Source organism: Maylandia zebra, linkage group LG16 (genome assembly GCF_041146795.1).
Source record: "Maylandia zebra isolate NMK-2024a linkage group LG16, Mzebra_GT3a, whole genome shotgun sequence".
In the NCBI taxonomy this organism is placed as follows: Eukaryota; Metazoa; Chordata; class Actinopteri; order Cichliformes; family Cichlidae; genus Maylandia; species Maylandia zebra.
The window spans coordinates 12,632,250-12,775,794 of record NC_135182.1 but is presented as its reverse complement, the minus strand read 5'-3'; the positions used below and the strand labels follow the sequence as shown (position 1 = coordinate 12,775,794).

Here is a 143,545-nt window from a genome sequence, read left to right as displayed (position 1 = left end):
CTGGTGGGCCGGTCTCTAGTCAAAATGCCCGGGCCAATTTTCTGTCCCAGTCCAGCTCTGGGCACGACACACAGTGAGTTAATCTGAGAAGGTGCATTAAAAAATAAATGGCCACACCAGCGGTGCACATCGCAAATTAGCTCGCACAGACACATTAGTTGTGCTGCTTCTTAATGACAGTATCTTAACTAACAACCCCAAGTACCAGATTCAACTTGTAATTGGCTAAAAATAACTTAGCCTACTGGTGAGAGGGACGTTGTTAGCTTTCCACATTCCGATGCTTCAGGAGCTTTCTGCTCAGCACAGCATCAGCACCACAGAAATACACGGATACATCCGTAGACTCAAGACAGAATTCACAATGTGTTTTCGGGACTTTCAGGTGTTTGTACCAATGTTTCCTTTTCTGATCAAACCAGAAAGGTTTAATGAGCAGTTAGATTTGTCTCGCATTAACTGGCTGAGTTAATGCCAGTTAATGCAACATCGAAGCAGCTGGAATCCACAGCTGTGCGTGTTCATGGAGCTTGCATTTTCACCTGCTGGACATCACTACCTGACAAGTTGAACTGTCTTCAGAACATTGCAGAGGCCTTATTGACAGTATTTGGCTCTACATATCTGTGTGAGCAGATCTTCTCTCACATGAGTCCTCAGGTAGCCGTCTGAAAGCTGGACACTCGGAGACCTGTGTCTCTGAGTGGGAGACCAGAGATCACATTAACACGTGTATCCCTGTATTAACAAAAATGCCATATTGGCCCAGTTTATTTTTCTTATCATTGTTGTGAGGAGACCATAAATAGCGTTTGCATTTTCTGTTGTACAGTTCATTTGCTGTTATGGATAAAAAGTGTCTTTTTTTTGTTTCAAAATAGCTGATAACTATTCGCTGATAGCTGCCAACATCTGCGAACAAATATAGTGCTATGAAGTTCTTCTATATAGTGTGTAACTGTTCATATAGAGCATTATTAAATTTATTGCTAATGCAATCATATGGCACACTGACTTCTAAGGAAATTTTAGATGGCACTCATCACCAGAAAGGTTGCCGACCCCTGATGTACAGGATCCTAAATTGTTAGTCTGAATATAAAGATCAAACCCTTAACATATTAATTCCAGTAAATATATCAAAAGCATTTGAATTCTTTATAACAGAACAATAGCAGCATTTCTCGCAGCGCCTTCTGCTGGTGAAGTTACAGCTCACATGCCTCGACCCCATTTAGCTGTTTGATCGGAGGAGACTGGAACAGCTTCGGAGCTTCCTCAGAGGTTAAGCCCCGCTTCCTTAAAGTCAAGCTGCTGGTCAGCAGAGCGAGAACGTGTTGTAAGATGTAAAGGAGTTAAAGTGGAGCAGCCAGCAGCAGGTCATTAAACTGGGACATGGCACCGCTTCGAATCCACCCCGACATCTCTCAAATGCATTGTGAACGTTTGGACGTCTGTGTGGAGACTAATACATTTAGTCTCCACGCAGAGCTGCTGTCACGGCATCTTTGTGTGACTCTTCCTGTCGGACTGTTCCAGTTTGTTGCTGAAAACACAAAGACGCAGGACACTTGTAAAAGTGTGCTGTAGTGTCGAGTGGAGCGAGAAACATACACCCACTGACACCTGTGTGTGTGCGAGTGCAGCAGATGTAATTATATACTGTGTGTCCATATCAGTGTGCAGGGTACAATAACGCTGATTAAAGATTAAATCTCTCTCTATTGGACACACACACACACACACACACACACACTCAGCCTGAATGATCATGTCGTGCTCTCTTTCTCTCTCTCCATTACGTGATTCTCACTCAACGATGAAAAGCTCTTTGGCCTGAACTCAGTGCTCCTCCAGGCCAGGCTAAGTGTGTATTTGTGAGTGTGTGCGGTGTGTGACAGTGACCTGGCTGAGCAGCCTATCAGCAGTCAGGTCGGATGACATCACAATCATTGTGCTGCAGGAGGGCATTTGCTGCTATCAGTGAGCTCCAGAGAGGATGGCTTCCATATAAAACTGCTGTAAATCAGAAGAGCAGATTATTTTGTTTCTAGATCATCATTCGGCTGGTTGTCCGAAGACGCCGGGTCCATAGAGTCAAGTTTGTCATTTTCTTTTCTGTTTTTCTTCTCCTTGCACGAAGAGTAGACCTCAGAAGTGCTCCAAAGTTACAAACTGTCAGTAACGGAAGGACAAAGTTATTACTCACCAATCTGAGAATTACCCAGACACTTTACTCAAGTAGAAGTATCACAATAGTTTAAAAATGCTACACAACAAGGCTTGCACTCAAGAAATAAGTACTGAGTCTGACTGACTCTATCGGTTCTGTCTATTTACTGGGTTGCTATTACTGACTCATGACTATCAAGTTATGGAAATGAAATTAAATGAATAAATATAGTAAAATGTAGTAGTGCTAAGTGATTCCAGTTCTGCCCGGAGAGAAGCCTGTATGTAATGATGCAGGTAAAACTTGGTCAGGACATTTGATGATATTATTACAAACCAGGAAAAGATGAAATACCACAATTAACATTTTCTGTCAAAGACATGTAATAATACATGAGTAGAGTAAAAGCTTATATCATAACTTCTGCCAAAAAAATAAGAAATACCCACAGAAACTGCAACAAAATGAAGAGAATCTACTAAATATGTGCACAGAATCTATGTGGGTAAAAATTCAAAACATGAATTACATAACAGGAGGAGGAGGACTGCATAAGATGGTGAATCATCCATGAATAATGCATGGATAATTGGAAATTCATGATCCTGATATTAATAAAATTAGCTAGGAAGCCAAATGGAAGTCATGGGTGTGTCACCTGCTGCTTTTCAGCTTCGTCAGGTGAAATTAAGTCTACTAAATTTAAAACATTTCCACATTGCAGATTTCTAATAAAAATACAGAAAACAGAGTCAAATATCTCAAACCAAAAAAATACTAATGGGACTGTTTATGAGCTGTTGTGCCAAAGTGGCTCATTATGTCAGCAGAAGAGAAGGAATATTAAAAAATAACCCTCAGGTTTGAACTTCTCCTGTGGCAAATCATTTTCTGGATCAACAAGTCTGCACTTTCAAGGCAGTGACAAAGTGCAATACTAATTCCAATTTGGAGCATGTTCAATAACAAACTTAAACACACACTCAGCTTTATATTCCTGTATGGTTTACATTAATGTTTAATGAACCAGCTGTGGGGAGTCCTCCACTGCCAAAACTGCATTGTTGTATATCCTGCCTCCTTAAGGAAGAGTTTGATCTTGTTGGATAAAGAAGATAAACGTCACACCCTCATCCACCTATTTCTCAACAAAATGATTTTAGTATATCTACATCTACATACACTAGTGTCTGTCTCTTTTCCTGTGTAAAGTACTTAAATTGTCAGTCCTTCTGTATGTGACCAGTGTGCAAACAAATACACTCTCTGGCCACAGGTCATGTAGGCATGTGTACATGGTTGAGACGACCTGCTGCAGTTCACCCGAAGCATCAAAATGGATGATAAAGCCGCTTTAACTGACTTTGAATGTGACACAGTCCTTGGTGCCAGATGGGCTGGTCTGAGTTTCTCAGAAACTGCTGATCTGCTGGGATTTTCCCACACAAGCCCCCAGGACAAGCAAGGTGTACCTAATTAAGTGGCGAGTGAACATTTTAAACTGAACCCATCAGTTAAGCTCAGGAAAAACAAAACCACAAATGGAAAAAATGTGTTTTTAGCTTAAAGGGAAAGAGAGCTGTGACTTTTTAGACCATGAAGTGTGGATGTGCTGTACTGAGTGTACTTACAGTATATTTTTTTGCGTCAGTGGCAATTAGTGACCACCAGGAGGCAGCATACACACTTGTACCCGCACAAAGACACATTTATACACCCACAAATTCGCTAATTAAATGAGTGAATTCCCATGATCCACTTTCTCAGTACAAATGAAGAGATTAACTCACATGAGACTAATTACATTTACAATATTACAGCTCCTCTCCTTTCTTCCTTACTCCTCTCCTTCATTTCTTTCCTTTACTTCCACTCTCTTTCTTTGTTTTCTTCAGATCTCTTTGCCTCCTCCATATTCTTTACGTCTTTTCTCTTCTCTTCCTGTAGAAGGTATTCTTTTCTTCTCTTCCCTCTTTCTTCTCTATGTCTGCAGTGTTGCTGCTGAAAACAACAGCAGCACTGTGCATGTGCTTTTTGTTGAAAGTTTCTAATTTGTTTACTGTTTTAACTAAATGTATTTTGGTGATGTTCTGAAAGGGTGAAGGAAGCACTGCGTTTTCCATTTCTCGAAGAGGTGCGGTTATGAATACTCCGTAGAGTTTGTTTTTAATGAATGTTTGATTTTAAGAGAAGATAAAGCTATTTTATAGGGATTATTTGGAGTCAGAATTCATGTGAATGCACTTTGAAAAGTGGGTTTTGTGTTTGGAGTTTATAGAAAAGGGTGAAAGGGAAAGAGTCCTGGTAATTGTAAAAACTGAGTTTCTGATTGGATGCTTCTTACGTACAGTGAAAATGTCAAAATCAACCCTCTGTTTTTTACGAGATCTCGCAAAAGTTGAATTCCAACAATGGCGGCAGCTACTTAGTTGTAATATTACTCTTTCTGGGTCACAAAATACACTTTTAAGATATTTTGAGGCGTGAATGTAGCTGTGTAAACGTCATATATCTGCTCGGTTTACAAGACATCACATATTTGCAAAAGTGCTCCAACATTTTCGAGATGTATGAAACTTTTTGCGAGATCCCGAGTTTGTTTTGCGAGATCTCGCAAAAGTCCGTCTTCATTTTTTTTTCTCCCATGTCCCCTGCGGGGCTCCGTAGTTTTTCCTTTTGTCATCTGACTGTGTGTGCGTGAATAAGCTAGCTCTAATTAGCTCTCCTGGGCTAATAAAGGTCACAGTGTTGTGCTGCTCAAACCCCATTCATAATAAGCAGGGAAATAAAGAGTTATTAATAGGCACATATTGAAACAGTGTGTGCATGTTTGTTAGACAGCAAAGGGGTAGAGCAAGTGTTGATGTGTGGTCTTGTGTTGATGTATTCAGCAGTGTATGAATAGATCCTGCTGATGGATTCACACACTCATAGTGCTGTATGGTGATGACAACAGGCTCAGCGGTAGCGACCGGGTACGATCAGCTATGAACCAATGATCTGTGCCTCCCTGACTATATCCTTGACCACTAACCCAAAATAATTCATGACCATGTTGGTGCTAAGACACTGGTAAAAGACTAGTATGACCAGTATAAAGCTGATGCATGCAGTATGGCTGGGCTACACAGCTTAAAAGCTGATTAGTTTATTGACTGCTGTCAGTTTTGGCTTCGCCCAATCTACAATGTACCAAACCTGTGTCGCGCTTTCTATCGGTGGTAGGTCCACAGTACATAATAATTATTGTATAATATAATAAATACAGATAGAATAGTGTGTAATGATGTGGATCATTTTGTGTTGTGTGTCAGAACAATTAAGGGGGATTGCTGAATGAAAACTGTTAGGTGTGGCTGTGTGCAGACAGGAATAGGACCCAAGGTGCAGACTCCGGAGACAGAACTTAAACCAAAACAGCTTTAATGCTGAACACAAACATCATATAACTAGAAAAAACTCAACATAAACTTACACCGGTGGATGGGCAAAACACACAGCAAAGTAAACGGTAGATCGCAACACGGACACAGAGAAACACAGGGCTTAAATACACAGAGGGAGCAATCAGGGAATGAATAACAGGAGGGAAACACAGCTGGGGCAAATCAGGCCTAACGAGACAAGGGGAAGCAAAACCAGACACATTAACATCAGACATGGACTTTCAAAGTAAAACAGGAAACATAACACAGACTCACGGGCAGGCACTATAACAAAGGGAACAGAGACGTGGGACCAGGGCAGACACAGACACTGACTGGATGTGGGGATACAGCAGAAAGGGGAGACAGCAACATGGAACACAGACAGAAAACCAGAACACAAAAACTCTAACCAAACCCCACCCAGAGAACCTAAACTAAGAATAATCCTAAAACCCATACAGCAAAGCTAGAATATAATGAAATAACAAAATCAAAGAACCAAAAACACAAAACACTGGGTCAACGACCCAGGGACCCTAACAGAAAACAGGAGGAGTGATCGTCAGGCCTGCAGGTATCAGGCTGTGATGTTCACCTTTATAGTGGACAGAAATTATTTTTTGGAGTGGCACAAATAATTAGAGTCTTATTGAATGCAGAACAGCTGATTGTTCTGTAAATAGTTTGAAATGGTTATAAAAAAAAGAGTAAAAGGCAAATGGGTGCAAGTAACTTTGTTGTTTGCAAAACTTGTGCATATGATTTTAGAATTGACAATTTATATTTGCATGTAAAGTTATAAAATATGATTCAATAAACATGTTTGTGGTTGTTACAGTAAAAAATATAATTTTGTTCTTCTCGGATTTTATGTTTTTTCTCTGATTTTAGATAAATTGTGTTAATACAGAATGTCAAAATGAAAACATAACTGTAAATTCAGACATGTGAGGTTGTGCTGAAAAGGATGATACCAAACAAGGCAAAGTAAATAGTTTTTAAAGGTGAAATATAGAAGTAAAAGCAAAGTAATTAAAAATTGCCAATTACACCCTGGCCCCATGGTTAAACGTTTTGTTTTTTTTAAAGTAACACAATAGTTACTATTCAAGTAATTAATTACTTTTAGAATCTTGTAACTCAGTTACTAACTCAGTTACTTTTTTGAAGAAGTAACTAGTAACTATAATTAATTACTTTTTCAAAGTAACTTGCCCAACACTGGTCATGATGGCGTTCAGTTGCAGTTTTGTACGTGCACGTGGACAGAGATAATTGCTTATGCGGACACTTTATTTTTTTGGAAACTGTTTGCGTGGACATGATATTTTTGAAAACAGTAGAGGACAAACCCTGTTGTTGGTCAGTAGATAAATAATTTGTTGATTTATTCCTTTCCTTTTTTTTTTTTTTTGTCATGATGCCACAAACTGCGAGCGAGCGAGCAACCCGGTGACACAGAGAGAGACAGACAGAGAGAGAGAAAGAGGGATTTCCACTGAGACACAGGGGCTGTCATCACCGTTCACCATGAATATCATCACCTCAGTGATTCACATACACTGTGCACTCTGTCTCTTTCTCGCTGTGTGTCGGTCGCCCTCCTCTACCCTCACACACGTGTCTCTCCGCGTTCACACAAACAGTCAGGCAGCGAGTCTGCGCTGTTTGGTGTGGGATTTCTCTTGGTTAGTTTTTTATGTTATCAGGGGAGCAGATGATAGGAAAGAGGGAGAGGAGGAGGAGGCTGAGGAGGTGAGACAGCTGTCTTCCTGTACGTAATGTGGAGTAGTTTCATGAGTCGAGGTAGGAAATTCTTATTCTGTTTATTTCTGTTTTAACGCCTCATTGAGACGCTTTGTTCTTTGATGCTTTTTTTTTTAAAGTTCTGTCTGAAATGTTGTTTATGTGGGCACTTAGGTGTTTATGGGAGAACCTGGAGGTTGTGACCTGGATTCACACTTTCAACTGAGGCTGAGTTTTGTCTAAAAAAGGTTGAAAACTGTTACTGTCCAAGAGAAAGACTCAGCTGTTCATCAGAGGATTATTATACATATTTAAGAAGGGTTATGTACACAACTCATTGTCTGGAGCTGGTTTCTAGCATTGCTATTTCAGTACACATAAGTGCACATTTTTATTCAATTGTTTTACTGTATTTGGATTTTTTTTTTTTTTATCATTTTAAGACACGAATAAAGTTATTACAGGTAACTACAAGAGGGATATTAATGTGTGAAATTTGCATAGCTTCATCTCACAGTTTTCAACAACTTCACTACAGGTAGCACTACAGTGTGTTCAAAATTGGTACCTACATAAAGCAGGCAGATAAACTGACTTTTTCATTTCTAATTGGCGGAATTTCCACTCAGGATTTATACTACGTGCAAAAAAGGGAATGCACACAAACATATGAAAGTGGACTGTACGCCTGACTTCTACTGACTACCATTGCTCGCTCAGATATGTTTCAGAAATCTCAGTGTATAGATGAACATTTGGGTTCCATATAGTACATGAAGGTTCATAGACATAACTGTGTATCACATAAGAAGAGAGTAAAGCCCACTGACTCTGTGACTGCTTCCTGGCTGTTCTGACATTCCTCTTATAATAGATAGCGTGACTGCTGTGATTACATGCACGCTGCTGCTCATCACCACAGAGCATCGTGTGCTTAGGAGACAAAAACACACACAGTAGATTCCCTTTACCACTGCAACCATGTCTGGTTTGATTTATGCAGATCAACCTTTCTTGGCAGTGTCCACAATCTGTGGACTGCAGTACTGTGCAAAAGTCTTGACTCACCCCTCTTTCTTTTATATGTTGCTTCCAAGAAGCCAGACTTGCTTGTAAATTTTTTTAATGATCTCAAGTAATAGTTCTTTAAGTTTTTTGTGTTTTTCTTTGGACATTAGCTGCTTTCCCCTCTTATTTCCAGTCCAGTCTTTGAACCTGACCATTTTCAGAGAAACAATGACTTACAAATCATTCAAGCATAAAAAAGACGCCTAAGTCAAGGGACGAACCACTTTTGTGCTGGTTCATCTTAGCAAAGAACCAAATTTAAATTATATCTTTAAGCACTTTGTTACTAGCAGCCTGTTGCAAAAAAACTAGAATTTATCCAGTTTGACAAGCATGAAATAGCATTTTTGCACCAACAAGATGATTTCCAAAGAGCTATAGCCAAAACCTTGGCATGTCTCATCATGGTATGCATGTGTCCTTTAAAAATGTGAGGAGGCTAGAAAAGTGGAGGATGAAAGAAGATGCAGCATGCCTAAAAAACTATCTACAGCAAATGAACAGTATCTGAAAGTGATGTCCTTAAAGGCTTAGGTTCATAGATTTAAGTCTGTTCTCATTCAAATGAGATATTTCCACCTGAATAAATATTAAATCTGACACCATAATGGTTTCTAAGTTATCTGAGGCCTTTCTCTGTGGCGTGTGGATGTTCTCCCTTCGTGGGTCTCCTCCCACAGTCCAAATACATGCATGCTAGGTTAACTGCTGATTCTAAATTGACTGCAGTTGTGAATGTTTTTGCGTTTTGCATTTTGTCTCCATCTCCATGCATGCAGTTGACTGGTGACCTGTCCATGGTAAACCCCACCTCCTGCCCTATGGCAACTAGATTTAGCAGGTAATGGTATATATAGATGTGCTCTGGCGAGGACTCTGAGGTTTACTGCTTTTGTTTTATTTAGTTAGCTGCATCGACTGTCCTACTGTAGTGTTTTTATTGCTTTCTAGCCTCTAGCTGAAGTGAAAAGGTGTAATTTGGGAAGTAATACAAGAGTACATCATCGGCTTAACTTCACATTGATATCTGACAGCCTTGATCTCTGGTGGCTGCACTAACAGGTGAGTGATGAAATGGAGATAAAGTGAAGAGTCTGAGGAGTCTGTTTTTTAAGCTGTGTTATAGGGTAGCTTTTGTTGCTTTAGATTTCATTCATGATGTAGATATTAAAGTTTCACAATCTTGTCGCCAGCAGTAAAAAATATACTAGAAAAATATTTTTGAGAGGGCTACAGATCATATAAAGAAATACTGTTGCGGCTCATCTCGCAGCTAATTTCAAAGTAAAAGTCTTTTGTCTCGTGGTGTTTCTTTTTAGGGTTGCAGAACATGATAATTCTTAACCTTTTAAGATTTTAATAAAAGTGACCTTTCCCTAGCACTGCCCTCAGGATAAGCTTTACATTTTCAGCCCCCACTATAGAGTCTAAGGAATTTTCTCCTGCAGGTGATTGTGCTGTTATGTTTCTGTCTGTTTCTACTGTTTTCTCTTGAGTCTCAGACGGGAGCTCTCCTGTCTGCTTTCATATTCTTGATTGGTCTGCTCTGGGTGTGTTTGTCTTCTTTTTGGATGAAGAAGGTTCCGAACATGACCTACTTACACACACACACACGCACACACACACACACACACACACAAGCTTGTTATGCTAATGTTTGTGTTTCTCTGCATAATAATAATGCAGTGTGATGTCTAATGCTGCCGTCAGCAGATCCACACTCTGCCTATGTCCCTCCACAGCTCGTTCTCTGTGGATAAGGAATGTCTAAGATGCAGATGAAGGTAGTGAGACGAGTTCTCCTCCCAAAAGGATCAGTGGTGTATTAATATCCTGATACTTTCAGGCTTCATGTGCAGCTGCAGTGGTTTCAGCTGCAGGGTTTTCTGCAGTGGGAAGCAGGTGATGGATACTGTACTGTAAAGGATGTCCTGAGGCGGAACTCCGCACATAGAGGCTCCACTCGTAGGCTGCTCACCTGAACCTCTTTAGTGACACATGAGTAGAAAGTGGGGGAGCAGGGCAGGCAGGTTTAGGACCTAAGGATGCAGGATACGGGACTTCTGAGTAGAACTGAAAGCAAACCTTTATTGCGGGCTGATCTCTAATAAAAAATTTCTAAGTAATCCAACAAGAAACAGAACCAGGGAGAAAAAAACATCCCAGAAAACAGGAAACGCATACCTTAAATATACACATGAGGTAAGAGCAGAGTGGAGACGCCTGGGGAACACAGCTGAACAGAATCCAACTAATGAGTCAAGGGAAGCAAAACTGAACGTAACACACATGGGATGAGAGACTATCAAAATAAGAAAACCAACAAACACAGAGACAGAAACCCTGGCTGCTACTAATGATGACATTCATAGCTGCTAAGCAAATATAGAAGTCGTGTGTCATGGTTGGTACATACATACCATAACATAAAACATTATGACTTCATTGTTTTCATAATTACCAACAGCTTCAAAATTAAGTCACAACTGCTGCAAACAAACCAATAGATATTGATTGAACAGACAATATAAAATCCTTTAATATCAGTAATCTGTATTTGCCTACTGCCTCAGATGAAAATGTCTGTTATGTAGAATGCCTGTGTTAGATGAGCGCAAGAAATTGTTTGTTCAACAGGACATCATTTGTTCCAGTGCAGGCTGTCACCAACATATACACACATACATGATAAACAGTTGGGACTGGTAGGACACAACGCCCATGATGGAGTTTTGAATTAATGGGCTGGTATTTACAGCTACGTTGCTAACTTTTTAGACAAAGACACATTTCTGTAATTTTACATCTGTACACCACCACAGTGGTTTTTAAACCAGGCAGCTACTTTCAGCTTTAATTTAGTAAATTGAACAAAAATACCGCAGTAACTGTTTAGGAATCACAGCCACTTTTAGACGTAGACGTGTTTTCAAAGGCTAAAAAAGTAATCAGACAAATAAAGCCACTTCACTGGTGCACAGAAACAAAATTGCAGAAGTCGTGTTATTGTCTAAGAAGTTACAGATCTAACTGTATTCAGTGGTTTTCTACTGTAACTGAGCACCGAAGGCCCTACTAGCTGCATCAATGCGCTGCTTTATTCTATGCCTTTAAGCACCTTCTAATTACCACAAACATACTCAAACTCTGATGGATGCTTTGGGAGCAATTTGGAGTTCAGCGTCTTATCCAAGGACACTTTGAAGTGCAGACTGGAGGATCGAACCACTGACCTTCTGCTAAGTAGAGGACCTGCTGTGCCTCCTGAGTATTTTTGCACTGGTGGGGTATCCTTTAACTGCGATGCTTTTTCCCCTCAGAATTTTCCATTTCTGTTGGGAACGTCGCTAAAACTTTCCCACTCCAAACTTGAATGAGCCAGCATTTCTTTTATCTAAATAACAACATATCAAACACATGGTTACTTTTACTCATTGCTTCCGCTGCTGTCGTTATTTTGATGTCGTCACATGAGCTTTCGCTGTGTCTGCACAGGTAGCCGATAGCCTGGCAGCAGATTCCCAGTTTCTTTTGCGCTACTGCAGCTAAAATATTTGAGTTTCTAAAAACGTCATAAGCCCTTATTCCATTTTAAGTTAGCAAAGGGACTTGCTTTTTGTCACCAGATGGGGAGGCGGGTGATTTCAGTGTGACTGTGTAAAAAGATTTATGTCCACACAACATGAGTAATATACACTCACGCAGACACACACGCACATACCCGTGGTAACCGTAGACGTGTGAACCGGCAACTGCTCTGATCTTATCTCACACACACACACATGCACACACAGCAGTGACTGCAGCGGGGTAATGTAATCTTTAATCCTCCGGTATAATCTGTAAGTAGTGTGTGTGGTCGTCTTTTCTTTCTCTCTCTCCCTCGCTCTCTCGCTCTCATCCCCAGGGATAGAGTTACTTGTCTCTAGAGGAAATAGCAGCAAGGGATTAGGAAGTAACACACACACATAGAGAAACACACACCTGACGTTGAGGCTCGGGGGTCCAGATAGCGATGACACATGCCACTCTTGTTCCAGTCACCTGATACGTTCCCTCTCTCTGTCTTTCTCGCTCTCTCTCCCTAACACACACACACACACACACAGAGTACATGGTGGGTGTGTTTGGCTGTTTGCATGTTTGTTAAAAGACTACAGCAGTGTAACGCGGATAAGTAGAGTCAAACTGAATAAATGCAGAAGGAAGAGGAAGAAAAGTGGGAACTAAAACATCAGGACTGAGATAAAAAACCCACCCCCAAAAAAGACACCTGGCTCAGGTAGGACCCTTCAGTTGGTTTAAATCTCAAATAAATATCTCGGTCTTCAAGGCCATCTCCATTGACATCCTCTCCTCCTCTTTCATCTTCATCACATCCTGCAGTGTGGAGTTACTTTAGCTCCGTCCATTCTAATAACTTTAGGGTCTGATTAACAGCACCAGATGTTTCTCTTTAGTCTTCTGAGCTGGATGATCATATGTAGAGTGAAGCTGCATTAACAGTGTGGATAAAGACATACTGAAGATTACATCACAGACAATTCTCTTTTCCAGAGGAGCATTTTCTGGTTCTGTTCCCCGTCAACATCCACGAGGAACAGAGCCTCATGGATGTTGACGAGGAATTTTCTGGAACACCAGATTAGTGATGAAGACAGCACGAGCTTTAATCAGATTCTCCGATGTTATATTCCTTTTCCGTTTGTCTTCTGTCTCTGATGAATGCATCTAGGACTTTTTTTTGTCTTTTTAACAGTGGCTTTGCGTCTGTTTTTGGCTATAGATATTACACACCTATGATGGACACAGGGGAATCTTTACTGCAAAGATAACACTGAGCTGTCTTTATAATGAAGTCAAATTAGCCAAGCTTTACTTAGTCTAGTCTCAACAATACCACTATTGTCAGATACTATTTCTAATGCAGTTTTGAGACCTTGATAAACCTTGATAATGCTAATGTGAAGACCAACCACAGTTTAAAATAAGGTAAGAGAAAACGTTCTTTATTTAGCTCATATTTGAGAAGTTCTTTTGTTACATCAGTTAATATAATAACAATAATAATAATAATTATTAGTATAATAATTATAATAAAAACAAGTAAGGAACTAAGGAACAAGTAAGTAATCACAGAGCCAGCCTTCATGCTGCTGCTCTGTAATCCTTCTGTCACATTTATAATAGGTTTATCACGTCTTTATCACGCTAATGTCAAGTTGTCACAGCTAAGACATCTAAGTTTGCATTAAGAATGACTAACTAACTAAATGCCAGTGACCGTCATACAAATCTTAGACTGTAAATAAAAGATAGACATAGCCACCGTGATATCACAGATGGGTCTGACTGTCGCTATCTTGGTTAGCAGACTACATCCGTATACTGTCTGTATGCTGTCATCACGCAGACACCGATACCTGCTATTTAGTGCTAAGATCCTAATAAACTGCTAAAACTTTACTGGCCAAAACTAGAGCACAGATGTCTTCGGCTGGCTGTTAGTGTAGTTAATTGCTCAGCTAAGCAATATTATTTATCTGATAAGCCTTAAAAAATCACCAAAATGCATGAGCCTATAAAAATGTGCCTTGTTCTTCTGTTGGATTTTTGACCTTTCAGTGCATAATGATGTGTGTACAGTTTGTTTTCTGATGTCTTGTGCCCTTTTGAAATTGATTGGTATTTGGTATTGGTATTTACATTCAAGTATTCATCAGGAATTGAATGGACGTGACAATGGGATTGACTTGTCCTACAAAAAAGCACAGATCTTTTTGAAATATATGTTTAGGAATTGGGAAAAAAATTCTTTTTGACAAGAAAAGAATTGTAAACAGAAATCCTTCCGTATTAGTGGCTCAGCAGTGCTCCTTTCCACACTCTCAATCACTATAAATCAGTCTTTAACCTGCTACAAACACCAGAAATGCTCTGTGTATCAATTTATGCTGCTACTGTAAGCAAAAGGTTGTGTGCAGCTCAGCCGCTCCATTTGGATTTATACACCAGGGGCATGTGACTGATTAAATATCAGCCACATTTTTCAGTAACCATACTCACTGGGCACAGAGTTGCCCGGGTCAGATCACTTACAGGAGCCGCAGTCTGCAGCTCTCGGTGCAGCAGAGCACCGTGCAAGGTTTTCGTTTCTCATGTCTTTATCATGTGAGCCTCCAAGCAGAACTAACTGCGAGCGTAAATATGTGTTTGGATGTGTGTGTGAGAGGTGTGAATGCCAGAGATGACCTTGACTGCAGCCAGAGCCATAAATCTCACTGCTGTACGGGGAAACTCGGCTGACCAGCAGGAAGCTGGATGCTACAAATGAATAAAGGATCAGAATCAGTTTATAGGCAGCTTAATCTCAGCAGCTGCTGATGTCAGCAAAGGACACGCCAGGAGAGACGCTTTGATCATTTAAAATGTTTGGAGCTCTGACATGGTGTGATTTCTACAGGAATTTAAGGCAGGAATTTTGTAACTTCAGTGCTATTGCTCTAATTAGAAGATAAGAGAATTCCTGAATGTACACCTTTGACCTATAACGAGCGATCTGCACATTTCTAAACTTTGAGTGGAACAGAAGAAGCTACCATAGCTCACTAGCACCCTCCAATCATAGTGTACCCACACAGAATATTTGATTTATTTTTGATGACAACAGCTTCTTTCAGAAGTGTGTGGGTGGTTTCAGCTTCCTGACTTTCCTGTTAGCTTAGTTACAATTTTATTATTCACAGAGTCCTTTGGCCTCAAGCCAATAATACTCTGTAAGTATGGATTTACTGGAGCTGTTTCTTCCTTTTGTTTCTCACTTTGCAGAGAGTTTGACACTAGAATTGCTACCTAGCTAGCTGGCATGTAGCTGAAGGTGTAGAGAAGAAAGGAGGGAAGTTCAAAGCTGATAAAGCAGCTCAAGAAAACGAAACAGCAGCAACAGATTCTGAGCTGCACGCCGTCTGTTTTCTCAAGACTGTGAATAAAATTAATAAATAACTGTTAATTATTGTTTAACCTGAGACATTCATTGTGTCTCGAGTGAAGAAAAAGAAGAATTTTGATATCAAAGTTGAGATTAAAAATAGAGTAACAGACTACTTTTTTTCTCACATTGCTCACGTTTTCTTCTTCTTTTTCTTCCTCCCACCATTATTACTATTTGTAGTAGTCATAGAAGTTTGAAGAGGTGTGTTTACATTTTATAAGACCAACTAGTTTTCATCAAAAGCTTATATGCATGAACACACACATATGCATATACGCTGTTTGTGATTGAGACCCACTCTGTATCCCTGGCTGACTTGAGTGTTATTAATTAGCTCTCCATCTATACCTACAAGAAATCACAGTCTATTTCACCAAGAAGCGCAGATGACCTTTGAGTGCTTTCTGGAGTGGATTTAGCTGGTAGGTTCAAGTATCCAACCAAACTGGGCAATTCCACTTTTACTGGTTTAATCCACTCAGATCCAGTTCTAGTGTTAGACTACTCTAATTTGCTTAGTTAGGTTCCAGTTTTAGGTCATTCCAAAGTGGTAGGTGGTAAGTCTTCTGTGTAAGTCTTGGCAATTCAGTATTTGCCATTTGACAGCCATTTTGGTCACACCTCTGGGGCGTTATTTGGGTAGTTATTTTTAAAGGCCAGAGAATCATATCTTTAATTTTCGTATTTACTGGGACATAAAAGTTGCATCTACTGAGACGCCACCCAAATCAGGTTAGAAAACATTGCAAGATATCATATACACAGCTACAAGACATTATGACTTAATTTGAAGCTCAGTTCTCAGTGCCAACACGGTCCATCTTTATGGCTGAAGCGTTCAACAAATGCCGTGCTAATTTAAATTCTGAATATGGTCAGCCAAGAAAAACAATGTCTTTGCTGCAAATGGCAAGCATATCTAACCACCACAGGGAGCATATCTATCCTGCCACCACAGAGTTTAAACAGTTCTGAACCTTTGCTGTGCACATGCATCAGTGCAGCAACACGATTGGCTCCAATGTTCCCCAGTTCAACTGTTGATTGGACGTTTTGGTCACAGGGGCAGAAATGTTACAAAATTCCCTCATAGATTTCTATTTCTCTTTATCTCATGATTTCTCTGGTTACAATTTCAGTGTCAGACTAAGTGACTAAGTGACTTTCCATCAGTCAATTTTATATTAGGCGCCAGTCTAAATTGGTCAGTGTTATTATGAGACAGGTGCAAACCTGCCAGCTCCAGTTTGAAGCGTCTCAACTTGTCAGCTTTTTGTTGCTTGTCCCACTTTGCAAAGTTGCACGCTGCGAATGGAAATAGTTTATTTAAAGAATCTTGTAAGAAAACTTTTTGCGTGTTTGTTTACAGCTAGTACCGCATCTCGGGGATCTTTTGACAAATCACCAACAGCCTGAAATAAAGCTGACTGGCTCATTAGTTTGCTGTTGGCCAGTTTTCATGCTGGTTTATCAAGTGTTTCCATGGGAGTGCAGTAGCAGATGTTTAGATCAGTATTTTTAGCAGCTTCTTAGAACAGCAACTTAGTGTAAGGGAGAAGGGTTACTGTGTGTGTGTTGTAACCAGATCTCAGAGGACAGAAGGACAGAATTAAGACCACTCTCTCAACACTCTGTTCATCATACTCACACATACTGAAAAATATCTTCAATTCATACCTATCACAAGTGGTCTACACCAGAGGCTAACAAGTAATTGAATTCAGCAGGTACAGTCACAACATAAAGCCAACATATATTTGCATCAGGAAACATTAAGGCTAGCAAAATAGTCAGCCAGCTTAAGATACAGGATTTGTAAAGGCTTAAAGGGTCCTCAAAAAGTCCTCCAGGATGTCAAAAGGGTCCTTGAAGAAGGTTAAGCCATCCTTGAGTAGTTTCAGGGAGGTCATAAAGAGGTTTCTGTTGTCCTTTAGGGAGTTTCACCATTTCTTTAATATGACTAGAGGACTGCAAGATCTCTATTGTCCCAGAATTCAGGAGATGTCACACCTCAAAAAAACAAAAAATCAAGTAAAAATAGAGTTTAATGCTAATGAGATCACTGAAAAGAGAAAGCTGCTGGTTGAGGTTGAGGAGGAAGAATGCTTAGGCTTTCTTGAAGTGGCTTCTGTGGTTCAGCTTGTTTTTGTCTTTAAAAAAAAAAGTTTCTCAAGCATTTTTTCACGTGGCATCGGTAGTGTTTGAAGAGGCTCCAGTGGTTCTCCTGAGTGATTTTTAGGTAACCTTAACATTGTGGCTTTATTACATGTTAATAGGCTTTTTAAATTGGCTGAACTTATCACCAAGGTGGTCTCAGTGGTGCTTAAACAAGCTCTGAAGGCATTATAGCGGCGCATCTGAAGGAGCTCCAGTATGACGCAGTAGGTTAACAAATATTTTGGTTGTTGTAGTAATGACGGTCTGCAGGACTTCTTTTTTGTAACCGATCCACCAAGCTGACACAATAGGCCACATTTAAAAATAGACACTAATGTGTATTTACTATCATAAATAACCCCCCGGATCCAGATCGTGATCTGAGCCGTATCTGCCCACCTTCACATTCGATTACAACACCGTCTCATGTTGTTCTGAACTTAATAATCAGCTGTAGTTATAAATACAGACACTGACTCACAGTGCTGCTATATGAGGATAAACTTAGAGAGTCAGCAGCCTGGCACACAGCTCTTCTACAGCTAGCCTAATGTTACACACACACACACACACACACACACACACACACACACACACACACACACACACACACACACACACACACACACACACACACAGTATTTAAAGTCTGGGTGGAGCTATAGTGAATTTTTTTGTTGGTTTGTTCTGAATAAGATTAATACATTGTGACTGGTTTAATGTGTTGTGGATCACAGTCAGTTACAGCTCATCAGAATAGATTATAATAGGTCTTAAAGTAGAGTTGTATTTCTATATTTTATTTCTAATCTTTTATAATGGTACAATTAGAGTTCATGTAGAGTGGATGTAAATGGGTTATAGTACTCACATGGATGCATTAGAAGTCATAAAGAGTTGGCCAGACTGTTATTTAAAATGGGATATAATCAGGTTTACCTTCATTACATTACACTGGACATATGCACTAAACCAACATGACCAGAAACCTCCTCCTACTCCTCTTCTTCCACCGCCTCCCCCTCCTTCATCAGGCCTGATTCAGATGGCATCAGTGTTTCCACCCACACACTGTTGTTACAAAAGATTTCACTGCAGGGCTTTGACATGCTGTAACTTTAAACATACACAGAATAATATGCTTGCATCAGGTAACTAGCATGAACTAGCAGCAGCAGGTGGATTCAAACATCTTCAACTGTTTTCCTAAAATTGCTCACATGTAACCGCCCTCCAAATAATCCACTGCTAATAATTCATGGCAGATTTAGAGTACTCAAGTTTTGTTTGTTGAAGAAATGTTTTGTAATAGTTGTGTATAGTGTGATGTGGTCAGCTTGGATTCTGCGTGAGCTCGGTTAGTGTACTTCCTGCCTTTTGAAAGTTTACACATCTTTCTGGCCGAGTGGCAGCTGGACACGTGGACTCATTATGTGAGCCAATCGTTCGCCCTCTCTTCGCTTTGTCTTTCTGTATTATTGCCTCTCTCTGCCCCGAGCAGCTGCAGCTCCATATGTTCTGTATCCATATGTTAGGTACTGTTAAGCAGATCTGCTGCTCAGGTTTCCAGGTCGTAACTCCAGAGATATCAAAGATGAGCTCCTTTTGTTTGCTCTTCAGAGAATATGCCAAGAAGTGTGTCTTTCTCTTTAACAGGCACAGCTTTAGATATATTTCCTGATCCTTACAGATGGTTAATTTGACAAAAGGCTATTTATGAAATCATTATTCAACAAATTTTTGGATAAAAGTTCTTAAATGTATTAATAAATGTAATTTAATTTCACCTTCATAAAGTGTCAACAGACTAATGACAAAACAGCTGAGGAATCATTATTAAAACTCAATAATGGCCAATATTTTTAGCCAAAAGGGACCAAACTAAATCCATAACATCATAAAATGGCTCACCCGTTTTATGTAGCGTGAATACGAGTCAACCAGGGTTTTTTTCTGGATTCATTTCTAGATGTTTTCAGTATGGAAAAATATAAGTATATCCTTATTTTCGCATTGTGGTGTGACTGTAGCAACTCTGAAGTGAAATTTGGGTCAATATAAGTTTCAGCTTCATCCTTAAAGCAGAAACTCTGCCCTGCAAACCTTTGTGTTGTTGCTGTTTGTTTGAAGTGTGTGAAAACAAAGGTATTAGAAATCAATTATTTAAACTTCGTGTCTGTTCCCAGGAAGTGGGAGTGGTGCAGTGGGCGGAGCGTTGCCAGGTCTCATAGGTGCCACTGGTCCCTCAGTCATGATGAAACCCTTTCTGCCGTTTCCTGTTGAGACAACGTCACCAGTTGGACTTTTCCCAAACTTCAACACGGTAGGTGTGTGTGGTAGCGACAGGTGAGCGTGTGTCATAGCTGCAGGTCAAATAGATCGAACAAAAAAATCTTTCATGGTGTCATCAGTACTCGGGTTGAAACAAGCTCGTGACCTCTGACCTCTGTGTGTCTCACTCAGATGGACCCGGTGCAGAAGGCTGTCATCAACCACACCTTTGGTGTTACCATGGTACCTAAAAGGAAACAGGTCATCTCCTGTACTGTCTGCCAGTTGAGGTTCAACTCTGATGTAAGTGTGTGTGTGTGTGTGTGTGTGTGTGTGTGTGTGTGTGTGTGTGTGTGTGTGTTTTGTTTCTGGTCGATATACAAGATATAAATATAAATGAAGTGTTTGCTTATTAATACATTTACACGTTTGCTAGAAAATGTTAGCACTGTATCTTAGAAATGTTTGCTCATTAGCACCTAAAGCCTGTGTAACTGAATTAGTTTTCCAATCATAAATATAATTCAGCACATCTAAAATTAACATTTGCCATGCAAGCTAATCTGAGCTTGCTGTTAACGACCGCATTTCAGTCCTGCGTTTTTATGGGATCTGATCCTGAAAATGAACAATAACAAAAAACTGCCGTTTATTGTCTGACTTTTAAATTTTCACTGGCGTTACTGTGGATGAAAGTTTATTCTCAAGTAGTTTATAGTTAGTCTTGCTGAAAAGGAGGGTCCTACCACTAGAGAGATGAAGTCTTTTCTTTTCTTTTTTTTTGTATAATTTTGTGAGGTGCTCCTGGAAAAGAACAGGTGCGTAAGCTCAGGTGTAACACCTCCCCTTCCACACCCTAATGACACAGATCTGCGTAAACGACACTCTGCCCATTCACAGACGACTGCTGTGCGGGAACGAGCTGCCTCATTAGGAACATGCCAGTCAAACATCACTTATTCATGAGCTGGTGAAATTATTCATGAGTGAACATGAAAACAGGAATCACGGCTCAGAGAAGTAAGAGAGGAGCGTGACCTCTTATAGGGGAATTAGTCTTATGGGATGTGATACGAAGATTTTGTGTAAAGCACTCTCTAGAAGACTAGATAAATATGTGCCTAATTTGATAACAGACGATCAACAAGGCTATCATAATATAAGACGTGTCCTCAATGTACTTTATGAGAAAAACAATAGGGAGGACACTGCGCTGCTATCACTAGATGCGTGCAAAGCCTTCGATAGAATAGAATGGAATTATCTCTTACAAGTGCTCCCCAGATATGGACTAGGTGAAACATTCCTGAAATGGATCCGATTATTGTATACACATCCAACAGCACAAGTTTTAACTAACAATAACGTATCAAAACCCTTTAATTTACAGCGATCAACCAGGCAGGGCTGCCCTCTGTCACCAATTCTCTTTGTGTTAGCAATAGAACCTCTGGCCATAGCTGTGAGAGCAAATGCAGGAATATCAGGGATAAGAATTGGAGGAAGAGACCATCTAATTTCTTTATTTGCAGATGATATTATATATATTTTTTGACTAATCTGAAAGATAGTAACCCTAATTTAGTAACATTAATAAAAACATTTGGAGAATTTTCAGGAAACAAAATTAAAAATTCTAAATCAGAATTAATGTTTCTTAATGAAGAAGAAAGAAGAAGCCCTGTGGTGGCCACCCCATTTAAAACAACTACAACAGGCTTTAAATATTTAGGCATTAGGATCGCCCCAAGCATCAAGGACATAACCTCAATAAATTATGATCCCCTTGTAGAAGAGGTCACGGAAATGCTAAACCGCTGGACAAACCTGCCTGTATCTATGATAGGCTGGATAAATATCCTAAAAATGACAATTTTACCCAAATTTTTATAATACTTCCAAACACTTCCGTTGCCTCTACCAACTTCATTTTTTGACAGTTTAAACAAACTATTTAACCAATTTATTTGGAATAATAAGAAGGCAAGGCTCCGCTTACAACTACTTTACTTGCCCTATGAAAGAGGAGGTCTCCAAGTCCCCAACCTCAGATGGTATTATATGGCTGCCCAACAACACCTCCAGCCTGGGTTGACATCGAGCAAAAATCTGTTCCAGATCTTCCCTTACACACTTTTCTATATTCTTCAGACACTAAGACATTAAGAAAAAAATACAAGGAACCCTTTCTTGAAAAATACAATTATAATTTGGCATGCAGCTCATAAATATGTGGGCGATCCTCCATCGCTTTCGCAATTTACCCCTATTTGGGGAAATGGAAAGTTCACGCCAGGTAAAAGTGTGGAGGATTTAAAATATGGAAAAATAAAGGCATTCAAAAAATTAAAGACCTATATGCAGATGGCATGCTGCTCACATTTGATCAGTTGTGTAAAAAATATTTAATACCCCCAAAGCACTTTTTTAAATATTTACAATTGAAAAACTATTTGTCATCAAAACTGCAAAGGATTGCTGAACTTCCACCACTGACAAAAATAGAGGAGGCATGCATTAAGAATACAAAAGGGAAAGGTTTTCTCTCTATATGTTATAATTTACTGATGCTTTCCTCAAAAGACTCAGCAGCAGATAAACTGGATGCTTGGAGAAGGGAGATCCAAGAGGACATAGATGAAAATGACTGGAACCAGGCTTGCTTAAAAGCACAAAAACAAACAATAAACACACGCTTTAAACTACTGCAATATAAATGGCTCATGAGAACCTATATAACACCTGTCAAGCTTCATCATGTGTCCAATGATATTCCGGACATCTGTACTAAATGTTTAGTTGAAAAAGGGACTCTTCTTCATTGTCTATGGGAGTGTCCTAAAATCCAGGACTTTTGGAAAGATGTTATCAAATATCTGTCTGAAGTGTTTAAGGTAAAAATCCCTTTAAAAGGAAAACTCTATGTACTTGGAATATATCCAAGGGAATTTAAGCAATCGGGAAAAAAACCAAATTACTGGACTATGGACTACTTCAAGCCAGAAGAGCCATTGCGCTATGTTGGAAGAGTATGGATGCTCCCTCCATGGGACTCTGGAAGAAGGAAATTGCAGTCTCTCTAGGCCTGGAAAGAAACATTACCCTTCCTGTTGCAGTGTGAATACCCAGAAAACGAGGACTCGCATTCATCTGATTGGCCAAAACGCCACGTTACTGGATGATGTTTCACTGTTGGGAAAAGCTGAGCATGATGAAAAAAATAGCTATGGCAATTTCTTGTTAACCTTCCTGCTGCACAGATGCTCCGGCTTTATTCAGAGAACGAGGGGGCTGCACATTTTTCACGCATCGCCAGCCCAAAAGTGGCCTCAGGTCCATCTCCTGTGCATTTAACATTATATGTAAAGTCCTGTTTTAATCAGTCCGGCTGTGTACACAGGTGGCCCAGAGGCCTGGATTTAATGTGTGCTATATGTAGGTCTGTAAATAAAACATAAATGTATTTTCATGCTTCAAACCTATTGTCCTTGTTTTGATGTGTGTAATTCCAGCGATTGTGCTCTGAGCTTTTCCAAAACACAGGTGTCCTATAGCGTGCATGAATGCCTGCAGCTCCAGAGCTGCTGTGCTGCTGCAGCTTTGCTAGCATGCTTTTCTATGCCTTCTATGGTTCAACAACTACCCTGAATTACTAAAGGGAGATTAGCCATAGAGACCAAACTTTTTGTATGCTGTAAACATGTTTATGTCTTCTGTAAGGTGAGCACCTTATAAAGCAATGTACAGGGTTCATTGTTATAGCTGCTCTGAAGTGGCTTTTCCAGTCACTGACTGCAGTCTCTGGCCCTTTCACATCGGTTTTATTTTGGAGGATGCTGAATGGCTCAAATACAAAACTTAAACTTTTCTATTTCTACATCTCAGTCTCAGGCTGAGGCTCATTACAGAGGAAGTCGTCACGCAAAGAAGCTCAAGTCTCAGGAGAAGAAAGCCAAGGCTAAGCTGTCAAATTCTGCAGAAACCAATGGGAGCGTCTGTAATCCTGCTGGCCCCGCCCCTCTTGTCTCAGCTGTCCCCGTCCCTCTTGTCTCAGCTAACAGCAGCACTAATCAACACACAGGTTCATTTTTATCCAGTAATAACACTGATGTGAATTATGTTACTGCTGATGTTTTTTTCAGATATTGTTTCATTTTCCTTCCACTCTTCTCCCTTCAGATTTCTTATCCAGAACCGCAGACACTCCGTCTCCTGTCAAATCTTTCCTCCTCCCCTCTACCTCCCCTCTCTCTTCCTCCTCCCCCTCTTCTAGTAGAGCAGGCAGTGAGCCTCCTCCATCCAGCCCCCCATCGGGACTCCCAGCTCCAGGCCTCTCTTCCTCTTCGTCATCCTCTTCTTCCAAAGTGTCTTCCGCTTCCGCTCCCGCTCCTGTCACTACCTTGTCTTGCCCTGCTCCCCTTCCACCTGCACCCTCCCAGGATGCTTCACCTTCAGTGGAGTCAGAAGAGGAGAAGGCAAAAAAGCTGCTGTATTGTTCTCTTTGTAAAGTCGCGGTCAACTCGCTCTCTCAGCTGGAGGCGCATAATGCAGGTGAGGAGAGATATGCACCTTTGATTTTATATGATATGCATTAGCATTAGCATGCAAAAACAAAAGCTTCTGTGGCATCTAGTTCTTTGTTACACCTTCATTTACAAAATATTGAATGTATGAAAATTGTCGGTTCTGGTGAATGTTAAGTTGCTGAAATTTAAATTGAAGTTAAAGGACAGAAGGATTGATTCATCTTTAGCACAGTACAGGAAATATGTACAAAAGTGGCCTGTAGAGTCTCTTGGCTCTTGGTTTCTTTGAGCATTGCACAGTCTGACCTTGGGCTGGATTTGCTGGAATGCCCAATCCTGAATAAAATCTCTCAGCGTACGATGGGAGATTTCACATTGTTTGGTAAATATCCTTATAGTTCTTCCCGGATTGATGGGCTGATAGTCCCTGATGGTAATCTCTTTCCTCCTGAGCATTTTGTTACTCATCGTCTTAATTCCCGTGGAAGTATTAAAGATGGACATATTTTTGACTTTGTTTGCATTTCGGCTTCGTTTTTGTTAAATAAATGTTGATATTGTGTAACATGTGACATGTTGTAACTCATCTGTGGTTTTATTTACCTAATTTCAAGACCTGCCAAGTGTCAGCTCATGTTTATTATCTCCTGATATGTGAAACCCTTGAATTGACAGAGTGTCTTTTTACCATGGCTGTAAATCAGTGAGGACAGGTCCAACTACAATATCGGCTGAGCGGTTGTGCTTCTTATTTACAGTGCTAAAATAGAGTAAGCATCAGGTGATTAAACTAAAATAATACAAAATATGTCTGTTGTGCATCTCAGCATAGCGCTTCAACTAATGTTACCATCTGTAAATACCAGCAATCAAGTGATTAAGTCAACCGGAGAATTTTCCTGGATGGAGATTACAAATGCAGTTCCCACGAGGCCTTGTCCTGTGTTTACTTTAAGTCGGACCCAAAAACCCCCAAAAGAGATTCACATAAAACCAAGTTTTCTTTTGAAAGCTGCGGGAAGCTCACTCGAACATATGCTGTTTTTTTCACTCTTCATATCTCTGAATCTATAAATTAGGTGGACATTTCAATTGCTGGTAGTTATTTTACTTCCTCACAGAAACATACCAGGGTATATACATTTAGCTATATAGCTATAAACACATTTAGAAAGAGGAGAATTTGGATTAATGACACTGAAAGGTGGAAGGAAGGTGTCCCTTAATCTCCCTCAGCGGCTCTGTGCTGCCCCTGCTTGGAGATCTTTGGTATCTACTTTTACTCCTGTGACATTAAAAGATATTCAAAAAACAAATGCTGTGCTTCATGCATGAAACACACACAAGCCTTAAACTTATTAAACTTGTTCATAACCACTGTGGTGGCCAGTGCGATCCTCTATGCTGTTGCATGCTGGGGGAGCAGGCTGAGGGTCGCAGATGCCAACAGACTTAATAAACTGATCCGTAAGGCCAGCAGTGTTGTGGGGATGGAGCTGGACTCCCTCAAGGTGGTGTCGGAGAGGCGGATGCTGTCCAAGATAAAGACAATGTTGGATAACACCTCCCACCCACTCCATGACATGTTGGTCAGTCACAGGAGCTCGTTCAGTGAGAGACTGAGATTACCGAAAAGCACCACTGAACGACACAGGAAATCATTCCTGCCTGTGGCCATCTCCCTGTACAACGCATCCACTTAACACACTGTTTGCTGCTACAGCTACACATGTTTCTTTTCCAACTATTTATTTATAAGTGACTTATGTATGTATGTATGTATATATATGTATATATTGTACTATTCTTAGTTAGCGTATTGTCTGTCTTGTCTTAATGTTGGTTTAAAATGGAGCACTGTAACAAAAAATAATTTCCCCCAGGGATCAATAAAGTATTCTGATTCTGATTCTGATTCTGATTAATCCAATATGGCCAAAAGGATTTGTGGAAATCCTGGAATACATCAACAGGGAGAGCTTTCAGCAGAGTTTCTGCACTTCTGTTTCCACATTATGATAATCACACATGAATATTTATCCTCGGCAAGTCTTTTCTGGTTGATTTTTATAGAAAGCTTTTGTAACCATGAAGATAAAGATCAGTGTAAAAGCAGACGATGTGTACAGGTTTTATTTTGATGGAATTAAAACAACAGACCCATATTTAAAGATATTTTTACCTTTCGTGTTTCCTGAGTTTGTTTTCCTTTGCTTTCAGGATCAAAACATAAAACAATGCTGGAGGCTCGTAGTGGCGCTGGGCCGATCAAAGCCTACCCTCGGCCTGGAGCAAAGCTGAAGAACGGCAGCAGCTCGGGACTGAAGGGCTCCGGCCTGCAGAACAAAACCTTCCACTGCCAGATCTGTGATGTCCATGTCAACTCTGAGATCCAGCTTAAACAGGTAGAAACTCGCAGCAGGTTCACAAATATCTAAAGGAAGGCAGCTACAGGATTGTCAGACTGTTCATATACACTCAAATATTTGCTACACAATACTAAGGTTCAGTAAAACCAGCAATTCACCTCAGCATTGCTGTCACAGAAGTGATCGTCGTCATATTGGACTCCTTTCACAAGGTTTTACAGCGTCCTGCAGAGTAAATAGACACATATTGACATCTGAGGTAAACAGTGGACTGACAGCCTACACTCACTACAGATGAACTGTGGCCAGAGTTTTGTCATGCAGTGGCCACCGTAGCTAGGATAATGCACTTAAATTGTGAGGGATAAGAAAGTCGAACTCAACTGACTCTAAGCTGCACACCCTAGTGGTGAGATTTCACATACTGTACCTTTAATGTAGTTTCAGTTTATGTTTAAAGTTTAAAGTAAAAACAGTCTTCTCACAGTTACAACTGGAAAATTAATGTTTATTCATTTTATTTTGGTTTTTAACCCCTGGAAAGGCCTTTTGCTGTACATTATCCGACTAATGTGTTTAACAACTCTTTACCTGAAATGACAAATGAACTTACACTAGTGAACTACATACTTGGTTGCTTTTAGTTTGTGAATCATTGTGAAATCTTGATCCTTAATTTCATTCAGGTTCTTCTGTTCTTGTGCAGTTTATAGTCTCGGTTGCTGTTGGTCTTGTCTGCCCTCAGATTTGCTTTCACTGTGACAGTGTTTGTTGTTGTTGCAGCACATCTCCAGCAGGAGGCACAAGGACAGAGTGGCAGGAAAACCCAGCAAACCCAAGTACAGTCCTTACAACAAACAGCAGCGCGGCTCACTCACTGTGAGTGTCTCTTTACCTCCCTTCCTCTAATTAAGTATTATTATTTACTTTTGTCTTCATTCTGTTTTTTTTCATCGATGTCTCTTTGTTTCCTCTCCTCCTCTCTTCTCCATGTTTGCTCAGAAGGAGCTGGTGAAGCCTGCGCTCTCACCTTCATTCCTCTCCACTCCTTTTGCTCCACCATCTACTCCGCTCACCCCCTCTCTATCACTCCCTCCATCCTCTCTGTCCTCTTCCCCCCTCCTCACACCCACGTCCTCCCCCCTCACACCTGCGATCTCTATCCACCCTCGCCCTCCGGCCTCTTCCCCCCTTTTCACAGCCTCCTTCCTCCGTCCAGCACCTGGACCAATCAGAGCGAGCCAAGGATCGATTCTCTTCACGCCGTACTGATGCCAGCAGAAGCGGGAAGTCATACCAGCGAACTTTGACATGCTTTTTGTTGCCACTACGGGGACATGGGAGACATCGCATTAAGACTGCAGGGATTCAAACCTGCAACCTCCCCACTAAGAAAGTTGTGAACTGTGAACTGCCTCTTGCCGACCAGAAGAGGGGATGTACGTTTAAATAACCTGAACCTGGATGAACGAAAAAACAGAATAAAAAATAACAAAAGAGTTCTTTCATTGAGACATGTGAAGTTCCTGGAAACCAAAAAATACTGAAGTTGCTCAACATTGTTTAGAAAGCACTAAGTGACCGTAGAGACCTGCAAAATCTAAAACACAGGGCCCACCTTAGAGAAAGCCAAGTCGAGAACAAATATCCGTTTTTAGCAGCCTGCATTGGCCAAAAAAATAGGCTTTTAATGTATTTTGATTTGTCAGAGCTGACAAGACACTGAATCTAAAGACAACCCAGAACCTGCTCCCAAACTCTTACCAACACAGGTAACAGTGCTGTTACTGATTTTTTGGGGGGTAGGTTTTGAGGAAGTTTGGACGTTTTGATGAGGCCAGACACTAAAGCTGATGGGAACATTTTGCTCGAGATCCCAGCTCGGGTTCTCCCTCAGAGTTTGAAGAGGATTGGAGGAGCTGTTCTATCACCTGCTCGAGGAGCTTAGCAGCACAAATAAGACGTCAGAAACTCAGCAGACGTCGTCTATCGTGACCTAACACTACTGCAGCTGTCAGCGTGCCCTCACTCAGACGCTACTCTCGTGTTTCACATATACATAATTCCTGAAGAAAGTAAAAAAAAAAGTTGGATGGAGTACACAGCATTTTGTACTTATTGTCAACAAATCACATGAAACACTCTAAAAACAGTTAGACGTCCTGTTGTGCAGCTCCGAAACCTACATGGTTTACAATAAAACCTACATGGTTTTATTTATTAGTGGGGACACGGTGGTGTGAACTGTTTGGTTGAACAGGCGGCCTGTTTTCAGCCTCTGCGAGTGTTTGACCTACTGATCTGTTTGGTGATGTCATTAAAACCTTATTATTTGGTTACTGATGTATAAAAACTTGACCAAAAATTTCACTTTTCTCCTTAAAAAAGAGCAGAAATAAATAAAATAGCTTTTTATTCACCTGTTGTTCAGTTCTAATATCTCCCTGCATCCAAACTGCCAGGCAAGTATGCAATTCAATTTGTAAAATGTTTCTGTTTTTTGTCCCAAAACAATTACATTTTGATACACGTGAGCTACGTAAATACTAAAATCAGCTTTAAAATCCTTAAAAAGTATAAAACATCTGCAACTGGTGACATGACCTGACACAGCACTACAGCACATCCTGCTCTGTGTCCTCAGTGGCGGCTACAGCTTCACCAAGTTGCACTAAAGCAGATATATTCTTTAGTGGAAACATGAAAAGCAGTTTAAACCAGACAGCTTCTCAGATCAACATTGTCACATAACCGTTAATGGTTATCCAAAGGTTTTGCTCATCATTGTCTCCGACTGTTTTCTGCTTTCTGTGTGACTAATGTGTGACTAGTGTCCCCGTGTCCTGTCCACCTGTCTCCGCTGCCTGTTGAAAAATGATTTTGGACTCTGGATGGAGAAAAGGGCCTTCTGTCTGATTCTTTTGTTTTATTGAACCTTCCTGTTGTCACTGAACTTTCTGGAGTTTGAAGCATCTGAGCAGAACTTTTCTGAAAGCTGAAGAGTTGGAGAGACGTTTTAAAACATTACTAGAACTTTCCACAACCTGCAAATAAGCTCACGGACTCTCAATCGATAAAACAAACTTTTACCTACAGCTTTAATTAATGCTTCTCTGGTTATTTTTGTGCTCTAATTATTTATTTTACATTGTGTGTTGTATATATTTACCTAAAGCTTTTTCTTGATTTTTCAATAACTGCTTAAATTAAGACTTTTGGTCCATTTAGCACTCTGGTCCAGGGATGGTTATCTCAAGGTGCACGATGAACCCATTAGCTTTTAAAGCTTTCTTTGGCCTTCATATTACCTTTTTTCATCATCACTCAAAGGTCCACTTCTTGGCTGTTTTCTGAACCTCCAGCTACATCTCAGAGCTTTGGGTGAGGTGTGTTTTTGTGTTTTTCACTTGTTCTTTATAGTCCAGCTCTGTTACCCAGGATAATAAAAATAGACTTGATCTAGGAGCAGAGAAAAATCTGTGTTGTCAAACCCACTGAGTGTGTGAATACACGCCAGCATCGCAGGATATTTATCCAGTCTTCCAAGAACAACAGGAAAGTGAAAATTATGCCATCCAGAAGAGCTAAAATGTTTTTTTGGCCACAAAACCTTGAGTAAAAACACGACTTTACCCCGGCTTGCTTAATATGTGATACACAGAGGGGCCTGTTTTTTTGGCTTTAACTTGTTCTACGTGCTTCGTTACTTATTCAGTTTTAATGAGTAACAATAGTCAAATCCTGTCTTTAACCTCCTAAGACCCGAACTCTTCCACGACATGCATTTTTAATTTCTCTTTGATATTTGGGCTGATTGGGACCCGATGAATGTAAAAACAAAGAATTACCAGATTTTTATTTTTTTTTACCTGATTTTTGTTTCTAAGAAAAATGAGAGCCACATATGAGGATATTCATTTAAAATTTCGATAGACCATTGGCAGTATAATGTCCTCGTAAGTGGATATCAGGCCCCTGTACACCAAAATTGAATATTTTGGTCTAAATAAGCCAAAATGTGATGTCCACATATGTGGATGCCAGGTCCTAGGAGGTTAAACTAACTGTTGCTGAATTTCTGTGCTGCCTGATAAACAAAGAAGAACAACATTCAGAATGACGTTCGTATGTTTTCTTTTTTCTTTGTTGACGGGGTGGTTATTTATCTTGTTTTGGTGCAAAGCTTTGAGGCTCGATGAAAAAATGATCAATTTAAAGTACACTTTTCATCTTGTGTATGTTTCCTACATTTAAATTATGTTGTTGTAATGTCTGGGTGCTACGGTGCTGTCGCATTTGCTGATTTATGTAAGCATTAATCGATTTTTTTTTGTTTAATTTAATTCAATTTTCCGTTTCAGTCATTCAGGTCATGTGATGAAGCTTTAAGGAGACGTGGTTGAAGGATGTGGGAAAAAGCCTTTTAGAGGGCCTTTGAGCAAGCATTATCACACAAACTGTTCACAGGGTCCCAGATGAACTTTTAATGCTTTAATATGTTTGTTTTTCTGTCCAACACACTGAGCACTGGAGCCTCTAGAGGGCAGTAGCAGGACTTTTGGCTGTCAGTCTGGTGTACTGCTAGCAGATAGCTTCTTTTAGCACTTTTAACCTTCAGGTTATTGTTTTCACAGTTGCACTGGAAACCAGAGAAAATGTTAATGTTACTAATGATGTCATGGTGTCTCCTCATCAAACTGTATAACAAATACTCTGATGTAACGCGATGTCACAGGAAAGCAGTCAGATACTGTGCAGACAGGTCTACCTGAGGAACACGTGCCCGCTCAGGTAAAAGGCAGCATGTGATTGGTCAGATTAACACTGGTGTCAGTCTTAATGACTTTGGAGTTGAAGGATGGGTTCATATTTTATTTGCAGCCAGTACGGACAACATTATCAACGACACTGAGCAATGCCTCACAGACATGTGATTTCTGTGTTACAGTAGACTTGAGGAAATGTGAACCCATCCTTTAATGGTAAAAGTGGTCTACTACTGGATAAATGTGCTCATTTTCTTAAAACTTTACATTAATTTCTTCTACAGGGTTATTGGGTGATGTAAACATCAGAAGCGCAGCATGTGGTGGCCTTCACATGATAGCCTGGTGGCAGCATTGTCTGTGTCCTCTATGCTTTGTTGGGAACTCTTCCATAGCTTCACCTTCTTGAGCTAGTCTTGGCTGCTGTAGCTCCTCATTGGCTTTCTTTAGTCCTTTGACCCTGAAGTTAGTCTTTTGTAGGAAATTCCACATGGATGTTGCCCACAGCAGCTGACTTTAGTCTAGAAATGAGGACGCACACTATACTTTGGAAATGGCCTCAACAACCAGACACTGGAACCTGGCTTGTTGCAGTTCATGGGAAGTTTTTGTACATCTAGATAGGTTAGAGTGTGATCCCTACTACCTCTTTAAGCTTCTTTATGAGGTCTGAATTCTTTTCTGTCAGTCAGAAGCTTGAAGTCAGAAGTGGAGGACAGTGGAAAACTAGCTTTGACCCTCTGGAAGTCTGTTTGTGGTGTCTGTGAGGACCTTATCATCCCACCACCTACGGCGCTTTTTGACATCCAGTTAAGATGTTGCTCAGGCTGCATGAGCCTGGCTGACACCGCTTGCAGGATGCATCCTTTTCCTTGTCTCAGGCAATAAAGCTGCTTGGGATTGGAAAGAGGTTAGTCACAGCACACATAAGGAAGTCCAGCATGCCCTGCTCACAGCCCCAGAGCTCCTTCCAGGACTGCAATGGCTCTACTGCTTCAAACCTATCCTCATATTGCATTGGGTGTTAACACCTACTGACTCTATGTGTTAGTCTTCTTTTTAAACTCTCAGCAGCATGAGTTGCCTCTTGACTTTGGCTTTGTTAGACCTGACCAATGATTTTCTAGTGTTTCAAATATTCTTCTGCCTCCCTCACTGCTTGAAACAGTAGTGCTTATTAAAGGATGGTTTCTTTCTCTTTGGTTTTTGGAGGTTATCTCTGGTTTCATATACTTAATTAGAAATTTAGCACATTTAGAAATGATCAATAGCTAACACGAGCACATTTACAGCATTGGTGTGAATGTCACTACGCTGTTTTTATGTAAATACTTTTGTTGCCATGGCAAGAAAAAAGCACACCAGGCCTCACAGCTAAAAGACTGTATCAGAAAGAGAAACACGAGCAGAAAAAGTCAGTAACCCTCACATTTGGAAATCGTCATCGTCAATATTGAACTTTCTGTGTTTTCAAGTGGTCAGTATTTTAAATGTCTTCCTGCCTCTTCCTGAAGAACTTGAAGCCTCTCAGTCTTCCAGTAACAAACAAACAGTTTATTGTGTGTGTGTGTGTGTGTGTGTGTGTGTGTGTGTGTGTGTGTGTGTGTGTGTGTGTGTTTTCTATGCAGTAACTGATCTCACAGCTCAGTAACTTACTTCAGTTCTTGTGTGTCAAATCTGTGTTAATGATGGCTGTCTGACTCTTCTACATCAAATCAGCTGTTCTCAACTTCCTGTCCCATGATGTCATCAGGGTGCAATATTGAACTGATCAGATGCTGCTTTTCTCAGCACTTAAGGCTTGGTAGACTTTACATTCGGGGGCCTGTAGTTGCAACACTGGTATGAATTAAACTGGGATGCACTGTTTAAATGGTGAGTGTGTTTGTGTTTGAGTGTGTGTGCATTCTTGGAATAAATGTTGACTATTTGCTTTCAACAAAAGAGCCCATTTCCATGAACATCAATGTCATGCAAACAGTGAAGTAAATTAAATGTTTAAAGGAGCGGTTCACCCAAACTACTACACACAGGGCTTCTTCTTTTTCTTTTTAAGCATCTCATATATTTGAGATAACTACAAAACATAGTTTGGTGGAGTGTTATATGTGTTATTTGTCAATTTTCGCCAAATATATTTTAAAAGCGCATTCAGGTTTGAAAGTGGGAAGGAAAAACTGGTGACGCACACGGTTCAGCTTCGATACATTTAGCCAGCCCTCTTCATTCAAATCCTTCACGGTTGACCTTGAATGGAAATGTTTGAAGTGCGCTCAGAGATGAATGTGAAAGATGTCTCCCTTTATATTCCAGTCTTCCTGCTTTAGAGAACCCTTGTCAGCTTCTTTTTTTAACGAAAATTGTTTATTATGATGTGAATATGCAAATTATATTATGCAACATTTCTCTTATTTTATTCCTGTAAAAAATTGTTTTCATTAAAAACTGCTGTATATCCTACATCAGCCGTGTTTATTCTTTTTGAAGTAAAAGAAGACTTCGATGAAGAAACGCTGTCACACAGACCCTACGCAACACTGAATTATGACCAAATGTTTTTGTTATATATACCTATGTTAGTCATGATGCTTTAAAGCAGCACTGTGTAAAACAGTCCTGCTGAAAGCTAACTCACGTGGGTCAGCAGAGTGGTTTTACTCTCCCTGCAGTTTTTTCCAACAGTAGAGTCCATCTGTTTTCTTTTGATTGTGCAACATGAAATCAGATACTTGAACTAAGCTATTTAAAAAACATTTTGACATAGGCATGATCTAATGATCATCAATATGTGCTTGTAGGCACTTTAATTTCCTGCTTTCGTCGCTGATCAAACATAAGTTGTTTTGGCACGTAAACTCAGCGTCAGGTGAATGAAGTCAGGACATCATCCTGAAGTTGCCCTTTCTCACACAGCAGAGATACCACTCTGTTTGGTTTAGGTGAGGGTGCTGCTGGGTACAGCACGTAGGAGGCAGACTAGCTCAAATGCAAATGGATGGACTTTGGTGGGTTAAAGACTGTTCCATCTGAATGCACCTGCTCATTTGAATTTTCATACACTCATCCACTGGGCAATGCCGTTGTCAAAGTTCAGGTCTGGATGTTTGAAAACAGATAAGTCAGCCTCTAAAGGTTTATTTTTAAATTTTTATTATTAAAACACCTCCCAAAATCCATTGACAAAACCTGAGTGCTTTCTTTCTAACATTCACTGTCTGATGAACACATCAGATGACAAAAATGTTTGTACAGATATATACAAATATACAAAAAATATAAAATCATGAAGAGGCTTTAGTGTCTGTTTTCTGAGCTTGGTTTGTCTACATGACAGCAAGGCGTTTAGCCTAGAAGAACTGCCAATTCAGATCCTGGTAGTGGAGCTAGTGTGTAAAACAGACATTCTGCATGAAGCGTCCTAGTGCTTGCTGAACATCTTATCTTCCTCTTCTTTTTTTTTTATTTAACAATTTTGTTGATTAACATGTTTGGTTCTTGAGGTTCTCCTGTATCCTGTTGAATCACCCAACCTCATATAATGCACTTGTTCCATAATATGGTGTTGGGACACAGTGACTTCTTTCATCCAAACTTGGGTTTGTGTCCAAACATCTGTCTGGAGACATCTTCCTCTCTACTTTAATGCCCAAACTCCTGAAGGCCATGAGAATGGACCATAAAACCCCTGCACCCAGCTTCCACCAGCAGACACCTGGCTCACCATCAGAGATGGGCAGTAACGCGTTACTTGTAACGCGTTACTGTAATCTGATTACTTTTTTCAAGTAACGAGTAAAGTAAGGGATTACTATTGCAAAATCGGTAATTAGATTACCGTTACTTTCCCGTAGGAACGCTGCGTTACTGCGTTACTAAAACCGTGATTTTTTTTGCGAGAATGTCTCATGACAGTGACGTAAGCAAGTGCGACGTTGGTGACAGCAGCTGTGTGCAGATCAACAATGGATAATATATCGAGTGCGGGAGAGAGTATGAGCGTGCAGCGTTTAAAGTGTGGAAGTACTGACCTTACTTTGAGTTTGATTCCATAAAAAGTGACAAAAACATTAGCGTCCATCGTGCGTGGGAAGAAAACTTCTTTTTACAGCGAAAAAAACCCCTAAACTTCCGAGCAAGCACCGAGTAGCTACGACGTGATGGGAAACTCACAGAGACACTCGCGCGGATTCTTCAACTGACCGCAGCACACCTACACCAGGGTAACCCTCCGCCTACCCTGCTCCTGCTTTACAGGTGAAAATAGAGCAAAAGGACCGCTGAGTCTTTGACTTTATTTATTTTCTGCTGTGTTTTACTTGCATCTGTTTGAAAGAGTGAGTGAAAACACAAAAAATATTTTATTTTATGTGCTGGAATGTGTAGAAAATAGGTTTAAATGTTAAACTAATTTATTCAAGTCAGAGAATGTTGCATATAATTAAATGTTTTGCTTGATGCATAAAGTTAAAAGATTAAAACTGATAAAACAAGTTAAAAAAAGAGACTTTTCCATTTGATTACATTTTGTATGATGGATTATGTAGAAAAAGTAGAATTGGGCTGACAGATCTATCACTTTATCACCTCTTCAGGTTGTAAATCGTGTTTTTAAAAAGTAACTAAGTAACTAAGTAACTAAGTAATTAATTACTTTTGAAAATAAGTAATCAGTAAAGTAACGGGATTACTTTTTGGGGGGAGTAATCAGTAATTAGTTACTGATTACTTTTTTCAAGTAACTTGACCAACACTGCTCACCATCCTGTCTACTCACAGCTGGTGATCAGTCCAGTGTCCTTGGAGAGCTTTCTTTCAGCAGCTTTGCACAAGCTCCAGAAACACGGATTGCTCATCTGATTCAGACAGATGAAACCAGACAAAAACGTCTGGTTGCAGGGTGATCAGGGAACTTCAGCTGCTGTTCGAGGTTGACCGATACCTGCCAGGCTCTTGCTGAGGTCAGGATGCCTGCAGATGGTCATTTGTCACTGTTTGGATTGCTTGTGTTTTCTGATTGCTCCAGCGATGGTCCTCAGGACCTGATAGTCCCTTTGTTGTGTTGGGATGTGTGGGCATCTTGCTTTAGAACAATGAATCCCAGAAGTGTTGAAGAAAACATGTTGAAGAGAACAGATGTTCTGTTGCAAATTCAAACTGTGCCACATGTTTCTGAGGTTCATCAATGTTACTGTTCGGTAACATTGCAGGGCATCTATGAAGAACAGCAATCAGCAGCTTTACTGTGGACTGACAAACACCAGAGTCATTAAATCGTTCAACTTCTCTCTTTTTTTTTTTTTACGTAATATTTACAGTTAATCTTAAAAACAACCTACTCAAAGAGACCATCTGGCACTGTAAGTCATCTGGTTTGATGACAATAGGCGAAACCCTAACCCTGTACTTGGAGACACACAAAAAGTAGCAACAACAAATTACAAATTTGATAAAACATGGTTAGAGTCAGGATCATCACTGATAATAACCTAGTGCTCAGAGAGTTAATGTAGTGTGTTTTTTTATTATTTCAAATTGAATGTCCTGAACCAAAGAACCTGATTTAAAAAAAAAAAGAAGAATAAATTGCAACTGTCTAAATGCTGCACTCGCTCTGCTTAGACCTTTCACCTGTAAAACAGGCACTTTGTCTCTTCCTCAGCTGCCTGCTTTCTCTCTCTCTCTCTCTCTGGTATGATGAGTTGTCATGAGTAGCTTCAATGTGAAGTCAGATTTTTAAGGAGGAGAATGAGAGGAGTTAGAGGTGGAGTTCTTTTTTCTTGCCAGGGATAAAAGTTTTGAAGCAGCAGCGAGCTCCTCCAGACGGAAGCTGACACTGATACTACACTGACAATAACTCTATCAAGTCAGCCACGATATATTGCACTCAATGCAGCAGTAGCTGAGGATTTTTTCTCTTTGACGCAACACAAGTGATTTGCACATATTTTAATTTGGCCTCCTTATTGGTATTTTTTTTTACCACTTGTATGCACATTATTGTGACAGTATTAATGTTTTTTTATTCATTTGTGACTGAATTTCTTCAGTGACAATACACTAAAGGCTGAGAAGTAAGAAGCAGAGTGAACTAGAATACAACAGAGGCCAGTAAAATGCAGGATTATGAGGCATCCATCTCATTTCTTGGGACGTGGGGCCGGTTTCAGATGAAAGTCTTCTTTTTGCTGTGTGTCACCTGTCTTCCTGCCGGGTACAACATCCTGTCTGTCATCTTTCTGCTGGCTACCCCCCCACACCAGTGTTACATCCCAGCACACAGGAACCTGAGCCAGGACTGGATGCAGGCCAGCATCCCACTGCAGGTAAGAACTGAATGATTCTGGATGTAATTCACAGAGTAGTCAAAAACAATCACTCATTCACACACAATCTTTATAGTCATCTGTGTCATTTCTGTCAGTGCAGATGAATTTTACCTGTTTACACAGTTGTTGTGGGTCTGATGGTTGCTGCTAACAAACATGACAAAAGCCCTTTATTCTGCCCACTGCTCCTCTGCTGTTTGCAGCTGTAGTTGAATTACTTTGTTGTAATATAAGCGTGAGAGAGCCTCGCACTAAAACAGTCAGCTCACCTAAATCTGCAACAAGATATCCAAGTCATTTACCCCTGCTGGTCTCTTGCACTGCACAAGCTCATGACGGTTACTTTGTCAGTAACATGTTGTCCTCACGTTTGTTCATTTTTCTTCAACTCCCACACACATATCAGCACAGAGGAGGTAAAGTAACTATTGTTCGCAAAGCAGTGAAACTGATATTTAAGAAGCTACACATGCAAGATTTCGTTCTCAGCTGTTCTCAATGAAAACTGTTATCAGCAATGAGACAAGGGTGGACGGAGCGCTCAGATCTCTCACAGTAAAACAATGAAAAACTACAGCAGGGGCGTGTGGCTGCTGTTGCTGTTATGTCACACCAGACAATAATTGAAATTGTGCTGATGCATAAATGTAGAGGAAAGAAAATAATAACAATTTAACAATAAAAGTTTAAGCATTCACATTGTGTGTGTGTGTGTGTGTATATATATATATATACACACACAATGTGAAGGCAATGTGAAACTTTACTTTATATCGGTGCTCTGGATCCAGCTGTGATCCTCACTTTTGTCAGAACTGGTCTAACCTGAACTGATGTAGCCTGCTCTGGCACATGTCACCTCCCTGCTGCTGCAGTGCAAGTTGGCAATAACAAATATATTGTTTCCTGCTCAACAGGTGGCCGGGCAGCTGGAAAGAAGCAGTTGTAGCCGGTATGAGCTGGACCTGGTGCAAAACCTGTCTGAGCTGGGAATCAGACCCAACCTAGGCCAGATCTACAACTATTCTGCACTCGGAGCAAGCGCAGGGGTCATGCTGTCCAGCCTGAAGCAGGAGGAGTGCAAAGATGGATGGATCTACAGCACAGAGCACTACGAGTCGACTGTAGTCACTGAGGTACTGTTACTGTCTAAATGATATTGTTCAGATCCAAGTCTCCCTGGATCACAAAGGACTTCCTGGTTAAATTATATAGTGGCCTGCGAGCTTGCTGAGTCCCCTTCCAGTTGCAGGTTACATTCGCCTGTTTGCTTTATATTCCAGTGTACGCGTTCGATATTTTATGTTTTTATGCCTGCTTCAGAATATCTATTTTATTTATTTATTTAGGACAGTGCATGTTAATGAACATAAATGTAAAAAAAAAATGACATGAATGTAAACATGCCAGATTATAGCCAAAGGCTAATTTCCATCTGTTGTCCTTAAACATAAAAAAAAATAGACATAATAATTCATAAAAATTCATCATTCATTCATAATAAAAACTCCATCACCAAACTCACACATACACACCATTCTGTTCCCAAATAAAACATTAAAACTATACAACTCATACATGATCACACACTTGATTTGTCCATAACCCGTTTTTAACCTTTGCCTTAAACAAATTGAGTGTAGAGCATTCTCTAACTGGTTGAGGACGACTGTTCCACAGATGGCCTCCCTTAACAGAGAGGACGTTCTGCCCAAATGCTGTCCGTCTGTAGGGTATAAACAAGTCTCCTCAGATTGTAGCTTGAGTGGTCCTGTCTGAGCTTTCTTTATGCCTAATGAACTGCTTTAGTGGTGGTGGAGCAAGGGAGTGTAAGACTTTATATATTAATTAAACACAATCTTTTAAGTTTCACTAAGTTATTGAAGTTCAGTAATTTATGTTTTTTTTTAACACATGACAGTGGTGGTGGGAAGTTGGTTTTTTGTCAAGTAGTTTTAAACTTTTTATAAATGTTTTCAATAGTTTTAAGTGTTGTTGGACAAGCAAGTGACCAGGACGTCAAACAATAGTCCATATGAGAGATGATCATTGAGTAAAAATAAGTTTTTGCAACATTCATATTTAAATTATTACGTATATGATTAAAATTTCCATTATTAAATTTAAGTACCTGGGACACTTTATTTATGTGACTCTTGAAGGATAATGTTGGGTCTAGAATGACCCCAGGATATCTATATGTTTTCCTTGTCTTCTAGTTTAACCTTGTGTGTGGCAACCGGTGGAAACAGCTACTGACCTCTCTCATCTACTTTCTGGGAGGACTTTGTGGCTGTTTCCTCTCTGGACAGCTATCTGACCGGTAAATTTACAGTTCAACAATTCTCTAAAGTTATAGTCTCTAAAGTTAGCATAAATGCAATGTTTTTCATTAAAACATGTCTGCTAGTTAGCTGTGAGCTAGCTCATGTAGCACTTGGTAAAGTGTAAAGCTAAAATATGTCCAAAACATTGCATAAATCTGTTGGTATTTGTGTTATTCAACTATATGTTTGGATTTTTGGCTGCTACATGTTTTTCCACCAGTAGGGGGCAGTCACGAAAAAAGAAAAACTATGTTCGAAAAAGGAAAAGAAGAAGAGTGTATTTTTGGGCTCTGTATGTGAAAGCCACGGTTCTGAAGTACCCAAATAAACTCGGTTCTGCTGTTTACACCAAGTTGTCCTGGAGTGGTGTAACATTTTGGAGGTTCCACCGAGATAGTTTTTGGGACTACTTCACACAGAGGAACACAGTAAAGGAGCGTGACAGAGCAAAGGAGCTAATGCTAACGGATTGCGACAGTCTAGCTAATGCCACGGAAACTGTGTTTTCTCCGGTCGGATACACTGAGAGAGTTTTACTCGTCTTAGTTATCTTTCAAGCATGTCTGTGAACCGTGAAGATTTTTTGTTGGAATTGGAGCAGAAGTTATGTGGACTTTCTTTGGAAGAACTGCTCAGAGTATGTGAACTATGTAATATTACAGAAAAGGGCAGCAAAGAAATACAAAGCAAATCTCGCAGAGCTCTCGTTAAGCTTATTAGCCAGTTTTGTGAACGAGAAGAGCTTTTACAGCGAGAGGATGAAGGCATGTCGGTGCTTCTGGAGCTAAATGATGTGCTGGTTTTGCTGGTGGAGGCGCGGTCAGCGGCTGTCGGCGCAGGAGCGGTGGTCCGGTCTTCATCTTCAGACAGAGCGGAGATGACGGTGGAGGCTGTGCACGAGGAGCAACTGGCAGCGGCGCGGGCACCTCCGGAGCAGCGGACAGGGCCGATGACATCGCTAGAGCATCAGGCGGCTCAAGGGACATCAGCGGAGCAGCAGGTGGCCATGAGGACGTCGCTGGACGGCGAAACACAGCGCAAGGGGAGAGACTGTATTGGCAACAGCTGCTGTAATGTTTCATCAGGTGGATTCAGAAAAGACTTCAGGATAAGTGGACATGTGGGTGAGTCTACAGCTAAAGACACGCTGAGTTTCAGTAGCTTAGAGCACCAGATGGAAAGCGGCTTAAAAACGGGCTACTCTGAAGCTGTCATACGTGCCATCAGTCCTGGGTTAAAACTAAGGAGCTATTTGGAAGGGAAAGAAGATCTCACATTGACCAGCCTGAGACAAGTTCTAAAAGCCCATTATGCAGAAACGGATGCAACAGTACTGTACCAGCAATTAACCAAAGCTACACAGGGGGCAAATGAAACACCACTTGAGTTCCTGATTAGAGTGCTGGATTTGCGTCAAAAAATCCTTTTCGCATCTGAGCGCACCCAGTCTAGCCTAAAGTATAACAAAGAACTTGTTCAAAGTCAATGTTTTCAGTCCATTAGAACGGGTCTTCTAAATGACAATGTCAGAGCAGAAATGAGAGCATATTTGCAGGATGAAAACTGTAGCGATGAACTCTTATTAATGAAAATGCAAACAGCCCAGTACAATGAAAGTGAGAGAGCATTAAAGGCAAAAGCCCACAGGTCATTTAGAACAGGACTAAATGTAGTTGAGCAGAATGTAGCGCTTACTGATCCCCGCACAAGCCAGCCTGACACAAAACTGGCTAAAACCCTCAAAGATAACTCCTTATTTGCAAAAATTGAGGAAAGTAACTCAGCAATTAGGGAACTCACAGGACAGGTAGCTTCACTAGTGCAAACTGTCCAACGAGATAGAAGTGGTGATGGTGGTAGACAAGTCAGGGCGTACAGAAAGGCAGCTCAGAGACCAAAAAGGCGATGCTCTGCATGTCAACAAGAAAACAGGGACTGTGACCATTGTTTCAAATGTGGCAGTGACTCTCACTGGGCAAAGGGATGTAAAGTAAGGGGAGCTCAGAAGCAGGAAAACTGGGCGGGGCTGTGACTGCGGGACAAGCCACAGCTTTACCACCAATGTCCCAATGTGATAACATTCCCAAGGCCCAAAGCTTATCCCTAGCATCACCAACTGACTCAGGAAATCCTAAAATTAGGAACCAACCCCCAAACGTGTTAAATTTAAGTACCAAAAAAAGAAAAGTAGCACAGCTCGTGCGCAGAAAGTGTCTAGTATGGTGTAGAATGAATAACTGCAAAACACAGGCACTGTGGGACACGGGAGCCCAAGTTTCAATAATGAGTGCATGCTGGAAATCAGACAATTTACCTCACTTAGAAGTTCACCCCATCAGCGATTTACTAAGTAAGGATGAACTTTTAGACTTGAGAGCTGTAAATGGATCTGAAGTCCCTTTCCAGGGTTGGGTAGAAGTTAGCCTTAGCCTTTGTGATTCGAGAGGAAAAGCTGTAGCTCAGAATGAGGTTCGGGTTCCAATCCTAGTAAGTCAGGATGTGATGCAAAAACCAATAATAGGGTTTAATGCTATTGAGGAACTGATAAAAAAAGACACTACTCAGTCCAGTGAAAGCTTGTCTTTACTCAGAAACTCTCTAAGAGTAGGATCAAGCAAAGCAGAAGCACTGTTGAACCTTGTCCACACCACCAGTAGCGAGATAGTTACTTATCCTATCAGATCAGGACGCAAAGCTATTGTCGTACCGAGTGGACAAATGTACGGCGTTAGTTGTTCCATCAAAACAGACCTAAAGGTAAAAAGTGAAATGCTTTTTGAGCCAGATGAAAACTTGTCTTTAGATGAGGGTCTGAAATCTAACTGCCAGTTGCTGTCTGTATCAGGCAGTACCCGCAAAGTCAATATCTATGTTACTAATGCTACCAAACATGACATTGTGCTGCCACCTAAAACCCTTCTAGGTAACATAGAGAGGGTAACACATAGTTATCCTGTAAATCTCAAAGAAGCTCAGATAGGCTCGATTGTAGAAAAAGACAATCAGAACCCACCTAGCTCAGCAGAAGAGCCTTGGGAACCACCTGTCAATTTGGGCCACCTTAACACAGAACAACAGGCAGTTGTCTTGGAAATGTTAAGGGAGGAGTCAGGCGCATTTGCTAAACACAAAGAGGAAGTTGGTTACATAAAAAATTTAAAAATGGATATCAAACTCACTGATCAGATTCCTGTAGCCAAATCCTATAATGCGGTCCCACGTGCTCTCTATGATGAAGTAAAAAGTCACATTCAGGACTTGTTAAAAAAAGACTTTATTCACAAATCAACCTCACCATATGCCTCTCCAATAGTGTGTGTGAGGAGGCGGGATGGAGGCCTGAGACTGTGTGTTGATTATAGGGGCCTCAATAAAAAGACCATTCCAGACAGACACCCTATTCCACGAATACAGGAAATCCTTGATGGACTTGGCGGCAATAGGTGGTTTAGTGTGCTTGACCAAGGCAAAGCGTACTATCAAGGTGAAATCAGCGAAGACTCAAAATAATATACCGCCTTCACAACACCCTGGGGGCTGTATGAATGGAATAGAATCCCATTTGGACTCACCAATGCACCTGCAGCTTTCCAGCGGAGCATGGAGGAAAGTTTGGAAGGCTTGAGGGACAAAATATGCACTCCATATTTAGATGATGTTTTGGTGTACAGTCAAACATTTGAACAGCATATTGAAGATTTGAGATCAGTTCTCAAACGTCAGCGGGCTTGGGGAGTAAAACTAAGACCTGATAAATGTGACTTGTTTAAAAATGAGGTCCGCTATGTGGGCAAAATCATTTCAGCAGACGGCTACAAAATGGATGACAAAGAGGTACAAGCAGTACGAGCTTTGAAGGACAACCCACCAACAAACATTAAAGAGCTGAGAAAGCTTTTAGGATTTTTAGGATACTACCGAAGCTATGTACAAGATTTTTCAAGACATGCAAAGTGCCTATATGATTTACTCTCAGTTGACCACACCCAAACAGTGCTGCACCCACCCAAAAAATCATATGGAGTGACAGCCACCAAAAAGCACTAGACTATTTGGTGGATGTTTTGACTAATCCACCTGTGATGGCTTATCCTAAGTTTGAGGAACCCTTCATTCTGCACATCGATGCTTCAGAAGAAGGCCTTGGTGCAGTTTTGTATCAGAGGCAGGACAGTAAATTAAGAGTCATTGGATATGGGTCAAGAACATTAACACAAGCTGAGAGGAACTACAGGTGGCACTCAGGGAAACTTGAGTTTTTGGCACTAAAATGGGCTGTGACTGAGTGCTTTAGAGACTATTTGTTCTATGCTCCCTCAGTGACAGTGTACAGTGATAACAACCCTTTAACCTATGTTTTAGGCACAGCTAAACTGAATGCAACAGGGCACAGATGGGTTTCCGAGCTGGCTGATTTTAACATAACACTGAAATACCGACCCGGAAAAAGTAACGTTGATGCAGACTTTTTGTCCAGAACACCTTCTAGTATGGATTCATACATGTCAGAATGTACTGAGCTGTGTTCGCCTGAAGTGTTAAGCGCAGTACTGAATGCCATTGAAACACAGGAAGACAAACAACTGGATTGGATATCAGCCATAACATGCAATCCAGAAGTAAACAAAATACTTACAGAAAATCTGCCAGATGTGAGGATCACAACGCAGGAGCTATTGCAAGCTCAAAAGCAGGACCCTGCCATAGCTTATGTTCTTAACTTAAAGAGTACTGGTGCGAGTCTTGACAAGACATCAGCGCTCAAAACCCCTACAGGAAAACAGCTACTACACGAGTGGAAAAAGCTGTTTATCTCAGATGACGGGTTGCTGATACGAAAGACTGTGACTTACACTCAGATTGTGATTCCGGAATCGCACAAAGAACTGGTGTACAAACACCTTCACTGCGAAATGGGTCACTTGGGGGTGGACCGTGTGATGAATTTGGCAAGGAGTAGGTTTTATTGGCCGAATATGTACAAAGATATTGAGTTTTTCATCACACAGGTGTGCAAATGTAATATTCAGAAAAAACCTACAGTTCAGTGTAGGGCCCCCATGTGTCACGTGCCGGCTACTGCACCCTTTGAAATGGTTTCAATAGACTATGTCCATCTCGAAAAGAGCAGGGGAGGGTATGAGTATATTTTAGTGTTACAGGACAACTTCAAGTTTGCTCAAGCCTACCCTACACGCAACAAATCTGGCAAAACAGCAGCAGACAAAATTTTTAATGACTTTTCCTTGAAATTTGGTTTTCCTGGTAAATTACATCACGATCAAGGCAGAGAATTTGAAAACCATTTATTCAAACAGCTGCAGAAGTACACAGGAATAGCCAATTCAAAGACCACACCCTACCATCCACAGGGGAACCCAGTGGAAAGGTTTAATCGCACCTTGCTGTCAATGCTCCGGACCCTGGATGAGGAAAAGAAAGGAAACTGGAGTGACTATGTAAACAAAGTTGTGCATGCCTATAATTGCACAACTAGTGACTCGACAGGGTACTCGCCCTTTTATTTACTCTTTGGTAGACATCCACGTCTCCCTATTGATGTAATTTTTGGACTGAGTGAGACGAACAAATGCAAATCATATGAGGATTATGCTCACAAATGGCAACAACAAATGAAAGAAGCATATGACATTGCATCCAGAAACATTAAAAAGACTCTGGCAAGAGGGAAATCACATTATGACCTGAAGAGACAAAGTGCTGTACTCTCACCTGGGGACAGGGTACTTGTCAGGAACATGTCAGAGAGGGGAGGCCCGGGAAAGTTACGCTCCTATTGGGAGGATCAAGTTCACATAGTGATCTCTCAAAAGGGGGAAAACAGCCCTGTTTATGAGGTTAAGCCGGAGCGTGGTGCTGGGCGAGGCCGTATCCTCCACCGCAACATGTTAATGCCCTGTAATGCATTACCGCTTCCCACAATAACAAGAACTGAACGAAGCCACACTACACAGACACAAAAACAAAGAGACCTACAAGACGCATCGAACCATATAGAGAGCTCAGATGATGAAGAACAGTATTGGTCTCAGAGAGTGAGGCACCACCACTGTCAGCCTCAAGGGGATTTAATGGTGTCTGCACCTGCTACTGAACTGGACCAGGACCTTCAGCGAAAGAGCACGGAGCTTAGAGTGGATGCTGAAGAGTTTCAAGTAGAAATGGTGAATGGACAAGGTAACGCTGAACATGACACCTCAGCATCATCAGACACTGTTGCTTCGCCAGGTCAGCCCAGTGAAATGAACCCAGAACTGTCGGAACCGCAGCCGAGAAGATCTCAGAGGGAGAGATGTCCACGGAAAATATTGACTTATGATGCGTTTGGCCAACCAGTTCAAAGAGCAATTGGTCACAGTGTTAACCCATTGTATGCCAGTGCAGCAGCACCGCCATTCTATGACCAGTTTGGAGTACCTTGGGCAGCTCTACAGATGCCTTACTATGCAGCTTATGTGCCAGTTAGTTATTATTGAACTGTGAAAGAGTTTTTTTGAATTTAAATGATGTTACTTTTCAAAAATGTATGGGGACTTACAAGGCCTTACCAATATGGTGACACAAGTATTTGATACTTTTGGGATGGTAGCGTAAGACATTGGATCGTTATGTTTGATGAGGTTAATTGTGATTAAATGGTTACTATCTAAGTTGATAAGCTCCGGAGCACGTGATAAAGTGATAGTAATGTCTTAGAGGGTAATAATTGTATGTGGACTGTTGGAAACAACTCAGCATTGTTATAAGCCGATGCTTATCTGGTAAGAGAGTAACATGTGATTCTGTCACCTGAGGTCCAATAGTGCATCATGAAAGTGATCTTAAAGCACTGCTAAATCCTATTCCGACTTACGCCATCTCTACGTTGTCACAAGGAAAAGAGAAGTATAGTTGTTTATTTTTGTTTCTTATTGTCATGTTTCCTCAATGTTGGGACAACATTTATTTAGCATGGGAGGAATGTAGCACTTGGTAAAGTGTAAAGCTAAAATATGTCCAAAACATTGCATAAATCTGTTGGTATTTGTGTTATTCAACTATATGTTTGGATTTTTGGCTGCTACATGTTTTTCCACCAGTAGGGGGCAGTCACGAAAAAAGAAAAACTATGTTCGAAAAAGGAAAAGAAGAAGAGTGTATTTTTGGGCTCTGTATGTGAAAGCCACGGTTCTGAAGTACCCAAATAAACTCGGTTCTGCTGTTTACACCAAGTTGTCCTGGAGTGGTGTAACACTCACACTGTACCAAATAAAATATGTTGCGTTCTTGGATAGTGGTCATGCTAGCTGCTAATGCTTTATTCCGTTTAAAAAACCAAAAACATAAATATATAAAAAGAAGAACATATGTGCTCATGTGGCTGATTGCGCTTTTGTTGTATTTGTGCTAAAGGTTTGGCAGGAAGCCTGTTCTCTTTGGTGCGATTGCCACACTTAGTATCTTCAGCCTTGCTTTGAAATTTGCTCAGTCCTGGGCCGTCTTCGCTGTGCTTTTCTTCATGGTTGGCATGGGTCAGCTCACCAGCTACATAGTTCTGTTTGTATTGGGTAAGTGTGTTCTCTTGTTTTCAGGATACTACTTTCCACTGGCTGCATGCTGTACTGCTGCTTTCTTAATCAAATCTCATTGAAAAATAAACCTTTTAATCAACAACTTCTGCCTCTCGGCCTGGGGCTCGGTCACTCTGGCACAACTGGCTGCCGGCGGAGCTCACAGGCACGTCACTGCAACCCCCCCCCCCCCCGGCTTCTGCTCCACGGCTGCTGAGTGACCCCTCATCTGGGGTTCTTCTCAGCTCTTTCTGGGACAGTGGCGCAGCTGCCCCTCTGTTGGTCTCTTGTGTTCTGGGGGCCTCTGGATGTCTGGAGTTTTGATCTCCTCCATACCTGCTTCATGCCCTGGTGGACGGGGCTGTGGCCCCCCACACCCTATAGCAGATCATTACATGAAGGAACCTTTTAAAAACAAGCGCGCTCATGCTCACAGGTGTACACACGGGTGCTCACACACACAAACTACACCCTTTTTGGCTCCTACCTCAAAGCACACTGTGCGCTGTCGATCTTACGTGCTGCACAATAATGTTTAATATTTAGTATTTACTGTTATATTCCCATAGATCATTGTGATGTTGTTTATTATGTTGCTCTTTTTTTTCTTCTGCTTGTTTTCTCTTTTTTCTTTCTCAACAGGTGATCCAGGTGATTGATATATGTATTGTCACGGTTCAGTATTTTGAGTTGTTATGTTTTGGTGTGTTTTTGCATTTTGGATTCTTTTCTTATTATGATGATAATGATGATTATGACTCTATGTTTCAGTTATTCTTGTTTAGGGATTAGTTCGTAGGTTTTTTGTTCTCATGTTTATTGCAGGTTTAGTTCAGTGTCTAGTCTGTCTCTCTGTGTCGTGTCTGCATCTTTGTTTAGTGGTGTCCTGTTTCCTGTTTTACTCTGAAGGTTCATGTTCCTGTCTTATGTCAGAGTTTCTAGCTTTGTTCCCCCTGTCTCATTAAGGTCTTATTCCTCCCAGCTGTGTTCCCCTTCTGTCTCTAATTCCTTGATGACTTCCTCAGTGTATTTAAGCCCAGTGTGTCTTTGTGTCAGTGTCAGATCGTCTGTTATCCTCATCTTGTATTTTCGTAGTTTCCCCTATGTGACACTGTGTTTCATAGCCTGCTTAGTTACTCTGTGTTTATAGTTTTTCCATAGTTCCTTCACAGAGTGTCTTAGCCTTTTTAGATTACACAGTGTTCTCTGTCTTCTTAGTTTTCCCAGTTTCAGTGTTCCCTAGTGTTTTTGTTATGCCTTCAGCCACGATAAAGGCTTGCCTTATTTTGGAAACCTAGTTCTGTCTCCACCGTGTCTGCTCTTGGGTCTACCTCATTCTTCACACCGGCGCACCCCGCCGTGACATGTATTTTTTGTCTGCTTATTTTGTTGGTTTTTGTTTTTTGCCCTTTATCCACGTCCCTCTTCCCCGCTGTTTTTCTTTCCCTCTTTCTTTCTCCCCTTTCTTTTCCCCAATCAAATCTGTCCCGTATTTAGCAAGTGAAAATAAAATAAACAATAAAAAGTGAATCAAATGGACCATTACGGCAAGGCTGGGATGGTCCATTTGGTAAAGTAAATCCGTTGGGCATCTTTCTTCGCCTTTAGACAATAATTCTGATGGCAAAAGAGCCAAACGGGACAGACAAAAACAAAAAACAAAAACAACTTCTGCCCTCTTGTGAAATTTCTCCACAGGTTCAGAGATCCTCGCTGGCTCATCTAGAGTTCTCTACGCCAGCATGTGTTTACCTTTCATGTATGTATTTGGTATGATGCTGCTTCCTGCTACTGCCTACTTGCTCAGAAACTGGAAACACCTGTCGCTGTTAATGGCCCTGCCTGGGCTGGCCAGCCTCCCCCTCTGGTGGTAAAATGACCTCACTACACTATCAAGATTTTTTTTTGCTGGTGACATTTTCATAGTTAGACTTAATGGAGAGTGTGCGATAGACAGAATGTTGAGGAATTTGTGTAAATGCGCTTCAGTGTAAAAAGTATTTTAGGTCATTTTCATTGCCTATCATGAGATTTTTCTTTCTGACCAAAAACATGTACGATTGTCCAACACTGATGCTTAACACCAACATTAAGCTAAATGTGTACCTTAGTGTCTGTTCGTCATCCATCCATCCATCCATCCATCCATCCATCCATCACTTTCTTCCACTCATCCAGATGTCCTTTTGCTTCCTTGTTGGGGGAACCTGAGACAAAAGAGATATGTAATCTCTCTAGGTCTCCTTCATGCTGGGCATGCCTAGAAGGCCATGTTAGATGCTCATTTCTGCAAAACTGGATTTTGCTGTATGAGATCATTAAAGGGGGCAAACCCTTTAAAGTTCAGAAAATGGGTTTGGTGTGTTTGTATTCTTACCCATTCTTTCAGTCACACTTGTTTTCATAGTTGAAGGTGCAAACATAGATAAACTGGTAAACCAAAGTCTTCTGGCTCCACTCTCTGTTCACTACAAAGACCTGACATAACACACATTTTACAAGTGAGCCCACACAAATGCACTTGTCCATCTCATAGTCCATGTTCCCATCACTTGTATTCTAGATTGAGAAATACCCAAAGAAAGCAATAGTTAGTTTGAAGACAAACAACCACCAAAATGGAACTGAAGCATGGTCTCAGTCATCCCAGCCACTTCACACTCGGTTGCAAATATTATAATGAATGTGACCTTCTGATCACATTATCTACCAACGGAGTGGACCCTCATTGCCCCAGCTCAGATCCTGATCATGAATACTGCAAACAGGATTGTAGACTCAAGACAAACCCGCTGACGTCTAGCACACATTCCTGCTCATTTATTTTCAGCATGGATGTTGTATTTCTACTGTGGATCAACTAAGCAAACACTAAATGCGTGTTTGAAGTGAAACTTTATACCTTTCTTTAGCGTGACTATGCCATCTACACCTATTTGGAGTAGATTTTCACTAATTTTACAGGTGTTCTTATTGTTCTGAGATAAATTCTGAACTTATATATTTCAACAGCAACTTAATGAATAATTAACACTGTCTCCGTCTACTCAGGTAGATGTGTTTTCACCTAAGTGATGACTTGACTGATGAACTGCAGACAATCTAGATTTGTGTCTGTCTGTCCACCAGGCTGATTCCAGAGTCTCCTCGCTGGCTAGTGTCTAAAGGCCGTTTGCAAGAAGCAGAACGCTTGTTAAGGTCAGCGGCTCTGGAGAACGGAGTGGAAGCTCCTCCTGTTATCTTCCTCTCTGCAAATGTAAGGGCTTCTGACATCAACTTTGTTCCACACTGTAAACTATTGTGGCCACTGCAATGACGTTTCTCTGTCACTGTAGGTTCAACAGTCTGATAGCAAGAAGGCTGAGACCCTCAATTTCCTGGACCTCCTAAAGGCCAAAAGCATTCGAAGTGTCACACTCATACTTTGGTTTCTCTGGTGAGTTGAACCTTCTCCTCTGCAGGTGCTCTCAGGAACTGATTTCTTGCTAACTACAGTATAGCATAATTGATAGTTTCATTATTCCGGAGCAAGAACATTAAAAGGAAGTAATCCATGTTTTAAAGGTTACTAGGGAGGACATTACTAGTGACTTCTGTGGCCGCCAACATCTCTTTGGACATGCTGACATCATCAGGATGTATTTTGAACCCTTTGAACAGTCAGTGACCTTTCCTTTAGTGCCATTCTCATGAAAACTTGATTTTTTTGCAGTTTTAGCTATTCCAGCCGACGGACCCTGCTATTGCTCATCCTGTAATGAAGCATCCATCATCCATCCAGTTGCCCCTCAAGAATTCACAAGACTCACTCCTCCTCCTACAGAATTGTTCAGAATTTAACTAAACTTACATATAATGAACATCTAATTCTGGGGTGTCAAACATAAGGCCTCAGAGCCAGAATTGGCACTGCAAAGACTACAATGTGGCCCATTGGATGACTTTATAAAATGTGAATGATGGCAGACATTTTGGACTTTTAACTGTATTTTAAGTTTTACAATTTTTCTCTACTGATAAGAGACACCCCCTGTTGTCATTCGTACAACACCCAAGTAATTAAGTAATAGGTAAACAATAACAATCAAAACATAGAGAAATTCCTGTTTTTTCAGAACTAGTACAGAACTGACCGAAAGAGGTGCTTCCCTGGTTCATCCCAGTTCAGATCAATGTGGCTGTATGTGGCCGTCCCTGATCTAATGGGTCTTCATGCAAATTGTTGTCAAGGTTCACATCACATTTGCTGTTTTAATAATCATAACCTGTGAATAGCGATAGATTGTGAGCTGGACAAGTTTCTACGTCACGTTTTGGTTTATTGATATATTCGATATTACAGCGTCTCAGTGATGCTAACAGGATTTAATTTCTCTCTCTCTTTTTTTTTTAAATTTGTTCTCTTGTTGTTTGCAGGCTTTCTACACATGTGACCTATTCTGGGTTGTCATTCAATATGTCTACACTCTATGGCAACCCCTTCCTGAATTACTTCTTGCTGTCAGCTGTTGAGCTACCAGCATACACTGTCAGCTGGCTAAGTGCATGCAGGCTTTCCCGCCGCCTGTCTTTTATCAGCTTCTCCCTGCTGGGGGCGCTAGCACTCTTCCTCATCCAGGTCACTCTGCACAGTGAGTGAGACCACTATAATCTAGTACTCCCCCGTTGCACTTTTCTCACTCTCTTTGTGAACATAATCATTAATTCATCTAAACAATAAATATTTTGAACCCATAATTGTTTGTCTGGCCAAGCCCCAGAGTAACTTTGATTTTCTTAAGAGCCTTTTTTGGTGAGAAGCAGGACTGGACAGGTCACAAGTTCATCTCTGGGCCAATATGCCAGTAGTGCTCGAAAACACTCTTCATCAGATAATACACAAAACTGACACACAGGTACACTGCAAGCCTTTAAAGGCTCTTATCTATATCAGATATTATGACATCAACATTTTGCCTAGCAACCACCAACTACTTGGCTAAAATGACCAAGTTATAGTGCATTTATACTCCTAGTACTCCTTCTAAAAGTGTGTGTACTATGATTTTCACTTCGCGACAATAACATGTCATTTATAGCTTCAAAAGCTTTATTATGCATGATAACCCCCAAAAAACAGACAAAAATCACAGATCAAACAATAGTATAGCATGGGCATTTATAAAATATGTGTAAAATATGCCTTAAATGTTTGCAACCTGCATGCTGCTGTTGGAAAATAACATATATAGAAAATCTGGCCTGGCATTTAAGAGAGGGAAGGCTCTTTGACTATTGGTTAGTGTTTCTAAATAATTTGTTTCCATCCTCAAAAGCTTACGCTCTTTCCCCTCCCTCCAGGCCATCCAGCTCTCACCCTGTTCCTGGTGCTGCTGGGTAAATTTGGTGTTCTGGTTGGCACGGGCATTTTGTACATGTTCACTGGAGAGCTCTCTCCCACAGTCATCAGAAATACAGTGATGTCATCCTGTGCCATGCTCTCCAGAGTGGGATCCTCTATTTCCCCATACCTACTGCAGCTGGGTGAGATATTTGGGTTCAGATTATCTTTAAGGGAAGTCTTGGTGTGTTGAAAATAAGTTAAAAAACAACAACAACCTTAATGCTTAGCTACCTGTCTCTAAACTTAGTAAACTGACCTGCAGGTTAGTGATGCAGTTTGTAGCAGACAAAGACTGACTTCACTAATCTTGTATAATCTGCTTTGGTCTTGTCCGCAGCTGTGTTCTACGAGTTCCTGCCGTGGATGCTTGTGGGTTCTCTCTCACTTGTCAGTGTCGTGCTCTGCTTTTTTCTTCCGGAGACCTTTAGAGAGCCGCTTCCCGACACCATCGATCAGATGCAAGCAATTCAGAGGTAAGTCTGTCCAACCTTATGACTGCTCTTACTGAGGGTTGTGTTCTGTTTTCAGGGGCATATTTGAAGCGCTAATGTTCTGTACATTACCACAATAGGTTTGTAAATGAAACAACTCAGATGCAGATGAAGTGCAGACTTTCATTTTTAATTCAATGGGCTGAACAAAGCATTGCAAATGTGAGGAACGAAAGCATTTTAACACAATCCTGCGATCATCCACCAGTGTTTACCACTTTCTGTCTTTCTAGCAATTTCTCAGATGGGCGTTTTATCTACTTAATTGATAATGACATAATGAAATAGCCTTTGAGCAAAGGCTCCAATTACTTTTCGTCCCTTTAAAAAAGAGGGTAGCACCTGTTAAATAGCTGAAACCCTTAAACCCTTCACCCAATTTGAATGTGGATACCCATAAATGAAAGCTGAGAGTTTATACATTATGTCCATGTCTATTATATAACTATATTTGGAACATGTTTCAGAAAACAGTAAAAAAATAGAACTTGTCAGTGTCCAAATATATATGGACCTAGCAATATGTAGAAAATATTGGTGTTTTCCATATAAAACAAAAAAGGCAAAAAAAAAAAAAAAGCCACAAAGAATCAGCCGTACTGACACAGCTCTTTTCATCTGCTTCCAGATTCAGGTGGCCATGTGCCTTCAAGCCACCCCAGAAGGATGACATGAAATCAGCTAAAGACCAAACGTCTCTGCCTGAGATCATCTGTTCAACGCGCTTTTAAGACTCGGACACAGAAATGAATGAAGCTGCCTTCACCAACGCTACCACCAACAACAGAATGTGAAACAAAAGACCTTAGTCCATTCTGACAAGATGGTTGTACTGTTTTCTGTCTCCATCATCTTCAAAGACTGTGAGAGAAACCGTAGAATCTCCAGCAATATAGCAGCTTCTCTCTCCACATTACAGAGCAAGGGGAGCTAATACACAATGAGTGTAATTTTTTTACCTTTTAAAAGCAAAGGGGGGAAAAGTTTACCACGATGAAGGTCTAGTTTAGCGTTTTTCCCTCCATCGTTTAAAACACCCGTGCCTTTGAGATAAACGTTATTGTCAGTCATATGAATGTGAATGTGTTTAAGAAATAAAGATCAGAAAATATACATTTCAGATGAAGATTTTTGTTGCTAGATTGCAATTTTTTGGTTCAGTCCTTGGTTCAGTCCAGCAGGACATATTATCAGAAAATGACATTAAAAACTGCTCAGACACAAATAGCAATTAGCCACTGGGTATGCACTCACCAGCCACTTTGTTAGGTACACCTGTTCAATTGTGCGTTAATGCAAATATCTAATCATCCAGTGATAAGACACCAACTCAGTGCATTTAAGCATGTATACATGGTCAAGACGGTCTTCTGACATTCAGACTGAGCTTCAGAACGGGGAAGAAAGGTGATTAAAGTGACTTTGAATCTGGTGTGTTGACTAGCTGGTCTGAGTATTTCAGAAATTTCTATTGTAGGTTCTCTGCCTTACAACATAAAGACCTTTGAGTTGGCTCCTATTTAAATTAAACTGAATTGAACAGTAATTGCTGATTTACTGGGATTTTCCTGCACCACCATCTCTTGGGCTTCTAGAAAATGGTCCAAAAGAGAGAAAATATCCAGTCAGCAGCAGTTCTCAGGGTGAAAATACCGTGTTGCTGCCAGAAGTCAGAAAAGAATAGCCAGGCTGCTTTGGGCTGATAGGAAGGCAACAGTAAATCACTTGTTACAACAGGGGTGTGCACAAAAATCACATTGAACCTTGAAGCAGATGGACTACAGCAGCAGAAAACCTGAACAAGTTCCAATCCTGTGAGCTGAACGTAAACGTATCTTCTGAATCCCAAAACATTTAGAAGATTGGGCTAGAATTTGGAGTAAACAACGTGACAGCAAAGACCCATCCTGTCTTATCTGAATGGTTCAGGCTTGGTAATTCCAAATAAGTGGGTTCAAATGGGAACTTTAAACTGTAACATTTGTGCAGTAATTTAAATGAATCATCTTTACTCCTCTTTCTTATGTTTTGGCAAAACAAAGTACCAAGAATAGAGCTTTTGCACAGCAGTTTTGACACTTCATATGTTTAATTACATTACTTTAGGCTCTGCATAGATCAGAACTGTCATTCAAGTCAACTGTAAGGCCAAACTGTTCAGCATCAGCTTCTAAACTATAACATATCTGCAACTGATGACATGAACTGTACTACAGCACAGCTCCATCTGTCCTCAGTGGCAGCCACAGCCACCAAATTGAAATAACCCGGCATGTATTCTTTAATAGAAACATGTTCCTGGTATCATAGAAACTCCACAACACCACAAATCAACAAACATTTACACAGAGACTCAAGACTTTACCCTTCCTCTTTTAATATGTAATAAGTGAAATGTGAATGCACCTGCTGTACGTGTTTTGTTCAGTTTTAATGAGTAACAGCAGTCACTTCAGCTTCTTATTTAACGACTCCGCAGCAACTCAAATCAATGAACTTTCACACAGTTTCACATAATGGTTAATTCAGAAGTTTGTTCTTCATTGTTCTCACATGTTTCCGTGTGTTTGAAACTGTGTATTGTCTTTTAAAACATAAGGGACAAAGAGAAAATTAAGGATTCAAATTGTTTTGACTACAAAACAGGACTTTATCCTTCCTCTTTCAATATGTGAAACATACATTCACCTGTTTTCTTTGGTTTTAACTTGTTCTACATGTTTTTCTATTTTTTTTTTTTAACTTATTCAGTTTCAAGGTTCTTTATCAAACTTTGTGTGGAAACTTGTTCCTCTTAAAAAATGTTTAACCCACAAATAAAGACTCCATGACAACTCAGATCAATGACCGTTTTATACAGTTTCACATAATGATTAGTTTAGGAGTTCCACATCAGTTTATCCGGGTTTCTGTGTGTTTGAAACTTTTTAACTAACATCCTTCAAAACATAAGAGCAAAGTGATCTTATGTTTATTTATCTAAAATGCTTTTGGATAAATAAGTTTGCCCTTTAATATGTAAATCATAAAGCCAGCTGTTTTTATGTTGTCCTTTAACATGCTTTACATGTTTTTTATAATGAGTAACAAGAGTCCTTTCCTGCCTTTGCAATCACCACAGTAAGAGCTGAATTTCTGGGCTACCTGGCAAAAAAAACATTGACTTTAAAAAAAAAAATCTAGCCTCAAACTGGATAAAACCTTCTCAAATTTCAAGGAAGCGCACTTGTGGGCTCCTATATGGGGGCTCCATTTTCCACCTCCAAAGGCTACCACTCTGTACACGGATGATTCTCTGAATGCGGTGCCCTTCAAATCCTCCAAACATACTTCAAAGATTCTCAGTTGCAGGAAACCTCAAAATGCATTTTAAAGCCATCAATCGGTAAAAACAAGCGCTTTCTCACTGTAAGATAAATATAAAAATAAATTTCTTTAATTTGGAAAGAAATTAAAGAAACTTAATTTAACTGAACGTCAGATCTATACGAAATTTAATAACCACTGAAATTTTAGTGCTACTGTATTATTATGCATATTGTTTAACTCCACTATAAAATTCCAGTATTTGCATACCTCCAATTTGCTTTCAACTCTGTTAAGCCCTACCATTTACCCCCCCCCCCAGCCAAATAATGTCACAAGATTTTTGACATGAGCACAGAGGAAGTGACAACACCCTGCAAAAAAGTCAGCAAAAGCAGATGCCACTCTATTATCGTACCCATATCTTAAGTTTTCTATTGCCAGGCTGAGTTGATCCGTCTTAACGCTGCAACTGTTTTCACAGGACTCTTTGCAGTTCTGTGAAAAACCAAGCAAAACCTTAAACTGTTACAAAGGAGTTAAGAGTGTAAGCAGCAGCCAAGTGCAGCTAACAAAACACACTTGATTAACTGATCATAAGCAAATGTAAAAACCCCTGTAACAACAGAAGTTTTGGCAGTTTGCTGCCAAAACGTTGTTGCAATACTTTATAGTCCTCAGTCAGAATTTGAAATATTAAAGTCATGAGATTCAAAGTAGAAAAAGACAGAGTATGACTTGTTTGGAAGGGTTTCCATTAGAAAGCTACTTCTTAGACCTCTGGAATAATGTCCTGTGGAGTGACGAGACCAAAGTAGAGATGTTTAGTCCTAAAGCACACATCAATGCATAGTTTTGAGACAACACAAAGGTCGAGGTTAGATGAAGTTAGGATGACTTGCTTTGGCAGTCAAACAAAGCAGCTTAAAAATAAAGGAAAAGTGATGTTGTTGGGTTTTTGCTGAAGAACTAAGAACTCAGCTCCGTTCAGAGTGCTCAGAGTTTGAAAATGTTTGGAGGAGCTATTCTCCCATCTGCTCAAGGACCTTCAAGCTCTTCTTCTTTCAGCTGCTCACTTTAGGAGTCCCCACAGCAGATCATGTACCTCCTCCTGTTCCTATCATCGTCTTCTGTCACACCATCCACTTCACTTCTCTTGCATGAATTTTGTCCAATATATCCACTCTTCCCCCATGTCCAAACCACGGCAACCTTGCCTCTCTTCAAAACCGTTCAACTTCAACTATCCTTCTCTTATACTCTTCCTGATTATCCTCGTATTTGATCAGGGAAAGAATTAGATTTTTTTTTTTTAATACAACCCTCCCAGTTGGGCGTGGGACTGGCACTCGGAGTATGCTGGCTCATGACGCATGACTCATGTTGGCAGGTTACCTATCAGAACCAGGATGCCAGAAAACTTAGTGGGCATGACTGGCCATGACCTAACATTATTTCAGCTGCCAGCATGCCTTCACTCAGAAGTGGCAAGCCCTTGTATGCTTAAAGATGCAGGATTTCTGCAGAAAGGGAAATTAAAGGATGGAACAGACAGCATTTTGCACTTATTGTCAACAAATTGCATCAAAACACTGAAACTAACAACATTTTTCCATCTCTAAAGAAGCTAGTCTTTCTGTCTTGCAGCTCTAAATCCTTTGTTTCCCACTGAAGACAGACAACTACACTTAGACTGTTTGCTGTTTTATTCATTTATGATTTGTATTTTTTATTTTGATACCAAATAGCAAAGATGGGTTTCACCAGGTCCATTAATTCATAACAGGACAGAACCCTCACCAATTACATTGTAACATGTTGTTTCATGTTTGCTGAATGAATTCAGAGGGCTGTGTATATATTTAATATATGCTGTTTATATGCTGTATCATTTAGTAAATCAGTATTAAGCCATTCCAAGTGCTCATTTTCAAAATGTAACAGACTGTCCACTAATTTAATTGTATATAAGTTATTTTTCATTGTTATTAGTCAATTTTAACATGTTGATTCATTCCAGAGTTGTCTTTCTTGTGTTGTTCCTCTGTGCTCTTCTTGTTTCCTTCTTTCCACAGAGGAAGCTGGCTAAAGTCTTGCCTCTCACCCTAATCTCGCTCCACCTCCTTGGCTCCACTTTCCTCTCCTCCAGCCCTTCAGTCTCTCTCCATCCCTCCTCTCCATCCTTCTCCACCCACCTTACACACACCTCACTCCTTCCTCCATTGTTTGGGGAACAATTATCAGATCCACAACAAAAGAGGGACCACCTCCAGGAAAGTTGAGTGAATGATTCTGATTTACTCGAGGAGACAAGAAACTGAATCTAAACACAACCGATCCTGTTCCCAAACTCAAAACAAAAAACTTTTCTTTGGAGTCTTTGAACTGCATTTTGTGTAGAGGCCAGACCCAGCTCAGGTCAGGCTGAAGGGGATTTGTTTGTCCACGTTGTTTGTCCAGGAATTGAGCAGCACAAACAAAATGAATTTTAAAAGATATTTGGCAGAATACAGCTTAAAATGTTTGAAGATAAAATCCACAAGCAACACTTAGTTAGCTAGCATTTATTCCAAACAAGGCTCATATATAAATATATTCATTGTTCACTGGAGAGTGAATGTTAGACAGAAAGCATTCAGGCTTTGGAAAAGAGTGCCATATAATAAACCTGTCCATTTACCAAATTCCCCACTCTCTCCATGTTGTTGATGGATTTTGGGAGTTGTTTTAATAATAAAATTTAATTTAAAAAATAAACATTTAGAGACTGGATTATCTATTTTCAAGCATCCAGACTTAAACTGCGACATCGGCATTGCCCAAGGGATGAATGTATGAAAATTCAAATGAGCAGGTGCATTCAGATGGAACAGTCTTTAACGCGCCAAAGTCCATCCATTTGCATTTGAGCTAGTCTGCCTCCTACGTGCTGTACCCAGCAGCACCCTCACCTAAACCAAACAGAGTGGACTCTTGATTAAAACAGTTGAATAATATTGAATTAAAAAACAAACATTACATAAAAACAGCAAACACACTTGTTGTAAGCATGATATTATGTTGATGTCACCCAAACATGACAACAACATAATACTGCAATGGGAAATGGACTTAAACCAGTGCAGGATGCAAATGTTGTTACAAATGTTGTTAAAACTGAATAAGTAATAAAACACATACAGCAAGTTAAAGGACAACAAATACTTTTCATATATTAAGAGAGGCAGGGCAACGTTCCTCTGCATAAAAATGAGGTATTTGAACCCTTGTTCATGTTAAGAGGAATACATCTGCATTAAAGAATGAAGTTTATTAAAACGTGTCAAAGAGATGAGATGTGCTGTAGTATTTTAGTGTATGTCATCGGTTACAGATATGTTGCTCAAATTGGCCTCAGCATGACATGAAGCCCATGCTTTACTAATCACATTAAAGTGCTGTTCTTGTGCAGATTTCATTAATTGGAGTGAGGGCATGGCAACACTGAATTATAACCATAACTTTTTGTTATATATAACTATGTTACTCCAGAGGCTTTAAAGCAGCACTGTGTAAAACAGTCCCCCTGAAAGCTAACTGGTTTAGCTTAGCAGAGTGGTTTAACTCTCTCTGCCATTTTTTCCAACAGTAGAATCCGTCTGTTTTCTTTTGATTTGTGCAACATGAAATCAGACACTTGAATGAAGCTATTAAAAAATATTTTGACACAGGCATGATCAAATGAACAGCAATATGTGTTTGTAGGCGTTTTAATTTCCTGCTCTCTGTTGTTATTTTTACACATGAACTCAGGTTCAGGTGAATGAAGTCAGGACATCATCCTGAAGTTGCCCTTTCTCACACAGCAGAGAGTACACTCTGTTTGGTTTATGTCAGGGTGCTGCTGGGTACAGCACGTAGGAGGCAGACTAGCTCAAATGCAAATGGATGGACTCTGGTGGGTTAAAGACTGCTCCATCTGAATGCACCTGCTCATTTGAATTTTCATACACTCATCCACTGGGCAGTGCCGTTGTCAAAGTTCAAGTCAAAACAGATAACTCAGCCTCTAAAGGTTTATTTTTTTACATTTATTATTAAAATGCTTCCCAAAATCCATCAAGAATATGGGAAATAGACTAGTTCATTATATGGCACACTTTTCTAAAGCCTGAGTGCTTCCTGTCTAACATTCACTCTCCGATGAACACATTGGGAACAACTCTTCTCACCCAAGAATCATCATGGCAAGCAGACTGGAGCAGCCAGGGATCAAACCACCAACCTTCGTGATTAGTAGATGACCTGCTCTACTTCCTGAGCTACAGCCACCCTGAACTTTATATTCACAAAAACCTTAGCTATACTGTCACACATGTTCACTATGTTTAACCCCTTAATGCCTCATGTATCATATTTCATACATTTAATTTTTGTGAATTTTTGAGACACTATCTGAACAATGAATATATTCATATGTGAGCATGTGTGCTTGTTTGGAATAAATGTTAGCTAATTAAGTGTTACTTGTGGATTTTATCTTTAAACATTTTAAGCTGTATTTTGCCAAATATCTTTTAAAATGCATTCAGGTTTTGAAGCTGGAAGATAAAGTGTCCAGAGTTAGTAAATTCCACTAACTAATCATTAAAGAGGGAAGATTGTGTATGTTAATCAAACATCATGCAACATTTTTCTTATTTTATTTCTGTTATTTTCTTTTAAACTCATGTCATACATCTACCATTTTATTTTCTATTTGATAAAGAAATTCCTTGATACAGAACAAAAACAAAACTAGCCAGCCAAAATTAAGTTATGAACTTAATATTGTAATATATTTCTATAAAACTACTTGTTTAACTAGAAAACAAATAAAAATTATCATAAAAACAAAATCATTTGAGCTAGCTTATGCTAGCTCTTAGCATTAGCTAAATATAATTTAGCCACTTCTTGAAGTTGAAAAAAATCTATTTTGTTGCTCAAACATCTTATGAAATGATTTAATTGATAAATGTGAAAACATTTCAGTCATAGTTCATGGGTTTTAATGCACAACTGCATAAAATAGAGCTGCTGAGAGCTAACTTGCTCAACAGACTTCTCTGCAGTGTTTGCCTCCACTTTGCTAATCCATGTGTTTTTTGGTAACCCATCCATCCATCCATTTTCATCCGCTTTGTCCGGGGCCGGGTCGCGGGGGCAGCAGCCTAAGCAAAGAGGCCCAGACCTCCCTCTCCCCAGCCACCTCCTCCAGCTTATCCGGGGGAATACCAAGGCGTTCCCAGGCCAGCCGAGAGATATAATCTCTCCAGCGTGTCCTGGGTCTGCCCCGGGGCCTCCTCCCGGTGGGACATGCCTGGAACACCTCACCCAGGAGGCGCCCAGGGGGCATCCTTGTCAGATGCCCGAACCACCTCAGCTGGCTCCTTTCGATGTGGAGCAGCAGCTGCTCTACTCTGAGCCCCTCCCGGATGGCCGAACTTCTCACCCTATCTCTAAGGGAGAGGCCAGCCACCCTTCGGAGGAAGCTCATTTCTGCCGCTTGTATCCGCGATCTCGTTCTTTCGGTCACTACCCACAGCTCGTGGCCATAGGTGAGGGTAGGGACGTAGATCGACCGGTAAATTGAGAGCTTCGCTTTTACACTCAGCTCCCTCTTCATCACGACGGACCGGTGCAGCGTCCGCATTACTGCAGCTGCAGCCCCAATCCGTCTGTCGATCTCCGGCTCCCTTCTCCCATCACTCGCGAACAAGACCCCGAGATACTTGAACTCCTCCACTTGGGGCAGGAACTCATCCGCGACCCGGAGTGGGCACTCCACCCTTTTCCGGCTGAGAACCATGGCCTCAGATTTGGAGGTGCTGATCCTCATTCCCGCTGCTTCACACTCGGCTGCGAACCGCTCCAGTGCGAGCTGGAGGCCCTCACCCGATGAAGCCAACAGAACCACATCATCTGCAAAAATCAGAGATGAGATTCTAAGGCCACCAAAGTGAAAGCCCTCCGCCACTTGGCTGCGCCTAGAAATCCTGTCCATAAAAATTATGAACAGAACCGGAGACAAAGGGCAGCCCTGGCGGAGCCCATCACCCACCGGGAACGAGTCCGACTTATTGCCGGCAATGCGAACCAAGCTCTTGCAACGGTTGTATAGGGATCGAATGGCCCGTAGCAATGGGCCAGACACCCCATATTCCCGCAACACCTCCCACAGGACACCCCGAGGGACACGGTCGAATGCCTTCTCCAAGTCCACAAAACACATGTAGACTGGTTGGGCAAACTCCCATGCACCCTCAAGTATCCTGGAGAGGATAAAGAGCTGGTCCAGTGTTCCGCGACCAGGACGAAAACCGCATGAAGTTTTTGGTAACTTCAAGTCAAATTCTTGAGTGTAGCTATTATTATTATTTAAAAGAAATGCTTGTTAAGACTTCAAAACACTGACTGCTGCTGTAGACAAATGCCATCACTGAACAGATATCAGCCCTCCCCTATTAAATATCAGGGATGTGTGTTTATGCAGTTTTTAGGTACTTATATACAGGGAGTGGAGAATCATTAGGCAAGTTGTATTTTTGAGGAATAATTTTATTATTGAACAACAACCATGTTCTCAATGAACCCAAAAAAATCATTAATATCAAAGCTGAATGTTTTTGGAAGTAGTTTTTAGTTTGTTTTTAGTTTTAGCTATTTTAGGGGGATATCTGTGTGTGCAGGTGACTATTACTGTGCATAATTATTAGGCAACTTAACAAAAAACAAATATATACCCATTTCAATTATTTATTTTTACCAGTGAAAATAAATTAACATCTCCACATTCACAAATATACATTTCTGACATTCAAAAACAAAACAAAAACAAATCAGCGACCAATATAGCCACCTTCCTTTGCAAGGACACTCAAAAGCCTGCCATCCATGGATCCTGTCAGTGTTTTGATCTGTTCACCATCAACATTGCGTGCAGCAGCAACCACAGCCTCCCAGACACTGTTCAGAGAGGTGTACTGTTTTCCCTCCTTGTAAATCTCACATTTGATGATGGACCACAGGTTCTCAATGGGGTTCAGATCAGGTGAACAAGGAGGCCATGTCATTAGTTTTTCTTCTTTTATACCCTTTCTTGCCAGCCACGCTGTGGAGTACTTGGACGCGTGTGATGGAGCATTGTCCTGCATGGAAATCATGTTTTTCTTGAAGGATGCAGACTTCTTCCTGTACCACTGCTTGAAGAAGGTGTCTTCCAGAAACTGGCAGTAGGACTGGGAGTTGAGCTTGACTCCATCCTCAACCCGAAAAGGCCCCACAAGCTCATCTTTGATGATACCAGCCCAAACCAGTACTCCACCTCCACCTTGCTGGCGTCTGAGTGGGACTGGAGCTCTCTGCCCTTTACCAGTCCAGCCACGGGCCCATCCATCTGGCCCATCAAGACTCACTCTCATTTCATCAGTCCATAAAACCTTAGAAAAACCAGTCTTGAGATATTTCTTGGCCCAGTCTTGACGTTTCAGCTTGTGTGTCTTGTTCAGTGGTGGTCGTCTTTCAGCCTTTCTTACCTTGGCCATGTCTCTGAGTATTGCACACCTTGTGCTTTTGGGCACTCCAGTGATGTTGCAGCTCTGAAATATGGCCAAACTGGTGGCAAGTGGCATCTTGGCAGCTGCACGCTTGACTTTTCTCAGTTCATGGGCAGTTATTTTGCGCCTTGGTTTTTCCACACGCTTCTTGCGACCCTGTTGACTATTTTGAATGAAACGCTTGATTGTTCGATGATCACGCTTCAGAAGCTTTGCAATTTTGAGACTGCTGCATCCCTCTGCAAGATATCTCACTATTTTTGACTTTTCTGAGCCTGTCAAGTCCTTCTTTTGACCCATTTTGCCAAAGGAAAGGAAGTTGCCTAATAATTATGCACACCTGATATAGGGTGTTGATGTCATTAGACCACACCCCTTCTCATTACAGAGATGCACATCACCTAATATGCTTAATTGGTAGTAGGCTTTCGAGCCTATACAGCTTGGAGTAAGACAACATGCATGAAGAGGATGATGTGGACAAAATACTCATTTGCCTAATAATTCTGCACTCCCTGTATTTTGAGTTTGTCCGGCCAGCCATTCTTGCAGTAGAGTTTGATTTGTTTTAGTGTTTCGTCTTTGTCTTGCTGCTCTCTTATTTGTTGTAGTCTCTCCTCTGTTGCAGGAAGACCTGAAATCACCTGATGTGCATACAGATTCATTTCGTCTCTTAATGTCTCGTCACAAACAGTTTTTTCTGGTGCTCTGGACAGCACGTCTGCAGTTGCAATGTGTTTGCCTGGGACATGTGAGATGGTGAAAGAGTACCGCATTAATCTCATTCTCAGTCTTTGTACTCGTGGTGGCAGTTCGTCTAAGTTCTTGGAGCCCAAAAGTGGTACTAAAGGCTTGTGATCTGTCTCAACATGGAATTCAATGCCTATAAGAAAATCAGAGAATCGCTCGCATGCCCAGGTTATGGCTAATGCTTCCTTCTCTATTTGAGCATACCTTTGTTCTGTGGGGGTTAATGCTCTTGAAGCGAAGGCCACTGGCTTGGTTGTGTCATCCTCTTGTTTCTGAAGTAGCACCGCTCCCAGTCCATAAGAGGATGCATCAGCTGATACTGCTGTTTGTGCTTTGGGGTTGTAGGGTGCCAAGTTCGGTGGTTTACTCAGTTCTGCCTTAATGTTGTTAAACGCTGTTTGTTGAGCCTCACTCCAACACCACATGTTTTTGGTACTGAGTAGTTCTCTCAACGGCTGTGTTGTCTCTGCTAAGTGGGGAAGGTACTTGCCTAGATGATTAACCATTCCTAGGAATCGTCTCACTCCACCCACATCGGTGGGTGCCTCCATGTTGCTGACCGCTTTCACTTTTTCTGGGTCTGCTTTGACTCCTGTAGTGTCAATGATCTGTCCGAGGAACTTGATTGAGGTCTTTGCAAACTCACATTTCTCACTTTTCAATGTCACCCCTGCTTTTGTGAGCCGTTCAAGGACTGCGACCAGTCTCTTGTCGTGCTGGGTCTGTGTGTCAGCATAAACCAGAATGTCATCCATCTGGCAGACAACTCCGTCCAGCCCCTCCAAAAGCTGAGACATTCGTTTTTGAAAATGCTCAGGGGCTGAGGATATGCCAAAACAGAGTCTATTGAAACAGTACCTTCCGAATGGTGTGATGAACGTTGTGAGAAGAGCTGACTGCTTGGACAAAGGTATTTGCCAAAACCCTGAGTTAGCATCGAGTTTTGAGAACAACTTTGCGCCCTCTAGCTGTCCTAGGGTGTGCTCAACTGATGGCAACATGTGTCTTTCTCTTTTCACAGAATTATTTAGTTTGGTCAAGTCCACGCACACACGCACTTCATCTCTGTTTGCTTTAGGTACTGGAACTCCTGTGTCAATTTTGAGCCAGCAGTCTACATGGTTAACTTTTATTTTAGTCAACCACGCATCCTCAGTTCTCTCTGAGGCTACTGTTCCCAAAAATGCTACCTCCCTTTCTTCACTGTCACCACCTGCTGCACGTGTTTCTCCTACTGCCCCAGGCCTGCACACTCTTGTATAGTGACCTTTCTTTTTACACTGATTGCAGAGTACCTCTTTGGCTGGGCACAGGTTCTTGCTGTGAAAGGGTGTCTTTCCACATCGGTTGCATTGGCTTTTCACATTCCTCTCTGTGGTTTGTGGCACAGTCTTTCTTGGTTTAAAGTGTTTTATTTTTGCTTTAATGATGTCCACGTTACAAAGATTTTCCTGCTTGAAGTTGTTTTTAAGAAGATCCTGCTGCTTCTTAACAAGCTCACTTTGGCGAATCCCTATCACTGCTTTTTCTAACGTGAGCTCCGCGTCCATTTGCAGTTGCTCCGAGAGCCTCTTTTCTCTTATTCCGACAACGAGTCTGTCTCTTATCATTTCACTGTGCAGCGCCCCGTAGCCACAATGCTCAGCCAAGGCATATAGGGATGTAATAAACCCGTCTGCAGTCTCTCCTGCTTCTTGCTGCCTTTGGTTGAACTTTGCACGTTCAAAGATAACATTTCTTCTGACTACAAAGTGTGCCTCGAGTTTGTCTTTGAGAGTGTGATACTCACTCGCCTCCTCTTCGGTCAGGTTCAACGAAGTGATCACGTCTTCAGCTTCATCGCCCATTGTATATATCAGAGTGTTAACCTGGTTTTCGTCCGATTGTAGCTCGAGTCCGGATGCTATCCTGAACCTCTCAAAGCGTCGGATCCATTTCGGCCACTCTTCTGGCTTTGAAAAGTCGAACTTCGGCGGCGGTGATACTTGGAAGGCTGCCGGCGCGGCTGCCATGCTGCTCGCGAGATGCTAGTTAGCATTTGCTAATTTGTTAGCTTAGCTCTTACTGTGGCTGTTAATGCAAACTTAATTTTATTAATCCATCGGGTGGGTTCCTCCAGGGTTTTCACACAGCTGAATAAACATCAAACAGAAAACTGATTAAACAGAAGTGTGAGACGGTCGAGAGTATAAGTCAGCGCCCGGTTATATTTTAGATAGCAAGGAGCAGACGGCAACATTTCACTCTACCGAGGGAGCTCGTGACGTACTACCCGGCTTTCTTTAGAAAGGCCGGGTCCTCAGGTGGAAGCAGCCTCTGAATTTGGACACCCCCGCTGTTTCCAGGCCGGGTACATTGGGTAGGATGTTTTTCCAGGTAGGATGGATTCCCAGAACACCGGCCAATAATAATGGTGACATTTAACGTATTTTATCCGATAAATAAACACTGTAAAATGTATTTATCACTCCCCCACCCCAACAGCCCTTTTGAATATCTCCCTAATTCTGAGGTCTCAAGGTTGGCAAGTATGGTCACAACACCTCACTTTTTGCCACATGTATAGCAAACCACGTCTCAGCTGTTTGTGGAGGTAAAATAAGTCCGCACAATTACGCTAAGCCATTGTTGTGAGTTCGCGCGACAGCGGCTGCCAGACATTAATACAGTGTATTTCGCACATAAGTATGAAGGCGGAAGAGGAAGTAGTTCCTTTGAATGTAGACAATCCGAATGATGTAGTTTCTTTCCACTGTGTTCCTGTTAATGACAAACTACAAATTTACCCTAAAGTACTAAAATATCGATATTTTAATGTGAGAATCGATTCTAGAACATAAATGATTGGTACCGGAGGAATCGATATTTCAGGATCAGGATAGTGGAGACTTTACATGACGATAAAGCAGCTATGTCTGAAGCAGGCAGATGGACCCACATTAATTTTAACGGCTTCCTTTTGGAGAAAGCCGTCAGATTTCAAGTGAAGAGAGACCAGCGACTGACCTATGGGAGCATCAGGAAAAGAAGCCCTGCACTTGCCCCAGCCAGAGGGTTCAAGAAAAGAGCTTTCATTTCTATCTGGGATATCAGCAAGAATGAGAGAGGGATATAACTGAACGCCATCAACATCTTTATCAACGAGGGTACCTGCTTGGACTTACTCTTCAAATAAAGTAAGCCTGTGTCTGTTATTAACCTTTTATTAATATTGGCAGCTACTTTCCTGTTGTTGTTGCTTCTGTTTGGTTGTTCTTGGATTTTGTTATTGTAGTTTTAATGGAAATATTTATGGACAGGTATTGTGCCAAAAACTCATCTTATGTCAAAAAGCGATTTTCGGTACTTGCCAAAAAATGACTGCTAGAATTTAAAGTGTTATAAATGACTTGTTGGCCTTTAATCTGTCAAAAAATATCTGAAACATGTCTCTCACAAATAATATCAGGTCATTTTGAGCCAGAAAGAATATTCCTATCACAAAGTAGAATCTGCAGTCAGTTTTTGCAAAGTTACTGTTGTTTTTTTGTTCTTTTTAAAAAGTGTCAGTGACATCAAAAATGTATTTTTCAAGAGAGATCTGGCTAAGAGAGGGCAACGGAAATTGTAACAAATATAACATCACAATTCTGTAAACACACTTTTAAGTGAAAAGAACTACATACAATAGCCCAGATTCATAACTTGCAAAACGGGCCATTTCTTTATTTTATATATAACCCATTCATAAGTCCTGATCTCTACTGTCTATTTACAAATATTAGTAAAGGTATCAGACATAAAAGAAACATCAAAATATCACTACACAGGTAATCAAATATCAGATAAGGTTACCTGATGATAGCTTTGTGGGATTGCCTGTGTTATGTGTTATTTGTCTCTTTTACTCAAGCAGTGCAATCACTCCTAATGATATGTATCCTGCTAGGGGAGTGTAATTGTGACTGCAGTAAAGACATAGATTAAGTTTTGGCATTGTATTATTCATCATACATCAGAAGTACTTGACATAAGAAATTCTCACTGGTATTTGCATCCTAGCATCATGCCAAAAAAATAATAATTTTATGTGTGTTTTTATGTGCAGTAGTTTTGGCTTATATTGCTAAATAAGTTGTAGTAATAGATAACATTACAAAAAGCCCTATTTTGCAAGCGTCCTATAGTGTCACGGCGAGTGAGAGGAGCCGTGTGGAGGAAATGAAGGAGGATCCAAACGCAGGCGGTAGTGGAGAAGTGAGGGTGGTTTATTGAGCACAAAATAAGGACAAACAGCAAATGGAGCTCGAACTAAACTATACTGGGAAACAACTAAACTATAGCGCAGAAACCAGAACATGAACATGAAGCAGGGCGAGCAGAGGCAGACGATGGTAGACAGCAGGGTGAACACACGAGCGAGACACGATGGTTACACAGACGGACCAGCAACTACAAACACAGAAGGCACGCCTTAAATACACTCAGAGAATCACAGGGAGATTACACACAGGTGGGAGACACAGCTGGGAGTCATTAACGAGACGAGAGGTAAAACTGAACACTCACATGAGACGCAGACCTTCACAATAAAACAGGAACAAGAAACCATCACACTAAGACACAGACTTGACATTTGAGAGACAGACAGAAAATGTCACATGGAACTAGACATATACTAAGCAGACCCAACCGAAGAACAAATCCTAAACACAAACAGAAACATGAAACTCTAATAATAAACATCATAATCATCATCATCATTTACACAACAAGAGAACAATAAAACAATCCCTGATGCAAAATTACACCAAAACATAATAAACTCAAAATACTGGGTCCAACGGACCCAGAACCGTGACATATAGCCTCTGCATTATTACTCTGTTTGCTGCATTATAATCTGTCAGTCATCTTGGGCCACTGGAAATATCTTTATAGATCTCTTATATTTGTTGCAATTTGTGCTCCACTCTTGTCAGGTCTCTTTATAAAGATTTTTTTAAACTTGAGACTAACTACAAAAAGAAAGTAACAAGTCATTTATAGCAGTTTTAATACTTTAAATCACTGTGAAATTGGTCTGACTGCCTGCCAGACCCAAATGTTTTGAGGTCTGCATGTGGAAAAAAGGGTAATTCAGTCTTAAATATCCCTTGTTTTTGGTTTCACAGTGGGTTAAAGCATATCAGAAACTATAAGAGATCTGCAATATAGTTTTTTCCCATGTGTTATTAATAATTCCTTTTTTTGTGTACCGGTACTGGTTTTATTTTGTTGTATTTATCCACGACACATTAAACGCAGGTCTGTGAAAATATTGTCGACCATTAACCAGTCCATGGCGCAAAAAAGGTTGGGGACCGCTGGTCTAAGCTTCATAGTCCTTGCCTCAGTATTTTTCCTTTGAAGGGCTGAGTGTTTTCTTTTTAATTTTCACCCGAAGGCAAACATCCCAAATTCCAACAGTAATTGTTTAACATCCGTGTAGCCACACTAAATAACCGTGCATGCATGGACGCTTCAAGCAACAATATCTACCCGTTCACATGCTGTAGCGGGAACATAAGAAGAAGAAGAAGATAACTGGCTATTATAACAGATCAAATATATTAAAACAGTTTTAAAAATTCTCAACTAACAGATTTGGATGTGACAGAAATCGAGCGCAGTTATTCTGCGCTCTATATAATCAGGTTAGTACGAACTGTATATTATAATGGATTCATGATATCATTCAGCCATATGTGACATAGATTGGATGAGATTCTAGTAATTTTGACTGTGACAGTTGATTATAGCGTAAAATCAGTAGTTTACGTTGTGGAAGATAGGATTGTAAGACTCTTATTCTTTCTTTCACAGATTATCGTATGAGCTCAAATTTTGTATAATCTTAAAAATATTCATTGAAAGACCGATGAGGGCAGCCTTTAAAGCTTTGCTTGGGAGCCACGTTATGAGCGAAGCTGTTTAATGAAATGTTCATAGTGAACAGAATCATTCTTCCAGTAATCCAGTGTTATATTCAACACACGTTGAACAACTTGGCTAACTTCTTTGTCTAATATTGTATAACCTCTGATGACAAATCGCTCACTCTCGTCCTCCTCCCTCTCCTAGTAATTCAAAATCTGCAGACGACTTCCAAACACCAGTGTCAAGGTGTAGATCGTGCTGTTGGTTTGTGTTCTTGGTGCCACTACAGAAGGGCAAAGGCAGTTAAAGAAAGAGAAAAGCTTTGAATCTGAGCCGAATGAACAAAGAAAATCAGAAAAAGAGCTGAAATGGCCTCTTAAAATAACCCATATAGTAATAATAACTATTAAAGAGATTTACTTTTATTCTTATTCTATTACTTTATTAATCTTCTGACACTGGAAAAGACCCAGTGCTTTAGCTCTTCACCTAAAGCTGGAAGACTATTCAGGAAGGTATTTTAAAAAGTGTTTATCGAGTTTTCCTTCCAAATAACTGAAAAACAGTCTGTCCAGTCAGCTCTTATTAGGTCAGCCGCAGCATCTCATTTAATTCATGGCAGCAGTTCTCACTTCAGGTGGGGTGGATGGAATAAGGAGTGAAGAGAAACTGAATTTGTTTGTTTTGGATGAAATTTAACCAACAAGAGTTTTCTGGTGCTATAGTTCTTGCTTTTACTGCAGTGAAAGTGATAAGTGATTGTAATCGTGGGCTGTGGGGCATTACTTTTTCAGACTCTGATGGAAGGAATATCAGGAGATGTTTTTCAAGTTTGAGACTCTATAAAAATGCCCTTTTTTTCATTTACCAATTGTTGATTAAGTTGTGTGCTTTGATTCATTTGTCTTGTTGAATCACCCACGGACTTCTAACCTTCAGGTGATGTCCTTACACCTTCCAGTAAAATTATTACCATTATGACTACAAGGCATCCAATGTCCCGAGGTAACAAAACATCCCCCACTGGTTTCTTTTGGGTACTTTTGCCCTTTAGTTCATTTTTTTTTTTGTCTTGTAGTGGACGTTTGAATCAAGATTTGAGCAAGCTGGAGCGATTCTTCTCACAACCTTTGCTGGTCACAAACTCTTGTGAAGAGTAGCAACATATTGTTTTACAGAAGACTGACATATAGACTGGATCTTGAGATCTTTAGACATTTCTTTACTTCATATACAGTATCAGTCCATATGGTGACTCTCGGTGAACTCCACAACTCCCCACTGTGAACACATTTTGTGCATAAACTAACCACGAATGAAACACTGTCCAAATTCCTTTTGTCTGTCTTCCATTTGTGTACTATGTGACAAGGCTGTGTTACCCATGTGGCTGTCTTAATCTTAAAAGCAACCCACTCAAAACTTGACACTTTAACGTAGTACCTTTCCTTTTTTTCTGAATATAAATGTCCTGGAGCTCAGGGGCAGTGAGTAGTTTGTCCTTTTGTGTCCTGCCCCTTTCCCCTCTCATTCACACATGTGGTGAAACGCCTTGCCATGTGAGAAAGCACATTATGGTATGGAGTTAATATTATGGAGGAGTTAATATGCACCGAGGGTTTTAGAATTAGTAGGATGAGAGGTGGAGTCTTTCTGTCTTGTCTGGGATAAAAGATCTGAAGCTGCGGAGCACTTGTTGAGAGAGAAGCTGCGACTGGCGCGACCCGTATTCTACTTTTTGATACGATTTTGCTGTTTGAAGAGAGAGCTGACTTTGTCATTTTTTTGAGTGACAGCTGAAAAGAAGAAGAATACAATAGAATACCAAAATGAGGGACTACGAGGGATCCATTGCGTTCCTGGGGATCTGGGGCTGGTACCAGGTGAAGGTCATCTTCTTCCTCTGTACCCTCAGCTTTCCTGCTGGGTACAACATCCTGTCTGTCATCTTTCTGCTGGCCATTCCCCCACACCAGTGCTACATCCCAGCACACAGCAACCTGAGTCAGGACTGGATCCAGGCTAGTATCCCAATACAGGTGAGAACCAGTGGCAGGCCTGATCAAGCTAAATGATTTTGAATGATTGTTTGAGTGAAGGACAGCGGCTAAGAAAACTCAGATTCAGCAAGTATTATTTTATTTTATTTTTCGGTAATTTAACATTATTTTGTTAACTAACTCCTCAACCTTAAGTTTCTATCATTTCTTCTGCCTTTCTATTACACACATGAGAAAGCAGTGATACATTTTGATCACTTTAGCAGTAGATTTAATAAAAGCTTGCCTCTCTGTTCCAGCAGACGCCTGCTTCAAGTAAAACACCTCGAAAAGAAAAACACATCCAGTGCAGGACCAAACATTTGAAAGATCCACTCAGCAGCTAGCTGGCAAACATAATGAAGGACTAAGCTTGATTTTCCATGAGGAGGTGGTTCCAAACACTGTCAGCTACAGTGTCTTGTCATTAATATAAAAAATATATATTTTCCTCTTAATGTCTTTTAACTGTCTTTGCTAAATATTCTCAGTGGTGATGGTTATGTTTAAACCTTCATTAGACTTTCTACTCCTGTGAGTCTGCTAGGATACAATTGGGTTTGTCACGGGGATGTGGGGAAAAGGAGGACCCAGGCGCGGTACTCTGTGTATAAACAGTGCGTTTATTTACAGTGATGGAAACAATAACAGTAAATCCCCGTGCTCTCCCGTGACTCCCGTGTCGTGTCTTCCCAACAAGTCTGTGCTCCGTGTTCTCCACTCTCGTGTGTCCACACACATCCCGTGCCTGCTGCCCTCCGATGTTCCACGCTCCTCCTGAGGGGAAAATGACAGAGGCAGCCGTCAAGACACATAATTCCCGTAGGCATACACTCACAGACTAAACTGAACAGAAGACTAACGTGGAGTCTCATGCAATGATCCCGCGTCGGTGGGAGCTCCAAGACTCTCTTAAGTAGCTACCCCGACGAGGCCTGATCAGCAGCAGGTGTGTGGCTTCGGGTGTGGCCAGTCCCCTTGCAGGGCCACACCCTCCAGGCCTGACGCCGCCTATAAACAAGTGCTCAGCCACCCACACACACATATACACAAGCACAGAGAAGGGGAAGCAACACCAAAATACACAACAATAACACAGGTCCATGACTGCCCAGGGGTCCTGGGTCGCCCAGTCCCAGGACCCTGACAGGGTTTGAGTGATGCAAGTTGGTGTAAGGATCCATGCAGACGTGCTTGACCTTGGTGACTCTAGGTGTGCGTGTGCGCCGCAGAGTATAATCAAGGGTTTAACGACTCGGCTGTTCCTAGGGTGTTTGCAGCTGTAGTTAAATTATATTTTTGTAAAGCCAGTGTGAGAGAACCTTACACTGAAACGCTTAGTTTACCTAAATCTGCAGCAAGTCACTTTCCCCTAAAGCATTCTTGCGCCGCAGATTCACGTCATCACGACAGTTATTTGTCATTAACGTCTTGTGAAGTTCCAGTGTGGCGGGTGCAGTAGAGTGTACAGTGGGCCGTGGGTTGGATTTGGGGGACGATTCACATAGGAATAAGTCACATAATAATTTGTATCGCCAACTCCAGTCGATTTTCTTTGTGGACAAGCTGCGGTTACCTGAAGTGTGCTTCTATGAGTTTTACTGCTCTTTGTAGATTTAAAAAGCGGATGTTAAATCAGCTGTCATGGAAATGGTCTGTACAGAATATTGACCCACATCTGGTAAAAGCTTACTGATTATACAGCTCACAAATAAGATTTTAAAGGCTTTTTTCCTCTGGCAGTTGAAGTCTACTGTTGACTTCGACGTTATAGAATTCTCGTATAAATTTCAATTCAGGACTCTTTCACTGTCTTGTCTGTCTCTTATAATATCTCTGCTGCTGTACAGGGTCAAAATCTGGAGAGAAGCAGTTGTAGCCGCTATGAGATGCACATGATGCAGAACTTGTCTGCACTCGGAATAAAACCCAACCTTGCCCAGATCCACAACGATTCTGAATTCGGAGCAAGTGCAGGGGTCATGCTGTCCAACCTGAAGCAGGAGGAGTGCAAAGATGGATGGATCTACAGCACAGAGCACTACAAATTGACTGTAGTCACTGAGGTACTGTTACTGTCTTGATGATATTGTTCAGATCCAAGTCTCCCTGGATCACAAAGGACTTCCTGGTTCAATTACTTATACAAAAAAAACACCCAGCACGCCCCTGCGGGCGGTTTATCCTTCAAGCTCGGGTCCTCTACCAGAGGCCTGGGAGCTTGAGGGTCCTGCACAGTATCTTAGCTGTTCCCAGGACTGCGCTCTTCTGGACAGAGATCTCCGATGTTATTCCCGGGATCTGCTGGAGCCACTCGCCTAGCTTGGGAGTCACCGCACCTAGTGCTCCGATTACCACGGGGACCACCGTTACCTTCACCCTCCACATCCTCTCGAGCTCTTCTCTGAGCCCTTGGTATTTCTCCAGCTTCTCGTTTTCCTTCTTCCTGATGTTGCTGTCATTCGGAACTGCTACATCGATCACTACGGCCGTCTGCTTCTGTTTGTCTACCACCACTATGTCCGGTTGGTTAGCCACCACCATTTTGTCCGTCTGTATCTGGAAGTCCCACAGGATCTTAGCTCGGTCATTCTCCACCACCCTTGGGGGCATCTCCCATTTTGACCTCGGGACTTCCAGGTTATACTCGGCACAGATGTTCCTGTACACTATGCCGGCCACTTGGTTATGGCGTTCCATGTATGCCTTGCCTGCTAGCATCTTGCACCCTGCTGTTATGTGCTGGATTGTCTCTGGGGCATCTTTACACAGCCTGCACCTGGGGTCTTGCCTGGTGTGATAGACCCCAGCCTCTATGGATCTTGTACTCAGAGCTTGTTCTTGTGCTGCCATGATTAGTGCCTCTGTGCTGTCTTTCAGTCCAGCTTTGTCCAGCCACTGGTAGGATTTCTGGATATCAGCCACCTCCTCTATCTGCCGGTGGTACATACCGTGCAGGGGCCTGTCCTTCCATGATGGTTCCTCGTCTCCCTCCTCTTTCTTGGGTTTCTGCTGCCTGAGGTATTCACTGAGCACTCGGTCAGTTGGGGCCATCTTCCCAATGTATTCTTGGATGTTCCTTGTCTCATCCTGGACTGTGGTGCTGACACTCACCAGTCCCCGGCCCCCTTCCTTCCGCTTAGCGTACAGCCTCAGGGTGCTGGACTTGGGGTGAAACCCTCCATGCATGGTAAGGAGCTTTCTTGTCTTTATGTCAGTGGCTTCTATCTCCTCCTTTGGCCAGCCTATTACCCCAGCAGGGTACCTGATCACGGGCAGGGCGTACGTGTTGATGGCCCGGATCTTGTTCTTACCATTCAGCTGACTCCTCAGGACTTGCCTGACCCTCTGCAGGTACTTGGTGGTTGCAGCCTTTCTAGCGGCCTCTTCATGGTTCCCATTTGCCTGCGGGATCCCCAGGTACTTGTAACTAATAGGATGAGGGACCTATGGATATATATATATGTATATATATATATATATATATATATATATATATATATATATATGTGTGTGTGTGTGTGTGTGTGTGTGTGTGTGTGTGTGTGTGTGTGTGTGTGCGTGTGTGTGTGTGTATAATATATATATATATACCTCATTACAGATGATGTGTCAGTAAAGGCAACATTGAATCCCTCCATCACACAGTAATTTATGAGAAGCTATTGCTTAAGGATGTCCTCTAAAGTTTACCTTAGCCTTATGCCACTTGTGGTCATGCAAACAGTGACAGGAATAAGAAGTCAAACAGCCTGAGGAGTAAAATATGGACAGAGACAAACTCATGTTACACACCCATCAAAACAAAGCAACATGGAGGCTAATGAAGCAAACAGTCTGCACAGGGACTGCTGGAAGACAGAGATTAGTGCCCAAGTATTTCCTTCTATGTTCTTATGCCTGCTTTAGATCACCCTTATGTGTACCCTGTCTTCTAGTTTAACCTGGTGTGCGACAACAAGTGGAAACAGCCAATGTCCTCTCTCATCTACTTCCTGGGATCACTTTGTGGCTGTTTCCTCTCTGGACAGATCTCTGACCGGTAAATTCACAGTTTCAGCTCAAGCAGTCTCTAAAGTTAGCAAACCTGCAATGTTTTTCACTAAAATATGTCTGCTAGTTAGCTGTGAGCTAACTCATCCAGGACTAAATAAAATAAAGGATCTATCTTCCCAAATCTGGGTTACCTTTAAGTTTGAGCTAAATGAACTCCATTTTGTTGTTGATAAATCCTAATGTAGGTGCACTGAGCACATGACTCCTTTGCTCTTGGTTAATAATAATAATAATAATAATAATAATAATAATAATAATAATAATGTATACTTTATTGATCCCCATGGGGAAATTACTTGTTTTTTCTCTGCATTTGACCCATTCACTCAGTGAAGCAGTGGGCAGCCACTAAGCAGGCGCCCGGGGAGCAGTGTGTAGGGACAGTACCTTGCTCAGGGGTACCTCAGGGTAGCTGTCATGCTAGCTGCTAAAGCCCTGTTGAGGCTAATGGGCCTATTTTGAGGCTGTTGAGGCTAATGGGCCTATTTTTTAAGCATTAACATCTAAATAGAAAACTGTATGTGCCCATGTTGTGGCTGATTGCTGTCTTGCTGTATTTTTACTGTAGGTTTGGCAGGAAACCTGTTCTGTTCAGTTCCATTTTCATACTAAGTGTCTTCAACATCGCTTTGAGTTTTGCTCAGTCCTGGGCCGTCTTCAATGTGCTTTTCTTCATGGTGGGCATGGGTCAGGTCAGCATTTGCATAGTTCTTCTTGTACTTGGTAAGTGTGTTTCTTTATTTCTAGGATAGTCTGCTCAACTGCTGCTGTTTTTAATGTAATAAGCCTTCGGCCAACACCTAAAATGAAACAAAAAGGAAACCACTTGTCTTGTATTGTCAACTAGTCACAACCTTTGACTGACTTTTCTGATTTACACATGTGCAGTAAACAGATAACAGAAAACAAAATATTTTATTGGACATTAGTTGTAATATAACATTAAGTACAACTTCCTGATTTCCTTTAAACTTTGCCTTTTCGTCACAGGTTCTGAGCTCCTAGTTGATGTTCCAAGAGTTCTCTTCAGCAGCCTTGCTTTGAGCTTTTTCTATTCAGCTGGTATGGTGGCATTCCCTGGCACTGCCTACATAGTCAGGAACTGGAGATATCTATCAGTGTTAATGGCTTTGCCTGGTCTGGCCTGTTTCCCCCTTTGGTGGTAAATTGACCTCAGTACACTACTAGGATTTTTGTTTCTTGAGTATTTGCTGATTTTTTCAGCAGATTTTTTTTGTTCAGTATATAAAAGGTTGTTGAGGAATTTGTTGAACTGTGGAATGTGTTAAGCTAATGTAAACTAAATGTGCGCCTCCATCCATCCATCCAGTCTTCCATCCATGCATCCATCCATCCATCACTTTGTTCCACTTCCTCAGATGCCCTTTTCCTTCCATTTGGGGGATCTTGAGACAAAAGAAAGGGATTTATAATTTTTTATTCCAGTTCCCGTTCTCCCCATAGATCTCCTCCCAACTGAACGTTGTTAAAGGCTCATTTCTGTTTAAACCTGTTTTGATTTGATGATCAAAGTTCCAAGGTTGTATCTGCAATCTCATTCATTCAGTCACAGTCAAGCATAAAGTGTTAAATAAAAAATCTTTGGCTTCTGGCAAAGTACATTTTTCACAGATTTTTACAGTTATCATTATGGCACTCAGATGATCCACTGTGGCCACCCGTACAGGGACAGCCAAAAGAAGACGTTCGTGGCATCCAGATAATTTCTAACTCATCGCATCCAGATAATTTCTAACTTTTCCAGCATCTGCTTGATGAATAAATAATACTCTCTCAAACACAGATAGATGGAGCAGGAGGCTCTTGTATTTTTCTTCAGTTTCCACCTGTGCTGACTTGACTAATGAACTACACATTTGTGTCTGTCTGTCCACCAGGCTGGTTCCAGAATCTTCTCGCTGGCTAGTGTCCAAAGGCTGTTTTAAAGAAGCAGAACTCCTGCTAAGGTTTGCTGCTCTGGAGAACGGAGTGGAATTTCCATCTGACCTCTTTCGCTCAGCAAAAGTAAGAGCCTCTGACCTTATCCTTGTCCAACGTGTACCACACTAAACTACATTGGCTAATGTAATGAATTTTCTATGTGGCACATTGATCAGTCTCAACAGTCTGAACAGTCGCAGCAACCCGAACAACCTCAACAGCCTGAACAACCTCAGCAACCTGAACAACCTCAGCAACCTCAGCAACCTGAGGTTTCTGGTTACCTGGGTCTGCTGAGGAACACAACCACTCGAAGTATCACACTCGTAGTGTGGTTTCTCTGGTGAGTTAAAGCCTTCCCCATGAATCTATGAACTCAACGAACTGAATATAAACCAGACTAAAACCACACACAGAAGTACACGTGAAACTAAAACTAGAGAATAGAAATATAAAGAAAACTCAGAATGCTGGTTTTGGGCATCAGTGACTCTGACATGTTTTACAACTGCCTATTGATATAATTGACTGAGCGATCCTAACAGGATTCATTTTATTTATTTATTTTTTGTTCTGTTGTTGTTTGCAGGTTTTCTTTGAATGTGAGCTACTTTGGATTGTCATTCAATATGACTACTCTCTATGGCAACCCCTTTCTGAACTACGCCTTGCTATCACTAATGGATATCCCGGCACACTTGGTCAGCTGGTTTAGCGCAAAATATTTTCCTCGCCGCGTGTCCTTTATTGTCTTCTCCCTGCTGGGGGCGCTGGCACTCTTCGTCATCCAGATCACTTTGCACAGTAAGTGAGACCACTGTCCTTTTCTTGCTCTCTTTGTGAATATAACTGTCATTGTGTTGAAAAATATCAACACAATAAGCCTTTTCAACAAGGCCTCACACACACAGCCTCTATGTTAGAGGTGCTGCCCTAAATGAGATTTATAGACAAAATAGACAAAACAAGATTATTTGAGGGAAGGTAAACCTGCTCACCAAATGTTTGAAAATAACTTGTTTCACTCCTTGTAAGCTTAAAGTCCTTCTCCTCCCTTCAGAGTATCACAACATCACCCTCACCCTGGTGCTGATAGGTAAATTTGGAGTCCTGGCTTCTGAAGGAATCCTGCACCTGCTCACTGGAGAGCTGTCTCCCACAGTCATCAGGAATACGATGTTGTCGTCTGCTGCCTTATTCTCCAGAGTGGGGTCCTCTATCACCCCATACATATTGCAGCTGGGTGAGATATTTGGCATCACAATCACCCCATTTCCCCCCAACAAAAGAAAAAAAAGAAGAAGAAAAACGTTAAATTTGGGACAACTGTTACAACTGACAATACTCGTATTAAAAATGTCCTAAGCTTACTCTCCAACACTTTCTACTGGTCTTGGGTCTGAGAAAAGAAGCTATGGAGTGGGCTATGATGAAAAAAAATCTCTTTAATCAAATAATCCAAGACAGTAAATGTTGAAATTAAGTAAATTTTAAAAACTTCGCTAAACTTCGTTTTGAGGCAAGAGCGAGAAATGATTGAGAAAGTTGTGCAGCGCATCAAAAAACAGCAGATGGAAAACTGAACAACTAATTCTGTTTCAATATGTTTTTGTTACGATGTCTTTGTGCTCTATTCAGTGCCCTGTAAGCTTCTAATGATCTTAATAGCCGTCTGTTTTTCATTTACATGTTTTCAAAGCATCCCTACTTTTGTGTAAACATCATACTAGGATAATTATTCTGCAATAGAGCACTTTGTAGTGTACACAGAACCTTTGTGCCTTTTTTATGAGACAGGTGTCATTGTGTAGAGATGAAGTTTTAGTTCACTTTAATGACAAAAGCATCCTTAATGCTCAGCTTCTCAACTCTAAATCTAACAAACTGACCTGCAGCTCAGTGATGACAGAAGTCTGTAGCAGAGAAATAATCTGAATAATGGGCTCTGGTTTTGTCTGCAGCTGTGTTCTACGAGTTCCTGCCGTGGTTGACTGTGGGTCTCCTGTCAGTCATCGGTGTCTTTGTCTCCCTTTTCCTTCCGGAGTCATTTGGAAAAACGCTTCCTGATACCATCGATCAGATGCAAGTCATTAAGAAGTAAGCTTGTCTATTGATTATGCTAGTAATGCTGCTTTTGCAGAGTGTATATTCAGGTGCGTTCATGTCTGCACTCTATATAATAGATATCCTATGAATGGATTGTAATAAAAAATATATAAATAGGGAAATCTGGTTTGATTGTTTACTGCACTGCGGTCTTAAAGTGTTATGTGGGTAGGTCTGTGTCATGAGACCAGAATAAGAAATATACAGTTCATTTTGAAATATCAAAAATAAAGATGGGTACAATGTGAAAAAAACTGAAATGAAAAAACAAAACAAATAATGCAAATATATATGAAATATCTATTGTTTAATATTGCCTAACTGATGCAGCTCTCCTCATTTGGCTTCCAGGTTCAAATTTAAAGGGCTCTGTCGCCAAAAGGATGATGGGAATTCAGCTGAGGCTCCAGCTGTCAGCGAGACTTCTCTGTCTGAGATCAAATGCTCAACTGCCTTCTAGAGCTTGAGATGCAGAAATGAACAAATGATTTGAATTTGCTTTTCTAGTCTTGTGTTAGTAATTGTTAGCCACATTTTTAACCATGTGTATGTTCTTTTTATTCTCTAAACTTTTTTTTAATATATTCCCCCCCCCCCCAATAAACTATACAGTGTCTACCTCATCATGTAGAAAGGCCCCAGTCATGAGACCAGGAAGACCAGGAACCTTCTTGTTGTGAGGCCGCAGCGGAAATTACCACAAAAACACTTATTCATCCTGAGCAGGAATATGGAAGTGAAACAAAAAAAAGAAAAAAATTAAAATTTTTAAATCAACTTGAATTTAAGTCGTGTGAGCAGTTGCCATGCTTGGATTATACGATTTAAAATTTGTGTTTAAAACTTACAAACTGCCGAGTCTTTTTATATCATTTTGATGAAATAAAAAGACTTTGATTGGTTACTGATGCTTTGGATTGTTGTTGGTTACATAATAGAAATAACAATAATAATAGAGATGATGATAAGAACAGTAATATTAATAATAAAATCCTAATAATCCTGATAAGAAAAAATGTGACTTGTGTGTATTTTCTCTTTCTCTATGCCGTCCATACAATAATAATTACAAAGACTAAAACTAACACTGAAACCAATAAAAGGTAAATTAAAAAAAAAATCAAAATGAAGTAAATAATAATAATTATAATAATGATAATATAATACAAAACGAAACCTCCCATAGAGGATGGGTGCCAGACTAGAATTTCTACTACACCAATGTAATAATTCACAGATAAACAGTTAAATTAAACGTTCTTTTTTCCCACTATCACAGTGGGTCCATAGTTTTGTTTGTTTGTTTTTCAAGGATTTTTTCAGTCAATTAAGAAAAAGTTTTATAATTACATGACATGGTATTCTTTGCACTGAACTACCGGAACTTTTTCTGTACTTTTACACATTTATCATGTACCACGATATTTATATTTGTATTTATATTTATTTATTTAGCAAAGTGGCCACGTGTGTGCCCTGATGTAAAATGAATACTGAGGAAATGGGGAAAATAAAACTTTACACACACACACACACACACACACACACACACACACACACACACACACACACACACACACACAACATATTTCCAATGTTTCTGAAAAAACCAAACGAAAAAAACAAGAGGGCAAAAGTGTGCAAATCGTGGTTGTAAATAAATGCTGATAAGTAATGCATAAGTAAACATTGGCTCCTCTATAAAATGTGGTGAGAAATTGTTCCTCCAGGCATTTATTTGGAAAGTCGTTTTCACCGGAAGTCGCGTTCTTCGATTTGGCTACACTGAGGCTGCGCACAACAGCCAGCTCCAACGCCTGCCTTGTGAGTGTGTGTTTGGAGTAGGACTGCAGCGGTGTTGAAAGCGTACTGTGAGCTCCTCGGTGTTTTTCATGGAGAACAGATTCACTATCTGCTGATAAATCCGCCCGAGAGGACACAGAAGAGGAGGAGTAGGGAAGAGAGAGGAAGAAGGGAAAAACTGCAGAGGAGAAGAAGCGACAGAGGAGAAGAGGAGGGGGGACTAGGAGGAGGAAAAAATCGGGACAGGGAAAAATGCCGCAGATTTGACTGAAAAGGTAAGAAAACGTGCGGGATCGATAGCTGCTGTTGTGGATCCCGGAGCTGCCGAGGCTGGGCGGGTCGAGGTTTGCGGTGAAGGGGAGGTTACGGCTGCAGCAGCCGCAGTCTGCAGCTGTGAATGTAGGTCATTGTGTCTGTGGGCCGAGCCGAACCAAGCCGAGACACACCGAGCTGGGCCGGATAAGCTGCAGGAGGACGAAGGTGAAGCCCCATCAGCAGCAGCACCAGGAGGAGATAGACACAGACTGGTGCTGCAGGGACCAAATCATTTAATCTAACTAATACTACATCTGCTGCAAATAGCACAATGAACACCTTTGTGCCAAATCATAAATGTGACGCAAAGTTTAGCAGAGGAGTAGAACAGAAGATAGTGGAGCATGAGTTTATACTTTTTTTAAAAAAAAAAGAGGTAAAAATGATAAAATATGTCATGACTGAAAGAATTTTGTTTTTCAAAATCTTCAACTAGTCAGAACTGTGTGATCATCAGATGTAATAAAGCAAGGACCCCACAGCTCTCCAGACACCAGATCGACATGACTCACTGTAAGGCCAAAAACAAGAATACTGCAAACACAAAGCTTTAATATAACTCCAAGTTAGAAGCTCGATAAAGTGCTGAGTGTCTGTGTGCCACATCACGTCAAGGTCACTATGTGAACTGCATGATTGCACTCAGCATGCCTGTGTAACTGAATAAATCCGAACACTACACTAAAATTAAAGGAGTTGCAATCCTGTGTTATGGCTTGCATGGGGGTGATTGCTGTGTCTCAAATTACAAGCAACAGAAAGCAGCTTAGATGGTAAGGAGCTAAATCTACAAAAACACTGAGATGGAATAAAAAAGGAATAGTTTGACATTTTTCTGTAGAGCCTACATTAAGTCCTCCAGCACTGCTGTAATTAACTGAAAAGCCCAGACTGTTCTTTAAAGGAGCACAGCCTTTAATAGGAGAGTGTGAGAAACAATGCAACAACTGTAGAAAGGGCGGGGGTTAAAAAAAATCACCACAGATGTTAAGTCGGCCGATAAGCTGACAGAAATGCAAACTGACTGATTTACTGGCTGACTGCTTGAACTGTGCTGACATGCCGATGAGGCGGGCAGTAAATCGCAGGCCGAGGCCGGAGCCAAGAATCTGAATCGGCCGGGAGAAGCGCCAGCTGAGAGAAAATCCGCACACGAAAATCACAGTGCTGCTTCGCTGATATTGCTCTGACACTTCGGAGCTGGACGCAGCTTTTTAGCAGCCACCCCCAGAGCTGTTTTTTATCACCTATGGCTGCTGTGCTCCTGCACTGACTTGCAAGGACGCTGTAAACTCGTTAGCTGCGGGATTTCTGTGTAGTTTGTGCACATTCTGGTCAAGCACCTCAGAGCTGTTAAAGTGTGAGCCTGTGGGCCAACATCTGATCGTGCAGGTTTGAAAACTGTGGTCTAGTGTTGGAGTTTATTGACTATCTCGTGTAACAGTGGGCCTCTTTTCCACTAACTCACACTGCTTTTAGCTTTAGAAAGGATACCTTAGACTTAAGGAGGAAAAACTGTCTGCATGTGTGTTTACAGATGTCTGCTGTCACAATGGAAGCGACCACCATCCTCCCCATTCTCAAGAAGAAGCTGGCCTTCTTGTCAGGTAAAACACTTGGATTTAAAAGAAAAGAAAATGAAATATCGACACCTGTTTCCTCAATCCTGTGGTCATCCCAGTTTGAGCTGTAATCTGATTCCTCCCCTCTCCCACCACTAGGGGGTAAAGACCGGCGTAGTGGTCTGATTCTGAACATCCCTCTCAGTTCAGATCAGACCAGCATGGAGGAGCTTAGCGCCACGCTGGACTACCTGCTTAGCATCCCAAGGTACACACAGAGACACGACTGAGGACAGTCTGGTGTGTGTCCCAGAGCAGTTGTGTCACCCAGAGACTGTTGGATTTCACTTTTAATGCTTTTAGACATGTTTGGGTTTTGGCTTGTCAGCGAGGAGCTGCTGGATTTGAACCCTGTGGCTCGAGTGTAGAAATCCAGCTTAAAGGATGATTCTAGTTTATTAAGTGTTACTATTTTTCAACTCGTCCTTTTTGAGCGTCCCCAGCACGATCTGACAGCTGTAATTCTTGGCAGCTCCACAGGTGATTCAGTCCCATTTTCCATATCTGGCCTCTTCAGCTCACGCTTCGTTTCTTCCAACACACGCTGGATGAGCTGTTTAAGCTCCTGTAGGTTGTTTATAGCTGACAAACTGGTATATAGATGGACTTGAAAGAGGAGCAGAAATATACCCGATGCTGGGAATGTGTGAAAAGCATATAAAACAAATAAAAAATAGTCTCAGGCTTTATTTTTGTTACCATTTGTACTTGTGAAGAAAACATAAAGTAGCCTCGGTAGCAGCAGCTTGGTGAGCTGGCTACCCAAATGATGCTCAAACAGGAAACTGTGTATGTAAATGATGGGGTGTGCGTGCGCTGTTGGTAACACACTCCCTCTCTTTGTCTGTGCCAGTGAGAAGTGTAAGGCTCGGGGTTTCACTGTTATCGTGGATGGACGGAAGTCTCAGTGGAACACCGTGAAGACTGTGGTGCTCATGTTGCAGGTAGAAACACATTTAGAGTCCCCGCAGGCACAACGCAGGCTTAAGCTGTGTTAATGCATTGGCTGCTATGGGTGTTCTTTAAAAAGCAGCGGGCTAATGATGGCGTTGATGCTGTTTCAGAATGTGATCCCACCTGAAGTGTCGCTGGTCTGCGTGGTGAAGCCAGATGAATTCTGGGATAAGAAGGTGACACACTTCTGCTTCTGGAAGGAGAAAGACCGTCTGGGCTTTGAGGTGAGTCTCTGAGCTGCTTCTGCTTCAGCTTGCAGCTAACTTTACACTTAAAACACGATCTCTCTCTGGAGCAGTGGGTTTGTGGATGTTGAAGATTTGTACCTCAAATGAAAACAAGTCATATTTTGCCTCACGTGAAGCTGTGATTTTCCCCATCTGGGGCCATTTTAAACAAATGGCCGGCGTGTGAGAAGCATTTCTTGTAAACCTCAGATTATTAGAGTGGGGTTTGGTTCCCTTCATCACTGCTCCAACTTTCCATGTTCCATATAACCTTAAGAAGAAACAGAGACTAACACTATTCTTTTTTGCAGTATTATACATGTTTTGGTTTTGAGAAATGGTGACACCTAATCCAAAGCTCTGGCTTTAGATTTCTGTCACACGTGGTGTAAACTCTTAGTTTCCATCTCCAGCCTGTCAAAAATCAGCTTGATTCCCACATGTAGACTTTTAAATTCACAAGCAGCTGCTTGCAAGAGCAGGTAGTCCTTCCCCTAGCACTTGAGAGGGCCTAACAGCATATGGTGGCTGCTTTGTTTGCTTATTTTTACGCATGCAGTTGTTAAGTTTGCGTGTCGGGATACCTGCTTGTAGGGAAATAACATCTGCTTGCAATCATGTTTCATCATGCTCATCATTTTATGACGGAAATCCATGGCCACACATCGGCATCAGGGCAATAACTTACAAACTGTGCTCACATCGGCTTCACTTTGTGCTTATGCTAAACTATAGAGGTGGTAGTGGGATACCTGTAAAACTTAACCTTGTTAGTACTGGTCATTATCAGCAGGCTGCTTGTGCTTTTTTTGGCGTCTCTCGCAGTGCAACGCTCTGCCCTAAGTATAGCCCCACACAGCTGCGTGGCTCCAGACTCCTGTTACTGCGGCTGTGAGAAGTGGTTCTAATAAAAGCGCTATACAAATGCAGGCCATTTACCAGTATTGTATTTATTTTCTTTTCACTTTGTTTTGTGCTGACTCTTAAGTCAGTCACTTGTGCACTGGTTACTTCAGGGCCAGTTTATGCGAAATAATCAGTTTTACTATTCATCCTGGAAAATCTTTGGTTCCTACGATACTTGAAAGTAGAATGGGAGGCAGAGCCTTGAGGTTTCAGGCCCCTCTTCTGTGGAACCAGCTCCCAGTTTGGATTTGGGAGACAGACACCTTCTCTACTTTTCTTTAAGATTAGGTTTAAAACACTTCTTTTCGATAAAAGGATCATGTGGCCCTGAAATCCTCTCTTAGTAACTCTGCAGGAGGCTGAGACTGCTGGGAGCTTCCCATGATGCACTGTTTCTTCTTCACTTTCTATGTGTTTATACAACACTTTGTATTTAATCATTACTTAATATTAAGCTCTGGCTCTCTCTTCCACAGTGTGTCTTTTGTCTTGTCTTCTTCCCCTCACCCCCAACCAGTCACAGCAGGTGGCTGCACCTTGCTGAGTGTGGTTCTGCTGGAGGTTTCTTCCTGTTAAAAGGGAGTTTTTCCTTCCCACTATCACCAGGTGCTTGCTCAAAGGGGGTCGTGTAGTTGTTCGGGTTTTCTGTCTGTTATTGTATGGTCTTTATATTACAGTATAAAGCACTGTGGGGTTACTGTTGTTGTGTTTTGGCATTATGTAAATAAAGTTGAATTGATTTCTTCTCAGTCACCAAAAGGTTGTTGGTGCAACTTTGTGTCTTCCCCGTCTTCAGACAAAAACAGTGTAACTGCCACACCTAAAGGATGAAATGGCTGCTTTTACGTGGAGGACTTGGACCAGTGTGAATGTCCCAGTTTTTCTCCAACATTGGAATGAACCAAACGATTTTTTTCATTCTCATTTTCTTTTCCTCTTGATTTTTGGTTTAAAACGCACACGTACCCTTCTGATCTTTGTTGTCACCCGATATCACGCACAGAGCAAGTACGCCAGTTATAACAACCTTAAGCGTCGTTAACTGTCCTGAGTGCTGCTGGAAACCTGAGACAGGATCAATGGAGTGTGAGTGTGTTTGTGTGTCTGCCTCCTCCTCTATTACAACAGATGGTTTTACCGACAGAGATCAGTAGTCATTGTGACCCAGATTTCCACAGCCACGTTGGCTCCACGATTGTTACCATGGCAACCGGAGCAAGTTGGTTGATCTGTATCGACTTGATAGTTGTTAAATAAAGATAATCCGTCACAGCCAATGTTAAGGTGACTTTATTTTAGTAGTGAAATTGGAGCTTTTTTGGTTTTGTTCTCAGGGCAAGAAATCTCCCTGGTGGTGCGTTTAAGGACGTGAACATTTCAGAAGTCGGCTCATGAGCTAAATATTTAAAATAATATGGTCAAAAGAAAGAGAGCTGGTGGTCTCATAAATTACATCTGTCTCATTCAATGCACTGGAGTATTACCGCTCATACACAGACCATCATCACTGAGCTTGTGGCTGATTGCTGGCGGTCTTGCGGTTGCATAGCTAAACCTCTAATATATTTGTCACACTGTCATATCTCAATCAGTTATTTTTTGTCTTTTCTAAATGTATTAACAGTTGCTTCAAAGTTTAGATAAGTTTTAAGTATGCACTGGCATACCCAGCAGTTATTTATTTATTTTTATTTTTTCTGTAGTCGCTACAAGTTGCTGAATTTCATACATGCTGCGTTGTCACTGGTGGCCACATCTCTGCTGTGCACGCCCCTCTGCGCACACGCACACACAGTTGTTAGAGATTCCAGTGATGGTGCTGAAATGTTACTATTCCGAACTATGGAGTGTCTCTGAGGGTGACACAGCAGGGTGTGGGTTGTACAGCTGCTCAAACATCTGACCTCACATTTAAATAAACATGCAGACACACGCTAGCTGAGTCCAATTCGTCTGCCGGCATCTGTTGCAGTGACAACTGGAAGTTCGACTCAACGTCAGCTGTCTTAGCAGGTTTACTTACAAAGCAGCAATTAAAAAAGCAAACAAAACAAAAGGCACTTCATATTTGTTTGTTCTCTTTTAAAAACTACATTTCAGGAATGCTGAACGCGCCACCTTCAGATTTAGAAAGCCAAAAGAGAAGTTTATTGTGTTCCAAGCACTCCGCTTGGTTGATGGATCCAAACAATCAGCACTCAGTGCAGTGGCTTCTAAATGTCCTCTGAAAACAAGGACTAGTTATGCATGCCCTTCCTCAGACATACCTATGTCTCACAGGGCTCCTGAGACATGAACACACAGACTGGCTGCCTGGCATGTGGCAGAGATTGAAGAAACTGTGTTTAATCCACCAATCACTGATATCAGAGCCTCAAATTAGACAGACAAACATGATCTTAAATGTAAGGATTGTTTATTGGATTAGAATCCGTAGCAGCCAGTGACTGACATCTAGAATCCATGGACATCACCATATTCTGTGTTTCCTCCCTAAAGCTGCTCTGCTGGGCCTTTGCTGCAGACGCATTCAGTCACTGCATGTTTGTGAGTCTTTCTGTGTTCAGTTTTGTATTTAATAACTGAAATGCACGCTCTGCTGGGCTGAAATCAGGTGACTGACTTTGCCGCTGAAAAAGTCTTGATTTCTTTGCATCGAGACACTCGACACTTGTTTTTTTGCTGTATGCTTTGGGTCATTATCGATTTACACAGTGAAGTACAGTCCCATCAGTTTTGCAGTATTTGTCTGAGCAGAGTCTTTAGCCCTGTACACTTCACAATTCATCGTGCCTCTCCTATCAACAGTCACATCATCAATAAACACATCTTCATCGGTTCAGGACTGTGCAGGTGTTATTTTTTCTTTTCTTTTCTTTTCTTTTCTTCCAGTTTCAGGTTCATGCCAGAGGACTAATTGGGATTCTATGTATTAAAACCTGTAATTCCATGGAGTTAACGCAATGCTTTAATTAGTTGAATTCAAGCTGATATTCTGCACTTCAGTGACATGTTGTCACATGTTGTTTGATTGAAAATCCTCTGTGGTAGCAAAAAAATTTGTATTTGTCCAACAAATGATGGACTTGAATGTATACAGTTTATTGACATGCCCTACTTCAATCCAAATAAAATATCCTGGGTGGATGCTCATTCATGTCCCATGTAGCCTTACGTTATACATTTACACATTGATCCACATAAAAGCCACAACAAATCAATAGATAATCAACAAGTTGCCTTGGTGTCTTACCACTTAGCCATTAATGAAACTTTGAGATTCGGCTGATAGAAAGATATTTTATTCGTCGTTGTGTGTGCCTGTGTCTTTCTGAAGACTCTCTTCCAAGTCTGTAGCTTAGTTTCCCTGCTGGTTGTGTGGTTTCAAAATCCAAGACATATAAGAGTGTCTCGTGGTAAATGGATGCAGCACCATATGTAGCACCTAACAACCATCTTGAAATCGTCTGCCCTCAATGTTCCTTTTTCTCCTGTGCCTTTTTTATTTTTTTGTGCCTTTTTGTATTAGCTTGCAGGTACAATTGAGTGCGCCTCTATTTAGTTTTGTGGTGCGTGCGCGTTGCATATCGATGTGCAGATCACAGCTACAACTAGTACGGACAGATTTATAGTCACTGGAGGCCAGATTTGGGCCCTTGGGCCTTGAGTTTGATGCCTGCTGTTACATATATGTGATGAAGCTATGGACTAATTAGTAAATGCTTCTAACAAAAGGTAAGATTTCCAAAACATTAATAAAGCATTTCTTTTAAAAGGTCACACAAACTGTAATTCTGAAAGTAATATTGAGTGGCTTTATGATAGACTGTCTGTTCTGGCTGACTTAGATGTTCTGAAGTGTTCTGTAGTTTCGTGTTAGTTTCTATAGTCCAGGTTGACCTCTGTGTTACTTCTATATTGAAACCTACATGACATTTCTCAAAATAGCACACAGTGTGTTTAGTGTGTTTCTCCCTACTGATATGTGTTGCATGTTGGCATCTCTGCTTCCTGTCAGGTGATCCTGGTTTCAGCCAATAAGCTGACTCGTTACATTGAACCGTGTCAGCTGACGGATGATTTCGGAGGAAGTCTGGACTATGACCACAGCGACTGGCTCAACAAGAGACTGGTATCTATCTATTTATTTATTTATTTATTTTTTTTATGCTTTCGAGGGATTTCTGTAACTTAAAATATTTGTTGCCATGGTAACCTGGCACCAGAACTGAGTGTTTGGCTTTGTTGCAGGTTTTTGAGAAGTTCACGAAGGAGTCTACGTCACTGCTGGACGAGCTGTCGATCATCAATGATGCTGATAAAAGCAGCTCAATGGACAAGGACAAGTAAGTATACACACACACACACACACACACACACACACACACACACACACACACACACACACACACACATACGTCTACAGTTTAAACTAAACTGAGGGCAGACGGGTGAAATCCAGAGCCGTGTGTCTTGTCTGCAGATCTGCCGACTGTGCCCTCTTGCCATCGTTTGACCCTGAGACTGTCCTTCAGACTGGTAAATATACATTTTCTTTACTTTATCCTCTTTCAGGAACTAAGATAATGTAAATGTGATTGCATTTGTACTGCTGGACTAGCAGGTAAAATACATGCAACTCTCGATAGTAACAACACCCAGCGTGAGGAGGCATTCGACTTTTTTTAAGCCTCTTTAAATGATTCAGTGGATTGAAAGGTCAGTTTAGCGTTGACCTGAGGAGTGATTAAATACTCCTGATAAGATGAGCAGTGGTTTTGAAAATCAGGTAGTGGACATTTGTGAATGGAAAAATAATGTAGTGCATTCCTCTTTTCCCCATTGAGGTCCAACCTACTTCTTCACAAAGCACACAGTGATTTCTATGATAGCTCCTAAAGCACAACGATAAACTGTATCAAGCTTTCAGGTCAAGCAGGCGGCAGGAGGGGAGAGAATATCTCGATAATGAAGCACAGACATGATGGTTGACTGAACAATCATTCTGCTCTTCTTGCTGCAGAAACATACAATTCTAACACAGGAAAAATTAATAGAGCATGTTTAAATACATCAAATGTTGACTGGAGTGCTTTACAAAGACGTGACAACTACAGCTTGCCAAGAGCACAAACAGTCTGTCTGTGAGTATTTGGGCAGTGACACAATTTAAAGTAATTTTGCTTTTATAGACCACTGCAGCAGAATGATCATTTAGGAAGTCGAGGCATTTTGCATAATCTTTGCTACAGTGTGCTTGGGTGTGTGTGGGTGCTGCACACTGTGGAAATAAAAAAATAAACACAGATATTTCTTAAAGATTTCAAAGATGTCAGCCACGCTGGGTGCTCTAGTGGAGCTGTTTCTAAGGTTATTTGCTGATTAAAATCTGTATTTTAACTGGTAATGTTGAATGAAAAGTGCTGATTGATAAGGCAGGTGGGCGTTCCACTCCCACTCGAGACTCTATCCACTTGATTGAGTTCTTGGATTCTAGAAAGCGGTGGTTTCGCAGTTCAGTAACTACAGCGGAGGTATTAATGATTAGCCAGTCAGCACAACACACTTGGCTTCTGCAGTCCTGAGCCATGGGCACAAAACTGGAAGAACACACACAACCATTTTTCAAACAGTAAAGACACTATTTTTTTTTTTCAGGTTATTTAATGCAAAAATAAATAATTTTGTACTCATAAATATACACAAATATATAACACAGGCTGTCAGCAGCAAAAAAGGCAGTGCTTGCTGACAAAAGAGTTCAGGACATCCTCAACATTCACCTCAGTATCGCTGTCATCGAACAGAAGCGATCTTCACTAATTCATCAACTCATATCGGACTGCTTTCACAAAGTTTTACGGCTTCCTCCGGAGTAAAGGGATGTGGACACATATCGATAGCTGGGTTAAACAGCAAACTGACAGCCTACACTTACTACGGATGAAGGGCAGCCAGAGTTGTTTGTCCTACAGTGGCTACTGTAGCTCGGATTATGCATTCGAATTGGGAGCGGAAAGAAAACAGGACTCAGCAATCTGCGATTTATTGAGATTTACTGGTGAGATTTTACTCACTGTACCTTTAAACAAAGCAAGCTGTGTGGTTTTTGTTTTGATTTCATCGTTGCATTTACAAGGAATGTTTTTAAATTGTATTTTTTAAACATGTTTTCCCCATTGCAAGTTTGCTACCATCAAAATCTAAAGAACACACTGAAAACACAGGAAGGATGGATGTGTTGACTGTACAGAGGGGCCTATGATTGTGTGTGTGTGTGCGTCTTGGGCTGAGGTGAAAGGAGTCTTTGTTTGTAGTACCACCCTCCTCCCTCCACCAGATCCTTTCGTAATTTAGCAACATTTACACAAGCATTGACTCATTATTGCTTCTGATGCTTTTTTTTACCACCTTTTTAAATCTCAACTCTCCTCTCTCTCTCTGTCTCTGTGTGTGTCTGCTGAAGGTCATGAGTTGCTGTCGGAGCTGCAGCAGCGACGTTTCAACGGCTCAGAGGGAGGAGGAGGAGGACAGGGAGGTGAGCAAGCAGCTGTCAGTCACCCAAATGTCGTTGTGCTGGCTCAGCTCAGACAGAAGGGTGATGCACAGATTAATTAAGAGGTGTCCTTTGTTTTCTCTGGAGTTTGGCGCATGAATGCAGCCATTCATTTCCTGGAGAGTACTATGCACTGTGTACAGTACAGTGTGACGCAGTGTAAGTGGATGCTGTGTTGGCTACTGGAGTTCTGTGTAACATTGTTTAAGAACTAAGAAACATCACAGCTGAGGCCTCAGCATCCACTAATTCAGTTCATGCTGATCTGCTTCTACTGTGGTATGTCTTCAAGAAGCTGCACATGTAGAATCATCACAAAATGCTGTGAGGTAAATGCAGTATAGCATCGTCAGGCCTGATGGGACTAAACCTTGCACTGGCAGAGAGCCAGAAAAGTTGCTATGGAAGTATAACCATGGAAATGAAAGTAAATTTAGATGGAGCCCTTCTAAACTCTGACTAAGCTTAAAGTTTATCAGTCTCTCACATCACTGTGGAAGAATTCTAGCCCATTGTGTTTTTTTGTTTTTTTTACACCATTGCTTCAGTTTTTTGGATTTGGAGCATTTGTTGATGCACAGCTCTCTTAAAATCCCAGCTTTTCAAGCCGGATGAGCTCTGGATCTTGGATTCTTTTCTTTTTCAGTCATTCTGTTGTGGATTTGCTCCTGTGCTTGGGATCATTGTCCTGCTGCATAATCCACATTTGACTAGAATAATTTGTATGCAGAGGGGTTCATGAACAATTCAGTGACTGCAAGCTGCCCAGGTCCTGTGGCTGCAAAACCAGCCCAAATCATCACTCCTCCATCACTGTGTTTGAAAGTTGGTAAGAGGAGTTTGATTTTCACCAAATGTGGTGCTGCGCGTTACAGCCAAACATCTCCACTGTGGTGTCGTTTGTTTGTCCAAAGAGCATTGTTCCAGAAGTGTTGTGGTTTGTTCAGATGCAGCTTTTCAAACCGTTGTGCTGCTATGCTTTTTTTTTTTTTTTTTTTTTTTTTTTTTTTTTTTTTGAGGCTTTCGCCAACCCTTCAACACAAACCATACTTGTAAAGTCTTTTCTAATTGCACTGTCATGAACTTATGAGATGCCACTTTTGAGGGTTTTTTCCCCTGAATATATTACATGGTCAGACTTTAGAGTGAATTTGCTGGGACATCTATTCCTGGGAAGTTTGAGACATTGTATTAAAAACAACTGAATGTTCCAGTGCAGCAAACGTCCCAAACTACTTCTTTAGAGAGGTGATCACACTTGCAGATGATCAGTTTAGTTTATTTCCTCAATCCACCTTAGCTCAGTTTTCCTATTGTGAATTAATCATTAAAGTTTAGAGAAACAGTGATAAAGTTTTATTTGAACAGTTCATTTTATAGTGCCGGGGTATCCTACACGAGAGAGCTGATATTTCAGTTTCCTGATGAGGAACCATTGTCAGCACGTTTTGTAAGAGTAGATGTGAAATGCTAAAATCCCACAGACCTTCTTCCTGACCTCTCTCTGAACTTCAGGTCCAGCCTGGTGTCCAATGGAAGAGGAGCTGCTGGCTCAGCCTCAGGTGATGAAGCTGCTGGACTCCCTCAGAGAGCAGTACACCAGATACCAGGAGCTCTGCAGGCAGCGAAACAAACGCACCCAGCTTGATGAGATCCACGCCAAAGTCATGCAGGTAACGCGCACACATGCATCGAGTGTCCATCTCAATATATTTCAGTTTCATGTGCAAACACTGCTGCGTTTCATCCTTTTTAGCAACTTTTATTTTTGACCCTTGGTGTCAGTGAGCTGCCTCACTGCTCAGCAGCACTTGAGGGCGAGATGAAGTAAACTCGCTTGTTTGTGGAGTTCTTTCAGCTGCAGGGGCTGATGGTTAACACCAGTGTCTTGGAGATGAGCCTAGGGTTACCATAGTAACTGAAAAATATCGGTCACTAGCTTGGAGGATTTGAGGTAGTTGTGGAAAGTTGGCCTAGATCTTGATCAAACTGTTCATGTGTGTGCCCAAGCTCTTCAAGGCATCACTGACCTGATAAATACAATCAAGTTATGATCCTGACACACACACACACACACACACACACACACACACACACACACACACACACACACACACACACACACACACACACACACACACCTGGATAAGCGGTTACTGTGCTGTATAAATACAAGCACACAGACAGCCTTCATACTGATAGCTGTTTTTAGATTATTGAGTAAAATGATGATCATGCAAATACTGCTTTCCAGGGAAACCTTACACACATTTCAGACCCATCACCAATTCTGCACATGAAGCCCGCTTTCTTGATGTGATGTCACAGGTGTTGGCATCCTGGTTTTTCCTTGTATTTAAAACTCACTACTTGAACAGGCAGACTGGGTTTAGAGTTTGTGAGAAGGAAACATTTACCAGACAGAGGTAAATGCTTCCTTTTTAAAGAAAACGTAGGTTTTGTTGTGGAAAAAGGGGGGAAAAAGAAAAAGTGTGGCTCCACTCTTTGATGTTGACAAGGAGAAATCCTTTTTAATTGCTTACACATTGGTTTACTTTACACTGATCATTCTAATTTAATTCTCAAGCATGTGATGATCTATACTGATATCACGTCTGGCAGCAGTAGGTTCAAAGATCCTGCTGGTCACTCTGCTGCTCTGAGATGCACCAAGGTTCCTGTTGGAGAGTGAAATGATCCAGAAGTGCATGCAATCCAGATGCTTGAGTGGCTCTACTACCTAGGCCGTTTGAGTACAGTAAACTCATTGCCATGGTCAAGAAACCAGTTTGAGATGATTTGAGCTTTGTTACATAGTTGGCAGGAAAGAGATGGATATATATACAGTTAGGCTGTGGCGTTTAAACGATGCTCTGTTTGATGTAATGGGCCTAAAGTGTGGCAAGAAAATCCCACACCATTAAACCATCAGCAACAGCCAGCATTTTTAATACAATGCTGCTTTCCTGTTGTTTATGCCAAATTCTGACCCTATCATCTGAATGTGACAGAAGACAAGGCAAAGTTTTTCCGGTCTTCTCTTTCTGATTTTGTGAGCAGCTGTGAACTGTAGCCTCAGCCTCTGGCTGACAGGAGTGGTACCCAGTGTGGTCTTCTGCTGCTATAACCCATCTGCTTCAATGTTTTATTACGTTCAGAGATGCTCTTCTGCATACCTTGATTATAACAAGAGGTTATTTGAGTTACTGTAGCCTATTTTAACCCAGAGAACTGCTGCTGACTGGATGTTTTTTCGTTTTTGGGCCATTCTCTGTAAACCCCAGAGATGGTTTTGTGGGGGGAAATCCCAGCAGATCAGCAGTTTCTGAAATGCTCAGACCAACCTGTCTGGCATCAACAACCAAGCTACGCTCAAAGTCTTCAACGTTCTCATTCTGATGCTCACCTTGATCACATTTACAGGCCTAAACACATGGAGTTGCTTCCATGTTATTAGCTGTTGATTTGTATTCAGTGTGCCTAATGTAGTGGCCCATATGAGGAAAGACTTTATTTTTATTTATTATTTTATTAACATCACGTTATTAAGGAGTGTAGTTAATGTAGTCAGATTCTTTAAGCACTGGGCTTTGCTGTGGTTTCCCTTAAGTTCTTTCAAATTCTCCTTCATGCATTATCGACCTCGCATTGAAGTTGTTGACAGTTTCATTGCTTTTTAACTGGAAGCATTAAAGAAAATGGTAATAAAAACAGCCAAATTCAGCACAGATGCTTCAGTTTCAGTGTACTGGCTCTGCGTGAGATGTCAACCAAATGTACATGTTTCCTTACATTTTTATGGTCACCATTTTTCAAGTTTGCCGGCTTGCGAAGGTACCCAGAGTAGATTGTCCTCCTGACTCTGTAGGAGATCATGTATTTTGTGTTTCTCTCTTCCAGGTGGTCACCTGGCTGCAGGGTCCGGGTTCAGAGCTGCTGAAGACTCAGCAAACGATCGGGGACTCGATTCGATCAGCTCAGGCTCTGCAACAAAAACACGAGGAGATCGAGAGCCAGCACAGTGTAACGAAACACACACAACATCGTGATCAGAATCATGTGATTTGAACAATCTGATGAGTCGGCTGCTGTTTTTAGTTTCCCTGTTAAAAGATCACAGAAACTCGCTTTTGGTGTTTGAGGACTGTGAGGCATGAGCTAATTCTGTCTCTCGCTGTGTGTACAGGAGTGGTTTGCTGTTTATGTGGAGTTGAACCAGCAGATTGCTGCCTTGCTCAGCACCGGAGAGGAGGAGGAAGTGGCCGAGCTGAAGGCGCTGCAGCAGCAGCTGAGCGACGTCTGCTACCGCCAGGCGGCTCAGCTGGAGAGCCGACAGAACGTCCTGCAGGCAGCACAGGGCTTTCACAGCACCACGCAGGAGGTAAAGCACAGTCTTAGCACTGCTAGGCTATTAGCCTAGCTCGACAGCAGAAATCTACTCTAACCTGTAATGTTGTCTTGCTGTTATCCAGGATGGGTAGACCTGTGAAAATGCTAATGACTTCTTCAGACTGATCCAGGTTTTTTTTGTTTGTTTTCTGTCTCTGCAGTTGTCTCAGCAGTTGGACGGTCTGCTGGGCATGCTCTGCGCTGATGTGGCTCCAGCTGATGGTGCAGCTATTCAACAAAACCTCAAACTGCTGGAGGAGAAGCTGCAAACCGTTGGTTTGTACCAAGAACAATCAATCCCCTTATTTTCCGTCAGGATAATTAATAGTTTTCATGAAGGTGCTCCGTCACATTAACCATCTCCTCCAATGCAGAGGCAGGTCTTACCTCGCTGCGACAGAAGGGGGCGTTGTTGCTGGAGCAGACGTGCAGCCAGCCGTCCTGGCCTCTGGAGGAAACGGAGAGTCCAACCACAGAACAGCAGGACAGCGTTCAACACATCCAGTCTGTGATGGAGGACATGCAGCTTCGCAAGCAGAGGTTACTTTTGTCTTGTTTTGCTACAGGGAGGGGTGAGTGAGGGTTTTTGGGGGGCTTTTTTGCCAAGAAGGAAGCTGTATTTAACTCCCCACTTGAAGCTAGAGTCAAAAACTGCCTGTTCCCACTCCTAACAGGATAAAAACCAAAGCCGATATCTGAAGTCCCCGATCCTGATTGTGATTCTCTCAGATCTCACTCATGCGATAATCCTCAAAAAATGAGTGAATAAAGCTTAATGGCTAAGGAAAAACAAAGAGTTGTTTGCTTCTGTGCAAAATGCAGGTGGATATTTAAAACAAATACTGCTGTCCTTTTATTTATAATTTAACAAGGCTAATATCATGTTTTTTAAAAATTCCAGAAATATCAAATGTTTTACACAGTGAACTTTCCAGTTTTGGGCTTCATCTACATTCTGGGTTTTCTCATTTACACCCACAAAAAAAGGGAACTGTTCAAATATTAAACTTTTCTCTTCCCTGTCCTCTGGCTCCACCTTCAGGACAAACTTTGTATTGCCGCTCCATTAATGGTTCAGATTCTGAGGTATGTGGTTTGTTTGTGGTAGTGGCAGCGGTTTACACAATTACCTAACAAGCAAACCCCCCCAGGAGATTAGACACAGTTCCCTGTGGTGTTGTGTCAGCAAGAGCATGTGGTGTGAAAATCTGTTCTGCTGTTTGTTTTCCAGACTTGAAGGCATATTTAACTGTGTGTGTTGCAGATGTGAGGACATGGTGGACGTAAGGAGGCTGAAGATGCTACAGATGGTCCAACTGTTTAAATGTGAAGAAGACGCTTTGCAGGTGAGGAATGCAACACAAAACGCAACAAAACACACACGCATACGTGGATTTCATGTGTTTATGTTATGATTAATTTGTGCATGCATCTGGTTAGGCAGTGGAGTGGCTCAGTGAGTTGTTGGACGCCTTGTTGAAGACTCACGTCAGACTGGGAGACGACTCTCAGGAGACCAGGACCATGCTGGACAAACACAGGAAGTTTGTGGATGTCGCTCAGGTGAGACGCTTCACTTGATCTTTAGCTAACATAAAAAATCCAGCTGATGTACCTAAACATCAGCATGACAGTGCTCATAACGTTTTTGCCTTATTCCTCATGTCTTAGTGTTTTGTGTGTTTTTCACACTTAAATGTTGGAAACCATCAAACAAATTTAAATATTAGACGGAGACGACCCTGATTACTGCCAGAGCTGCTGAATCAAGACACATCAAGCCACAATCTAAAGAAACAGTTTGGAAAAGGTTACAAAGTCATTTCTTTTTTTTTGCCTGTCCCATTTGGTTCTTTAGCCGTCAGAATTGTTGTCTGAAGACCAACAAGGATACCCAATGGATTTACTTTGCCAAATAGATCATCATGGCCTTGCCGTATTGGTGCATTTGATCAACCTTTGTTATTTTTTATTTTATTTTCAGTTGTTACAGACGGGACAGACATGACTGAGGGATAGGAAAGGGAGAAAGAAAGATGAAGGAAAAGAAAAACAGAAGGGAAGAGGGACAGTGAGAAAGGGCTCTTAAAAAGAGAGAGAAGAGAGAAAAAAATCTCCTGGATCACCTGTTGAGAGAAAAAGAAGAAAACAAGCAAAAAAAACCCCAGCAACATACTAAACACAACAACATCATGTTAGTTTAGCTAAGTGTAAACAGCAGTAAATACTAAATATTGAATGTTGTTGTGCAGCACGTAGGACCGACAGCGCACAATGTGCTTGGAAATAGCAGCCAATAAAGGTGTAGTTTATGTCTATGAACAGTGAACACCCGTGTGCACACCTGTGTGGATCAGCACGCTTCAATTCAAATGGTTTCCCCATGTAACGGTCTGCTAGAGGATGTAGAGAGCCATAGCCCCGTCTCCCAGGGCATGAAGCAGACATGGAGGAGATCCAGGCTCCAGACATCCAGAGGCCCCAGAGTGCGAGAGCCCAAGGAGGACCACCAGAGGGGCATCGTGCCACCCTCCTGGGAAGAGCTGATGACAGCCCCAGATGAGGGGTCACCCAGTAGCCACGGAGCAGAAGCCAGAGGGGGCTCCACCGGCGTGCCCGCTGGCTCTGCCGGCAGCCAGCTGTGCCAGAGTGAACCGAGCTGCAGGCCCAGAGGCCGGAGGCCCAAGGGCCCCCTTTGCCCCGGAAGAGGCCTGACCGTGCAACAGGCACCAGGCCCCGCCAAGTAGTCACCGGGAGTGAGCTGGTACATACCTGAGCGCCCAGCCCCGGACACCAAGAACCACCAACGCACCGACCCCTGAGGGCATCAGTTACCGGCAGGGACTGTGGTGAGATAGGCCTTTGGAGGGCCTGGGAGTTCCCAGAGAGGTGGAGTCTAAGACCCGACCTGACATATAGACACAGACAAACAGGCACACACAGACACAAACATGCGTTCCCACCCTCATGCACACATATACAAATACTCAGCACTCACCCAACGTAGGGATAGACATACATGGACATGTACACACAATCACACTCCCCAAACAAACTCTATACCCCGGGTCCAGGTACCCTCGCCCATGGAGGGGGAAACGGCACCTAGACCCAGGAGATGCTACCCTTTCCCCCGGGGTGGAGGCAAGCAGACCGCCCCAGGCTCCGCAGCAGCAGGGAGGCCCCGCATCCCAGATCCCAATGGGACGGCCAACACCTCCTCCCAGCCCCCCCGCCCCGATGGCCAGCAGAGAACAGGGGTGTGTGAAGACCCCAAACCTCCCTCCTCTCGCTCATGTGTAGTGTTGCTGTGTGTTGTTCTAAGGTTCATTTAAAACACGGGCGAGCATGGTGCTGCTGCCAGAGTGCAGCGGGTGTTAGCACGGCCCCTCCCGAGAACCCTCAATGCCTACATGGATTTAAAATTGAGAGGTGGTCACCGGCGCCAGAGGTGGGGTTGAATACACAGACCGTCCACTGGACGCCGTTAACGTGCCCACCCTCAAGGCCCTATATATATGTGTTATGAGAGTGTGAGTAATGTGGATGTCTAAGTTGTGGAATAAAATTGAGGCACAGGCAGCCAGAAGGGGACGGGGGGGACGGGGGGAGGGATGCCTCCCCTGCACCCTGGTGACACACCCGCACCCCAAGGCCCTACTTGTGTGGGTGGGTGTGTTGGAGCGGGAAGAGGGAGGCAAAGTCATTTTTAAGGCTTTGGGTACTCCAGTGAACCACAGTGAGAGCCATTATCCACAAATCGTGAAAACAGTGGCAAACCTTTCATGAATGGCCTGTTGACCAAAATTACTCCAAGTGTGCAGCGACGACTCATCCAGGAGCTCACACAAGAACACAGAACAACATATCTAAAGAACTGCAGGCCTCACTTGCCTCCAATAAGGGCAGAGTTCATGCTTTAACAATGAGAGAGACTGAAGACTGACCAAAAGAACTCAAAGGTTCGTCGCACAATTGTCAAAAAATATCTTAATGATCCCCAAACTTTTGAGAAAATATTCTGTAGACTGACAAAAGTTTAACTTTTTGTGAGGTTTGAGTCCTTTTACATCTGGAGTGGAACTAACACACCATTTAATAAAACAAACATACCAACAGTCAAACCTAGTGGTAGTAGTTTGATGGTCTGTGGTTGCTTTGTTGCTTCAGGACAAGCTCAAGCACACCTGGATTATCTAGAAGGAACATGATCTGAAACACAACAGCAAGTCCAAAACACGAAAAACAAAATGATTCTTTTGGAGTTGCCTAGTCAAGTCTGGACTTCAATTCAAGATGAGATGCTTTAGTATGACCTTAATAGGCACTCAAACTCTCCAAGTAGCTGAAAATTGAAACATTTTGCAAAGAAGCCATACTAAATTAGTTTCATCTCGCTGGAAGAGTGTCCAAACCAGTTTCATGGAAATCTATTTGCTAGTTTAAGGCTGGCTCTTCAAAACCAAAACTGTGAAGCTAATGATGCCGAAGGATCACAAATGTCGTTCGGGTTTCATCATCCAGGTGCCGTTTCTGTCTGAATGTCTGCACAAAATGAAGTGCAGTCAGTCTAACAGATTATATTTAAATATTAATATTAGATGTTATTGAACTGAATATGTTTCTGTCTTCTTGTTCCTTCAGAGCACCTACGATTATGGCCGCCAACTGCTGCAGGCCACCGTCGTCCTCTGCCAGTCTCTGCGCTGTACGACGCGCTCGTCCGGAGACACTCTGCCTCGCCTCAACAGAGTCTGGAAACAGTTCAGCGTCAGCGCCGAGGAGCGACAGCAGAGACTGGAGCTGGCTCTCAACTTCCACACTGCCGCTGAGAGGGTGAGAAAAACACTTTTAAACTGTCAGATGTTACATCAGTGTCAAGTCTGGACGCGTCAGCATGCCATTATTGACTAAAAATAAGCCACACGGTTATTTAAAGTCTAAATTGTATGTTTACTATGGTCCAGGTGTTACAGCAGGAACGTGTGGAGGCGGAGTCTTTAGATGAAGTCGACTCTTTGGGCAAAACTCTGCTGGACAGACTGACCATGCCTGTGATCTTCCCTGATGGGTACGTACACATTCATTTGATGTACCTGAATTATGACTTTATATGTTTAATGCTATCCTAAATCATGCAAACACTTATTTGGCTATTTAGAGCCACATGAATTCACTTTGCTTTTGTTACCAGTAATTACTGGCATAAACCTAACATAAAGAGCCAGTTATCAACACAGAAATGTAATAAACTACCTCATGGCTTACAGGTGTCATGTCGCAGCAAGGTCCTCTGAAACATGCCTGCATTATCAAACCTGATGAGTTCAGTTTTCAGTTAAATTCTGTTTTATTTATATAGGACCAAATCACAACTGCAGTCAGCTGAAGGCTCTTTATATTGTAAGGTAAAGACTTTAAAATAATACAGAGAAAACCCCAACAATCAAACGACACCCTTTGAGCAAGCACTTAGCAACAGTGGGAAGGACAAACTCCCTTTTAACAGGAAGAAACAGGGTCAGAGAGGGGTGGCCATCTCACACAATCAGCTGGGGATGAGGGAGGAGAGGATAAAACACAGACTGTGGAAGAGAGCCACAGATTAATAATTACTAATGATTAAAAGAGCAGTGCTGATTTCGCATGAAAGCTGAAGGCTCTGCCTCCCATTCTACTTTTAGATATCTTAAGAACCACAAGTGAGCCTGCAGTCTGAGAGTGAAGTCCTCTGTTGTGGTGATATGGTACTATAAGGTTTTTAAGATGAGATGGGGTCTGGTTATTCAAGACCGTGTGTGTGAGGGGAAGGATTATAAATTTGATTCTGAATTTAACTGGGAGCCATTGAAGAGAAGCCGATATGGGATGCTCTCTACTTCTAGTCCCTGTCAGTAATGGTGTAAAAGCAACTCATAATCGGGGTTCTTGTGATTTCAGGAGCGAGCAGTTCTTTGGGAGTCCCACTGACACGGCGGCAGCAGCAGAGGGTGTCAGAGAGCGCCTCCTGTTGGTGGAAGAGCGGCGGCTGCAACTGCAGGAGGCGAGGCTGCACAATGATGGGGATGAGAGGGAGGAAGAAGTGTTGAATGGGCAAGATGCAAGACTAGATGTAATTGGAGAAGAACTTAGTGAGAAAGAAGACCAAGATGAAGAGGAGGAGGATGTAGGGCAGCAGGATGAAGATTTGGAGAGGGCTACACAGGATTGCTAATGGATCGCTGACGATGTTAAACCAAGCAGCCTTAATGAAGCCTGTCAGCGAAGGGCTGCTGATTTCTACAGACCTCTCGTGTTCTCGCCTAGGGCAGGATCGCCTTCTGTCGGCTGCTTCTCTTACTGCAGCGGCTTTTCCCTACATTAAGACTACACTGCACCATCAGCATCACTGCATAACACTTCCTGCAAGAGGATAAACATGTTGGACACCTTTCCTCCATCTGGTTCTGGAAGATCAGGCATAACAAATGTAAAATACTGGAATTGTTTACTGGAATGTCTCCTTTGATGATAATCAACTGTAAAATAATCCATTTCAGGTGAGAATAGTCCCAGCTTGTATCTAACTGCTTCCTCCTCCTCAATCCCTACAGTAGACAGAGCTTCTATGGTGCTTCCTGTTGGTCTCATTCCTGCATCAACAGTCCTGATACTTTAGTACTTTAGTACAAACAGGCTCGAATAAAAACTTCTGTCCAGCTTTCTGGAACTCGAGGAAATGTTTAAAGTTCAAAAAGGCATCAGGAACAAATTTCATTCGGTGTAAAGTAAAAGGTTTGTACTCGTTGGAATTTGTTCTAAAGTCTGCCTGAAGTTTAAAATTTTCTCTACATTAATCACCTTATTCCTAGCCTCATGTTAGCGGCGTGCTACACGTGTCATTCCTTTTTTCCAGCAATAAAAACTCTTACAATAATGAATAATGCAGGAATACAGCCTGTTACACCTTAAACAGTAGATCATATATAGAATAAGGACACCTGCCTTCTGCTACCAAGGGTTCACAGAAAGTGGCATCAGAGTAGTAAACTGCATTAACTAATACTCAGATAAATTATGCTAAGTGAAAATGGCGTTTAGGCTCTTATTTGGATGAACTTCTTTCTGCTTTAACATAAAAAAAGCAAAAGTCCAACTTTATTTTCTTGGACACAGGAAAAAACAACTTTGACCTGCAAGAGCAGGGCTTCACAGACAGAGGTTAGCATTAGCATAGCAGAGCTTTTCAGATGCTTCATTTTATGTTACATGAGCCACTTTGTAGATGGCAGAGCTGTGTTCCTGCAAATATCTTAGTAAAGGTAAACATGTACTAAAGGACTGACTTAAGTAACCAGCAAACTTTGCATCTGTAGTTTAAACAAAGTAACATGGGAGTAAGAAAAGGTGTCTATGAGTCAGCTTCTAGGAGGCCATTTTTTCATCAAGACTCACCATCAGGTACTGTTTTAAAGATCATGAATGTGCATACTTTTTTCAGTTTCTGGATGAGTGGCTACCATTATTTTGTGCTAATGAGTTTTAACTCAACAGTGAAGGCAGAGACTGTTTGACGTGGCTGAGTCAGCAGTTCTCACACTGCTTTGTACAAATGAGTGGGTGTAGTTTCTTTTTCAAGTGATCCCATTTTCCTGTACGTGAGTCATGATCCAGGATAAGGAGATGGATCACTCTGACCATGGCTGGGGTCGAGCAGTGTGTGTGACTACAGCGGTTAGTGTGATGTAATAAAGTATATCAAATGTAAATGTCAGATTATTCATTTATTACAGTTTTATATTGATCATGGACTGACATGCTATATCCAGATATATATTTAGGGTTTGGCTGTTAGAACACTGCCCCCTGTTTTTTTTTTTTTTTTTCTTTTAAAAACATTTCAAAATATTGTTTTTGTATTCTTTTTAAACTCTTGTGGAGGAGGGGTTTTGGGCCTTCATATCTGTAGTTACACATTCGAACAAATAAATGTGCATAAAGGAGAGCGATTTCTTTTTCATTTCAGTTGGACTTTAACTTTTTCCCGTTGATGCGGTCTCTGGGACGTCATCCATCACTGTTGTAACATTGTGTTCATGACTCTTACGTCTGTCAAGGACTTGAAACGTTAAACTTCCTATCATAGTGGAAATCAGACCATGTGCTGTTCACTCAGAGGCCAGTATCTGGTTGTCATTAGCCAACGTAGCAACATCCCAAAAGGACGGATTCTTTTTTTTTTTTTTCCCCTGACATTTTTCAAGCAAACCTCTCAGTAACTGGTTGGTGTTTGACCAATAATTGCTGCTGTAAGTGTAATTGCTATATGCTTTGTTCCTTCTGTCTATTCACATGTACCATGACATCAATACAGCATCCTTCTCTAAATAAAGCTTTTGAACTTCATGGATTTGTCGCTTTCATGATGACAATTTTTGTATCAAACAGCAAAGCATAAAACGGGTTAATGGGTAAATGTATGGCTACAGGTAAAGAAACAGCAGGTAAATTACAAAATGTATGGTTATTTTAAGGTTTGAGTTGCCAAAGGCAGCTTATTGTTCAACATTTCTAATAGAACAGCTGTAAGATAGCTCTGAAACTTTAAGTTGAATACATTTCAACTTGATATCTAAAAATAGATCCTACTGTGAATATTTGCAAATTAAGTTTATTTTTTTAACTTTCACATTAAAACATTGAAATATGAAAACAGAGTTTGTTCTCTTGCTGCTTAAATAGATCATTATTCATTATATTTACACAGCCAATAATGAACTCAGCACAATTACTGTTCCATTTTCAGCCAGCTGCCACTAGGTGGTGTATATATCCTTTCAAACCCCTTCATTTAAATACAACACATTACTTCTATGTGTAAAATAACAGCAGGTGGCTTTAAGGATGGATTAACCTTATAATCACAGAGGTGACAAATTCAGTTAAACACAAGTTACTCTGGCAGCTTAACAAAGAATCCTTTTAACGATCCTCTTGAACTTTAGCGGTTTCCCCTGTACGGTATTCATGCTCATTCAAGCAGTACTTTGAAGCTGAGGGGGGATGAAAGTCTTTAGTGCTCATTGACAGTGTGCATCATCGGCGAGTCTCTTTGTCCAAAAGGTCTTTAGCTTCGTTGATCTTGGCAGCGAGATACGGGGAACCACCTGCAAACACAAAAACAATTTTGGTGCAACTCACTAAACCGGCTCTACATGCAGTCTAACAGACAGGTTTTGGTTAGAAGCAACTTTATCTCTTGAATTAATATCACAGATAATCACAGATAACAGATCGATCTGGTTTAGGTTTACCTTTATCCGGATGGTTCAAGACCATAATCCTCCGATGGGCCTCTCGTACCTTGGCTTTAGTGCTGGCTGGGCTGGATGTAACATAATACATCCATGTGATTAATTAGAAATGATAAAAATATGCCACATTTTAGAAGACCAACATTATTTATACCAAAAAGATGCATTACCTGATGCCCAGAATGAGACTGGCCTCTCGTTTGGACATCTTCTGCTCAAAACCTCCTTTGTAGTATGATGAAAAAGTCTGAGGAGACACCACAGTATTAGACCTTTGATTATGTATGCCAAATAACTTTATGATAGAACAGATTTTTTTAGATCATTCCTCTAAAGACAGGCTAAAGCTACAGCACCCTCTGGCTTTCTTTAAAAAGGTTAATAGTCTGAGGAGGAATATATTTCAAACATACTTTTTAAATGACGTGTGAAACACTCAGGGTGACAAATGCAGAACATTTATAAAAAACAGCACATAGAATCTATACCACAAGTGCACACGCAGGCAAAAAAAATGCATAAAAGTTCATGAAACCTAAAAATAGTTCCCTTTATTATTTACATGGTTTGGGTAATGACAGGTGAAAAAGACTCAAGACCAGTATTTCCTGAATCCACCTGCCTGTAATATCTGAGATCAACATGTTAACGTGGCACAGTGTGTAGCAATTAGGGCTGCTCGATTATGGCAAAAATGATAATCACGATTATTTTCACTGAAATTGAGATCTCGATTATTTGATGATGTTTATTTAACCCTTTAAGACCTACCATAGAACCAAGTCCGCCAGAGCTTATATTATTTTATTTTATTTTTTTTTTACATGCTGTTATAGCCTGTTATAGCCCATATTTTAATAATATGTATGCATTAAGTCCATAGTAATTACATTAATTGCAAAAAAGCGCAATAAACTACAAAAAAATTGAAAGTCGTTTTTGGTTTGTTTTTTTACATATATTTCTACTTGAGGAAATTTAAGAGGTTTATCCCTCAAAACTTTAAATACAAAAAAGTTGCAAAAAATAGTTTCCCACCACAGGAAATTTATTTTGAGTGTCTTCATAGTTTTATTTTGGAGATACAGCAATTTTTATATACTGCAGGAAAAACAAAAAAAACAAACTATGATGCAAATTTGCAAAGAAAACAGCATCTGCATCAAAATAAACTATTTCCAGCAGTGCAATTTGAGTTCTAAGCATCACAGAAACTATACAGAAAAGTATAGAGTCAAATATGACTTATAAAAACACCAGTATAGGCTTTTAAGGCCTACAAGTAAAAAACTACATTTTCCACGAAAATGATGTCACTTCCGGTTTCGGACAGGAAATGGCAGACATGCGGTAGTTCGCATCGACGTCTTTTTCAATGTGGGAAGTGTTACAAACAGCTGATCGGATCGGCAAAGGTGTTTCTGGAATATTATGTTTTGTTGCTGCAAGCGCTTTTTATGCAATTTCTGCAAAGCTTTATGTGGAAGGAAACCGTGACCGAGGACAAGCTGATGACATAAGATGTAAGTACAACTCCTCCGGTTTCATATGCAAAACAAATTATTGCGCTAGCTTACAGGGCTCCGGTTCTACAGGGGTTTAAAGGGTTAACAATAACAATGTATTGAATAATGACTTTAAAAAAAATAATATAAAATAGTGTGCAAATACTGATAACAGTGCAAATGTTTGCAATATAAAAAATAAATGAAAAATGTAAACATCTATGTTTAGTGAACTTTGCAGTGTTGCTCTGTGGTGCAGCTACGACACTGTAGCAAAGTTTACACATTATGTCTACTTGATCCACGTCTGACTCCGCCAACCCATAATGTTTCCACACCACTGAAGTTTTTTTTTTACCTCTCTTTTCAACCAAAGGCAGTCACTCTCCTCTCCAAATAACTTCTGCTTAGCTTTCCGAGCTTCCTTTCGGTCCTCTTAATTGTTGTGAGGCGTGTTCGAAATGCAGAGGTGCGCTCGATTTGCCACACGGAGCAGCGCGAGAGTAAAGCACGAGGGAGGGGCTAATAATCGGCTCAGTCATTTTTAATGATCGTTGAAAGCCCAGATCATAATCGTGATTAAAATTCGATTAATTGAGCAGCCCTAGTAGCAATTATTCACCTGGAGTAGATATAAGCATTACAGTGGATGTGCAGGATGTTCATCATTTACTTACTGACGAAGGCATCTTCTTCACAGTTTCAGAGAAGACTTGGCCAAGAGGCTTCCAAAGGTGGAAAGCATACCGGCCTGTAGATTAAACACAAGACATGCACAAGAATTTTAAACCAGAAAAAAAGAAGAAGAAGAAGAAAGCTTTCAAACTACAGAAAAAAAAAAAAATCAAATTCAAAATCAAACCATTATTACCTGCAAACCCTGCTGCAGCCACACCAAGACCAACTGCAATTAATGTCCGTCCCTGTCACCAAAAACGAAACATCCAGCTGTTAGCACACTGGGTCAGACAGGTCATTCGACACAGATACTTGAGTAACTTCACTATTTAAAGTTAAACTTTATTGACTTGTGTCTGCTGATCATGTTTACAGTGTTTTAAAGCAAATAACCTTTGCTTTAAAACAGACACCTTTTCCTTTGGAGTTCTCTCTATCCCCTCCCATGATCCATAGCTTCAAAGCTGACTCTGGCTTTTCGTCATGTTTCTACAGAAAAAAATAGGCCAAAAATGATGCTTTTCTTGCATCATTTTTGAATGGCCATTTTAAACTTCTAATATCTAGAAACCTACTTCAGCTAGGAACTTAAATTTTTTTAGGGTGTATGTCTGGTACTAGAGCGCTACGAATACAGACCTCAAGGTGAGTAATTATGCCAGAATGCCAGATGCTTCAAGCCCAAACTATTTGGACCTCCGATATCTAAAAACAGACTTTGAGGCGTGTTGCTGATTGTTGTTTACAATTTCTCATATTCGAGGTGTTTTTGTTTCCCCCCCAAACAGTCCAAATGAATGTGAAACTAAATGGTTGCACAGATATTAAAGCCTCATTATCAAAAATAAATAAATAAAAACAAATAAATAAGAAAAAATACATTTTCTTCCAGCTTCCCTGTAATACCAAGTATGACACCATGTACCAAATCCAAATGAACTTTTTTGAAGGCACAAATTTCTCTTCATCATTATATCCTCCTGCCTCCTGACCCACGTTAACACATGGACTGAACATACACACACCCACAATGGACAACTGTACCCTCAAACACACAATAATAACATGGACTGAAACACCACTCACAACCACCAGCACTTTATATAGCCTCTGTAGGAATTATATCTCACTTATCATAACTGCACTACTGTATAGCTCTGTAATAATTATTCTGTACATACGATAATTTTTAACCCTACAACTGTTTACAACTTGCACAGTTCCCATTTCTGTATAGCTGTATATCTCAGATTCTGTAAAGTTATTTATTTCATATTCTGTATAGTTTTTCATATTTACATCCTGTTCATAGCCTGTACATAGCTTGTACTCACTACAGCCTGTACATACTTATAGTTATAGAATATTCACAACATACTTCACACCGTGTACATTATAACATACCATAATAGACCCATTTCTGTAATATACTCACATATCTATATTATTGCTAATATTTATTGTAATATATCTATATCACTAAAGCACTTCTGGATGGATGCAAACTGCATTTCGTTGCCCTGTACCTGTGCATGTGCAATGACAATAAAGTTGAATTCTATTCTATTCTATATCCAATATTCATCATGGTGATCGCTCTTATTTTCCCAATAACATTTTTAGAAATCATCCCAGTAATGCAACTTGAACTTCTCCGTGTTCATAGTACCAGATATTTAATATAGAAAACTGAAGTAGTGGTAATTTTCTAATACTGATAGTTTACTGTTTCTCGATGCCAGAGATACGTCTAAAACAGCCCTACCTCCATAATTAAATAAATGGGACCTGAAAACGTGCATTTTTTTAAAGCGTGTCTTTCCCCTGTTTAAACCTCAGTATATTTTGCATCGTATTTTTTAAGCCTCACAATAAATATTAATGACATCTAAAAGAACCTCTGCAAGGGCTCTTGTCACACATGGCCTGCACTGTGTTAACCCATCGACATACAAACGTCACTGTTCCTTGGAGTCATACATGTAACCCACATGTAGCTAGTTGTGGCTAACCAGGTTACGATTCCTCATCTACTGTTGTTTAACCCAGAGAAAATGAAGATTGCACCAATTAGCCCTGAAAGCTCGTGTCTGTGAGACATTCTTTAAAGCTTACTTTGCTCAGGTTAGTTCGCTAGCTTCTGTACCTGATGCAATAGACCGACGTGCCGTTAGCGGTCATTGAGGTTACTTAACAGAAGCGTCAGCTGCTATCCAACCACCTCGATTTAGTTTGACAGACACAAAAGTCCTAAGTATTTAAAACAGGTACTTACCAGCTGCCTGTCTATCTCCGCGTCACTTCTAACACTGGTTTTTGGAGAGTACTCAGTGTATCGCATCAGGTCTCCATCCACGGTCATTCCACCGGCGTTCGCCATGTTGCCTCACAACTGTTAAACCCAGAAATGACTTAGAGCACATCCGGTTGTGACTTTCACAATAAAGTCGTCATCTTTGTTGGAATGGGGACTGTGTGGCTAATTGCAGGGAACATTGAGATTTTTTTTTTGTTTAAATTAACTAAATGCCATTAAAAACTCATTTTCTTAATTTAAATGAAATAAACAGAAATGACAGTATGCTTCAAAGTAGTTCAGTTAAAACACTGTTGGAGAAAAATTATTGGATCTCATGATGAAAATGCAAGTTTGCTTACTTGAAGTACAGCATTCCAGTCAAGTCATAGCAAACACCATAAATAAACCAACACTCACCCTACCACAACCCCCCCGGTAATAATAAAAATCGAAATAAAATCTGATGTTTCATCTCCAAAACATAAAGCCACAACATTATTGAACATGTGTGCTCATGTGTCAAACAACGCTATACAATTGTGTATATATCATAAATATATACACAATGCTTTTTTCTGAATACTATTTTCGTGTTTAGCGCAGAAGAAACTGTAAAAATAGTATTTTCCAAGGACAGCACAAAAAAGAAAAGCGAATTTTAAAAAAATGCCACGGCTTTCCTATTGGTGTAAAAGTGAATCATGTCGACCAATAAAAAAAATAAAATAAAAAAAAAGATTTGACAACATGTGGGATTTGGTTATTTAGTGAGAGGGGAAAGTTTTGGAAGTGACGGCAGCAAAAAATCCACCAATATAGACTATATTTATATGAAACGAGCATACTTACTGCATTTGGTGTATTTTAACCATATATAATGCATATTACTCGGTTGTCTGGCTGTTATCATTTCTAACTTACTTAGCTGACTATTACAATGACAGGGACACTGTTTGCTTTTTAATGTAGACAACTTTATTTTTACTTCAAGAAATGAAACTGATCATTTAAATTTTTCTGTGATGCCAATTCACAACAAAACTCGCCTGAAGGAACTTTATACCGTAAGCTGAAAACCCTCCATAAGGTGGAGAAATCCCCGACAATCAAGTGAAAGCATAGAGAAAGGAGAGTATAGAGATGAGAAATAACTAGTGGAAAGAGAAGACAGACATTAATGATGTGCAGTGGTGGAATCACTGAAATACAAGATTGAGAAAGGGACCAGGGAAACCTATAGAGTCTGACAATGTTAGTGACATTACACACTGATTCAATATTAGTTTTAGTGGCCTCATTACTGCTGAGATGAATTTTAACAGTCTGTTTTTCAATAGCCAAACGTTTTAAATTTGTTTAAGTGAGATTAAGTGAGGCACTCACGTCATGTAAGAAAAATCAAGTGTTACTCTGCTTGCCCTTCTTTTGCTTCTCTGCAGCGGTGGTCCTCAGCCCGACTGTGATTGAAGGTGTTAACGGACATGTGGCTCCTGCCATCTTCGTAGTTTGCTCTGGCCCTCTCATTTGATCTGTCAAAGCAGTTTTGGTCTGGCTTCCTCTTACTCGCCAAGATGGAATTCTGTGTCCTGTAGCCACTGGTTGAGCAAGATGAACCCGCAGAATGATGGTATTTCTTCTGGTCATGATCTGACCTTTCACGTTGGTATGTTTTTTTTTTTTAAGATCTGGGTCACTCGTATCCTTTTTATCTTCTTCCAGATGTTTTCTTTTAAAGTGTGATTTGATTGGAAATATTGGAAATGTGTGAGCAGTTTTACAGTGACTGGGCCTGATGAAGTTCAGGCTGCTCCTCTGAGAAGAAGGATGGAGGCCAAGGGTGGGAGTTCTTTTGGGCAGGTTGTCTGGTGTCAGAGGTGGGCTGGTGCAGAGACCCACACCCTTCTGTCCCGCTATCTGACATCCCTGTCTTCTATATTTTAAAGCTATTAATGTGCTCATAGCAGGACTTAACGCTGCAGACAATGAATCATGCCATATGTTAAATTACTCATTTAAATGATAACAGCATTTTCACATAAAGCAAAGTAATATGTAATAAAATAAAAGACCAGATTATTTTTAATAACCTTATTACTATTAGAGTTCAACAAACATCAGGAGATCACACATTTCTGCAGTTTTATCTGCATAATCCTGAGGCTCGGTGGGGTGGATCTAAAGGGTGATCTGCCCACTATATGGTCAAAAAGTATACTTACATGTAAGAGGTCATCCAGAGATTTATTCATCTTTTCTCCACGAACTGAATACCAGACTCTTGGAAATACAGTTCAGATGTCTGAAAAGACAGTCTGAAATTTTCTTTGGGGTTGTCCTTGAATCTCCATCATGTATCTCAGCTGAGAGCACAGCAGAACATGTAATCAAACTAGGAGTCCAGCACAGACTTTTAACTGACATGCATCATGTTATCAATCTTTTCTATTAAGCTTGAAATCAAATTCTTCAGAAGAAATAAAAAGTGCTCTTGTATTGCTTTACTTACCATGGCATACTCACTGTACCCAGGGTACAGCAAGGAACCAGTGTACAGACTCAGCCACGCAGCCCAGGGACCATACATCTATGGCTTTTGTAGATGGAAGCCCCAGAATAATCTCCGGAGACCTGATGGACGACAAAGAGAAATGATTGTCACATTTTTTGTTTATGTTGACCATTTGGATAAGTATTATTTATACTACAGCTGAGAAACCCCTAACAGAAATCACAAACACTGGAGTTTGTGTAACTGTGTGAGGAAGAGATTCAATTTGATTCCAGCTACTTACCAGTACGGACAGGTCTGAATGTAAGAGCCCCACTTTGGCAGCTGAGGTGTCATAGGCGAGGTCAAAGTCAATAATTTTATTCAGTACGGCTCTTGGTGATATTTCACCAACATTACATTTTATAATTTCAGGTCTGTGTGTATTGTTCCAAGAGACTTGAGGTGATTAAACACTATTCCAGTCTGAGAGGTATCAAAGAATATGTCATGTTACGATTCAAATTTGATCAGTATCCATTTTCAGAGCATTAATGTAAAGAATCATGGAGTTAATCATACCTGCACGATGATGGGATGAATTGCCTTTTAATTGAGCAGTTTGAAATTTATTCCTTTCATGAAGTCAAAAAGACTTTTTAAAGATATTCAAACTCAGGAATATATTTGGTTTGTTGGAGTTACAGGCGTTACGTTTTCACATGGCAGTGAGCTAGAAACATGAGATGGTTTTTACATTAGTTTAACAGAAAAAAAACATTTTATAGGCATTTCATCACAGTCCTTACATCCACTGCACACATCTTTCTAACTGAAATTCTAGGGAGCAGTTTTTACCTCTTGGTTTTCCAATGGGTCTTTGGGTTCTCGTTTTTCATAATGGCTACAGCCTTTTTGTCAGCCATACTGACACATTTTGCAAATGTGCCATAAGACCCTTCTCAAAGGAGAGTTCAAATTTGGTACTTGGAGGATCTGGAGGTGAGCCAGACTCCTGGGACTACCTTGTCCTGGGCATTGTTGGGGAACATGTCTGATAAAACAATAACAGATAGAAGAGAAAAGCAGATTTAAACTTAAATTATAATAAAATAACATAGATGGTAAATACTAATGCGAATAGAAGATACTATTATAGACAAAAATACTAGTAAAGTATTGTGAGTGTAAACCAATCTGTTGCAAGCTGGATGAACAGACAGCAGATTATACACTGTACACACTAACCAAATTAATGTTTCTTATTTCTTCTTCAAAATGTAAGATGTGGTCAGTGTCATGTCAATCACAAATTTAACAATCCAACCAGAGAACAGATGGGTTTGGCTGTCGGAGTGGTGCTTTACTGAGCTTTCAGGTCCTAGAAGGGTAACCAGTTTGAAGCTGGAGGATCTTTAAATAAATACCCCATAAGGCTCATACAAGCTAGGTCCCTTAACTTTGGTCTGTAAAAATTGTAACTTGTGTAAATATTTTTTTATAAACACAAATTTTCGTCTGTAGATGCACAAACCTAAAATTTTCTGATATTTTGTGCTGTTCAAAACTACGCAGCCTGTTTACAAGTACAAAATATTTATGACCACTACTTGAGCCCATACACGTGGTTCTTTTTCCCATCTCAGCCACGGGACTGAAGGCAGTACTGCTAAGATCAAGAAACGCAGAGAAAAAAAAAAGAAGAGGAAAACCCAGAGTTGAACTGTAGGGAAAGAAAAGGCCAGCGCACTTGCTGGAAGTCCAGAGCCGGGTGACTGGATCAAGGAGAGAAGTACAGTTGTAAGATGGGTTATTTATGGAAGCCCGTTTCCACCACTAAAAAAAAAAAAAAAAAAAAAAAAAAAAGGGATCCATAACTCAAAATTTCGAGTTATTTTCTCGAAATTTCGACATATTGGCCCTGTTTCAGGAAGCCGGTTTAGAAAACTCAGAGTTAAAAACGATACGCAGGGTTGAGTAACCCCGAACTGTCCAACTCGGAATATTCGGTTTCAGAAAGGCTGATAACAATTAGTTCAGTCAACGCGGAGTTGCTTTAACCCCAAGTGAAGCGCGCGGACGAGGATACATAAAGCCCTGATAAGCGGAGCACAGATTAAGCGAGTCACCATGGAGACGGAGGGAAAGAAGGCGTGGTCAATGTATTTTACAGCGCTTGAGGCCGAAATTCTGATGGCAGCATATGCCGATAACACGCAAATTCCGCGGAAAAAAGTAACACAGCCACAGCTGCGAAAGACAGGGAGCATGCATGGCAAAACATAGCCGACAGAGTCAATGCGTGAGTGTTAATATAAACATTGATCTAGGGATTTCCACCCATTTAACACGTTATTTTATCATATGTTATTTTATTTGTTATTTTATACATTTTATTTTGTGATGTGATGTGAGCGCAGGTGCAACCCAACAGGCCCCAAACGTTCCTGGCAGCAAGTAAAAATGAAATAGAAAAATATAGTCCAAACAGGTAAGGTGTAATTGTATTATGAGCCATAGTGCTTGGTCTGTTTGTCCGATGTAAATCGATTGCAGTTAGAGGCTACATTAATTTCCTTTCTGTAAGCACTTATTGAAATTATCTGAGCACATTACAAGTACATATTTGCTTACTCTGTATGCTCAAATGTGGCCCGTTATAGCCAACAGAAAAAAAGCGGAGGCCCGAAAAACAGGTGGGGGTCCTCCACCACCACCACTCACAGAGGCTGAGCAGTTGGCCCTCAGCCAAAACAGTGGGCGCCCTGTGGCTGAAGGCATCTCTGCGGGGACATCCTCTGAGTCAATAACCCCGCAAGACACAAGTGCCTACATAGGGGGTAAATTCAAAATAATACATGATGTGCATACATCCTTTCTTCACAGTCACCTTTGCAGTGCTACTCATTCATTTGATAAACTCTTTACCATAATGGATTATTTTGTAGTGAAGTTATTTTCCTACTGATTTTGCCTTCCCTCAGTCTTGGTTGTCTTTGAGAGCATAATGACAATGAAGTGTAAGGTGATTGGTATGTTTGTTAATTGCCATTTGGTCCCTTGTAAGTTATAAGTGACCTGTATAAACCTCATATTCTATCAGTTGATGGTGGTGGTGTACTGCATCTGGTGCAGCCTCCTGTTGAGCCAGACCAACATGCAGTTGTGAGTAATACTCCACAGATTATATGAGTGTACAGTAGAACAGCAATGTTGTTTATTTCTTTACTACAGGAAAATAATGAAGAAACATTGACAGCTGTTACAGAGGAGGAAGCAACAGAGACACTTTATGAGGTTTACATCTTTTAATACTTTGTGTACAGGAAATACAGGCGACCAATAAAGCCAGTTGAACAAAAAATCTGTTTATTCTTCTTTCAACATGTTGAGGTGATGGGTCAAAAGAAATGATTGTGACATATGGTGTCTCTGACTGCGCTTCCATCTTGTATGTCCGTGGGAGGGTCAGGATGTTCATGGTTTGGATCACTGCTGATGTTTGGTTCAGAAGGACAGTGTTCTCCTCTAATTGTGGCAATGTTGTGAAGAATCACACATGCCACAATAATGTCACATGCCCTTTCTGGGGTGACCCTGAGTCTTTGCAGGCACTGGAACCGGGCCTTAAGCATTCCGATAGTCATTTCAATTCTGGCTCTTGTCCTGCAATGAGCCAGATTATATCGCTGCTGTGGGCCCGGTTCAGGGTCAGAGTAGGGGGTAAGCAAATAGGGTAAACATGGATACCCCCTATCACCAAGCAAGTAGCCAGTGAACTCTCCTAAGACAGAAGGATACACTTCAGTTCAAATGTCCCTGAAGCAATTGGTCTTTATATATTTTAAAGTATTCTCAACTCACCATGTCCAAATTTTGTGCTCAGTGTACATTCACGGAATATTTGTGAGTCATGGACAGAGCCTGGCCACTTGGCTTCCACATTTGTGATAATGTTGGCAGCATCACATATGATCTTCACAGTGCAGAGAACACAAATTAGCATCCATTACTATGATGAAATAATTTGTTAGTTTGAAATGCTACAGGGAACTATGTACCTGTACATTAATGCTGTGGAAAGACTTCCTGTTCACATAGTCTCCTTCATTTACTAAAGGAGCAATGACTGGAATGTGAGTGCCATCTATACAGCCAATCACGCCTGGGAACCCTGAAAATAAATGTAAAATTTAAGTAGTAGTCCAAGTATCACCACATCATGAATTAAGTTTTGGTCATCCTGATACCTGCAATTTTGTGGCATCCCTCTTTGATGAATCTTGTGGGTCTATGACCGGGGAACACCACAAACGAGTACAGGAGACGTTTCATTGCAACTGTAACATTCCTGACTGCCCGACAGACGGTAGCCTTGGAAACGTGCTCAGCGTCACCAATATTATACAGAAAGCTCCCGTTTGCAAGAAACCGAAGTGCAATACAAATAATATCTAATGAACTGAGAGCATGTCCGCGATGTGTCACATGCGTAATATATGGCCTGAGGATGTTATTCAAATAACTTATAGATTGTGCTGAGAAACGGTAACGTTCGCACAGAAAATCATCAGGAAATGATAAAATGTCCAAACGCGCTCTGATCACTCTCTCCCGGCGGAGAGCTCTGCGGAGAATTTGGGCTTCACGATCTACTGGCTCTTCAAGGAAGTGACACGCCATGTCCGACACTTCCTACAGTCAGGTTTCCGACAAAGGGGCGGAGACAGTCAGGGTTAGTTGTAGTAAACCTGCTAGGGGGCAGGTTAGCTTCACGGCGTGTGTCGTCATAGTGACTCACTCAGGCTTCAGCTGAACTCGCTTTGTGAAACCGAAAACCCAGAGTTTTCGTTAACTCAGGGTATACTTACTCAGTTTTTCCACTAAACCGGCTTCCTGAAACAGGGCCATTAACTCGAAATTTCAATTTATTAACTCAAAATTTTGAGAAAAGCAACTCGAAGTTTCGAGTTAGCGCTGCCAATCAGTAATCTACGTGAATGACGTCATTTCCTTGTTACCCGGAAGCTGAAGCCCTCAGCTACAAATGCTACAGCTAAGCTACCGGTATTACATCCAGTCGTGAATGCACAGATTGCTGAGTGTTTTCAGCCTGGCTTCACAAATGATGAAATCCCTGTGTTATTAGCTGAATCACATGGTGTTACTATCAGCAAACGTACTCGCGAACAGTGTTGCCAACTTAGCGACTTTGTCGCTATATTTAGCGAGTTTTCAGACCACTTAGTGACTTTTCTTCTAAAAAAAGTCGCTAAAAAAAGACGTGAAAGTGCGTATCGCTTTTACTCTCAACAAGCAGCGGGTGCTGTAATGCAGTCAGTTCTTCTTTTACTCTTTTACTCTTATGCTGTTTTGTGGATCACAAGGTTTAAAACTACTTATAAACACACACACAAAGTAACTCCACCAGAGTGCCTATTTCGGGTCACTTTTGCCGGTCCAAGCCCGGGTAAAGGAGCAGGGTTGGAATTGTGACATTAAAAAAAAACAATAATTGCTAAAAGAAATTTAATTTGTAGTTCTAAATAAACTCTAAATGCATTTAGGACGCTTTTTACTCACTTTATGTCTCTTCCACGATGTTATTTCTCTCTCCAACAACATAAGTTACAATTAGATTAGCATGACCAATTATGCAAATTAGGCGATGACGTCATTTAGCGACTTTTAGGACAACCAATAGCGATTTTCCTTACTGAGGAGTTGGCAACACTGGACGGAGAAAGGGAGCCAGGGACAACAACATCACATTAGAAAGGTATAGTAATCGTCCACAACTATTTTCAGTTGCGGATGATAAAGGATTCAGAAAGTTTATTCATGCAGGCCAATATGACAGAGAATATGCATCTTCTTTTTGTTTTCATATTGTAATTTATATTTAATTGTGTTGTGGTTTGCAGTGTTTTGTGTTGTTTCATTTAAAATTTGTTTAAAAGGAAAAAGCTGAAAATTTAAATAGTTAAAAGTTGAAATGTGAATAGTTGGTTTTTGTATTATATGATTTATTTATTACATTTTATGTGGAGTGAATAAATAAAAGTATATTTACGGTGGCCCCTAGAGACAAAGCACGTACAAACTCCAAAACACGTACAAACTCCAAAACACGTACAAACTCCAGAAGCACGTAAAAACTCAGAAGCATGTAAAAACTCCAAAACACGTACAAACACAACAGAAGTGCTCCAGGATGCTGGGCGCAGTGTTGAGCTTTTGTTACCTAGTGGCTACACAAGCCAGCAAGTACCAACGACCGGATTTGGTGTGTGGTAGTAACAGGTAAATTAACTTTTTTCTAAAATTATTTGAATATATATGAGTGGTTGTGTATAAATACACAAACCATACACATATGCTTTCAATTGTGTAATTTAAGTGATCTAGTAGCTCTGTTTTGGAAGTTCAGTTAAAGCTAGAAATGTGTTTTGGAGTTTGTACGTGCTTTGTCTCTAGGGGCCACCACATATATGTTTATATATAAATATATAACTAAAACCACTTTTTTTACATTAGTAATTCCTTTTGTGCATAATTGTATATTACTGTTAATAATAAATAAATTAAAGCAACAAAACAACCTGAAGAGCCGGTTCGGAGCCGAAAGAGCCGGCTCTTTTTAGTGAGCCGAGCCGAAAGAGCCGGTTCTCTAAAAAGAGCCGGAAATCCCATCACTACTGCGAACACGCCCCCCTACACTTTTTAGGTATCCCAGCTGCTCCAGTTTATCTGCTGATGGGTGTACCGTGACTGACTGTGTACGTGACAAATAAAATTTGAATTTGAATTTTACTACTCGTTAAATTAAATGGTAAATGGCCTGTATTTGTATAGCGCTGTACTTAGTCCCTAAGTACAGCGCTGTTTAAATGAAAACAACTTTAATGTTTTCATTTAAACATATTTTTAAGTTAATTAAAAATTAAATCTTTTTATGCCAGCTTTTTGCTTTGCTTGACAGTGTATAGAACAAACCCGATGACACAAACTCCCAGAAAATGTAAACATCAAACACATCCAGACTTTGAGGGCTGTGCAAAAAACAGAGATGACCAACCCACCAAAAAACAGCTGTAAATATTTGTGGCTATTACAGTAAACACTGCGGTGTTTTCCTGTATACTTTATTTTATAATTTGATTTATAGTGAGCAACATGAATGTTAACAGACTGAGAATTTTACAACACCGGTTGTAACAGTCATTGCTTTCTGTCTTTAAGAGTCTCATTTTTTTCCTTCCCTGTTTGTACGAGGATTTCTCCAAAACATGTGATGGTCACAACTATTGACAGTCTGGTTTAATAAGTATTTTTGCTTTGAATTTTGCTAGGCTTTTCTGTGTCATTGGCTGTATCCCAATTCAGGGACTGCAGCCTTAAAAGCCGCATTTTAAGGCCGATTACGTCACAGCAACGGGACGAAGACTGTCCCAATTCGAAGGCTGCTCGAAATGCGGCCCTCAAATGCGTCCTTCATTTCCCTGAATTTCAAGGACGTGGCGGTGTAGACTTCGTGGCCCAACATATCCCAGAATGCATAGCGCGGCGCTGGGTGTGGATAATTTTGCCGAAAAAAAAAAAACGGCGGATGAGGGGCGCCCGAAGAGTAAACTTTAAGTAAGTACTGAATATTATATCACTTATTTATGTGCAAATGTTTAATAACGAAGAACATTAAAACATTACTGTTGGCCACATGTCGGCAAAGTTATGTGACATTAGTGGCGTTTGTACTAACTTGGTTTTAAAGCCTTTACTTTAAAATACACGCCGTTCAATAGCTGACCTTAATCTTACAGAGAATAATCAAAGCTCATGTAGAAACAAACAAACAAATGAACAAAAGGTTTTCTCCTTCATTTCTGTCAAACAATGCTGTATGAAACGTTTCCAGCTGTTAGTATCATGGTTGCTAGGCAACCTGGGCAGCGCAACGGAGGCTAGACCGTCCCATTTCACAAGCCTCGCACTTCCGGCCTTAGTGGTTTATAAGTACGCGGCCCCTGAGGATCGTTGAGGCTGCGTACTTTAAGGCTGCAGATCCTGAATTGGGATACAGCCATTGTTTCACAGAACAGCATCATCAAGATGTAGTGATAGCCAAACTGGCCAGCAGGTGTCACTGTTGAGATGGGTTTAGATCATTAGATACCCACTGAGCTCAGACTAAATGTGACTGCAGCCATTGTTCTCCAGAACACAAGACTTGAGACTTTATTTTTTATTTGTTCCCTAACAAGGGATTGATTTTTTTTAAATGATATTGGAAAACACACAACACTTCCACAAGTATCTGGTATTTCTACTGGCATAAACATAACTTTAGATTTAAAAGGTTGCACATTTTTAGCTACAAAAAAAGAAGAAGTTAAAATGGAGTGAAAATGACATGTAGGATAAAATAAAAGGCACAGCTGAATTAGTAAATACATGTCAGACAGTGGTCAATGAATTATTCTGTTGTATGTTTTTCACAGATCCATTTTATAGAGGCTGAACATGAAAGATCATTCCACGATGCATCAGTTTCTACTTGAACGCAGTCCTCTTCACCCCACTTTGGGTTTCCACCACCGTTATCCGGTTGTTTTGCCATCCAGTTCCTGACAAGTTAGTGAACAAGAGAATTATTGTATTTGACAAAAGACTTATATAAAGGAGACCCCCCCCGAAAAAAACAAATCAAAAAACAAGACAAAACACAAAAAAACTAAACAAACAAACAACCCAAAAAGCAAAGAAACATCAGCTTAATTTTCTATTTTTTTTAATGCAGTGTTTATAGCAATATAACTGTGGTAATTTGCTGAGCAATTCTTCTGACCGTATAGGGCCTATACGGTCAGAAGAATATGATATAGATATGATATATGATATAGCATAGCCTATACTATAGGCTATGCTAAATATAACTCAGCAGTTTCTAGTTTGACTAAACCCACTGACAGCTCAGCCCACCAATGAGCTTATTTCTGCTGAAAATTCAGTAAAAGTAATAAATTCAATTAAAGTGTACGTTCCAAAAGTACATGTTATGAACCTTTCCAAACCAGTTTTCCTTGCTGAACATATTATCAGGTGGGTAGGAGAATTGATAAGGACTTTGAAAAACAGAAGAGCAGTGTGCTGAGAACCTGAATAACATTCTCTACTCTCTTTAACAAAGTCACTGGATGTCTGCCATGTTAAAATAACCAGGAAATGACTACAAATTGGGCATATGACTTCAGCACCATGATTTCTTAAACTACTGTTTTACAGAGGTCAACCTTTGAAACATGTGAAAAATAAAACTTAATTACAAAGGGTGATATTAAAGGAGAAGGAATATTTAGGGCCAGATTTATTAAAATATGTGGCACTCAATTTACTGCCAATTGCTCTAAATCTAATGCTCTCATATTAGAGACTGTCACAGTAAATGTTTTGTCTTCTTCTACATTTGTACAGCTATTACAAAATTTTGGACTTATAGCCCCCTTTCCCTGTTAATGCCCTACCTGCCCCCCTGGCAAAACTTTGCTAGACCCGCCCCTGCACAGTTACCAGATGTCAGCTACCTAAAAAAGGATCCTGGTGTTATTTGTCTCTCAGAAACAGTTCATAACTTCCCTTCAACTCATTCATGTCACCTAAAAGGTAAACCTGTTTCTCCATCACCTGTTCAGCTCTGATGATTCAGTAAGGACATCTCCTGGTTTCATCTTCATGTTTCCCTCTCATCATATATCCAAACCGACATCATGACCAGCAGCTTTACAGCTGTGGCTCCAGCAAACATCAGCTGATACTAGAAATTAATATTAAATAAATTCTAACAACAGCTGATCAAGCTTAAACGTGCTGCTGTTGTTTAGCGTGACAGCCGCTGGTTTCCTCTTTCGGCCGCAAAGTGGGCGATAAACAAACAAGAGAGAAAAGCCGATCAGCTGATCATTGATCAGTTTCATGATTGAAGTAGAAACAGGAGATGGAGGGTGAGAGGATGAGAGAAGAATAGGCAGCTGTGCAGCAAAGACACAGAATAATTCCAGCTTTGTCTTTTTCATTGTAGCTGAAGTAGGCTACGGGACAAACTGCATTTCTTTTCACCTCAATATGAAACACGTAATATTTTCTCTGAATACGAGATAATTTAGTTTTTTAGAGGACGTTGGCAACATCATAGCACCCACCCAGCTGTATAGAAACTCCGTCATGCTAGCTAGTACGCAGTACGAAAATGTCAGCACAACGAAAATAAACTTCATCTAAACTTGGTTTCTATCTGACCCAGATACACTGCAGGTCATAAATTCTTACCTGAAGTTCAGTTCACCTGACACTCGGACAGGCGGCCACCTCGGATCTCTCCTCCTCCTGCCTCCCCTTCCCTCATCCACCTGCTGGCCTCCACCACTTGCTAATGTTACTGAATCTGTGGAAGCTCAGCGATAGCCACCACACGAAGTAACGAGTAATGAGCCTATCTAAATCCCAGTAACGATTAACGCGTTCCTGATTTTGGCATAATAACTAGTTACCGTGCTCGTTACCACACTAATAACGTAGTTACTGTAACGCGTTACTTAATAACACGTTAGTCCCAACACTGTAAACGAGGTAATAAAAAGGAGTATTTCCTAGGAATTTGTAGTATTCAAACAGCATTTACTATAGTTGATATGCAGATTCTCCTGGGTGACATCACTCAGTTACGAACCTTCCTGAGCAAATGAGACCACTGGAGCAAAGTGAAGACTTACTTTAGATTCAGTGGAGTTCCATCGACCCATTTCCAATTTCCTTCCTCTTCCTTGTCATTCAAACCAATCCAAGCATATTCCTTAATGTAACTAGATATAAATGCCTGTAAAATATTTATTGTTTAAAAGAGTGAGGAAAGTAATTGATATAAAACATTTTCAGGAGTGTAATTTTGAATAACTATTTACAAACACAATGACACATGCATACTGGTTATGCTGTACCTTGTCTTCAAGGCTTTCTATCACCACCAGATCTGCTCCTTTGCTTCTGCAGTCGTCTCTACCTTCATCCCAGGAACCAAGCTTTTCAGATAATACATAACAGCTATGACTGAACATGATCCATCCTTCAGGACACACTTTCTCTGCAAAAAACATTGAACAAGAGGCATTATGGATGCACGGGCCTGGCACATGACAGCTATTTTGTGAATTCTTGATGTCACTCTGTAAACAGGCCAAATAAAATGTACACACAGATATTATGTCACTGATGTTACAATGTTTTAAATCAAATCAAATCAAAATTTATTTATATGGCACATATTAAAACAACATTGTTGACCATAGTGCTTCACAGTCAGTAAAAGCATGAGACAATTAAAACAAACAATAAAACAGCACAACAAACCATAGGTAACAACACAACAAGCTAGAACAGCCAACTAGTTAGAATCAAAGGCCAAAGTAAAAAGATAAGTTTTAGATAAGACGTGATTTAAAAGACTGGATAGACTCGGTAGTACGAATATGAACAGGGAGGTTATTCCAGAGTCTAGGTGCCACGGTTGCAAAGACCCGGTCACCTCTCGACTTCAGTCGAGACCTAGGTTGTGCTAGGAGCATGTGATTGGACGATCTAAGTGCTCTGTTGGGATTGTATAAGTGGAGTAGTTCAGAGAGATAGGTGGGCGCTAAATTATTCAGAATTTTAAAAGTGAACAAAAGAATTTCCTCAGTGATATTTTTTTTTTTAAATTAATTAATATGTGCTTCACTGAAAGTTGATGTAATCATTAGTTCTTAGTTGAGTTGGTATTTGCTTAAACATTTTTCAGCAGTAGTTGAGTCCTGCACTTCAGCCCTAAAACGAATAAGCAGTTACAAAAAAATGCAAACATGGCCTGACATCCCAGTTAGCAGTTAGGTAGAGAGCTATGAAATGCAAATGACAACTATCTTGTTCTTGTTAGGATTTTATTATAGTAGTCAAAAGTTACAACTTTTACTTAAAGCTACAGTTCAGCTGACTTTCGTTTTCCCCCTTAAAACGAAAGGTAGGGTGTAATCAATTTGATTTGTTTGCTCGTCTGTCAATATCAGGGTTGTCAAACTTAAATGAGCTGTGGGCCACTGCTGACAGAGTCATCGCATTGGCCAATTTAGTGTTCAAGTAGTACAAGACAAACAAGAAAACACACAAATATTTCCAAAAATTTGGTGTTTTGTTTGTTTTTTTCATTTCAAAAATTGTATAACAAGACAACTACAAACGTGAACGCAATTATTTTTCATCTCACTCTTAACTAATGTAGAATAAGGAGGGGATGTTTTTCTCATTATCATTTAATATTTTAATATGCCATTATTAGTTCATTAGAAGTATATAACCAGCTTTGCATTAAGCATAAATTGAAGTTTTTGATCTTATATTATTCTTTGCATTACAGTGATGGTGATAACTTTAATTTGATCTTTCTTACAGGTATCAGAATAATAACATGATTTTCCATTGCAGATGTAACCATGATCATTCCACACACATTGCAGTTTGTTGCTCATTTTAGAGTTGTGCTCAAGGTAATTAAAGGTTAAAAGCTACAGCCAGTGCGAGTCTGGCTGATCTATGGAGGGCAAAGGCTTTGAGCTTGGAAGGCCGCACGCGCTTACACAGCACTTATAAGATGTCATTCTTGGTGATTTTGTGCTTAGTCATGTTTTAATATGTTTTAAGTAGAAGTAGCTGATCCAGCAATATTCATTTAATATTATATACTTGATTTAGAGCAATACACACTAATGGTCTTAATAAATGAAAGAGTCCTTGTAGCTGCCATGTTGTGTCTCAGCAGGGTACAGACGGTTCCAGGAGAAGGGGGGCAGTTAGCGTCTGCCCTCGGGAAGGAGACAATGTTATTCTTTGTGTTAAATAAAATTGTCAACATTGATTGTATTACACCTGTCACTACGCATGAGGGGGCGTTCTAATACCCTGATTTCATAAAACTATGGAAATGTGTTTTTTGAGATGAGATCTGAGGCTGTCTGCATACAGTGTCCATCTCCCACGTGTGTGATCATTAAATCATCGTTTGACTCAACCCGACCGGACCAGTGTTGTTATTGTGGGTTTTTCCTCTGGTGTCCATCTCCAATATTTTTGAACCATAACATTTTGGGGGCTCGTCCTGTGGTATTGGGGTGGACGTGCGAGGTGTGGACGGTCTGAGGTTGTCGAGCGGACAGGCACGGACCAGGGATCTGATGTGAGTGAGCTCCGCGGGTGCTTCTAAAGGTAAGGCACTGCCTGTTGAGTTGATTCCCAAATTGTGCCAAATTGGGCTGCATTAAATTAAAAGCCTGCTCACTGACGTTGCTGGTGGGTGTCTGTTTTGATTTTGATGAGAATCACCGTGTGTTATGCAGTTAAAGTTGTTTAAGAGTATTTAATGAAGTTGAAGAAATATGAAACTGTTCCAGAAGTAACAGAGAATGTTGGGTTTGAGTCCCTGGATATTGAGCTGAAGGCTCAGGTAGTTTGGTAGGGAAATTAGGACAGAAACTGTTCCAGAAGTAACAGATACTGTTTAATAGTTTTACAAATTAGGACAGAAACTGTTCCAGAAGTAACAGAGACTGTTTAATTGGTCGTAAAAAAGTTATCTTTCTTCGGTAGGACCCGTTATGGTAAAATTTTACAAAATCGGTTAGGTTAAAATTATTATAGGACGGCACCAGAAGTTGCTAAGAAGCACATAGCCCGGGGGTTACGCCCCCTCCTGGCCGTGGACGCGCGGTCTTGACCTGTCGGCGAACAGGGGTAGTTCAGTTTTGGTTTAACTGTGGGGTACAGGGCATCCCGAAATAAGCTAGGAGTGACCGAGACTCCTCATCGTTTGAAACGGTGTCATGTGCTTGTTTGGACAAAGTTAAATTGAGTTAGGGATTTAGAAGTTAGGTCAGAAACTGTTCCCAGAAGTAACAGATACTGTTTGATTGATTACAAAAAAGTGAAGCTTTCTTCGGTTGGACCCGTTAATTTAAATTTGTCGAAATTTGTTAGGTGCTGAATTTGTCATGTCTGTCAGTGGTTGTAAATATAAGACGTCTTTGTGATATAAAATAGAGTTTTGTCTGAGCTTTGTGTGACCCTGCGTGTGATGAGAGCGCAGCTGCAGCGCTGAGAGCTATTTTTAGACGGTGTGTGAACATGCAAATGAGTGTGTGGCTGGGAGGAGAACAGAGCTTTTCACTTCCTGCCCAGAGTGTGTGTGAGCCTTAGAAGCAGAAGGCCTTTTATTGCTGAAAGCCTGTAAAGAAGCTGCTGGTTTTGATGTTATAACAATGTAAATAGTTTCTGATTTAAAGAGAGTGGTTTAAATAATTTTCAGACACACCTTGCAAATGTGCTTATAATGAGTTGGCACTCGGCCTTTGAAGGTCAGAAGCTTCGTTCGGCGTGACTGTCCGGATTGATAAAGTGTAATAAATGCTTTGAGTGCAGAGGGTTAAATGCAAACAAGCTTACAAACACATAGGCTATGATCAGAATAGGTCCCTAGAAGGCTTTTGAGTGTTTTAAACCAAGTGGGAACCACTAGGACGTTATTTGTTAATCACAGTTGATTTATGTAATGTAAAAATCATTTAAGACTGAGTAACTTCAGTTTTTGAGGAGTATAAGAGAGTGTTCCTAGATCAGAGTAAGCTGCTGTAAGTCAATTGAAAACAATTTAATTAAATCTTAAATATTTTATACTGATAACACAACTGATTTTAAGTCATATCTTTAAATAAGTAAAGTTCATGAAGTTTTCTGAGCTGCCATGACACAGAGAAAGTGGAGTGTTTCACCCTGAAAGGATGAAATGATGCTCTGCCTTTGTTGTCAAGTTCAAACATAGGCCTTAAATAAATATGAGCCACTGATAAGCGTGACATAATTAATAATCTCAAACAATAAAGCACATTGGGTGAGTGACCCAGATAACAATAATTTATGAGCACGCAATAAAGTGGACCTGTTAGAACCCCTTTGACATTTGTCCCTTCAACAATAAATGATTATATTGTGTCCCATGCACTAAACAGTCCCATTTAATACTGTTAAATTGTTGTTTAAATAGAATAAGCAAACATGCCTGTGCTTTATTTTGCAACCTGTAACATACAAATAGCAGAGGAAGACGGTCAATTGGAGGTGACCTGTAAATGTCACATAGTGACTGAGGAAGGTGTTTCACCTTATGAGATGACAGTGTGGTCCGTGATTGAGCTGCTTGAGCTAAATGCCTATATACAACGTTGCCTATTTTTATTTCAAGGCTTAAAGGAGATGACTGAGCATGAAAATGATCCAAATTGGGAGCCCACAGAGGCCGCCCACTTTGCTCAGGCTATGATAGAGTCGGTACTAGACGGTTTTGATTTTGATATGCTTGCTTGGGAAATAATATAATTATCTGTGGAGATGTCTCCAAGCGATTAGTAGATTTAAAGGAGACAAATGTGTGCTTGAGAGTGCGTGGTTGAAATTGTGTGTGTGGGTGTGCGTTTGAAAGGCTTTGAAACATAGATTTGATTTGAATAAAGCTAATCACAGTACTATGGTTTGGCATTGAAGTAGAGCGAGCTATACAGCTAATTATTGAAGAGTTTGGAATTAATTGGTCCATTGCTCCCTCGCTCGGTAAACAACACAGTGAATTTGTTAGTTTGTGAGCAAACATGATATTGCTTTGGAGCAATTTTCTGTGAAAAATTTAAGGCTGTGTGAATGCATTTGAGCTGTGTTATTGTTTTGTGCCCCAAAGTTAATATGCAGTGTGTATGAGTTTATAACATTTATGTTCCAGTTTGAAAAGTAGTTATTAAAAGTGAATAATGAAAGAGGCTTGGTTAAGTCTTGACACACTGCGTTGGCTGTGTGTCTTACTAAGCAGATTACAAGGAGACAGTGACCCTGGGAGGAGCGAAAGTATTTCTGAAAGCTAACAGGCAGACATTGCGGAGTGATCCAGAAGGAGGAGCCGTAAAACGTCACAAAAAGGGAGGTAAGCTTGTGTTTTAGGATAATGGCTGACGGCCCGAACACGACACCTACTGGGCACAGAGGCTATAAGCCTCTAAAGGAGCAGCAGCAACAGTTAAAAAAAGCTATTCGCTTAGCTTCCCCTGGATCAACAAAGTTAGCTGAGAAGGAAGGCAAAGCAATGGAAGCTGAGTTAAACAAGCTTATTGCTTCCCAACAGAGAGGGCTGGATGACAAAATAGCCCTAAGTCTTGTGCTCAAAATAGAAGGAGAGAGATGTGAGCAGCAATTGGAACAACTGCAAGCCGAGGCAGAGAAACGTTCAATTAACTGGAAGATTAAACAACAAATCAAGAAACTACAGCAAACTCATGCAAAGTGTTGCAAGTGGATGTTCTTGTGGAATGGAGCATCTTCCTGGATGGAGGAGGATGACACACCTGAAACAGAAGATATGGAAAGCATAATGGAGGCTTTGAAACAACTGAAAGACCAGAATAAGAAGCTGGAAGACCAAATGAAGAACTGGATTCCAAAATCAGGAGATGCTAACAAGTATCACACAGCAGAGATTCTTCCTTGGGCCACGTTAACATCTAATGCCGTAGGACGACAATATGTCATGCCTGTAATGACCCTCAGAGGAGGACAAGTTCAAGGCCCCGATGGACAGACGGCAGTGGTGGTGGGAGGAGTAGCTGATGTTGAATACACCAGAGCACCACGGGTGTTTCAGAATGAAGGGCCTATGACAGTTAAATGTCAGTCCCTGAATGGGGAAGGGAAAGAGATAACATCAGCCGCAGAGGAAGGCTTGCCTTTGCCTTCTTGTTCACATGAGGGAGGAGACAGGCCAAAAGCCGAAGCATCAAGAGAGAGCCTGCCAGACCAGACTGGAGAAGCGAATTGGACCCCAACAAACGAGGAAATGATTTCACCGGTGGAAAGGATGGCACAACCGGCTTTCATCGGACTGCCAACACCAGCAAGAGAAGAGCAGGCCCAAACCAGGTCAAAACACTCCAAAGCAATGGCCAAGTCAGACACATGGGCAGGAGAAGTATTCGGACGAATGCTTGAAGCCCCGCAAGGGCTATTGGAAGTATTAAATACACTGAAGACCGTAAAGGACAAAATGACCAAAAGCATGGCAGAAGAGGAGAGCGACAAAGATTCATCTACCACAGAGGAGGAAGAAGATGATGAAGATAACGACAGAGGAGGAGTCGCGTCAGAACCAAGTATAGCCAGGAATCTTAGGTCAAGACAGGTGAAAAAAGAGCAGGGACAGAGAAGGCCTATTTTTAAGAGTTCAAAAGGAAAGGGAAAATTGGGACAGTGTAAAACTGTGACCAAAGCAGAAAAAGCTGCGGGTACTCATTATAATTTGCCTTTAGTGGCTGGTGCAAAAAATGAACCAGTGTACCGCGCATACAAAGTAAGAGATTTGGAGGCATTGGTTAAACAGCTTCCACCTATAACTGGAGGCGGAGCAAGGTGGTTGCGTGAATTAGGCAGACTAACAGAAGGAGAGGAGCTTGCGATTGGCGATTTTCGCGCCATTTCTGCGCGGTGTATGCTCGGTGGTGGGCTAGCAGATGTAGAGGCTATAGCTCGCACAACTCGCCATGCAAATGATTTGCCTTACCATGAAGTGCAATGTGCTTTGTCTGACGCAGTCCGTGAAAAGTACCCAACCCCTAATACAGGAGCCATACCTAAAATAATTTGGGACCCCCAAAACACACCTAGAGAGTTTTTAGAAAAAGCCAGAGATCAGTGGTTGTTAGAAACAGGTACCCATCCGGGTAGAGAAGGTGAGCATCGGGCGTGGTTTCGCTCAGCGGTGCTGGCAGGGCTGCCAAACCAGGTCACAGAAGATCTACAGAAAAATCCAGATTTTGCCGTAGCAGATTCGGTGCAGTGGGAAAGACACGTCTCACATCGTTTGCAGCTGGAGCAGGACAGGGCGAACAAGCAGAAAAAAGAGTTGGAGGAGGCACAAGCGTCTCTACTCAAACTACAGTTGGTGGAGGCCAGAAACAAAGTCAGCGAAAAGAAAAAAGAGGAAAAAGAAAAAACAGAAAAAATTATGATAGTTGCGACCCAGCCTGGTCCTGGGCCTGAATGGCCAGATAGTGGCCCGGGTCCCTGCACTAATGACGGATGGCCCGCCAATGCACCAAGGCAGAACCAACCCACAGGGAATTGGGGAACCGGTGGATCGTACAGAGGGCGTGGTGGCTCAGCGGGGGGAGTACAAAGAGCTCGTGACACGGGGAATCTCAGCAGTGTGCCTTGGAATGTCTGTTGGAGGTGTGGAGCAGAGGGTCATTGGAGCAGAAATTGCCCAGAACGTCGTCAGAACAATCAAAGAAGAGGCTACCAATCCCAGGCACGTGGAGCTCCGAGAGCAAGAGATGGCTCTAGGGGAGCATATCAGGCCCCAAACCCGAGCGCAGCACCAGCCACGTAGTATCCAGTGGCTGACTGGAGGGAGGACCAGTACTGAAGGGACCCGGAGGGACCAAACAGTATGGTGATGGCAGATCCCATGCTGTTAATGACTATAGAAGGGACAGAATTGCCCTTCTTAGTAGACACTGGAGCAACATATTCAACCTTGAGAGCAGCACCAGACAGTGCAACGTTGTCCTGCCACACAGTGAACGTGGTGGGTTTTTCCGGGATCCCGACAACTCTGCCAGTGACTGACCCAGCTTTGACAAAGCTGGGCAAGCAGACTTTGAAACACAACTATGTGGTGTCATCGCAAGCGCCAGTAAATCTTATGGGCAGGGACCTGCTCGTGAAGTTGGGCGCCACAATCACATGTTCAGCAGATGGATTATCTGTGACTCTGCCAGGGGGCCAGCATTTTCCGTGCCTGGGAACAAGTTCAAAGACTCAATATCTGCTTCAAGACTGTGAAAGAGCAAAAGTCAATATCTACTGGGGGAGACTAGTGAAAGAGGATGTTCTGAGGCAATTTCAGCTGTGGAGACCCTGGATAATGAGCTTGGCAGTTTACTCCCCTCCGCGCGACCCTTACCACGTTACCCTGTTTTATGATAAAGAGAATGACGACACCTATCGTGAATTATTTCAATCTGATCTTGAAGGTCAGACGTGGAATGTGCAAACACATGACATCTACATCGGACCAGAAGGTGTAGCCGCGGCTGTGAAATTAACTGATGAACAACTGCCTTGGTACAATGTGGAAGAAATTTCAACCCCTCACATTACATTGGCGGTCCACCAAGGTCATGGTGCAGGTGATCTAGGTCCAATGGTCAGGCGAGCACTGGACGACACAGGGTGGCAAAGAACCCAAATTCCTAACTTATCTTATGCTCCAAATTGTAAAACCTATCGCATAACTTGTGCCTGTGAGGATACAGTGATTTTGGAACATAAAGAAATTTTAAAAACACATGGTGAGGAGTGTGTAGATCATCCTCACGCAGTTGCTGGACTGTCGAATCTGCCTGACAGTCTATGGTCAAAAGGGCCCACGGATGTTGGCCTAGCTAAGTGTCCTCCTGTCTTGTTCCAGCTCAAGTCACACACACCGATCAATAGACCACAGTATAAACACAAACCTGAAGCAGAGGCAGGAATTACAGAAACAATAGAAGGCCTGCTAAGGGCCGGGGTGTTAGAACCCTCTCACTCACTGTGGAACACACCAATTCTACCAGTGGAGAAACATGGAACAGGAAAATACCGTATGGCACATGATTTGAGAGCCATTAATGAAATATTGCTCTCTACTACTGCACCGGTACCAAATCCGTACACAGCTTTATCAGCTATCACATGTGACCAAAAGTGGTTCACGTGCATTGACCTGGCAAATGCATTCTTTTGTCTTCCTCTGCATGAGTCACTCAGGGACATTTTTTCATTCACATACAGAGGCCAACAACTCAGATACACACGTTTGCCACAAGGCTTTGCACTTTCTCCAGGCATTTTCAATCAGGTGCTTAAAGAAGCCCTGTCGTCATGTAATTTGCCTAATGATTGTACATTAATACAATATGTTGATGATCTTCTCATTGCAGCCCCGTCAGCAGCGGATTGTACAGCGGCATCGTTCGTTGTGTTGAATAGGTTGGCGGAATGTGGCTTTAAAGTAAGTAAAGACAAGCTGCAGTTGGTTCGCCCTGAAGTGACCTTTTTGGGCCGGGTAATCGCACACAAATCAGTGGGTTTGATGAACACACACAGAGACCAAATTTTGACACACCCAAAACCGCGAACTGTGAGAGAAATGCTTTCTTTTCTTGGTTTAACAGGTTACAGCAGGCAGTTCATTCCGGATTATGCAGGAAAAACTGCCCCTTTAAGGGGCCTAATGAAGCAAGTTGGTGTTCGAAACTTTAAGGCTGAGTTACCTTGGACGCCTGAAGCTGAAGCCGCATTTATTAGGGTAAAACAGGATTTGTCAAGGGCCTCAGATTTAGCCACACCCAATTATGACGAGCCATTCTATTTAGATGTTTCTGAGACAAACTTAATTATAAATGGAGTGTTGTTTCAGAAAAAAGGGGGGGGTAGAGAAGTGCTCATGTATGTTAGTGTAAAACTACATCCAACAGAAGCAAAGCATCCTACATGTACACAACATGCAGCAGGGGTTGCTAGAATTATCCAAAAAACAGCACATGTAGTGAGAGAACACCCACTAAAAATACTCACTACACATAGCATAGTGGCATACGTAAATTCACAAGCATTTTGTATGTCACCACGGGCACAACAGAGACTGAGCAAAGTCTTAGAGGCCCCAAATTTGACATTCACACATGAAGGAATTAACATGGCAGATTTAATGGGTGTAGGGGAACCACATGACTGCGCCAAAAGAGCACAGATCGAGGAAAAGATTAGAGAGGACCTGAAGGCCGAACCCATACCGGGAGCTGAGGATTGGTTCACCGATGGATGTTGCCACCGAGACGAAGGAGGACTGAAAGCAGGGTATGCGGTGGTCTGCAGAGTAGAAGGAGATTATCAGGTCAGAGAGTCAGGAAGGATTGAGGGAAAGCAGTCGGCCCAGAGAGCTGAAGTGATAGCCTTAGCTCGAGCTTTGAGACTAGCCAAGAACAGGAGAGTGAACATCTACACCGATTCGGCATATGCGTTTGGAGCAGCGCATGTGGAGCTTCCTCAGTGGAAAAGAGCAGGATTCAGAACAGCAACCAATGCACCTATCTCCCACAAACATGAAATGGAGGAACTGGAAAAGGCCTTGGCTGACCCAGAGGAGGTGAGCATTATAAAATGCAAAGCTCACTCCCAAGGAACCAGTATGGTGGAAAAAGGAAACCAGAGAGCAGACGAAGCCGCAAAGGAGGCCGCAGGCTACAAAGGACAGAGACAAATGATACAGGTAACATCAGAAGAAGAGATACCTGTTGACCTGATTGAGGAAGTTAAACGGGCCCAGGAGGAGGCATCCCCAGAGGAAAAGGGGGTGTGGAAAAACAAAGGAGCCTGGCAGGATGGACATTTGTGGAGGGGGCCAGACGGGCGCCCCGTGCTGACAGCCAAAATGGCAGAACAGAAGGTGGATGAAGCCCACGGACTTGCCCACGTGGGGAGAGCCCAGATGGAAAGAAATTTGTGTCATTGGTGGCATCCTGAGCTGCGAGGAATGATAAGGGAGAAGGCCAGGATGTGCTTAATCTGTGGGGCACACAATCCTAAGCCAGCAGTAAAACCGGAAGTGGGTAAGTTTCGGCCCCCTGAGAGGCCGGGAGAGGAGATTGTTATTGATTTCACTGATATGATTGATTCCGGGCCGGGCGGTGTAAGATATTTGTTAGTGTGTGTTGACGTTTTGACCGGCTGGCCAGAGGCCTGGGCTACAAAAAAGGAGGATGCTAAGACTGTCATTAAGTGTTTAATCAATCATTACATTCCCCGTCATGGGTTCCCGAAAAGAATTAGATCAGATAATGGAACCCATTTTAAAAATCAAGATTTGGAAAAAGTAGAAAAAATGTTGGGCGTCCAGCATAAATTTGGAACGGTCTATCATCCTCAGTCTCAGGGGAAAGTAGAAAGAATGAACCTAAATTTGAAAAACAAATTGGCAAAAATCTGCGCGCAAACAGGGCTAAATTGGGTCGCAGCCCTGCCGGTTGCGTTGATGACCATAAGATGTTCTGTTAATCAATCCACAGGTTTTACACCATACGAGCTGCAAACCGGGAGACAGTTTCCAGCACCTTGGACGGTGGGCTCGGGTGAACGGGACAAAAAGGGGAACCGGTCCCACGCAGACTACTGGAACGAGCTAAAGGCGCTAGTGTCCAGTTTCACGAAACAGGCGGCTTGTAAGGGGCCCACAGGAGAAGGAGAGGTCCCGGACGCGAAAACAGTGTGGCTGAGAGTCATCAAACGAAAGTGGAAGGAGCCCCGCTGGACTGGTCCATATGAGGTATCGGCTCGGACGGCGACAGCGGTCCAACTGAAGGGGAAAGGCGACACCTGGTATCACTGGACGCAGTGCGCAGCTGCGCACGAGGGCTTGGCGAGGAAGGATCAATCTCAACTCGACGCAGGTGAAATTGAGCGGCACAATAATCCCTCACACCTGTGCAACGGACCGACCGGTAGTCTACCCGGAAGGTCAAAGAAAGAGGAGCAGGTGGGTCCGACCTCGTTAATGGGAGTGCAGAATAGAATGGCCCTTGACATGTTGTTAGCGGAAAAGGGGGGCGTATGTGCTATGTTTGCTGACCAGTGTTGCACCTTTATTCCAAACAATACTGCTCCAGATGGGTCGGTAACCAAGGCTCTGGAGGGCCTAAAGAGCCTTTCTGAAACTATGCATGATCACTCCGGTGTTGGTAATCCGTTAGAAGGCTGGCTGACCTCAGTGTTCGGACGGTGGAAGGGGGTCATCGCTGCGGTCATGTTTTCTTTGTCTATTGTGGTGGGTATTATGGTTATTTGTTGTTGTCTCATCCCTTGTGCCAGACGAATGTTCAAAAGTATGTCTGTGAAGGCAGTGGACCCTGGAGTCATTACTCCAATATCCATGATGCCAATGATGCATGTGGAGCTGAATGTGTAGGCCAAGGAGGGACACAACTGTTTGTGACCTCTGGATTCTCCAGAGGTCAACAGAGGGAATTGTAGAATAAGGAGGGGATGTTTTTCTCATTATCATTTAATATTTTAATATGCCATTATTAGTTCATTAGAAGTATATAACCAGCTTTGCATTAAGCATAAATTGAAGTTTTTGATCTTATATTATTCTTTGCATTACAGTGATGGTGATAACTTTAATTTGATCTTTCTTACAGGTATCAGAATAATAACATGATTTTCCATTGCAGATGTAACCATGATCATTCCACACACATTGCAGTTTGTTGCTCATTTTAGAGTTGTGCTCAAGGTAATTAAAGGTTAAAAGCTACAGCCAGTGCGAGTCTGGCTGATCTATGGAGGGCAAAGGCTTTGAGCTTGGAAGGCCGCACGCGCTTACACAGCACTTATAAGATGTCATTCTTGGTGATTTTGTGCTTAGTCATGTTTTAATATGTTTTAAGTAGAAGTAGCTGATCCAGCAATATTCATTTAATATTATATACTTGATTTAGAGCAATACACACTAATGGTCTTAATAAATGAAAGAGTCCTTGTAGCTGCCATGTTGTGTCTCAGCAGGGTACAGACGGTTCCAGGAGAAGGGGGGCAGTTAGCGTCTGCCCTCGGGAAGGAGACAATGTTATTCTTTGTGTTAAATAAAATTGTCAACATTGATTGTATTACACCTGTCACTACGCATGAGGGGGCGTTCTAATACCCTGATTTCATAAAACTATGGAAATGTGTTTTTTGAGATGAGATCTGAGGCTGTCTGCATACAGTGTCCATCTCCCACGTGTGTGATCATTAAATCATCGTTTGACTCAACCCGACCGGACCAGTGTTGTTATTGTGGGTTTTTCCTCTGGTGTCCATCTCCAATATTTTTGAACCATAACATTTACCAAAGTCTTTCATTGAACTACCAAATAAACAAACTGGTACTCTCTTTCTGGCCAGACACGTGGCAGCACTTCTGCTATACTTTTGTATGTGTCACGGTTCTGGGTCCGTTGGACCCAGTATTTTGAGTTTATTATATTTCGGTTTAATTCTGCTTCATGGATTGTTTTCTTATTCTCGTAGTGATGATGATTATTTCTTGTTTCTGTTTATCCGTGCTTAAGGATTTGTTCTCAGTTATATCTCACGTTTAGTTTAGTTCAGGTTCCATGTGTCATTCTCTGTCTGTCTCTCAGTGTAAAGTCTGCATGCTTGTTTAGTAATTCATGTGTCCTGTTTTATTGTGAAAGTCTTTGTCTTATGTTAGTGTGTGCAGCTTGGTTCCCCCCGTCTCGTTAACCCTGATCTCTCCCAGCTGTGTCTCCCTCCTGTTGCCCATTCGCTGATTACCACCCTGTGTATATTAGCCCTGTGTTTTCCTGTGCTCAGTGTCGCGTCGTACCCTCAGACCCTGCCTGTGTGTTCCTGCTTGGTTTGGGTTCTGTTTTTGTTTCATGTCAGCAATAAAAGCTGTGGTTTTAGTTACATTTCGTCTCGGAGTCCTGCATTTGGATTCACATTTCCACCTGCCCGCACACAGAGCCCTGACAGAATGTATTTAACAAACTAAAAATCCAGACATAAGTATACACATTAGTTTTTGACTGCTAGTGAAAACTGTTTTCTTTACAAATAACTCTCACCGAACTAGCACGACCAATCCCTCAACGTGTTTGTACTCTCTGCTCAATATGCCTTCATATTAAATATTTCTTTTGCTTTTTAAAGAACTTATTTTAACATTGCACTAAACAACAAAACAAATCCTCCCTAACAAAAAAAGTAACTTCAAGGGCCAAATTGCATCATATTTCTTCACGTCAATATGCCCAGGCCGCAAGTTTGAGACCCCTGGTCTATGTGTTTGTTAGCAGTATAGTGTCCTCAGTTTTTGAGATATCATTTTCAAATTTTTTGTCATGGTGGATATCAATAACAGCCAGAGCTGATTTAATTTAGGTGAAAATCGGGTTAAGGTTGCATAAAATATTAAAATATTAAAATCCATAAAAACTTCATTTTACCTTCATCTTACCTACAATTTTTAATGGATCATCTTGAAACTTCACAACAATATTCTAGGCCTTAAGTACCATTGTCGTTTTTAAACCAGTGCACACAATATAGCCAACAATGGCTGTTTTGTACAAGCAAGTGCTAGGAAAAAAAAAAAAGTCAAAGTAATTTAGTGTAGCACTGAATTTGAGATGCCACATCATTATATCATCACCAGACTGTGAATTTATCACTGAATTTTTCAACAAAACCACAAAGAAACAAAATAAGTAAATCTCAACAGCAAATACAAGGACTCACTCTGTTTGGACAAACTCTGAAGGTTCTTCAGCTCTTTGGTGGTTTCAGTGAGGTTGGCTTGCAGCAGATCTCTCTCCTCAGTCATAGAGGAAAGTTTGTTACTCACAGCAGAGAGATTTGCATTCAGAAGGTCTCTCTCTTCAGTTATAGCAGAAAGCTTGTTAGACTCAGCAGAGAGATTTGTAGCTGAGACATGATCTGAAATAAATCAAAATGAATGATTTCACTCATAATTGAACTGCTTTCTCATAAATCTAAATTTAAATATTTCAAAATGTTACCAGAAGACAATGAAAGATGTTCATAAAATAAATGGTTTAAAGCTTAAGTGTTTTCCAAGTGCTATTAAACAGACAAGGAATTTTGAACACAGCTTTTCCAAAACATCCTGCTTACATTATTTTACTTTGCAAACAGAAACAAAATAATTTTGCAAAAAAATAAATTTACCATGGTCAAAATGATTAGCCCCCTGGGACTAATAGTCAATTGTGTATTCTCCTTGCTGAATAACGGCCTGCAGCCATTTGTTGCAGTCTTCAATAAGTCTCTTACACGTCTCCTGACTAATCCCAGCTGATTCTTGTTAGGCAGCTACTTCTGGCATGGACCTTGGTTTTCAGTTCACCACATATTTTAAATGGGATTCAAGTCAGAGCTTTTTGCAGACCAGTCAGCAACGTGCACTTTAGTTGTCTGGCGATTGTTCTTCACTCAGAGCAATGCATGTTTTGGATTGTTGTCATGTTCAAAGATGAAGTCATGACACAGACCCAGTTGTGTTTCTGACTGCTTGAGGTTTTATTTGAAAATCTTTACGTAGGCTATTTTCTTCATGATTCCTTCCACCTGACAGGATCCCCAGTTAGAGATGTGTTTATGCATAATGCTCCCACCACTGTGATTCTCTGTCTGGACATATTGTTTGAGTTGTAAGCTAATAATTTTGTCCTCATCTGTATTCCGTGTCATATCCTGTATGTATCTTTGGGAAAATGAGAGTAAAAAATTGCTTTACTGTGAATGAGGAACTATTGTTTTTGTGTTCTTTAAATGTTTTGGATCAGTGAGACTTCTTAAGTTCAAAGCTTGTGTAATTTGTCAAATTAGTTATAGATCGGGCTGATGCCATTCTACTTTTTTTTTTTTAATGTGGGCTGATTAGTGTTTGAGTGATCATTTATGAAAAACCAAACTCACAGTAAACACCGAGGGTGATGAGTCCAATCAGCAGGAAAACACTCAGCATTCCCAGACAGATAATAATTCCTAAATGGGAACTCCTATCACAGCCGCTTGTTCCTTAAAATAGAAATGAACACAGAAACATTCAAGCTGTACAACAGTAATAGATGTTAAAATACATTTTCTTTTCTGTCACTTCTTTCTTACCTGTGTGACCTGGTGAAGGTTTTGAATTGTTATGCTTGGGGTATTCAACATTGACATAAATTTCCTCCATGGTTCAGATGCAGATTATTACTTAGAGCTCAGCTCTGCAGCACAGGACAGATGAACTGTTTGAACACTGTCAGTTTCCTTTGAGGAAGTCACACATTTCAGATATTAATACTTTCACATAACACTATACAAGCACTGAAATGTGAAAAGACAAAAAGTCAAACATCTCTTTGGTTTAGTATTCATTGCTGTGGTTTATTCTTGCGAAAGATGTAAGGGGGCATTTAGTTTTTCACAGAGGTGCAAAGAGTCCTATTCAAACCCTGTTGTTTGTGTCACTATTGGTCTTACGTACTTTAAAACAAAAATGCATATGTTACGTCCCTCTGCAGCCTCTAATCTGCTCAGTGTGTTCAGCTGGTGCTAATTGGCCACACCTAGTCAGGTGTGGATAAAAGCATACCTGAGGCAAGCTTCCCAGGGAGCTCACTTGTCTTTGCCTTGGTGGCATCAGCCATTTTAGCCAACCTGGTTTTCCATTTTAAGATAAAACCTCTTCTCACCCATACTCTGGTATTCGTCTCCTTTTTTATGTTGCGGCTTTTGAGCCGGGTCGTAACAGCATATAATATAAAGTAGATATCTAGATTATCAATCACTCTTGCTAAAATACTTATAATAAAAATGTTGTCCACCATATATCTGCATGGTATTGTTTTCAAAAAGAAAGGGCAGCAGTCTACACCTTTTATAACTGTGACTCAAACTAACGTTTTAGAATGAAGTGTAAATTTATTTCTTCAAAACACAAATTTGCATTAGACTTGTTCCTTTTCACATTTCATTGCTGGTATATTTTTGTGCGAATATAAAGGCTAAATTGTGACTTCCTCAAACTCTCCAAATAAACTAACACGAGTGATATGATTTGCATGTTCTCTGCTGCAGAGCTGAGCTCTGAGATATAATTTGCATCCTTATGAGCCATGAAGGAAATAGATGTCAATGTTGAATGGGCCAAACCTAATAATCATTAAATACCACAGGTATGAAAGAACTGAAAGAGAAGCAAACAGATGTATGTCAACATGTTAGTAACAAAATGCCAACTCAACACTCAAAAATGTTTAAAATGCTGATACTAAAACTGGAGTCAGTTTCCTTTGTCAAGTTATGAGGAAGTCAGTTTCTAAAATGATAATGGATATTTTACTGTTTAATTTTGGTCATTAAAAATTAACAGTTCCTCTTGTGTTATTTATTTATTTTTTACATCATGAGGAAGTCACACATGTTCACAACAACATCAACAAGAATGTTCGGAGGTAGATGCTACCTAATTCATTTTTTACAAATTTTGTTATTGAAGTGTTTATTTATTAATAATGTTAATAATCTCTGATTACAGTTGAAAAATCCTATTCTGTGGGGGCAGGGAGCACTGTTTGTATAGTCCCTCATTAAGACCAGGCTGAACACTGTTAATTCTCACCTATCTGTCAGCTTTTCTACCTATAACTAATAAATAAATACTGCAAGTGTGACACTTATTTGTGCAACATGTACCAGTTGTTGAATTTAGTGTCACTTTCACACACAAAGTACTAAAATACATGGGATTTACTTTACCAAGATTAGCGACAGAGCAGGCGTGACTGTGACCGTTGCTGCTATGATGGTTATTTAGAAAGCGTAAATGGCGAGAATGACCAATAGTTTTACGCACAGTGCCAGAGGTTTGTGGTTCATTCCTAAAACAGCATTTCACTGACCTTATTGAGAACAAAATGCCAAATATTTCTGGCAGAAATACACACACATACATATTGTTGCACAGAGTTTATTTAAATTTAAATTTAAAATCAAAGGAGCTACTGCACTGTTTTATTATCTGAAAGGTTGGACTCTTTTTTTTGTGGGACAGGCACTGTATCTGTTGTAGCATTTGGAGTGTCCACATAACAGCTTTCGGGAAGACACACAAACTCAAAGTCTAAGTTTTCAGATTTTATTATTTAGTGGTTGGAATCTCAAGTTAATAATTTAATTTCTAGAATTTCAACTGTCCAGCACTCCAGACAAAGAAAAGAAGGGGCCACTCCCTAGTGTGCAGGGTCATCTTCCTGTTTGTGTATGTTAGTGTCTGTGTGAAGTCTACTTTCAATACTCTCTTCTCCTTGACTCTGACTTGATGAGTGATGAAATATTTCTCCCTCTGAAAATGCTATGTCCAGATGAACAGAATCAACTTTTTAGGGGGGATTTCCTTACTTGCATGCATCAAGACAATTTGCATTTGAATTTAAATTTAAATTTTCAGTTTTGAATGAAAAACAACATGACAGTGCCATGTTTTCATGTTCAGAAGCATTATTCAGCAATAACCAC

At 41.1% G+C, this 143,545-nt stretch overlaps 6 protein-coding genes and 2 long non-coding RNA genes across 14 annotated transcripts in view; 4 read left to right on the top strand and 4 right to left on the bottom strand.

The window, feature by feature from the left end:
- The window catches only part of znf385b (zinc finger protein 385B), a 118,843-nt gene extending 84,886 nt beyond the window's left edge, over positions 1 to 33,957 (top strand). For 3 of the 4 annotated variants that reach the window (XM_076874689.1, XM_004567930.6, XM_004567931.6), the window contains exons 5-11: positions 19,750 to 19,886; positions 20,027 to 20,137; positions 23,720 to 23,915; positions 24,014 to 24,385; positions 26,581 to 26,765; positions 27,513 to 27,608; positions 27,732 to 33,957. In XM_076874689.1, coding sequence (XP_076730804.1) covers positions 19,750 to 19,886; positions 20,027 to 20,137; positions 23,720 to 23,915; positions 24,014 to 24,385; positions 26,581 to 26,765; positions 27,513 to 27,608; positions 27,732 to 28,001 — 1,367 coding nt within the window. In that variant the 3' untranslated portion in view covers positions 28,002 to 33,957. The remainder of the gene's footprint in view (positions 1 to 19,749; positions 19,887 to 20,026; positions 20,138 to 23,719; positions 23,916 to 24,013; positions 24,386 to 26,580; positions 26,766 to 27,512; positions 27,609 to 27,731) is intronic. The other variant, XM_076874690.1, reaches the window with a different exon arrangement.
- A 3,373-nt stretch (positions 33,958 to 37,330) lies between these two features.
- On the top strand, positions 37,331 to 54,706 carry LOC106675603 (solute carrier family 22 member 4). Of its 3 annotated transcripts, none has more exons than XM_076874839.1 (11): positions 37,331 to 37,818; positions 38,739 to 38,957; positions 40,041 to 40,144; positions 47,562 to 47,716; positions 49,418 to 49,478; positions 50,849 to 50,975; positions 51,055 to 51,155; positions 52,136 to 52,350; positions 53,060 to 53,242; positions 53,440 to 53,575; positions 54,222 to 54,706. In XM_076874839.1, the coding sequence occupies exons 1-11, from the start codon at positions 37,609 to 37,611 to the stop codon at positions 54,322 to 54,324; spliced, it is 1,614 nt and encodes a 537-aa protein (XP_076730954.1). In that variant the 5' UTR covers positions 37,331 to 37,608; the 3' UTR covers positions 54,325 to 54,706. The 3 variants fall into 3 exon arrangements, with proteins under 3 accessions (XP_076730954.1, XP_014266028.1, XP_076730955.1); XM_014410542.3 differs by having other exon boundaries at positions 49,418 to 49,589; XM_076874840.1 differs by lacking the exons at positions 47,562 to 47,716; positions 49,418 to 49,478.
- Positions 54,707 to 70,727: 16,021 nt separating this feature from the next.
- On the top strand, positions 70,728 to 82,170 carry LOC101466947 (solute carrier family 22 member 4). Of its 2 annotated transcripts, XM_024805316.2 has the most exons (12): positions 70,728 to 70,901; positions 72,921 to 73,163; positions 75,014 to 75,229; positions 77,102 to 77,205; positions 77,788 to 77,942; positions 78,210 to 78,381; positions 79,118 to 79,244; positions 79,337 to 79,503; positions 79,750 to 79,964; positions 80,221 to 80,403; positions 81,122 to 81,257; positions 81,618 to 82,170. In XM_024805316.2, the coding sequence occupies exons 2-12, from the start codon at positions 72,954 to 72,956 to the stop codon at positions 81,724 to 81,726; spliced, it is 1,794 nt and encodes a 597-aa protein (XP_024661084.2). In that variant the 5' UTR covers positions 70,728 to 70,901; positions 72,921 to 72,953; the 3' UTR covers positions 81,727 to 82,170. The 2 variants fall into 2 exon arrangements, with proteins under 2 accessions (XP_024661084.2, XP_076731136.1); XM_076875021.1 differs by lacking the exon at positions 75,014 to 75,229.
- Positions 82,171 to 83,027: 857 nt separating this feature from the next.
- On the top strand, positions 83,028 to 106,423 carry sestd1 (SEC14 and spectrin domains 1). The gene is made up of 19 exons (XM_014410546.3): positions 83,028 to 83,344; positions 84,922 to 84,991; positions 85,106 to 85,214; positions 85,860 to 85,950; positions 86,071 to 86,184; positions 91,112 to 91,225; positions 91,345 to 91,439; positions 91,577 to 91,632; positions 93,560 to 93,631; positions 95,165 to 95,322; positions 97,550 to 97,672; positions 97,836 to 98,030; positions 98,200 to 98,314; positions 98,413 to 98,578; positions 99,303 to 99,384; positions 99,479 to 99,601; positions 102,683 to 102,874; positions 103,006 to 103,109; positions 103,979 to 106,423. Exons 2-19 carry the CDS (start codon positions 84,922 to 84,924, stop codon positions 104,250 to 104,252), a joined length of 2,253 nt encoding a protein of 750 aa, XP_014266032.1. The 5' UTR covers positions 83,028 to 83,344; the 3' UTR covers positions 104,253 to 106,423.
- Positions 97,173 to 97,556, bottom strand: LOC143412897 (uncharacterized). Its single transcript, XR_013093423.1, has 2 exons — positions 97,442 to 97,556; positions 97,173 to 97,329 (listed from the first exon to the last, which is right to left on the bottom strand). It is a non-coding gene; the product is annotated as an uncharacterized LOC143412897 (long non-coding RNA).
- Positions 106,424 to 106,670: 247 nt separating the features above from the next.
- Positions 106,671 to 111,940, bottom strand: dnajc15 (DnaJ (Hsp40) homolog, subfamily C, member 15). The gene is made up of 6 exons (XM_014410548.3): positions 111,790 to 111,940; positions 109,708 to 109,759; positions 109,514 to 109,587; positions 107,502 to 107,578; positions 107,332 to 107,402; positions 106,671 to 107,184 (listed from the first exon to the last, which is right to left on the bottom strand). Exons 1-6 carry the CDS (start codon positions 111,892 to 111,894, stop codon positions 107,114 to 107,116), a joined length of 450 nt encoding a protein of 149 aa, XP_014266034.2. The 5' UTR covers positions 111,895 to 111,940; the 3' UTR covers positions 106,671 to 107,113.
- Positions 111,941 to 114,038: 2,098 nt separating this feature from the next.
- LOC143412896 (uncharacterized) lies at positions 114,039 to 120,074 on the bottom strand. Its single transcript, XR_013093422.1, has 4 exons — positions 119,885 to 120,074; positions 115,160 to 115,355; positions 114,320 to 114,441; positions 114,039 to 114,173 (listed from the first exon to the last, which is right to left on the bottom strand). It is a non-coding gene; the product is annotated as an uncharacterized LOC143412896 (long non-coding RNA).
- A 2,444-nt stretch (positions 120,075 to 122,518) lies between these two features.
- Positions 122,519 to 141,554, bottom strand: LOC106675994 (CD209 antigen-like protein C). The gene is made up of 6 exons (XM_024805331.2): positions 141,149 to 141,554; positions 140,957 to 141,058; positions 139,757 to 139,954; positions 125,293 to 125,435; positions 125,068 to 125,171; positions 122,519 to 122,925 (listed from the first exon to the last, which is right to left on the bottom strand). The coding sequence occupies exons 1-6, from the start codon at positions 141,216 to 141,218 to the stop codon at positions 122,775 to 122,777; spliced, it is 768 nt and encodes a 255-aa protein (XP_024661099.2). The 5' UTR covers positions 141,219 to 141,554; the 3' UTR covers positions 122,519 to 122,774.
- Positions 141,555 to 143,545: the final 1,991 nt, after the last annotated feature.

Excerpts from the sequence above, each read along its gene's own strand:
- dnajc15 (XM_014410548.3), bottom strand. The coding sequence starts at position 111,894 with ATGGCGAACGCCGGTGGAATGACCGTGGATGGAGACCTGATGCGATAC. Across the intron at positions 109,588-109,707 it reads GGCTGCAGCAGGGTTTGCAG|GCCGGTATGCTTTCCACCTT; the intron begins GTAATAATGGTT and ends TTTAATCTACAG. Across the intron at positions 107,185-107,331 it reads CTTGAACCATCCGGATAAAG|GTGGTTCCCCGTATCTCGCT; the intron begins GTAAACCTAAAC and ends TTGTGTTTGCAG.
- LOC106675994 (XM_024805331.2), bottom strand. The coding sequence starts at position 141,218 with ATGGAGGAAATTTATGTCAATGTTGAATACCCCAAGCATAACAATTCA. Across the intron at positions 125,172-125,292 it reads TAGAAAGCCTTGAAGACAAG|GCATTTATATCTAGTTACAT; the intron begins GTACAGCATAAC and ends AATATTTTACAG. Across the intron at positions 122,926-125,067 it reads GGAACTCCACTGAATCTAAA|GAACTGGATGGCAAAACAAC; the intron begins GTAAGTCTTCAC and ends CTAACTTGTCAG.
- LOC106675603 (XM_014410542.3), top strand. The coding sequence starts at position 37,609 with ATGCAGGATTATGAGGCATCCATCTCATTTCTTGGGACGTGGGGCCGG. Across the intron at positions 52,351-53,059 it reads CATCCAGGTCACTCTGCACA|GCCATCCAGCTCTCACCCTG; the intron begins GTGAGTGAGACC and ends CCCTCCCTCCAG. Across the intron at positions 53,576-54,221 it reads CAGATGCAAGCAATTCAGAG|ATTCAGGTGGCCATGTGCCT; the intron begins GTAAGTCTGTCC and ends ATCTGCTTCCAG.
- LOC101466947 (XM_024805316.2), top strand. The coding sequence starts at position 72,954 with ATGAGGGACTACGAGGGATCCATTGCGTTCCTGGGGATCTGGGGCTGG. Across the intron at positions 78,382-79,117 it reads GCCTGTTTCCCCCTTTGGTG|GCTGGTTCCAGAATCTTCTC; the intron begins GTAAATTGACCT and ends TCTGTCCACCAG. Across the intron at positions 81,258-81,617 it reads CAGATGCAAGTCATTAAGAA|GTTCAAATTTAAAGGGCTCT; the intron begins GTAAGCTTGTCT and ends TTTGGCTTCCAG.
- sestd1 (XM_014410546.3), top strand. The coding sequence starts at position 84,922 with ATGTCTGCTGTCACAATGGAAGCGACCACCATCCTCCCCATTCTCAAG. Across the intron at positions 97,673-97,835 it reads AGATCGAGAGCCAGCACAGT|GAGTGGTTTGCTGTTTATGT; the intron begins GTAACGAAACAC and ends CTGTGTGTACAG. Across the intron at positions 99,385-99,478 it reads GTGAAGAAGACGCTTTGCAG|GCAGTGGAGTGGCTCAGTGA; the intron begins GTGAGGAATGCA and ends GCATCTGGTTAG.